We start from the raw sequence: 144,179 nt of genomic DNA, 5'->3' as shown, positions 1-144,179 counted from the left end.
AACAAACAACATAACATAGACAATCACCCACAAGGACAAAACAGGCTACCTAAATATGGTTCCCAATCAGAGACAATGACTAACACCTGCCTCTGATTGAGAACCATATCAGGCCAAACACAGAGACAGACATACAACATAGAATGCCCACTCAGATCACACCTGACCAAACAAAACATATAAACATACAAAGCAAACTATGGTCAGGCCGTGACAGTAACCCCCCCCCCCCCCCAGGTGCGGACTCCGGCCGCAAAACCTGAACCTATAGGGGAGGGTCTGGGTGGTCATCTGTCCGCAGTGGCTGCTCTGGCGCTGGACGTGGTCTTACTCCGCTTCTGTGGCCTCCTAGGAACGGCGACCCTCGCCGCCAACCTAGGACTGGCAACCCTACTAAAGGGCCCCACTGGACTGATGGGCAGCTCCGGACAGAGGGGCAGCCCCCGGGCTGATGGGCAGCTCCCGACTGATGGGCAGCTCCGGACTGAGGGGCAGCTCAGGACTGAGGGGCAGAGGGGCTATGACGGCTCCTGGCTGGCTGACGGCTCCTGGCTGGCTGACGGCTCTGGCGGCTCCTGGCTGGCTGACGGCTCCGGCGGCTCCTGGCTGGCGGCTCTGGCGGCTCCTGGCTGGCTGGAGGCTCTGGCGGCTCCTGGCTGGCTGGCGGCTCTGGCGGCTCCTGGCTGGCTGGCGGCTCTGGCGGCTCCTGGCTGGCTGACGGCTCCGGCGGCTCCTGGCTGGCGGCTCTGGCAGCTCCTGGCTGGCGGCTCTGGCAGCTCCTGGCTGGCTGGCAACTCTGGCGGCTCCTGGCTGGCTGGAGGCTCTGGCGGCTCCTGGCTGGCTGGCGGCTCTGGTGGCTCCTGTCTGGCTGACGGCTCTGGCGGCTCCTGGCTGGCGGCTCTGGCGGCTCCTGGCTGGCTGGCGGCTCCTGGCTGGCAGCTCTGGCAGCTCCTGGCTGGCTGGCGGCTCTGGCGGCTCCTGGCTGGCTGGCGGCTCTGGCTGACTGACGGCTCTGGCGGCTCCTGGCTGACTGACGGCTCAGGACAGACTTGCGGCTCTAGCAGCTCCGGACAGACGGGAGACTCTGGCAGCTCCGGACAGACGGGAGACTCTGGCAGCTCCGGACAGACGGGAGACTCTGGCAGCTCCGGACAGACGGGAGACTCTGGCAGCTCCGGACAGACGGGAGACTCTGGCAGCTCTGGACAGACGGGAGACTCTGGCAGCACTGGAGAGGAGGAAGGCTCTGGCAGCACTGGAGAGGAGGAAGCACCTGTAGGCAGAAGACGGAGAGACATCCTGGTGCGGGGGGCTGCCACCGGAGGGCTTGTGCGTGGAGGCGGCACTGGATAGACCGGACCGTGCAGGCGCACTGGAGCTCTTGAGCACCGAGCCTGCCCAAGCTTACCTGGTTGCATGCTCCCGGTAGCCAGGCCAGTGCGGCGAGGTGGAATAGCCCGCACTGGGCTGTGCTGGCAAACCGGGGACACCATGCGTAAGGCTGGTGCCATGTACGCCGGCCCAAGGAGACGCACTGGAGACCAGATGCGTAGAGCCGGCTTCATGGCACCTGGCTCGATGCCCATTCTAGCCCGGCCGATACGAGGAGCTGGAATGTACCGCACCGGGCTGATTGAGAACCATATCAGGCCAAACACAGAAACAGACAAACTAGACATACAACATAGAATGCCCACTCAGATCACACCCTGACCAAACAAAACATATAAACATACAAAGCAAACTATGGTCAGGGCGTGACAATAATATATATTTACAAAAAAAGGTGTGTTGTCATAGACTTAATTGTTGACAGCCAGTAACCATGTTCACATTGGAGAAGGCCATGCATTTAAGATGGTTATGTTGTGCAATGGAAGTTGTTTTCTGTTAGTGGTGAGCAAACTTGTCCAACAAAAAAAAATGATATATTTGTTGTCCTTAGGGGGAAGGCGTTACAGGTTTTGTTTTTTCAAAATAACATTTTCATCCATTTTGAGATTGGACTTTAGCACTTATAGCTCGTTAGCACATAGGGCGCATTGATTGGTGTCACCTTGTTAGTCAGAATGTGTCACACCTGTGCTGGCTTGTCCATCTCATTAGTGAGAAGGTGGTTTACCTGTGCTGGCCCTGGTGATATTTAAGAGTGCTCAGTGCTCCAATTGTCTTGAAAGATGTGGAGGGTCAACACCTATCATTGGTACAACCTAGTTTAATTTCTAGATCCTCTTAAGGATCCGACCCTTTTATAAATTTTCGCCTAAAATGACATACCCAAATCTAACTGCTTGTAGCTCAGGACCTGAAGCAAGGATATGCATATTCTTGATACCATTTGAAAGGAAACAATTTGAAGTTTGTGGAAATGTGAAATTAATGTAGGAGAATATAACACATTAGATGTTGTAAAAGATAAGACAAATAAAAAAACATGTTTAAATTTTTTAAAATTGTACCATCTTTGAAACGCAAGGGAAAGGCCATATCGCATTCTTCCAGCCCTGGTGCAATTACAATTTTCCCCACGAGATGGCAGCAGTGTATGTGCAAAGTTTTATGCTGATCAAATGAACCATTGCATATCTGTTCAAAATGTTGTATCAAGACTGCCCAAATGTGCCTAATTGGGTTATTAAAATATTTTCAAGTTTATAGTTGTGCATGGTTTTCTTTCACTGTAATAGCTACAATTGGACAGTGCAGTTAGATTAACAATAATTTAAGCTTTCTGCCCATATCAGAAACAATATGTCTATGTACCAGGATTTTTTTTGTTACTTACAATCTCATTCTAATCACATTAGCCTACGTTAGCTCAACCGTCCCGCGGGGGGCACCGGTCCTCTTAAGGCTCGGGGGGAGTGTTCGGAAGGATGAATGACGTGCCCAAAGTAAACTGCCTGTTACTCAGGCCCAGAAGCTAGGATATGCATATATTGGTAGCATTGGATAGAAAATACTCTGAAGTTTCTATAACTGTTAAAATAATGTTTGTGAGTATAACCGAACTGATATGGTGTCACGCCCTGACCTTAGAGAGCCATTTATTCTCTAATTTGGTGAGGTCGGGGTGTGACTAGGGTGGGTACTCTAGTTTTTTTATTTCTATGTTGGCCTGGTATGGTTCCCAATCAAAGGCAGCTGTCTATCATTGTCTCTGATTGGGGATCATATTTAGGCAGCCTTTTCCCACTGGGTTTTTGTGGGATCTTGTTTTTGGTTAGTTGTTAGAAGCTATGGCTTGTGAGCAAGCCATAGCTTCACGTTTCGTTTGTGCTTTATTGTTTTTTTGTGCCGGTTCAATAAATAAATATGTTGAACCCATACCACGCTGCACTTTGGTCCGACATCACAGGCCTTTTTCATGCTAACCTATGGGATAAACAAACCGATAGGACCCAGATTTCAGTTCCTATGGCTTCCACTAGATGTCAACAGTCTTTAGGAAGGGTTTCAGGCTTGTTGTTTTTCCAAGGTGTCCCTCATTAGAAAAGTTACACACGTGAATGAGGTGCCGCTCTTCGTTACTTATCTTCCCTATTGAACATACTATTCTCCGTCTAAAATGTTATTTTTATTTAGATATTAGAGTACCTGAGTATTAATTAGAAACATCCTTTGACTTGTTTGGACGAACTTTACCGGTAACTTTTTAGATTCGTTTGTATGCATGTTGAACGAGTGGATTACTGAAAGCAATGGCTCCAACTAAACAGACTTTTTTGGATATAAAGAGAGACTTTATCGAAGAAAACGATCATTCGTTTTCAGACCCTTGTGATTGCGAACAGAGGACGATCTTCAAAGGTAAGTGATTTATTTTATCGCTATTTGAGATTTTGTGACGCCTTTGCTGGTTTGAAAAAGTATTTTGATGTGGGGCCCTGTCCTCAGATAATCGCATGGTATGCTTTCGCCGTAAAGCCTTTTTGAAATCTGACAATGCGGTTAAATTAACAAGAAGTTAAGCTTTTAAACAATGTAAGACACTTGTATTTTCATGAATGTTTAATATTATGATTTTTGTATTTTGAATTCCCCGCTCTGCAATTTCACTGGATGTTGTCGTAGTGACACGCTAGTGGTACACTGATCCCAAAGAGGTTTTAACTCAGCTTTTTTCAGGTGCAAAACCCTTGTCTTGATTCAACAGACACCTCCTTGTAAAGTTTCTCCCATTTCTCTCTTGCTCACTCTCCCTGTCGCATACTCAAACTCAAACACTGTTTGTTGCAGGATTACATGACAGACCTAACTTTTGAACAATATAACATTTTATTGTCTCTTTATTGCCTCATTACACATACTTACATTTATTTTTTAAGACTGTAAAGCTGTCCTCAATTGGGGAACCGCTGTCCGGGACAATATCCTTAGGATTATGGAGTGGTGTGTTTATAAAAAGTTGTTTGAATATTACAAAATGTATTAGTATTAAACAAAACTTTACCATTGAGAGAGGAGTTATCCATTATCCAACTATCTTTCTTAAAATGTTTTAGATTGATGATCAATTAATTAATGTCCCACAACAATACAAGGGACAGGGGAGAAAACACACCTTTGCTACCACTTTTAGTAGATTCTGACTGTTAAAGATATTTGTTGTGGGCCCTCTGGAAAGTCCTGAAATATGCCCCTGAGCCTTGTTGGAGAAGGACGCAAGGTATGTATGCAATGTATATGAGCAAGTGTAGCCTATGAGCAAGTGTAGCCTCAACATCTATACCTGCCACAGAATTCTTCAACTAGTACCATAGAAATACTTTTAGCCAGCTGAGAGTCCACAAAGTTTCTTCAAGAATGTCCTTTTCTTGTTTGCTTATAAAATCTCAAATGTATAAAGCTGTAATGCACTGATTCTCTTCACTGCAGATCTGACCCATCACACGACTCTTCCAAGAGGACCGCTACACTCCATATGTCCTTCTGTGCACAGAAGTCCGTAAAGAGGATCTGCCCCATCACGCCACTCTTATTAATCAAATAAAGGAATGTACCTTTATATTCTCTCAGTATTTATATTCATTGTGAAACAATTACCTTATGCAGATGTATGAAAAATGGTGATGTAGATTTGTTTTTGCCATTGCTTGATCTATTTTAAATGTAAGAATATGTTGCAGATGAACTTTAATTGTGGACGATGGAAACAAATAGAAATGTAATGAACAATGTTTTCAATACCCAACTTTATCCTCTGCAATTCCGTTTACAGTACAGTCTTAGTAAAAAAAAGTGCTATTTAGAAAATAAAAGGGATATTTGGCTGGTCCCATAAGGAAACCCTTTGAAGAACCCTTTTGGTTTCCAAAAGAACACGTCAGTGAAAATACATTTTAAAAAGTCATTTTTCAACCAGTTTGCGACCAGAATAACACTGGGAAGCCCCATACAAGCCGATGGCGTCGTTGGAACATCTACAATTTTTAAGTCTTAATGAATCAATTGACTATACACCATCACAACACATCCATTATTTATTTTAGGCAGGTCTAAAGAAACATGATATGAAGAAAATGTATTTCAGAAGAACAGAATATGAGTTGGCCTACAGTATGTTATCTGGCTATGCACCATGCCATTATTTTATAGTAAGAAAAATATAATTTAACTTGAATACAATAGAAAGGATATTTTTCCCATTCCGGAGCAAGAGTGCGTGGGGTAGCAGGTAGCCTAGTGGTTAGAGTGTTGGACTAGTAACCGAAAGGTTGCAAGATCTAATCCCTGAGCTGACAAGGTAAAAATCTGTTGTTCTGCCCCTGACCAAGGCAGTTAACCCACTGTTCCTAAGCCATAATTTAAAATTAGAAGTTGTTCTTAAATTACTTGCCTAGTAAAATACATTTAAAAAATATGGAGTGGCTGCTGATGCCAAATGTAGCACTTTATTCAGCAGCCCTAGCGCTTGGAAGGCAAAGTTTTTTCCAATTTTGAATCATTTAATGTGTGACGGTAGAACTCTGCATACCCGGCAGGCCCAGAGAGCAAATCAATTGCACCTATAGGCCTAACGCTGGCCAATCAGATAGCTCAGATCACTATGTCTGCACAGGTTAGAAAGAAGCCTTGAGTGCACAGCAAAGTTGATACTGTGAGATTTCAAAACTTTTAAAACCATAAGTTATCAGTAATAAGTAAGTAAGTTCAAGTTGTTATTCAGCACGGTCAACACATTTATAAGCCATTAAATGCACATTCTCCCTACTTCCACTCATAAATAAAATAAATAAAAACAAACTGACCAAAACCAAACTGGACAGGCACAGACCTAAAAACAAAAGTATTGTAATTTGATAGTTTCCTAACAGCAAGTGTTTTACTGAGTCCTCTTTTACCGCTGTCTGCTATGTTGGTCTCAGTACGTTAGTCTCTGAAGTATATGGCCATTGTCCAATCTCATCACCACATTGTCCTCAATCTCTGACCCATGCATTTTTACTCCACTCAAGCTACAACCAGCACTACAGCTGCAATGAATGAGTATAGCAAAGTGTTCCGGTAAGCTTGCATTGTTATTATTAGCAGCTTGTGTCTTTTTAATGTCAAGGAATATTTCACTGTCTCTGGTCATAGGAGTAACAACATGAACTGGTGATTAAAACAGAAATAATGCAGTGTGACGTAAGTCTTCGCCATCAGCTGGAAGACTGTGCCCCCTTTTCTCAGCGGAGGGAGGAACAGTGAAGGTATGGTGAGTTGGGTGAGTCTCCCTCCCTCCCTCCCTCCCTCCCTCCCTCCCTCAGACTGACCATCAGATGCAGGCCATCAGTCCAGTAAAATGTTAAAAACCTCATTATTATGCTCATTCAGCTGTGCTTCAAAAGTAATACAACAATGATCTATTACCAGTGTGATCATATGCCAAAAGTTTTGAAATATAATTTCAAAATGGTCTGAGAAGAACAACATTGGCAGGGCAATTCAAGCACAGCCAATATGTAGTGATAATGTATTGGGCCTATAGCCTACTGCACAAACCTCATTGCTACATATCTGTTTTTAATAGGTTCAAATCAAATCAAATCAATCAACATCAAATCAAATTTTATTTGTCACATACACATGGTTAGCAGATGTTTATGCGAGTGTAGCGAAATGCTTGTGCTTCTAGTTCTGACAATGCAGTAATAACCAACAAGTAATCTAACTAACAATTCCAAAACTATTGTCTTATACACACAAGTGTAGGGGGATAAAGAATATGTACATAAAGATATATGAATGAGTGATGGTACAGAGCGGCATAGGCAAGATACAGTAGATGGTATCGAGTACAGTATATACATATGAGATGAGTATGTAAACAAAGTGGGATAGTTAAAGTGGCTAGTGATACATGTATTACATAAAGATGCAGTAGATGATATAGAGTACAGTATATACGTATACATATGAGATGTATAATGTAGGGTATGTAAACATTTTATTAGGTAGCATTGTTTAAAGTGGCTAGTGATATATTTTACATAATTTCCCATCAATTCCCATTATTAAAGTTGCTGGAGTTGAGTCAGTGTGTTGGCAGCAGCCACTCAATGTTAGTGGTGGCTGTTTAACAGTCTGATGGCCTTAAGATAGAAGCTGTTTTTCAGTCTCTCGGTCCCAGCTTTGATGCACCTGTACTGACCTTGCCTTCTGGATGATAGCGGGGTGAACAGGCAGTGGCTCGGGTGGTTGTTGTCCTTGATGATCTTTATGGCCTTCCTGTAACATCGGGTGGTGTAGGTGTCCTGGAGGGCAGGTAGTTTGCCCCCGGTGATGCGTTGTGCAGACCTCACTACCCTCTGGAGAGCCTTACGGTTGTGGGCGGAGCAGTTGCCGTACCAGGCGGTGATACAGCCCGACAGGATGCTCTCGATTGTGCATCTGTAGAAGTTTGAGCGCTTTTGGTGACAAGCCGAATTTCTTCAGCCTCCTGAGGCCATTGAGTTGCGATTCTACTTTGTCTCTATACTGACGCTTAGCTTGTTTGATTGCCTTGTGGAGGGAATAGCTACACTGTTTGTATTCGGTCATGTTTCCGGTCACCTTGCCCTGATTAAAAGCAGTGGTTCGGGCTTTCAGTTTCACGCGAATGCTGCCATCAATCCACAGTTTCTGGTTTGGGAATGTTTTAATCGTTGCTATGGGAACGACATCTTCAACGCACGTTCTAATGAACTCGCACACCGAATCAGCGTATACGTCAATGTTGTTGTCTGACGCAATACGAAACCTATCCCAGTCCACGTGATGGAAGCAGTCTTGGAGTGTGGAATCAGATTGGTCGGACCAGCATTGGACAGACCTCAGCGTGGGAACTTCTTGTTTTAGTTTCTGTCTGTAGGCAGGGATCAACAAAATGGAGTCGTGGTCAGCTTTTCTGAAAGGAGAATTCCCTTGGTAGATAATGCGGTCGACATTTGATTGTGAGGAATTCTAAATCAGATGAACAGAAGGACTTGAGTTCCTGTATATTGTTGTGGCCACACCACGTCTCGTTAGCCATAAGGCATACGCCCCCGCCCCTCTTCTTACCAGAAAGATGTTTGTTTCTGTCGGCGCGATGCGTGGAGAAACCAGCTGGCTGCACCGACTCCGATAGTGTCTCTCCTGTGAGCCATGTTTCCGTGAAGCAAAGAACGTTAACGTTGCATAGGATTATGTTTCTTAAGTCATGTTTTTTTTTTATCTGGAAGTTACATCTCAGCTTAATTTTGGATCTTGACTCAGAAAAGGTTGGTGACTACTAGGCTGTATTGAATGGATTAGATTTGAATGGATAGTGAATGTGTTTAATCAAACTAAAACGTGTCGTTCCTGTATCGTGTCGGAGATCAAGGAGCTAGCTAGATACATATCGAATTGTCTTGAAAGGCAAAGATGCATATCCCTACTATTCTAACTCTCAACAGTAACTTGAGACCCTGATTGAGCTCCAAAAATAAATTAGAGAACAAATATTTGTTGGGGTAATTGATCCGCTGGCCTACAGAAGGTCAGCGGGCCGCAGTTGCCCATCCCAGCCCTAGGCTATAGTAGATGCTAAACCATTCTTATTGTTGTTATTTATATATTTAGATTATTTCTTATTTAATTGTTTTAATATACTTCTATGTTTTTAACGCAGGTGTACAGCCTAACAATTTACTATTTTTACAGTCCGATTTTGATATGGCAGCTACTGGTAATTTGGAAGACCTAAGGCTATTTATATCTTATTGTTGCTCAGTATGTGCAATATTAGATGCTGAACAAGTCTTATTGTTGTAATTTATGTGTTTTATTTTTAATTGAATTGTTTTGTTATATTTTGCTTGTGTTTCATAGGCTACACTGTTTTCCCCTTTTACTGTCCTATTGTGGTGTAGCACGAGGCAATTTGCAAGTCATTTCGATTCCACAAAGCCTAAAGGTTTTTTCTCTCATTGTTGTTTTTGTTATTAAAAATATATTATCTTATTGCACTCGGTTGTTTGTTGATATTTGAAGAAACACAACGTTATGCTCGCTGTTAGTTTGTCGAAATCCGGAGGTAATGCCTTGAGTCCCACCCTATCATCTGCGATTTTGTTTGTTCTTCCAAAATAAACGTTTTATAAGAAGGTTGAGATTGTTTTATTAACTGCTTACTGTGTAGGTTTATTGTATCCTAAATAGTAGGATACAAGCACCAGGCATGGTTATGGTTGATGGGCTCAGTATTACACAAGGCAATTGGTTTTGCCGCAGAGGAGCACATGAGACGAGAAACATAAAAACCACAAACACAATGGGCTAGTATATCAGTCATGGGATGACAGCCATCAATTAGCACAAAAGGATAGTCAGTTGACCAACTGAATGCATTCAACCAAAATATGTCTTCCACATTTAACACAACCCCTCTGAATCAGAGTGGTGCGAGGGGGCTGCCTTAATTGATGCCATCTGTTCCCGGGAAGCAGTTAAACACTATTATAGCACAAAGATTGAGTCCATGCAACTTATTATGTTACTTATTAGGGATATTTTTTGTACTGAACTTATTTAGGCTTGCCATAACAAAGGGGTTGAATACTTGTTGACTCAAGACATTTCAGCTTTTCATTTGTAATTCATTTGTAAAACATTATGGGATACTGTGTGTAGGCCAGTGACGCAAAAAATCTAAATGTAATCTATTTTAAATTCAGTCAGTAACACAACAAAATGTGGAAAAAGTCTAGGGGTGTGAATATTTTCTGAAGGAATAAAGTGATAAAGTGAAAATCTGAAGCCCGCACCCGAACTGCAAACATAGAAAATGTGCCTTAGACTACAGTCAAAAACTTCAGTCAAGTTGTAGAAACATCAAGGATGATCAATGGAAACAGGATGCACCTGAGCTCAATTTCGAATCGCATTGTTATGTAAATAACGTATTCCTGTTTTCGCTTGTCATTATAGGGTAGATTGCTGACGATTTATATTTTTTAAATCAATTTTAGAATAAGGCTGTAACGTATCAAAATGTGGAAAAAGTCAATGGGTCTGAATACTTTCCAAAGGCACTGTACATGCAGCTTCTCTTCTGTCATTATATATTGCCCTAGAAACCCTTGCTCACCAGACTAATGTCATATATTATCGAATGAATGCTTCAATCTACTGACATCTGTAGAGTTTTCTCTGTCATCTCTTCTTCTTTCGTGGAGCAAAGACATTTAGGGACCAGGGAGAAAATGCAATAACAAAAAAATTTAAAAAATGGGAAAGATCAGTTTGACTGGTTTTAATGAAATAGAATGCTGTGTAAATGACCCAAGATGTTTTTGATAACATTTCAGTTCCGCTTGGATGCATATTTTATGTGGTTAAAATAATATCAGCTTTTGTGACGCTGAAAAAGTAAGCACCTCTACAGACGGGTCCGTATCTCTCAAGATGCTGAAATAAATAAATAATATTTCTCCACTCCTGTTCCCAGGTCAAAATGTACATTCAGGTGTGTCAATTTACTGAAAGAAATGCTTAATTCTGCAGGAGTTAATATTAAGACTATGTGAGAGGTTATAGACCTACAGTCAGTGTCCAGATTTCAGTTTCCATTTAATCCATCTGATCAGTAGGCTACAGTTCCCTTGATGTGGCATAGGCCTATTTGAAGTCCCCATCTTGTGACTGTCTAATTTATATAGCACCTCACAATCATCAATCATCACACAACATAGGCACTGCTATCATCCTCTTTTATAACTTCACTAAATCTCTTCCCTTCTCGTTATTTCCAACTCTCCATTTTAGCAGAGTTTTTGCCTCAGTGGATCATGGATGTTTATAAGTTATCGACCCTGGTTCATGTCTTGCGCAGTGCTCACTCTCACATGCTAGAGCCAGCTACACTAAAGTCATTGCTAGCTAGCTAGATAGTAATTTGGCTAAAGACAATGTATTACCGTGCTGATCATCGCTGTTCGGCATCAACATGGCTTCAAATATTGCTATCGGGGATGTCGAATACAGCGTCCCCCGACTAGACATCACTGGTCTGCATCTAAGCACAGTATGTTTTTCAGTCTGATCCACTTTTTTGGGGGTCTTTCATCTTTTAATATTATTGTTTGAGTTTCTTAAATTTGACTGACCGATGGATTCCAACCTTGGCTAACCATGCCTCTGGATGCTGGAGTCTGCCCAGATGTTCAATAGCGCTTGGACATCTCCAACCATAGCTGTGGGAAGTAATGGTGCTGAGGGTGCTGCAGCGCCCACTGAAATAATATTAATAAAAAATTATTAACAAAAGTAGTGCACTGGGCCTTTAATAGTCCTTTATTAGTGGACCGATATAGCCGTCTGCAGCGCCAGCACAGGCTAAAAGATTCCTCTACAAAATATAAAATTCACCATCAGTGTTCCGTTGACATTTCACAGAGATACAGTATGCTTGTTTTTGCGAGAAATCTTCGGGAAAAGAACAGGAATTTCGAATTAATATGAAAAGCGTATACTAAAATAGGAAAATACTACATGTCATGTCTCAAAATCAATATCAATCTTATCTTTATATTGTTTTATGTCCGGCAGATTATCTCCTTCTTCATATGATCAGTTTTAACAGTGACCAAGGATACAGTGGCTATTTGTGACTCACCATCTGGATTCGGTCTTATGTAGCAAAATGTGAAATGGTGTTTCTGACATTGGATAAAAGTTGAGACTCGGAGCTACAAAATGGTATATCATACACTGCATTTGAGGAACAATGGGAAAGTCATTCTGCTTTGAAAGTCGATCAACTTGTGAACTCACTTTTGAGAAAATCACCTTTGATATAAGGGCACAAGGCCAGACCCAGATGCAGACACGGGAGGCAAATGGCTTGAGTCTTTGATATTTATTATATTCCAAAAGGGTAGGCAAGAGAACGGTCGTGGACAGGCAAAAGGTCAAAACCTGTTCAGAGTCCACGAGGTACAGTGTGGCAGTCAGGCTCGAGGTTGGGGCAGGCAGAATGGTCAGGCAGGCGGGAACAGAGTCCAGAAACAGGCAAGGGTAAAACATGTGAGGATTATACCCTGACTACACTGCTCGCGTTGCAAAATAAATATAGGAATATATGTTATTAAATTATTGCACCCACACTGCTCGCGCGCGCCAACGAGCATAGAAGTCACTCCTATTTCTGACGCAGATCGCACTGCAAGTCCTGCCTCTTCCATCTCCTCATTGGTTATACCCACCTGGGTGATTGAAAGACGAACTGTTTTGACGGTTGTCGTGGTAGTACTATGAAAGTGTAGATGCCAATCACCATATAAGTTCAAAGATGAAAAAGCCTGGAAGGAGGAGAGATGACTTGAAACGATTCGGTTGACCGTTTTATGCGTGGATTAATTGTCAGAGTAGAGGACCTTGTGCATTTCAGGTAAAATAACAACTCAATGTTTATATCCCAGGACAAATTAGCTAACAACAGCATGCTAGCTAAATATCACAAATTAGCTAGCAAGTGCAAGCTAACTAGCTAAATTGCCATACATGTTTAATGCTTTTCGACCTGTCCCCAAATTAATGTCATTGGTTGATCCAATGAACCATTGCATATCTGTTGAAAATGTTGTATCAAGACAGCCCAAATGTGCCTAATTTGTTTATTAATACATTTTCAAGTAATAGCTACTGTAAATTGGACAGTGCAGTTAGATTAACAAGAGTTTAAAAGCTTTCTGCCCATATCAGATAAGTCTATGTCCTAGGATTTTTTTTTTTGTTACTTACAATCTCATGCTAATCATATTAGCCTACGTTAGATCAACTGTCCCATGGGGGGAGGGGGGGGGGGGGGGGGGGGGGGAGACCGATCCAGTAGAGGTTAACAAATATGCACAGGTGGCTATATGCAGCTCTCTATTTGATCTCAAAACAAGTGCATCTACTCGCGACCACTCATGCTGTAAACACAGTCCAGTTCAGAGTGAATGGCACAGATCCGTGTATGGCAATGGCTATTTGCATTTATGCCTACTGCAGCTTTGATTGGTTATGGCACACTGGTCTGTGTAGAGTATGGGCCTGAGTCGTGCCTGTCAATGCAATGGAATCCTACTCCAATCAGAGGAGGCTGATGGGAGGGGTTATAGGAGGACAGGCTCATTGCAATTGCTGCAATGGAACTGATTCAATGGTGTTTCCATATGTTGGATGTGTGTGATATCATTCCATTTATTACATTCCAGCCATTACAATGAGCCTGTCCTCCTAAAGCTCCTCCAACCAGACCACCGATTCCATTATTATTGATCACGCTAATGTTCTTCATGACACATGTGCCACTGCTGGCCAAAGGGAGGCAACAGAAGCCAACCCCCCACTGTGTCGCTGTTTTTATGAATGAACAAACCCATTTTCCAACCAAGGGGTGGTTTTGAAGTTCGTGGTCACAGAGAACAGAATAGGTGACAAGATACATTGTGATAGCTACACATCATCATTCTCTGTCCTTATCCTTCTGCTGCGACAACTGAAAGCAAACAAAGAAAGGCACTCAACTACAGAGGACAAACATAGGTACAAGACACTGGGGACATGCCGACAAAGCTCTGAGAGGCTACACCGAACACTAATACTCAGCCGAGCCAGTGCATAGCAAGGTACAGCCGGCAACCTGCCAATGACAGCCTTTCAAGACATCACCCACCCCCCTGCACTTCTCTCTTGCTCTTCACATTCAATGAGAGACAGCACAGTTGTGGGGGGGTCTACGGCCATGGAGGGAAATGTTTGTTCCCTTGGACTATTGGCGTGCAGCAGTGAAAACTAATTTGAATCTGCTGGGGATCGCGTGCTATTAAATGTATGTCTGTTGTTGTCACGGGGTAAGGTCCGATGGATACCTTCATTTGTGAAAAATGTATTGAACTTGATGCAGCTAAAGAAAGGATTATTAGTCTTCATGAATAAATAAAATATTTGACCAAGCCTAACCCTTGAACTGAATAAGGATTCTATGAGACTATCGGCATCTTTAAATGCTTCCTATCCAACATCCAAGAGGATCATAATGGGACCTTCCTGGACTATGATACATTTCCAACATTGCACCCCTCTACTAGCTTGACCCAGAAAATGGCTGATCATTGTTCGACTCCAGGTGAATGTAAATGGATGTGTGACATAACCAGAAAGAAGGAGAAGAATCATTCTCGGTGTGCCTGCCTTCTTCCTCCGTGTCCGGACTTTAGACTTTCAAATCACTTTGAGCTCCTGTACCAGCTGTCTTCTGCCAGGGGCTTGGCCATGGCTGTGGATGCCATGGCTGTGGATGCCCTTCCAGCTACCTCTCCCTGCCCTAGTCAATCAACTGCCTGGGCACAGCCTGTACCACCATGGCCCCTCTCTGCAGGGCCATGCTCTCTGAATCAGAGATCTGTCCCTTTGGCTGTTGTGGCCTGCACGCAGCCGATGTCTCAGCAGCCCTCTTCTCAGGTGAGTTCTGTGGCTCACAGAACCACCCCTTGGAAAAAATGGTGTTTGACCAGATACAATGCTATTTTACAGTAAACAAATTGGTGCCAGATTTTCAGCATGCTTATAGGGAAGGACAATAAAGCTTCTTAATTTTAAGGCTAGGCGTCCCACTAGCGGGACAACTTCCGGTGAAACTGGAGGGCGAGCAATTCAAATTAATAATCATACAAATTATAGATATTAAACATTTAGGAACATACCGTATATCGGTTAAAAGCCTAAATTCTTGTTCATCTAACTGCACTGTCCGATTTACAATAGGCTTTACAACGAAAGCATGCCATGCGATTGTTTGAAGATGGCGCCCCACATCAAAATGTTTTCTCTCCGGCTTCATAAATTCACAAATAGCGATTAAATATTCACTTACCTTTTCAAAATATTCCTCTGATTTGTCACCCAAAGGGTCCCAGCTATAACATGTAGTGTCATTTTGTTAGATAAAATCCTTCTTTATATCTCACAAAGTCCGTTTAGTTGGCGCCATCGATTTGAGTATTCCACTTGTTCAACATGCCAAGGTAGGAATCCGAAAAATCTTCCCCTAAACTTTGTTTCAACAGGTCAAAATTAATTTCTATTTCATCCTCAGATACCCTAAAATGTAATTCAACTATAATATTTCATCTGGAAAGAAGTATGTTCAATAGGAAAACAATATTAGCAGGTGCGTGTCCTCTTCCTCGCGCGAGCATACATGAATTTCCAAGTCTGTATCCCTGTGGTAAAACATATTATTCTTCCTCGTTTAGGAAGAAACAAGCCTGAAACCTTGACCATTGAGTGGAAGCCCAGTGGAAGCCATAGGAATTGCATCCTGAGAGCTAGATTTCAGAATGCCCCAATTATTTCCATTGTAGAGCATGGGCTCTCAAAAATAAAATAATTTCCGGGTGGTTTTTCTTTGGATTTTCTCCTACCATATCTATTGTGTTATAGTCTCCTACATTATTTTAACATTTCTACAAACTTCAAAGTGTCTTCTTTCCAATGGTACCAATTACAGTGGGGCAAAAAAAGTATTTAGTCAGCCACCAATTGTGCAAGTTCTCCCACTTAAAAAGATGAGAGAGGCCTGTAATTGTCATCATAGGTACACTTCAACTATGACAGACAAAATAAGGAAAACAATCCAGAAAATCACATTGTAGGATTTTTTATGAATTTATTTGCAAATTATGGTGGAAAATAAGTATTTGGTCACCTACAAACAAGCAAGATTTCTGTCTCAGACCTGTAACTTCTTCTTTAAGAGACTCCTCTGTTCTCCACTCTCGTTACCTGTATTAATGGCACCTGTTTGAACTTGTTATCAGTATAAAAGACACCTGTCCACAACCTCAAACAGTCACACTCCAAACTCCACTTTGGCCAAGACCAAAGAGCTGTCAAAGGACACCAGAAACAAAATTGTAGACCTGCACCAGGCTGGGAAGACTGAATCTGCAATAGGGAAGCAGCTTGGTTTGAAGAAATCAACTGTGGGAGCAATTATTAGGAAATGGAAGACATACAAGACCACTGATAATCGCCCTCGATCTGGGGCTCCTCGCAAGATCTCACCCCGCGGGGTCAAAATGATCACAAGAACGGTGTGCAAAAATCCCAGAACCACATGGGGGGACCTAGTGAATGACCTGCAGAGAGCTGGGACCAAAGTAACAAAGCCTACCATCAGTAACACACTACGCCGCCAGGGACTCAACTCCTGCAGTGCCAGACGTGTCCCCCTGCTTAAGCCAGTACATGTCCAGGCCCATCTGAAGTTTGCTAGAGAGCATTTGGATGATCCAGAAGAAGATTGGGAGAATGTCATATGGTCAGATGAAACCAAAATATAACTTTTTGGTAAAAACTCAACTCGTCGTGTTTGGAGGACAAAGAATGTTGAGTTGCATCCAAAAAACACCATACCTACTGTGAAGCATGGGGCTGGAAACATCATGCTTTGGGGCTGTTTTTCTGCAAAGGGACCAGGACGACTGATCCGTGTAAAGGAAATAATGAATGGGGCCGTGTATCGTGAGATTTTGAGTGAAAACCTTCTTCCATCAGCAAGGGCATTGAAGATGAAACGTGGCTGGGACTTTCAGCATGACAATGATCACAAACATACCGCCCGGGCAACGAAGGAGTGGCTTCATAAGAAGCATTTCCAGATCTCAACTCCATAGAAAATCTTTGGAGGGAGTTGAAAGTCCGTGTTGCCCAGCAACAGCCCCAAAACATCACTGCTCTAGAGGAGATCTGCATGGGGGAATGGGCCAAAATACCAGCAACAGTGTGTGAAAACCTTGTGAAAACTTACAGAAAACGTTTGACCTCTGTCATTGCCAACAAAGGGTATATAACAAAGTATTGAGATAAACTTTTGTTATTGACCAAATACTTACTTTCCACCATAATTTGCAAATAAATTCATAAAAAATCCTACAATTTGATTTTCTGGATTTCTTTTTCTCATTTTGTCTGTCATAGTGGAAGTGTACCTATGATGAAAATTACAGGTCTCTCTCATCTTTTTAAGTGGGAGAACTTGCACAATTGGTGGCTGACTAATTACTTTTTTGCCCCACTGTATATGCATATCCTGGCTTCAGGAGCTGAGCAACAGGCACTTTACTTTGGGCACAGGTGGAAATTGAGAAAAATAGACTCTATCCTGAAGTTTTTAAACAGGCACAGCACAAACAAATGACTGATGATTGGCTAAGATAAATTGATTATAAAAAGATTGGGTGGGCTGTTTTGTTAGACTTCAGTCTGGCTTTTGACATTATCGATCATAATCTGTTGCTGGAAAAACGTCTGTCATGGCTTTACACCCTCGGCTATATTGTGGATAAAGAGTTACCTGTCTAACAGAACACAGAGTGTATTCTTTAATGGAAGCCTCTCCAACAGAATCCAGATAGAATCGGGAATTCCCCAGGGCAATTGTCTAGGCCCCTTACTTTTTTCAATCTTAACGAAGGACATGCCACTGGATTTGAGTAAAGCCTGTGTGTCTTTATATGCAGATGACTCAACACTATACACGTCAGCTACCACAGCGACTGAAATGACAGCAACACTTAACAAAGAGCTGCAGTTAGTTTCAGAATAGGTGGTAAGGAAAAAGTTAGTCCTAAATATTTCAAAAACTAAAAGCATTGTACTTGGGACAAATAATTTACTAAACTCTAAACCTCGTAATGAATAATGTGGAAATTGAGCAAGTTGAGGAGACTAAACTACTTGGAGTAACCCAGGATTGTAAACGGCCATGGTCAAAACATATTGATACAATAGTAGCTAGGATGGGGAAAAGTCTGTCTATAATAAAGCGCTCCTTTGCATTCTTAACAACACTGTCAACAAGGCAGGTCCTACATGCCCTAGTTTTTTCGAACCTGGACTACTGTTCAGTCGTGTGGTCAGGTTCCACAAAAGAAGGACTTAGGACAATTTCATTTGGCTCAAAACAGGGCAGCATGGCTGGCCCTTTGATGTACACAGAGAGCTAACATTAATAATATGCATGTTCATCTCTCCTGGCTCAAAGTGGAGGAGAGATTGACTTCATCCCTACTTGTACACTGCTCAAAAAAATAAAGGGAACACTTAAACAACACAATGTAACTCCAAGTCAATCACACTTCTGTGAAATCAAACTGTCCACTTAGGAAGCAACACTGATTGACAATAAATTTCACATGCTGTTGTGCAAATGGAATAGACAACAGGTGCAAATTATAGGCAATTAGCAAGACACCCCCAATAAAGGAGTGGTTCTGCAGGTGGTGACTACAGACCACTTCTCAGTTCCTATGCTTCCTGGCTGATGTTTTGGTCACTTTTGAATGCTGGCGGTGCTTTCACTCTAGTGGTAGCATGAGACGGAGTCTACAACCCACACAAGTGGCTCAGGTAGTGCAGCTCATCCAGGATGGCACATCAATGCGAGCTATGGCAAGAAGGTTTGCTGTGTCTGTCAGCGTAGTGTCCAGAGCATGGAGGCGCTACCAGGAGACAGGCCAGTACATCAGGATACGTGGAGGAGACCGTAGGAGGGCAACAACCCAGTAGCCGGACCGCTACCTCCGCCTTTGTGGAAGGAGGAGCACTGCCAGAGCCCTGCAAAATGACCTCCAGCAGGCCACAAATGTGCATGTGTCTGCTCAAACGGACAGAAACAGACTCTATGAGGGTGGTATGAGGGCCCGACGTCCACAGGTGGGGGTTGTGCTTACAGCCCAACACCGTGCAGGACGTTTGGCATTTGCCAGAGAACACCAAGATTGGCAAATTCGCCACTGGCGCCATGTGCTCTTCACAGATGAAAGCAGGTTCACACTGAGCACATGTGACAGACGTGACAGTCTGGAGACGCCATGGAGAACGTTCTGCTGCCTGCAACATCCTCCAGCATGACCGGTTTGGCGGTGGGTCAGTCATGGTGTGGGGTGGCATTTCTTTGGGGGGGCCGCACAGCCCTCCATGTGCTCGCCAGAGGTAGCCTGACTGCCATTAGACCCCTTGTGAGACCATATGCTGGTGTGGTTGGCCCTGGGTTCCTACTAATGCAAGACAAATCTAGACCTCATGCAAGACAAATCTAGACCTCATGTGGCTGGAGTGTGTCAATAGTTCCTGCAAGAGGAAGGCATTGATGCTATGGACTGGCCCGCTGGTTCCCCAGACCTGAATCCAATCGAGCACATCAGGGACATCATGTCTCGCTCCATCCACCACAGACTGTCCAGGCCACCTCATCAGGAGCATGCCCAGGCATTGTATGGAGGTCATACAGGCACACTACTGAGCCTCATTTTTACTTGTTTTAAGGACATTACATCAAAGTTGGATTAGCCTGTAGTGTGGTTTTCCACTTTAATTTTGAGTGTGACTCCAAATCCAGACCTCCATGGGTTGATAAATTTGATTTCCATTGATAATTTTTGTGTGATTTTGTTGTCAGCACATTCAACTATGTAAAAAGAAAGTATTTAATACAAATATTTCATTCATTCAGATCTAGGATGTGTTATTTTAGTGTTCCCTTTATTTTTTTGAGCAGTGTATTTGTGAGAGGTATTGACACCCATGCAAACCCCACAAGACATGCCACCATAGGTCTCTTCACAGTCACCAAGTCCAGAACTGCCTTGGCAGCAGCTAATGGGGATCCATAATAAATACAAATACAAACACTGACTCCAATGCTGCAGCAAAATCTTTTACACTGTTTGTTTTGTATAGATAGTCTTACATAGATCATTTTCTTTCGGTATGTTACATTGAAAGGGGCTAATATTGCATTGATTCGATCACAATTCCCACAGTGGAGCGAAACATTGATAGTGTTAACTAAATGGGAAAGTTGAGTGAAGTTCAATCTCTTGCTTCTCTGCACTGGCTAACATTTCTTCTGTGCAGCAGTCCGAGGGGAGCTGTGCGAACACAAGCACAGCTTAGAGGGAACATTGTTGTGGAGTAACTACAATGTTTTTTGATCCATCTTCAGTTTTCCCCTATCACCATTGACCTCATTGTGATATCTCTGACAGTTTTCCTTCCTCTCCGGCAACTGAGTTAGGAAGGAAACCTGTATTTAATAACTTCACCATGCTCAAAGGGTTATTCACTGTCTGCTGCTTTTTTTTAAAGATCTACTAAATGGGCCCTCCTTTGTGAGGAATTTGAAATCCTCCATGGTCTTTCTGGTTGAATCTGTGTTTGAAATTCACTGCTCAACTGAGGGACCTGAAAGATAATTATATGTGTGGGGGACAGAGATGAGGTAGTCATTCATAAATCATGTTAAACACTATTATTGTACATACTTATTATTATGTACCTTCTTAAGCACATTTTAACTCCTGAATTTATTTAGGCTTGCCATAACAAAGGTGTTGAAACTTATTGACTGAAGACATTACAGATTTTCCTTTTATAATAATTTGTCAAATTTTCAAAAGTCATCATTTGAAAATATTGGGTATTGTGTGTAGGCCAGTGACAAAAAAACTAAATTGAATCCATTTTAAATTCAGGCTGTAACACAAGAAAATGTGGAAAAAGTCAACAGTGTGAACACTTTCTGAAGGCACTGTAAAAGGTAATCTAATTGTGGAATGATACTCCTCACCGGCATTAGTGTGAGTCAGATCTGTATCGAACAGTGTATGTGTGTGTGCGTGTGTGTGTGTGGAGAGTGGGTGGGGAAGAACTAGCTAACTGCCTCCCCAGCTAGCAAATTTTGTTCCTTGCATGTTGTGGGAACATACGTTTTATGCTTCACATTGGTTCTGGGAACGAAGCCATTTTTAAAACGTTCTGAGAACAGAAGTTGCAGAGAGCTTCTGAGAACGTTTTACTATTGTTCTCTGAAAGTTTTCCTGTGAGGTTTTATTACCATTCTCAGAAAGGAAATTATAGGTTATTTGAAGGTAATTAAATAACATTCTGAGAACATGTTTCAATAAGACTTTTAAATAACACTGCTTGTTAACTTTTTTTAAACTCCAAGCTAGAGGTCTTCACGGATCCACCAGTCACCGAATACCTGAGACCTGATCCGGGATCCACCAGTCACCGAATACCCGAGACCTGATCCGGGACCAGAGCGGGTCTGGATACAGAATTCTAAATAACGTCACGAATTCGAAATAATGTCTGGGTCGGTTCTGATATGATTGTCACGGGTCTCGGGTATGTGTAATTTTAACTGACTTGTCCAGAAGGAACCATACAGATCCGAACGCAGCTGCTCTATTAGAAAGAGAGAGCTAGAGAGAGAGATAAATTGAGTGGCGCATGTAGCTTGTTGCTGTTGTTGGACAATCCTAAGTCATCAAAGTGACAGTAGGCTGCAGTGATAGAGCCTCCGTGTGGGGCAAAAGTTATGGGATATCTAATCAATGGAAGAGGGAATTAAAATGATGGAATAAAACATTTAAGGAGAAGGATAGACTACAACGACCAAGAGCCTACAGATAGGCTGCTACTTTATATTCTAAATTGAGTTGTTGTTGTTTGTAACTGTGTAGGATGAGAAAGCGCATGCAGTCTCAAATAGCCTAGCTAGCTGCTAACTAGTAAGCTTAACTAGCTTCTCCCGGTGTGATGCAGGCAAGACAGGTACTATGTAATCATATTAGATGATAAATAATCTAGCTATGGTAGCTATTATATTATAGAGTTAGTTGGTTGCTGTCTCTCATCTCTCTCTTCCTCCTCCCTGATCCCTGTGTCACTCCCTCACACTCACAGTAGCCTACATACACTGCACGGCCCCTGCTATAGCGTCACCTCTATCTACATCCTCTCCCTCGCGCTTTATCAGCTCTGGTTAATAAAGTAACTTAAAAATATACTTTTCTACTGCTTCCCTCACTTGGATCAGGTCCGTTCAGAACGGGTCTCTATATTTAAATTTAAAAAATCTATATATCGATTCCAGATGGGAAGGCCCTAGGACTATTTCAGAACGGGTCCAACTTTTAGGCCCGAGAACGCCTCTACTTCAAGCACAGATAGGACACATGAAAATGTATTTGCTTAAGTATTAATCATGCAAACACATGAATGTTTTATTGTAGCATGACGTCAGTGAGATTTAAATCTTCTGATTTATAGCCATGGAATGAGTCCACTGCGCCACCAAGATGGAGCCAGCATGCTATGTTTTTTTTTACTCATTCAAAGTTGTTCATTTTAGTCTATTGAAAGAGACTCCATCTGGCAATGAAGCCCTTTACTTCCCCAGAGTGAAATTAACTCGTGGATATCATTTATATGTCTCTGCGTGCAGTTTGAAGGAAGTTGCTGGATGACTGGAAGTTTATGGGTATCTGCTCATTGCGCTAATGCTAGTTAGCATTGGCTCACAAAACTATGTCTAACTTACTGGACACACATACATAAAAAGGGTATCCACTGGATCATCTGACTATGGGGAATTAGATAAAGGGCCTCATTGCCAAAATCCCAAAGTATCTGTTTAAGATCGGGTGTGGCCAATAAGTGGGCATAGCCAAGACACTTAATAGGATAGAGTTTTGTTGATGCTGAGAACGGAATGAATATGCTTTTAACCTTTTCTAACGTGAGTTCCAAATATCTCTAACGGTTGCTCCAGCTTGAGCTGTTTTATGTACGCGATGTCAGAATGCACTCACTGTTCCAAAATGTGATTGTTATGCAACAGGACAGTTAACACTCGCTGCTTGCTAGTTATGTATGTTTCAACTTGTCAATTTCAAATTATTTTCTAACAAGTTGTATTTTCTAACAACAGTTTGAACTGAGGTGTTAATTCACCTCCTCGTTAATTCACATAGAAGTAGCCCATTTCAATTTGTTTGAGGCTTTACTGAGCCGGACAAACTTCTCTCTTCGAGGAGATCCCTTCCCCCCCTGCCCTTCCCACCAGTCTCAACATCAACAGTGAAGTGGCGATTCCGGGATGCTGGCCTTCTAGGCAGAGTTGCAAAGACAAAGCCATATCTCAGACTGGCCAATTAAAGGAAAAGATTAAGATGGACAAAAGAACACAGACACTGGACAGAGGAACTCTGTCTAGAAGGCCAGCATCCCGGAGTCGCCTCTTCACTGTTGACGTTGAGACTGGTGTTTTGCAGGTACTATTTAATGAAGCTGCTAGTTGAGGACTAGACACTCTAATGTACTTGTCCTCTTGCTCAGTTGTGCACCGGGCCTCCCACTCCTCTTTCTATTCTGGTTAGAGCAAGTTTGCACTGTTCTGTGAAGGGAGTAGTACACAGCATTGAACCAGATCTTCAGTTTCTTGGCAATTTCTTGCATGGAATAGCCTTCATTTCGCAGAACAAGAATAAACTGACGAGTTTCAGAAGAAAGTTATTTGTTTTGAGCCTGTAATTGAACCCACAAATGCTGAAGCTCCAGATATTGAACTTGTCTTAAGAAGGCCAGTTTTATTGCTTCTTTAATCTGAACAATAGTTTTCAGCTGTGCTAACATAATTGCAAAAGGGTTTTCTAATGATCAATTAGCCTTTTAAAATGATAAACTTGGATTAGCTAACACAACGTTCCATTGGAACACAGGAGTGATGGTTGCTGATAATGGGCCTCTGTACACCTATGTAGATATTCCATAAAAAAACTGGCGTTTTCAGGTACAATAGTCATTTATAAGATTAACAGTATTTGTATTTTTGATCACTTTGATGTTATTTTAATAGACAAAAAAATGTGCTTTACTTTAAAAAACAAGGACATTTCTAAGTGACCCCAAACTTTTGAACGGTAGTGTATGTATGTATGGAGCATAATGTATTTACAGTTTTATTCACATGTTTTCAAGTACTGGTTACAAACAATGCATTCCGATTATTGCATAGATTGTAATGGACACCTTTGATGAGTGTAAAATACTTTTTTGAAGGTTGTACTGATTATAATTAGCTAATGCTAAGCTATTTGCTAGCTATGTGTGGCACCATGTTTGCTGACATCATGCAATGCATTGTGAGTGTCACGTAAACGTCTGTCAGACCAAATATTTTATAATAAGGTGAAGGAATGGTTCACTCATCTTTCGGGTAAAAGGTGAATGATCGTAGACGACACACCCCCTTCAACATGCATACTGCAAACAGACCAACCTCATCTTGTCTCCTCTTATTATTTTTGGTTGACGTGAAAAACAAACAAACGGCGCGCACAAACTACCCATCATTGGATTACTTGCGATTTCTATAAAGTGTTTTACTCAATTATTTCGATCAATTTTGAGCTCACCGTGATGTGATGAATTACTAATGTAGCTTACATTTTACGGTTTGGATGATTGTGTATACTGTTCTTACTTCTGTGAATGTCTGAACATTGCATCCAAAAATAAACTTGTCACATTCAGGACATAACTTTGTAAGGACTGTGTTTCTGCTAAATGTTTCTGTGAAAAAACAGTGTGGCTACCTCAAATGCTGACTGTTGCATCAATCGAAACTGGACGTTCTAAATAAGCGTTCTAATCATACCGGTTTAAGCGTACGCTGCAGAGACCACTGTAGAATGATCACACCCATTTGTTGTTACATGTGAAAAGGTTAAATACCAATCTTAGAATGTTCCCTGAACGTTACTAAAGATTTCTTGTGGTTTTTATGGAAAGTTTTCTTAACGTTCTCGGAACAATTTGAGAACATGGCTTTAAATACAACCATGAGGAAACTTGCAGAAAATGTTATGCTGGAGTACGTACATACCCTTAGAAGAACGTTTCTTATCGTTCTCTGAACAATTTGAGAACATAACTTTAAATAGCACCATGAGGAAACCTGTAGGAAATGTTATGCTGGAGTATTGAAATTCCCATAGAAGGACATTGTTTCTTAACGTTTGTGAACATTTCCAATGTCAAACCAGTTGGAGAACATTCCTAGAACATTACCAAAATTTAAAATACATGTAACCAACTTTTAGGAAATATTCTGTTAAAGTATTGAAATACCAAGAATATAATTTTTTTTTTGTGAAGTTCCTTAAATGTGCTCAGAATGTTCCAAAGCCAAGCAACCATCATGCACCATTCCCAGAAAGTTGTGGGAAGGTTGAATGCAAGATAACAATAGGACAACAACGCTCTCACCAAGTTTGAAGAAACATGTGGTTCTCAGAACATTATGTGTCAGCTGGGTTACAACTGTGAAATGTGATGTCATGAGACTGAAGTGAGAGCAGGCTACAGTGTGCTTTCCTTATTGTTGTTCACCAGATTCACGAGACATCTGTTTATGGGCAGGCATGGGATGTCTTCCTGTTGATAGCGACAGTTCTGCTTTTACCGTACCCTATAATCATGGGGTTATTGTAACAACACAGAAGAGTGACCTATCATGACAACTTTATATATTTCTTATAATATGTTAAGCATATCTCTGCTTTTCTATATTATTCTCTTTTCATTGATACAATTTTTATCCACTCCTCCAGTTGAATATTTAAGCCTGTGTGTTGGCCCATGTGTGTAAAGTTGTGCTATAGTCATCAATGACCTGCCTCACTGTAACTGTAAGACTACATGTAGGTCTACATATATAGAGTATCATTAACTTAACTCTGCAAAATACCGGACACCCTTATAATGAGAGCGACCTTACTTTGTAGATGTATTGCTTGTTATACGTATAATGTATAGTGACATCCTGTTTAATAATTAGTCTAGCATTGTGTCTGGATGTTGAAATGTGAGGATGGGTGGTATTGCTCACAGGGGTGTTAGCTGGTTATATCACTCACAGGCTGGAGGTGTGAAAGGATGTGGTGAGAAAGATGAAAGATGAAAGCTACTAGGTTGGAAGCATGTGGATATGTGCACATGCCTGTATTGATGTGCACACGTGTATGTGTGTATCTCCCCATTTCAGCGTTATCCAACATGATGAGGTGTGTATAATCCTATTTCTTTGTCTTTTTCACCACCCAAGAGCTCAGCTGTAGTTTTTTATCTATCTACCTCTGTGGTAAGAATATAGACCTTTAGCTAGTCATGCCATCTTTAGGTGATCGCCACACACTACAATATACCTCCATTTTTTATTAATTTATGATATTTACAGTGCATTCGGAAAGTATTCAGACCCCTTAACTTTTTCCACCTTTTGTTACGTTACAGACTTATTTTAAAACGGATTAAGCATATTTTTTCATCAGTCTACACAAAATACCCCATAATGACAGGTTTTAAGAAATGTCTTATTTACGTTAGTATTCAGGCCCTTTGCTATGACACTCAAAATTGAGCTCAGATGCATCCTGTTTCCATTGATCATCCTTGAGATGTTTCTACAACTTGACTGGAGTCCACCTGTGGTAAATTCAATAGATTGGACATGATTTGGAAAGGCACACACCTGTCTATATACGGTCCCACAGTTGACAGTGCATGCAAGAGAAAAAAACAAGCCATGTGTTGAGGCACAGATCTGGGGAAGGGTAGAAAAAAAAAATCTGCCGCATTGAAGATCCCCAAAAACACAGCGGCCTCCATCATTCTTAAATGGAAGAATTTGGATGCACCAAGACTGTCCCTAGAGCTGGCCACCCAGTCAAACCGAGCAATTGGGGGAGAAGGGCCTTGGTCAGGGAGGTGACCAAGAACCTGATGGTCACTCTGACAGAGCTCCGGAGTTCCTCTGTGGAGATGGGAGAACCTTCCAGAAGGACAACAATCTATGCAGCACTCCAGCAATCAGGCCTATATTGCAGAGTGGCCAGATGGAAGCCACTCAGTAAAAGGCAGATGACAGCCGGCTTAGAGTTTGCCAAAAGGCACCTAAAGACTCAGACCATGAGAAACAAGATTCTTTGGTCTGATGAAACCAAAATTGAACTCTTTGGCCTGAATGCCAACTTAACATCTGCAGGAAACCTGGCACCATCCCTATTGTGAACCATGGTGATGGCAGAATCATGCTATGGGAATATTATTCAGTGACAGGGACCGGGAGACTAGTCAGGATCGAGGGAAAAGATAAACGGAGCAAAGTCCAGAGAGATCCTCGATGAAAACCTGCTACAGAGCTCTCAGGACCTCAGACTGGTGTGAAGGTTAATCTTCCAACAGGACAATGACCCTAAGCAAACAGCCAAGACAATGCAGGAGTGGCTTAGGACAAGTCTCTGAATGTCCTTGAGTGGTCCAGCCAGAGCCCGGATTTGAACCCAATCTAACATCTCTGGAGAGACCTGAAAATAGCCATGCAGCGACGCTCCCCATCTAACCTGACCGAGCTTGAGAGGATCTGCAGAGAAGAATGGGAGAAACTCCCCAAATACAGGTGTGCGAAGCTTGTAACGTCATACCCAAGAAGACTCGAGACTCGCTGCCAAAGGTGCTTCAACAAAGTACTGAGTAAAGGTTCTGAATACTTATGTAAATTTAATATTTCTGGTTTTTATTTGTAATAAATGTGGGATTTAAAAAAAATGTTGTTATTTTTTCATTATGTGGTATTGTGTTTAGATTGATGTAGAAAAAAATGAACAATTCAATCCATTTTAGAATAAGGTTGTAAGATAAACAACATTTGGAAAAAGTCAAGGGGTCTGAATACTTTCCGAAGGCACTGTAACTACAATTTGGGGTGGTCTTAACCTGCATTTACATGTATAATAAGACATATTTGTGCTGCCAAATGACACATTTTTTTTGTCACCAGCATTTTTCCCCCTGGTCGTTGTTGTAAATGAGAATGTGTCCACAATCAACTTACCTAATAAATGAAAAGTAAATACCAAACACAAACAGTGCACATATTACTAATAAGATGTGCAATCTGTTTATTAGTGTTGCCTGCATATGATGGCAAAAGAGTTAGATATGAAGCATGACGCACTTCCCTTTTTTTACAGGAACGTGCACTCACAACCAGTTTCCTGACCCGTTAAAGTACCAATGCATCCAGCCCCAACCGCCCCTCTCTGACTCGAGCCTGTGTATTGTCAGAGGTAAGTACTGCTCGGTCTCTTTGCTTTACATTTCATACAGAGATACTTCAATTTGGTTAAAATGTCAGCCTAAAATGTATGATTGCTCTTTGTTACAATTAGGGATAACATTGTCTCAGACAATAGGGATAATATTCAGATATATTCTATTATATATTTTAAGTATAGAATCAAGGCACTCATTCAGGTGGGCACCTGTGCTATTTACTTTTGGCAAAGCTTGTGCTTTGGTTATGTAGTTTGTATAAGGTTAGAGTACCGCTTCACTTGCACATGGAGGGGAATTCATTGTGCAAGAGCCAATGCACTGTTGGAATATCGTACACTTTGGAATTTCACATTTCGTACTGCACTGGAAATGTGTTCTATAGTATATAGAAAGAGCCAGCAGAGGAAACACATGAGAGGTTTTGGCTCGTCTAATGTGACACAAGAAGCCTCCGAAACAGTCACATTTGGTGTGTGGTTATTTACCCCCTCACAATGTGTGGGTGAAGGTATGGTAGTGTGGTAGAGGTTCACTCCAGAGTCAAAAAGCATATCAATTGTCACCACAACAATTGCCAAATATCACACTCAGTGCAAAAATGATAGATTTAATAGACAATCTTTTTTATTACAATATCTATAACACATGATCTAGTTCATATTTGCACAGGACTAGTATTACTAGATCCTTATAATTATTGCCCCATGTAATACTTTTTGTCATTCAGTATTTACCGTTATGATACAGAAGCCTGGAGGCTGTTCTAGGCTTGATGATATTTCAACTTGATGAGGGATAGCCTAATATTGGCTTTCAGTTCAGAAAGAAGTCTAAATAACAATGCACTTCAAAGAAGAAGCACAAACTGTATGCAGTCATTTAACCTCAAACTCTGACGCCCACTGGTGGCATTTTCTAAAGGTACATTTTGGTTTCAAAACTATAAGTCCTACACATGCTTAATACTGTTAGAATGGTAAGAACTGTGGGATTCTGATAAGGGAAACAATGTGACTACTACAGAGCCTGAGCTACAACCCTTGAAATGTACAGTTTTAGTTTTTTGTCGGGGGTATTTTTTGTTGGGGAATAACAGATTTCAAATTCTAGGTTTGAAATAAAATATGTCACCAATTACTGTTCCAAAAGCATAAAACAAAGATTCTGATCTTTGACCTAATGATGACGCTCTAAACATGCACATATTCTCATAGGAACGCAGCCATTTTAAATGCACAGGGCTTGTGCAATGTGTTTTCTTCTTACAGGAATGATATACATAGGAGGAAGCTGAAATCTCTATCTATCTATTGATGTACAGTAAATATAACCACTGTCTGATTCCCAGTTCGTCAACTAGATAGCAGTAGGTGATCACATGATGTCTCTTGGCCACTTGAAACCATTTGGATTTTTTCTTGAAACCATTTGGAGTCACTGTGCCAAATGGCTAAATGGATTTTCAAACCTGACATCTTAAAACGATCTTAGCAACCAGGGCTTTCAAGTTATGGAGTAGAACTAATTAAAATATGACACAGGCAGGTGAGGAAACTTCAAACGTATTTTCCCATTCACTTTTCCTATTGTAAACGATGAGCTAGATCAACGGCACATGTGGAGGACTCATACAAGGTAATGTGGACGGAGAAGGAAATGCATTGCTTTACAATGACCACCAGGGTGTACCATTTCCATGCATACTAAATGCTTGCACTTCTGGTGACTTGACCTACATTTCCTACTCTATGAATATGACCATGGCGCATTATTTATGGTCTTTATGGTCAAATTTTGAGTTGTGACAAGCTACATCACATTACACTTCAGCTTGATGTTTTTAGCTAGTTACTGTATTATTCCCCTTTCATCTGTGGTATCATACCTAGCCTGGCTCGCTAGCATTATAAATTAATGTTGGTAAACAAAAGGTATGTACCAAACTCGCTGGACCTGGTACCTTGTCCAAAACAAATACTCAGAATTTAACAGGTTTTAATTCATTGGCACTATAGTCTGCCAAATCTTGTTTTAAAACGGTTTTCAGATCCCAGACAGGACCATGCTACCTTTTTACATGAATCTAAATGTCTGCCTGATCATAGGTTGTCTGTGTGAAGTCATTGTTACCATGGCATGGAGTTCCAACAGCACCAAACTGGACAACACCACCTTGTCCCTGTTCCAGAACGTGACAGCCAGTACAGCAATCTCCATTGTCTACATTGTGGTCACCATCATCAACCTGGTAGGAAACAGCCTCTCCATGTGGCTCCTCCTCTTCCATACGTCTCCCAAAACTCCCTCCATCATCTTCATGATCAACCTGACCCTGACTGACCTGACCTTGGGCCTTGTCCTGCCCTTCCAGATCATGTATCAGATGCAAGGGTATAATTGGAGCCTGGGCCCAGGCATGTGCAGGTATTCTTGTTTTATTCTTTTGACTATCATTTATTTATCCTGATCAGTCCCATTGAGGTAGATGTGCCTTTTACAAGCCCTGGACAAGAGCCAACAACTTTCTTTCATCACGGATTAATAATGATTCATTATATTCTGATCTTCCACAGGCTCTTGACCCTGGTGTTCTTTGCCAACATGTACTGCTCAATTCTAACTATGACCGCCATCAGTGGAGACCGCTACCTGGGCATCTGCCGGCCCATGCTCTTCTGTGAGACCAGGGAAAGGAAGTCATTCGCTGTGATTGTCTGCTTCGCCATGTGGACAGTCGTCCTATTGGTCCTGTACCCACTCACTATAACCGACCTGACGTTCCACGTTCCAGAACTCAGGATTACCACCTGCTTCGACGTTCTGAAGAGGGACATGCTTCCATCCATGGTGGCCTGGGCTGCCTTCCTTCTTGCACTGTTTGTCATCCTCTTCCTCATCCCGTTCTGCATCACTGTTTTCTGCTACATCAGCATCATCCGCAAGCTGGCCCGAGACTCCAAGACCAAACAGAAGGATAAGGCTATTGGTCTCGCGGTCACCGTCCTAACGGTTTTTACGCTCTGCTTCACTCCCAACAACATCCTCCTCCTGGCTCACACCATCCGGAGGCTCTTCTATGGGGACTCCCTCTACATGGCCTACAAGCTGACTCTCTCCCTCAGTTGCTTCAACAGCTGCCTGGACCCCTTCATCTACTACTTTGCCTCTAGGGAGTTCCGGAAGAAGTTGAGGCAGATGCTAAGGCTGAGAACACCGAGCAGTCTGGACACGGGGAAGACAGACCTGCACAGAGAGAGCCTGTACTCCGCCCAGTATGTTTCTGAGGGACAGGGTAGAGAGAACGGCAGAGTGTCTGTTAAACAACACTGTTAAAAAACAGAGAGAGGGCCTCCAGAGTGGTGCAGCGGTCCAAGGCAATGCATTGCAGTGTTAGAGGCATCATTACAGACCCGGGTTCTGTCGCAGCTGGCCGTGACCGGGAGACACATGAGGCGGCGCACAATTGGCCAAGTGTCGTCCAGGTTAGGGGAGGGTTTGGCCGGCCGGGATGTCTTTGTCCCATTACACTCTAGCGACTCCTTGTGGTGGGCCAGGCGCATGCACGTTCCTCTGACAGATTGGTGCAGCTGGCTTCCGGGTTAAGCAAGCAGTGTGTCAAGAAACAGTGTGGCTTTGCAGGGTTGTGTTTCAGAGGACGAATGAGTCTTGACCTTCGCCTTTCCTGAGTCCGCATGGGAGTTGCAGCGATAGGACTAGACTGTAACTTCAAATTGGGGAGAAAAGGGGGTAAAAATTACAACAACAAAAACTGAGAAACATTCCTGTTCAGATAATTTCACAGGAATGTTTTTGTGTGCTGTATATAGACCCAGTAACAAACAAGGCTAGATGGTGCTTCAAAAAGTTAGTAAAATAGGGTAATTTATTTTGTGAAGGACTGTTGCAACTTGCATAAAGATATCAATGAGATGTGTGTGGCTAAGTGAAAGCTATGCTCCTTTTACCTCGAATGTGATCTCTGCCTCCTGCCAATTCGGGCGGATTCATTGTTTCATTGTGTGAATTATTAAACCTACCTACTGGGGTAATTTCAACAAAATGACATTGAACCAATGTGGAATAGACAATGAATTGATTTCTCTGCCCAGTGGGTACCTTTGTTAAATGTTCATCCATTCCCCACTAATTATATCACCAGTAATGAATTTAATGTTAATCTCCATCATCTAGAATGTTAGGGTGTTTAAATCACGAAATTCTATTCATTCATGAAATAAATATTAATTTACCAGTCTCATTCTCTGAGATTTTGATGTCATTTTCACAATGTGGAACATTGGAACACTCCATAAGTAAATATATTTTAAAATTATAATAATTGCACTTGTCTTTTCCTACTAGCACTGACTTAGCTGATTAACTTCTTATTGAGGAATTTCCTTTTTACTATGACTGTGATATATGGTCGTCCCATCTAGCTATCTTAAGATAAATGTAGTGTAAGTCGCTCTGGATAAAAGTGTCTGCTAAATGAGTCAAATGTAAAAATATAAACATCTGAGCGTGCATAGAAAGAGAACTTTATGGCCTGTGTGCTACGATTGGGTTCAGTACTATGAAAAGTGTTGAATTTAGGAACTGTGATAAAATGTTGAGATTGTCTTATTTAGATGCATTCACCAATGTAATGATGGATATGGGAATTGCCTTTGAAAGTGCATATGTATCGGTTTGAGGTCCTGTGATTCAGATTCCTTTTGGTTTCTTGGCATGGACACGGGTAGCCTTTGCCGGCTGAGAGTACTTAGCACTTCTTAACAGAGTTCCAGTAGTAATTTGCAAACCTAGCACGAACCGATTCTACAAGTAGAAATGGCCGAAAATGTCGGCAGTCAGACACCCACAGGTGGGTGGTCCCGAAAACACACCACGCGGTCAGCGAGCGAAGACACAGCAGATGAGGGGTCTTGAAAACCTGTGTCTGTTCAGATGCTACAGGTTGAGCCTGATTTAGAGGTTATCTATTTTGGCTGTTGCCAGTGTATATATTGAAAATCTAAACAACAATATCTAGAAAACAATTGATCCAGATGATTAGAAAAATTATAGGCCCATCTCAAACCTCCCTTTTCTTTCAAAGATTCTAGAGAAAACTGTTGCTCAGCAGCTTTCCTTCTTCCAACAGCACCACCATGAGGCCAAACACAAGAATACTCCACAGCCCTCATACTAAACTCCAAAGCTTGAAGCCAGTTCCACTGCATTTTTTCATTGTTCCCCTCTAAAAAGGGACTGATATATATCTGGGACACCAGGTGGGTAAAATTAATTATCAGGAAGAACAGAAAACCAGCAGGCTCCGGACCTCATAGTGTAAGAGTTGAATACCCCTGCTCTACAGGTTAGCTAGACTCACATCCCTGAGAATGTGTGCCAAATTCCATAACTCAGAGTCAAACAGATCAAGAGATATTAATAGGTGCCTGTTATAGACCCACCATGTGGTTGATCAGAATATTTTTTTGCATATATTGAGTCTTGACAGACAGAGTTCTGAATATTTGTATCAAGATTTGTTACAATATGAATAACCATGTCTGATTTATATGCATTGATTTGCTTGATATTTTCTATTACATGGCGCCTTCACTGTTGGATCACCATGAAAGACCTGTAAATAAAGTCTACACCTTGAGCACTTAAGCTGATTTCCTTCCATTACGACTGATACAGTTCCATCATTTGGAAATAGAAAAAAAATATATAAATTCAAAGTAACTGCCAAAGAAACATGGGAAAAAAATGATGAAGAGGGTTTCCATAGGACGTGCTAGACATCAAATGAAGCCCTATACTATGTTCAACTTAAAATGGATCTGTAGCAGTTTTAAAAATTGTATTATTCTATGGTTGCCTTTGACACCCATATGAAAATGTCAAATATGTTTTGTAATTGATAATTAAGCTTTAGACATCCAAATGTTTACCACCTGTCATTATACAATAAAAAGTTTCCACCTGACACTATATATCAATTAAATTACAAAGGAACACTGCAAAAGTTTGACTTTTAGTCTTTTTCTAGGATAGGTCAGGTCTATGTCCCTCCTCCTGCTTTCTGTTGATATAATTCCGCTGGATGGCGCTGTCACATCAGGGACCTGGCACTGCTTATTGACAGCTGCTATTTGGAATTCTCATGCTTCTGGTAAGAAAATTACATTTTATCTGGATATGTTTTCAGACTTTTATTACGGAACGTGTTATACTCATGTTTTCTTGCAATAGTCAGTATTTCAGTCAGCTGTTCAGCCCTATGTGAGATCGATGTTGTTGTTTGAGCTTGTTCTTATCAATACATCGAGATAGAAACGAGATGAGAAACGTTAGGTAGGCCTACTATACTATTCAAATATCATGCCACACCGTCAAAAGACATTTACTGTACAAGTAGCCAGCCCATGACATTCGTATCGGAATGAACTAGTGAAACATGGGGGATGGGAACCGAAAGGCTGGAGGAAGCAGTCACAGCAGAGAGGAAGAGGTGAAGAGAGAGGGATAAAATGGACAATCTGTCTTCTCCAGCAGGTGGCGTTTTGTATTTTTTTTCGCTTACCAAGCGAGGAATTTTTGTATCGAGGTCAATGAGTGTGTCGAATTTGGTTAACAAAATATGTAATGGCTTATTTGCTAGGTGTGGTTTATTTAATCTAATATAAGCGTTTTAACGACGAGGTTGTTACGAATGTACTGATATAAGTAGGACACGTTACATCCGGCAACTGAGAAAAAACACTTTATAGCCTGGTCGTCACTCTTACCCCAGCCTATCTTCTTACATTGTGATTTTTAAACCTAAACTTCACCACACTGCTAACCGTATGCCTAACTTTAACGTTAAATGAAGACCAAAAAGAATAGTCAATGATTGACTTTGTGTTTTTGGTAACTAATGGAAACCGGTGTGCCCTCTCATTGGCTAGAAGGATCCCACCTGATCTTCCCTTTTCCCGGCTGCCTTCCATTTTTGAAGATATTTATTTTCATTGTTAGAATGGCCAATGGAGTATCTGGTCAATTTAATGGAAAATCTGTGGTCCCCTTTACCACTGTGTTTACTAGTTACCACAGCCACAAAGTCATAAACACCGCCTATTTCTGCTTTAACCTAACCACACTGCTAATTTCATGCCTAATCCTACCCTTAAATTAAGACCAAGAAGCACATTTTTGTCTCATTCATTTTTACGATATCGCCCACGTTGACTTTGTGGCTGTAGTAAGAAGTGATAACACGGAATTCGGAGTGCTTCTCGAAGCGTTCATTCAAACGGCGTGCTTTATGGTCACTGGCAGATAACACGTATTGTACACGTAATTATTGGCTATCTGCCAGTGATCATAAAGCACGCCGTTTGAATGAACGCTTCGAGAAGCACTCAGAATTCCGTGTACAATACGTGCTATCACTTCTTACCACAGCCACAAAGTCAACGTGGGCGATATCGTAAAAATTTATGACAAAAATGTGCTTGGTCTTAATTTAAGGTTAGGATTAGGCATGTAGTTAGCAGTGTGATTAGGTTAAAGCAGAAATAGGCGGTGTTTATGACTTTGTGGCTGTGGTAAGTAGTGAACACCGTTGTAAAGGGGACCACAGACTTTCCATTAAATTGACCAGATACCCCATTGGCCATTCTAACAATGAAAATAAATATCTTCAAAAATGGAAGGCTTCCGGGAAGAGGGAAGATCAGGTGGGATCCTTCTAGCAGATAGCCAATGACTAGTTGAGGTGGGCATGTTGCTCATATTTTGATCAGGAAGGCTATATCCTGTGGCGGTAATACAATAGTAATTCTCAGATCAATTTGTATTCATGCTTCGCTATCATGTCGGGCCGAACAACGCCCTATGACCTTATTCATGATACAGCACTGCGTCTTGTGTCTTATTGCTTAAATACTTGCTTGGAAGTAGATGTATTTATATTAATGGTGCATGACTTAATAAACTATGGGCCTAGTATAATCAACATTTTGTAATGATGACCATTTCAGATTATATGATAGTTATTCTGTTCCACGCCCGGTTTCCCGATAGCGATGGAATTTATATTACATGCTGACCAGACCAGACACGTCGCTTGGGTCGCAACATAAATGTAGAAATCCATGTTATTCAATTATTGCACCCACACTGCTCACGCGCATCTTTGCTGCCAAGGGCTAAAATATAACTCCTTTCTATTTCTGACAGATCGTGCTGAAAGTCCTGCCTCTCCCATTTCCTCATTGGTTTATAGAAGCAGGTACACACATAGTATTGTGGTAATACTATGAAAGTATAGATGCTGATCACCATATAAGTTCAAAGATGAAAAAGCCTGGAAGGAGGAGAGATGACTTGAAACGATTCGGTTGGCCGTTTTATGTGTGGATTAATTGTCAGAGTAGAGGACCTTGTGCATTTCAGGTAAAATAACAACTCAATGTTTATATCCCAGGACCAATTAGCTAGCAACAGCAAGCTAGCTAAATAACACAAATTAGCTAGCAAGTGCAAGCTAACTAGCTGAATTGCCATAAATGTTTAATGCTTTTCGACCTGTCCCCAAATGAATGTCATTGGTTCAGAGTTTTTGATATTTTAACCTGCGTGCCGTGATAGCGTTTGGTGTAGGGAGACAAAACATTTATGCACGATGGCGCACGCAGCCGGTTTGGTGGACTTAGGAGTGTTTTAACATGCATCTTTCCTACAACGACCGAATATGTAACTTGTGTTTTCCAAAACGCCACTCGAGAACGTACGCTAAAAAGTGCATTGTTTAGCCATATGTCGATACTCTACTGTGTAGCACCCACTTGAGTGATGCTACACTGCCGCTGAAAACTCACGATACAGGCGATTGTATTAGAATTTACATTCATTCTCCATTCTTTACATTTACACCTTTGGCTTAAATTCATATCATTCGCAACTCCAACAGCTTATTTGTTTCTTCTTCTGACAACAGGCGTTGTCTTTTCACCCAGGTACACACACTCCTGGGAGATGACAGCATGGGTACTAATTATCCTATTTAAATATGTGACAGCCAGCAAGGTGCAGAATACACACCAAGGGATTGTTCAGTAGAGCACTATGATAAGGATGTTGCAGATACAGTTGAAACTAATTTTAAGTGCATGTCTAGTTCACAATCAGTCAAATAACAAACACCATCATTGTTCTTACTCCAGATATCTGCAGTCTTGTTTAGTGCACACATTCAAGACAGCCCCATGCCATTTTTCAGGAGTCAGATGTATCTGGTAGAAAAACACACATTTGTGACTTCACTCTCTATTTTATATTATCTCAAGTTTTTCTGTACTTTACCATGGCCATCTCAAATCAAATTGTATTTGTCACATACACATGGTTAGCAGATGTTAATGTGAGTGTAGAGAAATGCTTGTGCTTCTGGTTCCCGATAGTGCAGTAATATCTAACAGTTCCACAACAACTACCTAATTAATACACACACATCTAAAAGGGGTGAATGAGAATATGTACATCTAAATATATGGATGAGCGATTGTAGAGCAGCATAGGCAAGGTGCAATAGATGGTATAAAGTACATACAGTTGAAGTCGGAGGTTTACGTTACACCTTGTCAAATACATTTAAAATTAGTTTCACAATTGCTGACATTTTAATCAGAGAAAAAATTCCCTGTTTTAGGTCTGTTAGGATCACCACTTTATTTTAAGATTGTGAAATGTCAGAATAATAGTAGTGATTTATTTCACATTCCCAGGGGGTCAGAATTTTGCGTACACTCAATTCGTATTTGGTAGCATTGCCTTTAAATTGTTTAACTTGGGTCAAACGTTTCAGGTAGCCTTCCACAATCTTCCCACAATAAGTTGGGTGATTTTGGCCCATTCATCCTGACAGAGCTGTGTAACTGAGTCAGGTTTGTAGGCCTCCTTGCTCGCACACACTTTTTCAGTTCTGCACACAAATTGACTTTGTTGTCCTTAAGCCATTTTGCCACAACATTGGAAGTATGCTTGGGGTCATTGTCCGTTTGGAAGACCCATTTGCGACCAAGCTTTAACTTCCTGGCTGATGACTTAAGATGTTGCTTCAATATATCCACATGATGCCATCTATTTTGTGAAGTGTACCAGTCCCTCCTGCAGCAAAGCACCCCCACAACATGATGCTGCCACCTGCGTGCGTCACGGTTGGGATGGTGTCCTTCGGCTTGCAAGCCTCCCCCTTTTCCTCCAAACATAACGATGGTCCTTATGGCCAAACAGTTCTATTTTTGTTTCATCGGACCAGAGGACATTTCTCCAAAAAGTATGATCTTTGTCCCCATGTGCAGTTGCAAACCGCAGTCTGGCTTTTTTATGATGGTTTTGGAGCAGTGGCTTCTTCCTTGCTGAGCGACCTTTCAGGTTATGTCGATATAGGACTCGTTTTACTGTGGATATAGATACTTTTGTACCTGTTTCCTCCAGCATCTTCACAAGGTCCTTTGCTGTTGTTCTGAGATTGATTTGCACTTTTCTCACCAAAGTACGTTAATCTCTAGGAGACAGAACGCGTTTCCTTCCTGAGCGGTATGACAGCTGCGTGGTCCCATGGTGTTTATACTTGTATACTATTGTTTGTACAGATGAACGTGGTACCTTCAGGCGTTTTGGAAATTTCTCCCAAGGATGAACCAGACTTGTGGAGGTCTACACATTTTTTTTCTGAGGTCTTTGCTGATTTCTTTTGATTTTCCTATGATGTCAAGCAAAGAGGCACTGCGTTTGAAGGTAGGCCTTGAAATGCATCCACAGGTACACCTCCAATTGACTCAAATGATGTAAATTAGCCCATCAGATGCTTCTAAAGCCATCACATAATTTTCTGGAATTTTCCAAGCTGTTTAATAAAGGCATAGTCAACTTAGTGTATGTAAATGTCTGACCCACTGGAATTGTGATACAGTGAAATAATCTGTCTAAACAATTGTTGGAAAAATTACTTGTCATGCACAAAGTAGAGGTCCTAACCGACTTGTCAAAACTATAGTTTGTTAACAAGAATTTTGTGGCGTGTTAGAAAAACGAGTTTTAATGACTCCAACCTAAGTGTATGTAAACTTCCGACTTTCAACTGTACATATGAGATGAGTAATGTAAGTGGCATTGTTTAAAGTGACTGGTGATCCATTTGTTAAAGTGGCCAGTGATTGGGTCTCCATGTTGGCAGCAGCCTCTCTGAGTTAGTGATTGCTGTTTAGCAGTCTGATGGGCTTGAGATAGAAGCTGTACTTCAGTCTCTTGGTCCCAGTTTTGATGCACCTGTACTGACCTCACCTTCTGGATGGTAGCGGTGTGAACAGGCAGTGGCGCAGGTGGTTGTTGTCTTTCGTTATCGTTTTTGCCTTCCTGTGACATTGGGTGCTATAGGTGTCATGGAGGGCAGGTAGTTTGCCCCTGGTGATACGTTGTGCAGACTGCACCACTCTCTGGAGAGCCTTGCGGTTGAGGGCGGAGAAGTTCCGTACCAGGCTGTGATACAGCCCGACAGGATGCTCTCGCTTGTGGATATGTAAAAGTTAGTCAGGGTTTTGGGTGACAAGATAAAATGTCTTCTTCCTCCTGAGGTTGAATAGGCGCTACTGCGCCTTGTCCACCCACACAGATAGTGTGGTGAAACATTTCAGTTTGTCGTTGATGCGTATGCCGAGGAACTTTTTAAACATTCCACTTTCTCCGCTGCTGTCCCTTCGATGTGGATAGGGGGGCTAATCTAATCTAATCCTGCTACAACAGGGCTAATCTAATTTCCACCGTGAGTACACTTCCAATTGAAAGTCCACAGAAAACAAATTAATGCTACACATTTCGACCGTCTTTTTCAGGCAGTGCTTGTACATCTCAATGGCCCTATAGGCCTCTCTCTCTATTCAACTACAGCTATTATATCTGGTTAATGATATGCTATTATTTGCTTCCCTAAATAAGGCATTGCCCCTTTTATTAAGAGCAATTGCCTGACAGCATGGACATGCTCTTGCCGGTATTTTAAATTTTTATATACCGAATGCACTGCAAGTCTATGGTGTAGTTGTACAGATCTTGTGCATCTGAGGATTTATTGTGATGCAGTATCTGCATGTCTCCCTTTTCAACAGCAACTCTGAAACATCACTGGACACATCTATACTCATAGCTCTACACTGAAACACACACCAGCTCCTGTGGGATGATGTGAAGAGATGATAGCAGAACCTACAGTCACCTCCAGGTCCTCAGTACAGAAGTAAGCAACGTTCTTCTTAACACTATTTCATAGATGGTGTTTTAACTTTCCACTCTCTGAAACCTCTTAATCAAGCTGATTATGGAAAGATGGTAGCCAGGGTGCCTGACTGTTTCTGTTATAAACAATGCAAATGTATTGTCTTAGCAAATAAGACAACAAATTGTCTAAAGCAGAAACAGACTTGCACTCAGGCTAATGCTGTTGTCGTAGCAGTAATATATCTTATGTTGGGATTCAGTCAGTTATAGATGTCCCTAGTAGCTTTCCAGATGTGCACTCAGTTGCGCAGCAGTAGATGGAATAGTTGGGTAGTTGACGATGGGCGGCTCCAGAGAGGGACTTGGTGGTGCTGAAGCCCCCGTATGTATATACACCATAGATTACAACCAAGCAACCCCTAAACTACCCAAGTAAAACATTACTGGTGCCCCACTGGAGTTGACACCTGATATAGAAATTGTTAGATTGCGTGCACTGGAAGACTTCTGTGAACGATCATGCGATGATGGGACATGCCATGCTGGCCAGACAGCATCAGATAAATGGGAAAGAGGGATGCTGTTTCACTCGCTTGGCTGCTTTATCAAAGGTTTGGAATTCTGACCCAGTTTTTTATTTTTTTTATTTAACTAAGCAAGTCCGTTAAGAACAAATTCTTATTTACAATGACGGCCTACCCCGGCCAAACCCTAACCCGGACGACGCTGGGCCAATTGTGCGCCGCTCTATGGGACTCCCAATCACGGCCGGTTGTGATACAGCCTGGAACCGAACCAGGGTTTGTAGTGATGCACTGAGATGCTGTGCCACTCGGGAGCTTGAGTTGTCATGTCAACACAGCTGTCAGTGCTACGAAGCACAACCCGCTATCAGGGTTGAGAGAACAGAGACTAGCACAACAGGAGATGTATACAAATTATTGTACATGGTGAACCCAAACCTCTCCCTGACCAGTTTCAACATGAACTGTGCTAGCTAACATAGCTAGTTTGTTGCTAGCTTGGTTTGCTCATTGCTACAGTAGTTAGCTGCATTGGTGTTTGCATTGTCCGATTTGCTAGCTAGCTAAATTGTACAGGCTGCATTTCTTGTTACATGCTGTTACAATAACCAAACAGTTGGCTAAACAAATCATTTGTGAAACCACAATGTAATGCAGCAGATGGCATGGGGTGAGTTTAGAATCTTCGAACAAGCAGCTTTAATTTGATTGGCTGTTGCATGCCATTTTAATTGTGTTTGAGTTGCTTCATGTAACAGCAAAGTTGCTTGAGATGTCACCTGCAACAGAAATTGTGTGAAAGTTGCTTCATGTAACCCTAGCCTAAAGGCATCAGCCTGCTTCGGTTCGGCTGACTAGGCAAACCGAACGTGTGCTCGCATACTCCCTTAAAAGACCTTCGGTGAAAAAAGCGTTAATAGTACTATTTGTCCATCTTGAGATGCCGTAGTCAGAATTCATCTAAAATAACTGTCATTCCTGTTGATGTTTGCAGAGGAGATTGCGCAATTTTACAGCTTACTAATATGTTTGGTGCCGTATTTAACAAGTGGAAAAATTTAAGCTGAAAACTAGTCGTCTCTTGTTGAATGACAACAAAAACTTAATTGAAGAATCCCTACTTTGGTACCAATCACCAACGGAGGGACATAAGACTTCAGTTACCGACTTCGGCTTGCCTCGAGAAACAAATGTGCTCACGAACAGCCGGAAAAACCCTTATCAAAGACACATTTTTGTTGTTGAAATAACGTCACAAAATGTAATCATAATGATGCCCAAACTGTTTTCGGATGGGAAGCATGCGGACGTCTTAAGGCCTGCCCATAATGCCGGCCCTCTATGCAGAAAATCCACTATCTACAATTGATTAAATACAGGCCTAGGTTAATCATTTTCTGAATAATGCCTTGTGTGGTAGTTGTCCATCATTATCATCTGTGATTTCCCAGTGAGAACTTGGCTGTGGACGCAAACTCCTCTGGAGCTGTCAATCACACAGTGGGCGGAGCCCGGAATGAGAACAGACAGAGTTTGGTGGGTGCTGATAATTTACATATTCCAATCTCACTTCTGGTCATGTAGAACTTCAATGCTGGTCATTTACACATTGTAGAATTTCAATGCTGGTCATTTACACATTGTAGAATTTCAATGCTGGTCATTTACATATAATAGGATCCACAGGAGACTGGTGAGCGAAGGACAGGCTCATAATAATAGCTGGAATGGAGTGATGTGTTTGATTCCATTTATTCAGTTCTAGGGATTATTATGAGCTGTCCTCCCAATTAAGCTGCCACCGGCCGCCTATGATAAGATCTACAATGGCACAGATACATATTACACAGGCTACTTTATAGCCTACTACCAGGATGGGTTGTGCTTTGATTGGGGAACACTGGTGGATACTTTCTTGTTCAGTTAACATGATAATCAGATAAGGATATCAAAAATTGTTTAGTAAAGAATTTACTATGTAGACTTTGGGTACTCAGCCAAGAATGTTCCAGAAACAGTCTGTAAATATTCCTGTTTGGGTGTCTGTGTTTGGTTGTCGGTCTCCCTGTATTTAACCCTTCAGAGAGGGAAGAGGAGGGCACGGGGGGGCTCTGAGAATGCCAAGCGCAGACACACCAAGGTAACCAATGGCAGTCTGGGTCGGGCACAGAACAGACACCTCAAACATGGGGACATTGAGGCCGTCACATTGTTCGAGGTGGTCACCATGGGCAGGAGTGCCATGCAGGTACGAATAAACCCACTGGGCACACACTGGTTGAATCAACATTGTTTCCATGTCATTTTAATGAAATTACAGTGAACCAATGTGGAATAGATGTTGAATTTACGTCTGTGCCTAGTGGGAAGATCTATTTTTTTTGTCATAATAATCCCTCCAACAATGCTGTATGATCTTTAGGACTTGGTCTTGTATCTGACACCTTTGTTTCTACATGTAAAGTGGGAGAGTTTGTCTGTCTGTCTTCCCTGCAGGCTGTAGTTGATGATTGGATTGAGGCGTACATCACAGACAGAGACTCTGGCCTCCTGGACCTCATTAGCTTCTTCATCCAGTGTTCCGGTTGCAAAGGCAAGCACACACACACACACACACACAAAACACCCAACCCTCCCCAACACCCACCAAATGCATACATGATTAGAAGAAGTTAACTATAAGGGAATAAGTCATGTAATGTAGTATGAGGTATTTGAATACAAGTTGTTACATACTGTAGTGCTTGTCACCCTTTCCAGGTTTGGTGACAGCTGAGATGTTCCAAAGCAGGCAGGATGATGTCATGAGGAAGATGGTGGAGGAATTGGATGAGGTGTGGGTTTGGCAGTCATTGTGTCCTCTTCTGTCTACCATCTATATTTGAAGAGTTTTGTTGCAAAATGCAATACCAACCCATTTTTCAACAACAAAAATCTGAAATGCTTATGGGTACCTTTTTGCATGTAAAATATTACTGTTCTCAGAAAGTATATAATAATTGTTTAGCTGTTTATATATCCACTTATTTATGATATGGACATTCCATTCCTGCTATCTCATTAATGTATTGATTTATTTTTTTAAATATAAAAATAATGTGAAAGGGACTGATTGAAATTTACAGTACGGTTACCTGGAGGAAAATGTTCATGCTTTTTCAATTTCAGTCAAGGGAAGGGTTTAGATTTTTTTTAAATCTATAAAAAAAAATCTACTCCAGGGGAGTGCCATGTTTCTCGATGTTTTAGAATTGTGTGTGTGTGCCTGATGCCGCTCCTCACCTCTGATTTTCCACTGGGCGCTTAATATTACTCCTATAGGCTATTTAGTATGGTCTCAATCAAATTATCCATAGGCTATGAAGTGCATGCTCAGAGAAGCACAGAGCAAAGTTGTATTTCTAATAGAGCTTCTGGGATAGTGTATCTAAAACTAGCCTGCCTTACACACTGCAATGAATATTCCAACCCTGAGCCCCGGCCTGCTCTGCTCTTGCTGGTCAAAAGAGGCCTACCTCTTATTCCTATTTAAGAAACAAGAGGCCTACCTGTTTGACAAACAAAGTTAGGCTATAGGCTGCTATATCCATAGATGTCAGTCAATTCCTCCCCCCACCATGTGCTCTTTAAATAGCCTGTATGTCAAGGGCTGTTAAGTTAAAACCAAGACTCTATTTGAGTGGGTATGCCATAGGCCTACTTTTTATGAAAGGAAACAGCAAAAAGCACAGGCCTAACCCTTGTTAGCTTAAGATTTTGATGAAAATAAAACTGATCTGATTATATAAAGTGATCTATAACAGCGCTTTGGTCCGTGATGCTTTAATTATTGTTTCTTTGACACTCTGAGGCTGACTTTGATTGGGAAGTAATCTAATTCTGTCATTATCAATTGATAAAGCTATTAACTTTATGTAAAATAGAAGATGTTTTAACCCAGACAGCTTTTAGGGAAACACTTGTGACCTTCTCTCGTTGGGTTAAGCCACGGAAGAAGAGTAGCCAGCAGTTAAAGCATACATTTGGGGGTGGAAAGGTAGGCCTAACTTTTGAAAGTACCGTGCTCAGATTGCAAACGAGACACACTGATTTGGCATTTGAGAAATAGGATAGATGATAGATTCATGCAATGCTTTTACTTTAAAGGAGATCTTTCTGCCCCTACTCTTGCCCATGGTGGTCTATGAACCCACAACCTTCTGAACTGCGCACTATCAAAATTCCTAAGTTGCCTTGTAATGCTTACAGGACGAAGAACAGTTTCTAAAACGGCATAGCTACAGTGCCTTGCAAAAGTATTCATCCCCCCTTGGCGTTTTTCCTATTTTGTTGCATTACAACCTGTAATTTAAATGGATTTTTATTTGGATTTAATGTAATGGACATACACAAAATAGTCCAACTTGGTGACGTGAAATGAAAAAAATTACTTTAAAAAAAGAATATAAAAAAGGGGTGCATATGTATTCACCCCTAAATAAGATCTGGTGCAACCAATTACCTTCAGAAGTCACATAATTAGTTAAATAAAGTCCATCTGAGTCACATGATCTGTCACATGATCTCATTTTATATATATATATATATATCTGTTCTGAAAGGCCCCAGAGTCTGCAACACCATCAAGCAAGCGGCACCATGAAGACCAATGAGCTCTCCAAACAGGTCATGGACAAAGTTGTGGAGAAGTACAGATCAGGATTGGGTTAAAAAATATCAGACGGAGAACCATTAAATCCATTATAATTATTTTTAAAGAATATGGCACCACAACAAACCTGCCAAGAGTGGCTTCCCACCAAGACTCATGGACCAAGCAAGGAGGGCATTAATCAGAGGCAACAAAGAGACCAAAGATAACCCTGAAGGAGCTGCAAAGCTCCACAGCGGAGATTGGAGTATCTGTCAATAGGACCACTTTAAGCTGTACAGGAAAAAAGCCATTGCTTGAAGAAAAAAAAATAAGCAAACACGTTTGGTGTTCGCCAAAAGGCATGTGGGAGACTACCCAAACATATGGAAGAAGGTACTCAGATGAGACTGAAATTGAGCTTTTAGGCCATCAAGGAAAACCCAACAACTCTCATCACTTGAGACCACCATCCCCACAGTGAAGCATGGTGGTGCAGCATCATGCGTGGGGATGTTTGTCATTGGCAGGGACTGGGAAACTGGTAAGAATTGAAGGCATAATGGATGCCGCTAAATACAGGGAAATTCTTGAGGGGGAACCTGTTTCAGTCTTCCAGAGATTTGAGACTGGGACAGAGGTTCACCTTCCAGCAGGACAATGACTATAAGCATACTGCTAAAGCAACACTCAAACTTTTAAATGTCTTGGAATGGCCTAGTCAAAGCACAGACGTCAATCCAATTGAGAATATGTGGTATGACTTAAAGATTGCTGTACACCAGCAGAACCCATCCAACTTGAAGGTGCTGGAGCGGTTTTGCCTAGAAGAATGGGCAAAAATCCCAGTGGCTAGATGTGCCAAGCTTATAGAGACATACCCGAAGAGACTTGCAGCTGTAATTGCTGCAAAAGGTGGCTTTACAAAGTATTGACTTTTGGGGGGATGAATAGTTATGCACGCTCAAGTTTTCAGTAATTTGTTTTGTCTTATTTCTTGTTTGTTTCACAAAAATAATTTGCATCTTCAAAGTGGTAGTATGTTGTAAATTTAAATGATACTAACCCCCCAAAAATAAATTTTAATTCCAGGTTGTAAGGCAAAAAAATAGGAAAAATGCCAAGGGTGATGAATACTTTCGCAAGCTACTGTAAGGCTCTGGTCTGTCCAAGAAGTGAGGGCTATTTTCTCAGTAGACATGTTTTCTGCTATCCACTTTCTTTCAATTATTATTTTGGGGATAGGGGAGTGTCCTTTTTTTTTGTTTTTTTTTTCAAGTGCTCAGGGAGGGTTAAGGTGAAATATATTTTGCTGACGGGAGGGCAATCCATTTTCATTTCAGAGAGGTCTGATTTTTCTCCATGTAACCTGTATAAATAACGTTTAATCCCTAATTTGTAGTTATTTTTATTTAAAAAAAATATTTGTCTCATTTGTCTGTGTAAACCCTAGCAGTGCTTCAAGATTATGGCAGAGATATATACCGTTTTGCAACAACATGATTATTTTTCTGAAATGAACTCTTAAGTGTGTGTGTGTCAGGGTTCGGGGCTGCAGTATAAAAAATTCCTGGCCTTCCCCTGGATCCTCACAGTCACGTGGCCCATGGACATGGTCAGTTTCAGATACGTATTTACATTTAAGAAATGAAAGCACTTTACAAATCTAGTTCCCCATTTTCATGTTAAGTCCCGCACTTCAAGTTTAGTCAAGTTCAAGTTTTCATAGCTACCAATATTCCCTCACTTAGTTTCCCTCTCTCTGTGTCTCTTTCCATCTCTCTCTGTGTGTTTGTGCGTCTGTCTGTGTAGGACAGTGGGGAATATCCTCTCACCATGTCTGGTCCGTACTGGCGCCGGTTCCGTGGTGAGTTCTGTGAGTTTGTGTCGGTGTTGGTAACCCAGTGTCAATACAATGTGATCTTTGACAGCTACCTCATGGACACACTCATCTCTCTGCTCACCGAGCTGTCCGACTCCCGTGTACGAGCCTTCAGACACACCTGCACATTGGCAGGTAACAAAAACACACACACTGGCAGGTTGCGCGCGCACACACACACCCCCCTGCACTCTGGCAGATGTCACACACGCATGGCAAAGCACCTCTAAAGATGCCCAGGGGGGGGTGTGTGTGTGTGTGTGTGAAATATCAAATGGCTTTATTGTTGACGTCTGAAGTGTGAAACTACTAATGACTCAATAATTCATGCCTTCTGGGAATGTTATAACGTCCGAAAGTTATGGGTTGGAAAGATGGGTGTCAGAAGTATTACAATGTAAATGTACTCTTTAATCTGTCTGCATATTTCAAGATGGTCAAATGAGGGTGCAGTGAGATACCCAATGGGTTGGACAATACTTTTCTCATCAATCAGAAAGAAAAAATATATATCTTTAAACTGGAAATGTTCCAATCCTCTGTTGTTCACACAATGGAAAGATCAAATGCTTTACAATCTAAAAATTGAAAGTGGGCGACAGAGATTTTGAGGCCATGTGGCGAAAAGTGGTATGGGAGCTGGAGATGTGGGTCTTGGGAGGTGTGATGTAGTTGATGTTTGTATGATGTTGTCGTTTGTATGTGTATGTTTTGTATTTATAAAAGAAAGTATTTAATCATATTAAAAAAAGAGCGCAATAGAGCAAGGAGATGCAGCTGTAGCAACCTCCACCGGGATGTTGAATCTGTATGACCTCCTCCTGTTGTGACCCCCATAGCAATGAAGTTGCTAAGCTCTCTGATTGGAGTAGCCCTTAGTCTGAGTGTGAGTATAGAGAACAGCCAGAGACTGGGCGAGGTGGAGAGAACCAAGACATCAGGAAGACGCAACTCACCAAGACTGGAGAGAATACACAGGAAGACCACAGAGGTGAGTGTGTGTGTCAGTGCAGGTGTGTGTATGTGTGTGTGTTATGTCACACCACATTTTACATGTAACTGCTTCAGCTGCAGGATAGGAGGGTGGAGATAGAGAACATGATGGATGCCATATTCAAAGGAGTCTTCCTGAAGAGATACCGGTAAGCATGCTATTTACTCTACTCACCCCATTTGTGTTTTCAATCAGACCTGGATTGAAATATTTATTATATCTCTTTCAAATGCATTTTTGAAATAAGTATTTAGACAGTTGACGTAGACTATTGCATGTAGTGTATTACATCTACAGTAAGTTTGGACACACCTACTCATTCAAGGATTTTTCTTAATTTTTACTATTTTCTACATTGTAGAACAATAGTGAAGACATCAAAACTATAAAATAACACATGGAATCTTGTAGTAATCAAACAAGTGAGATTCTTTAAAGTAGCCACCCTTTGCCTTAATGACAGCATTGCACACTCTTGGCATTCTAGGTGTGTCAACTTTTGACTGATACTGTACTTGTAATAAAAGTAATTGTTTATATTTTGTCTTCTGTAGGGATGTGCTCCCAGAGATCCGGTCCATGTGTATGGAAGAGCTGGCTGTATGGATGAAACTTTACAGTCCAGTGTTTCTGACTGACAGCTACCTCAAATACATGGGCTGGATGATGCATGACAAGGTAAGCAACAACAACCACCACAACAAAAACATGTAGCCTGCACAAAGACACATTTAGTTAGGAGTCTTGATTAATTAACTTTTAGCTTAACCATCTTTACTTGCAGAAACAAAGGCTTGTTGAAGTTTTAAGTCAGTGTATCCTTTTGTGTAATTTGTTTTCCGTTAGAACACGTTATTTTGTTGTCACAATTGCAGAATCTAACCAGATGTTGCAAGGTGTTAGCTGATGTCACTCTCCCTGAGCTCTAAAGTTAACTGCTCAAGGTGTGACAGGATAGCTTCTTGGTTTGCAGTTCTCTTCAAGTGACGATGTGTTGTGCAGAGGATGCTGGGATCATGTCCTGGCTGAGGAGGACAGGGACAGAATTCCCTCTGTTACACATAAATACAATTTTAAACTGTACACACACTCTTCCCCCTACCCCTAGCTACCTGACGTGCGTCTGAAGTGTGTGTTGGGGCTACAGGGTCTGTATGGAGACCCGCTCCTCCTGCCCAAACTAGACCTCTTCAACAGCCGCTTCAAGGTACAGTGTGTGTATATGTGTATACAGTACATGTGCCTGCGCACGACCCAGTGTGTGTGTGTGAGTATACTGTATGTGCGTGCTTGCCTGTGTGTGTTTGTGTGGGTAGATGCATGCGTGTTAAATGGGCAATCCGCTGTTGCTACGTGTATTTAACACTACCGTTCAAAGTTTGGGGTCACTTTGACATTTCCTAGTTTTTTTAAAGAAAAGCAATGTTTTTGTCCATTTTAAAATAACATAAGTGATCAGAAATACATTGTTAATGTTGTAAATGACTATTATAGCTGGAAACGGCAGATTTTCTTTATGGAATATCGACATAGGCAGACAGAGGCCCGTTATCAGCAACCATCACTCCTGTGTTCCAATGGCACGTTGTGTTAGCTAATCCAATTTTATCATTTTTAAAAGGCTAATTGATCATTAGAAATATGTAACTACAAATACCTAGGTGTCTGGCTAGACTGCAAAATCTCCTTCCAGCCTCATATTAAACATCTCAAATCGAAAATCAAATCTAGAATCGGCTTTCTATTTCACAACAAAGCTTCCTTCACTCACGCCGCCAAACTTACCCTAGTAAAACTGACTATCCTACCGATCCTCGACTTCGGCGATGTCATCTACAAAATAGCTTCCAACACTCAGCAACTGGATGCAGTCTATCACAGTACCATCCGTTTTATTACCAAAGCCCCTTATACCACCCATCACTGCAACCTGTATGCTCTAGTCGGCTGGCCCTCGCTACATATTCGTCGCCAGACCCACTGGCTCCAAGTCATCTATAAGTCTATGCTAGGTAAAGCTCCACCTTATCTCAGCTCACTGGTCACGATAACAACACCCACCCATAGCACGCTCTCCAACAGGTATATCTCACTGGTCATCCCCGTAGCCAACACCACCTTTGGCCGCCTTTCCTTCCAGTTCTCTGCTGCCAGTGACTGGAACTCATTTCAAAAATCGCTGAAGCTGGAGACTTATATTTCCCTCACTAACTTTAAACATCAGCTAACCGATCACTGCAGCTGTACATAGCCCAGCTGTAAATAACCCACCCAATTTACCTACCTCATCCCAATATTGTTTTTATTTACTTTTCTTCTCTTTTGCACATCAGTATTTCTACTTGCACATCATCTGCTCATCTATCACTCCAGTGTTAATTTGCTAAATTGTAATTACTTCGCTGCTATGGCCTATTTATTGCCTTACCACCTCATGCCATTTGCAAACACTGTATATAGTCTTTTCTTTTTTCATTTTTTTTTCTATTGTGTTATTGACTGTACGCTTGTTTATTCCATGTGTAACTCTGTTTGTGTCGCATTGCTTTTCTTTATCTTGGCCAGGTCGCTGTTGTAAATGAGAATTTATTCTCAACTAGCTTACCTGGTTAAATAAAGGTGAAATAATACAAATATATGGCATATTTGGGGCCTCCCGGGTGGCGCAGTGGTCTAAGGCACTCCTGCACAGTGCTAGCTGTGCCACCAGAGACTCTGGGTTTGAGCCCAGGCTCTGTCGCAGCCGGCTGCGACCGGGAGGCCCATTGTCCTAGCGTCGTCCGGGTTAGCGAGGGTTCGGCCGATATCCTTGTCTCATCGTGCACTAGCGGCGACTCTGGCGGGCCGAGCGCAGTGCGCGCTGACCAGGTCGCTAGGTGTACGGTGTTGCCTCCGACACATTGGTGCGGCTGGCTTCCAAGTTGGATGCGCGCTGTGTTAAGAAGCAGTGCGGCTTGGTTGGGTTGTGTTTCGGAGGACACATGGCTCTCGACCTTCGCCTCTCCCGAGTCCGCTCAGGAGTTATAGCGACAAGACAGTAACTACTAACAATTGGATACCACGAAATTGGGGAGAAAAAAAATATATATGTCCTATTTATTGCCTACTCTTCTACATTTCCACACACTGTACATAGAGTTTTGTCTATTGTGTTATTGACTATACGTTTGTTTGTGTAACTCTGTTGTTTTTGTCGCACTGCTTTGCTTTATCTTGGCCAGGTCGCAGTTGTAAATGATAACTTGTTCTCAACTGGCCTACCTGGTTCAATAAAGGTGAAAAGAAATGTAAAAAATTAAATTAAGCTGGTTGACAATGTCAAGAGTGTGCAAAACTGTCATCAAGGCTAAGGGTGGTGTCTTTGAAGAATCTAAAATCTAAGATATATATTTTGATTTGTTTTAACTCTATTTTGTTTACTACATTATTTCATATGTGTTATATCAGTGTTGATGTTTTCACTATTCTACGATGTATAAAATAGTCAAAATAAAGGGAAACCCTGGAATGATTAGTTGTGTCCAAACTTTTGACTGGTACTGTGTGTGTGTGTGTGTGTGTGTGTGTGTGTGTGTGTGTGTGTGTGTCAGCTTTATTCTAAAACAGAGGCTCCGTTGTCATTTCAACTGCAGATTTCCCCTTTTAACTGTGCTATCTGATCTCTACAGGACAGGATGATCTCTATGACTCTGGACAAGGACCACGAGGTGGCAGTTCAGACCCTGAGACTACTCATACTCATCTCCCAGTGAGTCATTGTCTCTCTTTTACACACACAAACACACAAATTATCCAGAGACATATACAGTATTTATTGAGTTTGGTCATTGCTGTTTCTGTCTGAACATTCAGAGAGCGTCCAGAATCTCCTCTGTTGTTAGGTTATAATTGATGCTTTTGAGTTGCGCTGTTTATTTCTGAAGGCTTTTAAATCCTCAAATGTCGAGTGAAAGTGAATATGAAATGTGTTGACAGCACAACACAGAGACTTGGATACACATTATCACGAATGCCACTCGGTCAAAATGACTGTTCAATTCGCTGCTTGTTTGCAGCGGGTCATTTCACGGGGAATTGTCGGAGGTGCAAAAGTTTGAGGATAAAGGTGCTAATATGACATCCATTCTAAAATACTTAATCAACTTCCCCTCCTCTTTGGCCATTGCCCCTTCTTTCCTTTTCTTTCTCTCTCCAACCCCCCCCCCCCCTTCCCCTACTTCTCAGGTCAGCTGATGAGGTTATAAATCCTGAGGACTATAAGCAGCTGTTCCAGTTGGTGTACTCCTCACATCGTCCTCTGGCTACCACCGCAGGAGAGCTGCTCTACACACGGTCAGTGCAGTGGGTTGGCCATAGACCATATACATTAGCTGGGGTATCTATAATAGTGAGAGTAAGTGAATGGGGGCCAGAGTCACTGGTGACATTCTCATCTCTGCTGTTAGGTTGCTCAGCTCCCCTACTCCGGCACCTGACCTCAGAGAGGGGGCGAGTGAGCAGGACACACACACACAGCTGACGACAGCCAGAGTGAGGGCTCTGCTGCACTTCTACCAGGACAGTGAGGTAAGAGAAAGTGCCTGTGTGTTGGTATGTATTCTGTTTCTACATCAGCACAGGTGGACAGTGAATGTGTGTATTCTCTTTCTAGCTCCATCAGCATGTAGTATACCTGGTAGACAGTCTGTGGGACTGTGCTGGTGCCATGCTGAAGGACTGGTCATCTCTTACCTCGTTACTGCTACAGGACCCCTCCACTCAGGATGCAGGTCAGTGTGTGTCAGGGTTTCCGTCAGCCGGTAACAGCCGGCATTTGGCCGCAAAAATTATAATGAAAAGCCGATAAATAAAATTGTAGTTGGTCAAAATAAATCCCAGATTTGGCTTCCTATCATACTCCTTTTGTGCTGCCTGACATGCCCGCTCCTGCTGCTGAGGAAAGTGAGAGAGGAGCCCTGGCCTTGGCTACTGTTGATTGTGAAGATGGAGGCATCTTTCCTTGACGTAAACAAAAATTGGAGGAAAAAGAGTATGCCGAAAGATAGTACAGTATGGTTTAGAAACTCGGTGGTATGCCTATAGTGAAACGCCTACAAGGGGAATGTCTGAGAAGAATGTTGGCGTTGCCAAATGCAGACTACTGTGTGCAACTCGCTATCCAGGTAGGATGTACATTTTGGAACTTTTATTTATTTTTGTATTTATAATTTATTTTATTATTATTATTGTATAGCATTGTTATTGTAGGTTTGTTTATTCATCTAATTCAGTTGAAATATACAAAATGAGTTTTGTTTCATTCTGTTGAGACATTTTTGTTGTCGAAATTAAATTTGATTTGTCTTTTTTAAATGATGTGGTCCGTATATAGTTAAGTTACAAGTAGGCCTGTTGTAGAATAAATATTATTGATCTCAGCCTATTGATGTCATTTGTTGGGTACGGTAGGCACTAGCCTTTTGTTGGTAATTGCAATATAGCCTGTTCCAAACTTAACTAGTTCATAAGTGTTTTGTTTCATTCTGTTGAGCCATTTTCTTTGGCTAAAATAAGTTCCAACTAATGTTTGCCGCAATATAATAAATGCTCATATTTTCCCTATAAACAATAGCTTGGCTTGCCTTTTGATATTGTACGTTTTGGTGTGGCTATTCAGCTGTTGCTTCACTAACTTTTTCTCCATTTCGTCCGCACTATTCACCATCATTTCCGACCTCGTCCCTTCGTCCAAAATCTTTGCCAGGCTTCGCTTGCCCCGCCATCCTCTTGTTTTGAATCTGAAGCACTTCCGGGTCACAATTTTTTGGGGAATACTTCGTAATGAGAGTCCTGTCCTGTAATTAATCATTTAATTTTTTTTTAAATATACACACTTATTGACATCTTATACTAGTTATTAAACAATAATTTCTTAAAGTAATTATGTGATTTATTTTAATTAGATTTTCAAGCCTACATGTTTAACAATGTGTGTGTACTCCAATGACTATGTTGTGCTCCTATCATCTTTCAACACCCCTGTAGTTCTTTGCTTACACCCACACTCTGAGCCACATGACATCAGCATCTGATTTAGAACTGGGAAAACCAGGGATGGTGTCCAGAATGGCACCCTAATATGGAATATTAGCCAGGGAATAGTGCTGTTTTGAATAAATGGGGTCTATTGCTCTCTCCTTGGTTAATCTCTCAGCTCTCTCAGGTTTAGCCTTCAAAGGGAGTTTTAACTTGCAGTCACGTTTAACCTAACGCACAACTGAGCGCTAAACTAGCAACGGTTTCATATTTGTTCTAATCCCCAGCTAAATTAGCCTATGCTAAGTGACAGAGCAATAGCACCAGAGGATATATGCAGAGTGCAAAAGCTGTCTGTCCTGTAACATGCATTTGTGTGTTTGTTTCTATGTGTGCATCATATCATATGATGTGTGTGTCCTCAGATCTGAGTGCTGGAGAGCAGTCTCTGGTTGTAGAGTTATTGGTGGCATCAGTGCGTCAGGCAGTAGAGGGACCCCTGCTGGCGGGAAGGAGCACATGCAAGAAGGTCAGTGTGTTGGAGAGGCTGAAGTGCAATTACCATTATCACCCATTCTTCTTGACGTATGGACTTGTTTACTAACCCACAAGGATTTAAGAACATTGGATTGGTAATAGTGTATACCATATTTATTACACCTCCAACCTAACGCTTTGAGTAAAGTGCACTCTTTGGGGAGATGATTAGGGAGTCAGACCGCAGCGTAGAACTGCCCCGTTTGAAAATGCTTCTTTCACATGATTGGATAGGTAAATGCTGGATGAAACCCTTGCTTTTAGTTGTATCTGTGATTATGTTTTTGGCCTTAAAATATGAACTCAGCAAAAAAAAGAAATGTCTGATCACTGTCAACTGCATTTATTTTCAGCAAACTTAACATGTGTAAATATTTGTATGAACATAACAAGATTCAACAACTGAGACATAAACTGAACAAGTTCCACAGACCTGTGACTAACAGAAATGGAATAATGTGTCCTGAACAAAGGGGGGGGGGGTTCAAAATCAAAATAACAGTCAGTATCTGGTGTGGCCACCAGCTGCATTAAGTACTGCAGTGCATCTCCTCCTCATGGACTGTACCAGATTTGCCAGTTCTTGCTGTGAGATGTTACCCCACTCTTCCACCAAGGCACCTGCAAGTTCCCAGACATTTCTGGGGGGAATGGCCCTAGCCCTCACCCTCTGATCCAACAGGTCCTAGACGTGCTCAATGAGATTGACATCCGGGCTCTTCGCTGGCCATGGCAGAACACTGACATTCCTGTCTTGCAGGAAATCACGCACAGAACGAGCAGTATGGCTGGTGGCATTGTCATGCTGGAGGGCCATGTCAGGATGAGCCTGCAGGAAGGGTAGCACATGAGGGGGGAGGATGTCTTCCCTGTAACGCACAGCGTTGAGATTGCCTGCAATGACAACGAGGTCAGTCCGATGATGCTGAGACACACCGCCCCAGACCATGATGGACCCTCCACCTCCAAATCGATTCCGCTCCAGAGTACAGGCCTCGGTGTAATGCTCATTCCTCCAACGATAAACGCGAATCCGACCATCACCTCTGGTTAGACAAATCCGCGACTCTAATTAGTGTGTGTGTGTATATATATATATATATATATATATATATATATACGGTTGAAGTTTACATACACCTAAGCCAAATACATTTAAACTCAGTTTTTCACAATTCCTGACATTTAATCAGAGTAAAAAATTCCCTGTCTTAGGTCGGTTAGGGTCACCACTTTATTTTAAGAATGTGAAATGTCAGAATAATAGTAGAGAGAAGGATTTATTTCCCCCAAAAATTAATCACAGTCTCAGTGGGTCTGAAGTTTCCATACTAATTGAGTGTATTTTGTATTATTGCCTTTAAATTGTTTAACTTGGGTCAAACATTTCAGGTAGCCTTCCACAAACTTCCCACAATAAGTTGGGTGAATTCTGGCCCATTCCTCCTGACAGAGCTGGTGTAACTGAGTCAGGTTTGTAGGGGTTTGTAGGCCTCCTTGCTCACAAATGCCTTTTCAGTTCTGCCCAGGATTGAGGTTTGAGGTCAGTGTTTTGTGATGGCCACTCAAAAACCTTGACTTTGTTGTCCTTAAGCCATTTTGCCACAACTTTGGAAGTATGCTTGGGGTCATTGTCCATTTGGAAGACCCATTTGCGGCCAATCTTTAACTAACTGGTGTCTTGAGATGTTGCTTCAATATATCCACATAATTTTCCTTTCTCACGATGCCATCTATTTTGTGACGTGCACAAGTCCCTCCTGCAGCAAAGCACCCTCACAACATGATGCTGCCACCCCCGTGCTTCATGGTTGGGATAGTGGTGTTTGGCTTCCAAACATAATGATGGTCATTATGGACAAACGGTTCTATTTTTGTTTCATCAGACCAGAGGACATTTCTCCAAAAATGTGCAGTTGCAAACAGTAGTCTGGCTATTTTATGGCGGTTTTGGAGCAGTGGCTTTTTCCTTGCTGAGCGGCCTTTCAGGTTATGTCAATATAGGACTTGTTTTACTGTGGATATAGATACTTTTGTACCGGTTTCCTCCAGCATCTTCACAAGGTCCTTTGCTGCTGTTCTGGGGATTGATTTGCACTTTTTGTCATTAAAGTAAGTTCATCTCTAGGAGACAGAACGCGTCTCCTTCCTGAGCGGTATGACAGCAGTGTGGTCCCATAGTGTTTATACTTGCGTACTATTGTTTGTACAGATGAACGTGGTACCTTCAGGCGTTTGGAAATTGCTCCCAAGGATGAACCAGACTTGTGGAGGTCTACAATAGTTTTTCTGAGGTCTTGGCTGATTTTCCCATGATGTCAAGCAAAGAGGCACTGAGTTTGAAGGTAGGTCTTGAAATACATCCACAAGTACACCTCCAATTGACTCAAATGATGTCAATTAGCCCATCAGAAGCTTCTAAAGCCATGACATAATTTTCGGAAATTTTCCAAGCTGTTTAAAGGCATAGTCAACTTAGTGTATGTAAACTTCTGACCCACTGGAATTGTGATACAGTGAAATAATCTGTCTGCGAAAAATTACTTGTGTCATGCACAAAGTAGATGTCCTAACCGTCTTGCTAAAACTATAGTTTGTTAACAAGAAATTGTGGAGTGGTTGAAAAATGAGTTTTAATGACTGTAATGTAAACTTCTGACCTCATGTAGATTTCTATACATTTTTTCCTCAAATGTCAACAATGTTTTTATTTTATTTGACCTTTATTTAACTAGGCAAGTCAGTTTTTAAGAACAAATTCTTATTTTCAATGACGGCCTAGGAACAGTTGGTTGGCTGCCTGTTCAGGGGCAGAACGACAGATTTGTACCTTGTCAGCTCGGGGGTTTGAACTTGGAACCTTTCGGTTACTAGTCCAACGCTCTAACCACTAGGCTACCCTACCGATTCAAAACATTTGGCTCCAATGAACTGACCGGGCTGCGCCAACATGCTTATAGCCTTGCTAGGACTTTCTTATATATATATATAGGGCTGTTATTATTTCTATTAATATGATCCATCTGTTTTTTTTCTGAATATTTCCATATTATTTGGTTAGCTACAGTGGGGCAAAAAAGTATTTAGTCAGCCACCAAATCCAGAAAATCACATTGTAGGATTTTTAATGAATTTATTAGCAAATTATGGTGGAAAATAAGTATTTGGTCAATAACAAAAGTTTCTCAATACTTTGTTATATACCCTTTGTTGGCAATGACAGAGTTCAAATGTTTTCTGTAAGTCTTCACAAGGTTTTCACACACTGTTGCTGTCACGCCCTGGTCTTCGTATTTTGTGTTTATATATTTATTTGGTCAGGCCAGGGTGTGACATGGGGTTATTTTGTGTTGTGTTGTGGTATTGGGGGTTTTAGTAGGTATTGGGATTGTGGCTGAGTAGGGGTGTCTAGCATAGTCTATGGCAGCCTGAGGTTCTCAATCAGTGTCGGGTGATTCTCGTTGTCTCTGATTGGGAACCATATTTAGGTAGCCTGGGTTGCACTGTGTGTTTGTGGGTGTTTGTGGGTGATTGTTCCTGTCTCTGTGTTAGTTGTCACCAGACAGGCTGTATAGGTTTTCACATTTCCGTTTGTTGTTTTTGTATGTTTCGTATTTATCGTCATTAAAGATGTCTCGATTTAACCACGCTGCATTTTGGTCCGACTCTCCTTCGACGGAAGAAAGCCGTAACAGTTGCTGGTATTTTGGCCCATTCCTCCATGCAGATCTCCTCTAGAGCAGTGATGTTTTGGGGCTGTTGCTGGGCAACATGGACTTTCAACTCCCTCCAAAGATTTTCTATGGGGTTGAGATCTGGAGACTGGTTAGGCCACTCCAGGACCTTGAAATGCTTCTTATGAAGCCACTCCTTCGTTGCCCGGGCGGTGTGTTTGTCATGCTGAAAGACCCAGCCACGTTTCATCTTCAATGCCCTTGCTGATGGAAGGAGGTTTTCACTCAAAATCTCACGATACATGGCCCCATTCATTCTTTCCTTTACACGGATCAGTCGTCCTGGTCCCTTTGCAGAAAAACAGCCCTAAAGCATGATGTTTCCACCCCCATGCTTCACAGTAGGTATGGTGTTCTTTGGATGCAACTCAGCATTCTTTGTCTTCCAAACACGACGAGTTGAGTTTTTACCAAAAAGTTATATTTTGGTATCATCTGACCATATGACATTCTCCCAATCTTCTTCTGGATCATCCAAATGCTCTCTAGCAAACTAGACGGGCCTGGACATGTACTGGCTTAAGCAGGGGGACACGTCTGGCACTGCAGGATTTGAGTCCCTGGCGGCGTAGTGTGTTACTGATGGTAGGCTTTGTTACTTTGGTCCCAGCTCTCTGCAGGTCATTCACTAGGTCCCCCCGTGTGGTTCTGGGATTTTTGCTCACGGTTCTTGTGATCATTTTGACCGCATGGGGTGAGATCTTCTGTGGCGCCCCAGACCGAGGGAGATTATCAGTGGTCTTGTATGTCTTCCATTTCCTAATAATTGCTCCCACAGTTGATTTCTTCAAACCAAGCTGCTTACCTATTGCAGATTCAGTCTTCCCAGCCTGGTGCAGGTCTACAATTTTGTTTCTGGTGTCCTTTGACAGCTCTTTGGTCTTGGCCATAGTGGAGTTTGGAGTGTGACTGTTTGAGGTTGTGGACAGGTGTCTTTTATACTGATAACAAGTTCAAACAGGTGCCATTAATACAGGTAACGAGTGGAGGACAGAGGAGCCTCTTAAAGAAGAAGTTACAGGTCTGTGAGAGCCAGAAATCTTGCTTGTTTGTAGGTGACCAAATACTTATTTTCCACCATAATTTGCAAATAAATTCTTTAAAAATCCTACAATGTGATTTTCTGGATTTTCATAGTTGAAGTGTACCTATTGATGAAAATTACAGGCCTCATCTTTTTAAGTGGGAGAACTTGCACAATTGGTGGCTGACAATACTTTTTTACCCCACTGTATATATGGGGCATACAACAATCTCAGCTCTGTAGATTTTAGCTGCAAAGAGACAATCCCTTTAACGTGTACGCTGAGAGTCGGGAAGCAAGTACAGCGAGGGACTAATTTAATAGATAAACGAACATGGACGAAACAAGAAACACGAACAGCGTACATGCATGGAACAGAAACAATAACGCCTGGGGAAGGAACCAAAGGGAGTGACAGATATAGGGAAGGTAATCAAGAAGGTGATGAAGCCCAGGTGTGTCTGAGGTGCTGATGGTGACAGGTGTGCGTAATAATGAGCACCCAGGTGACCTAGAGCGCCAGAGAGGGGGTATACTGTACATGACAATGTCTAGATAATTTATTCTGTTATCGCCCCTATGTAGGTGTTTTCTGGCCACAGGTTCAGAAATGGTAAAAGAATCACAACATTCACTTAAAATTAACCTTGTAAATTGCAGTGTTGGGCGATTTGGAAAGCCATAAGTCAATAAATAATATAATACTCGTAGGAAAGCTCATGATCTGTGCATACTATACGATTAGAAAGGTTAAAAATGTATGTAAAACATCACAGCACAATTAAAATATATGGCACATTGAAACCAAATGAGGGTGGTCTATGGTGATACAGTAGGTGGGATGTGCTGAGAGTGGCTGAGGGTTGGGATTAAAGAGTTTATGTTCAGTAATGTATTATTGTTATGGGACTGCTTTATATAAAAGTACCATGTATGCAAAATGTGTATGTACCAGTCAAAAGTTGACACAACTACTCATTCAAGGGTTTTTCTTTATTCTTTTTATTTTTTTTAATTGTTGAATAATAGTAAGACATCAAAACTATGAAATAACACATGGATCATGTAGTAATCAAAATTGTTAAACACGTTAAAAAACATTTTATATTTGGTATTCTTCAAAGTAGCCACCTTTTGCCTTGACAGCTTTGTACACTCTTGGCATTCTCTCAACTAGCTTAATGAGGTAGTCACCTGGAATGCATTTCCCACATATGCTGAGCACTTATTGGCTACTGTTTCTTCAGTCTGTGGCGCAACTCACCCCAAACCAACTCCTTTGGGTTGAGGTCGGGTGATTGTGGAGGCCAGGTCATCTGATGCAGCACTCAATCACTCTCCTTCTTGGTCAAATAATAGCAATTACACAGCCTTGAGGTGTGTTTTGGGTCATTGTCCTATTGAAAAACAAATGATAGTCCCACCAAGCGCAAACCAGAGGAAATGGCGTATCGCTGCAGAATGCTGTGTTAGCCATGCTGGTTAAGTGTGCCTTGACTTCTAAATATATCACTGACAGTGTCACCAGCAAAGCACCATAACACCTCCTCCATGCTACACGGTGAGAACCACAGATGCAGAGATCATCCGTTCACCTACTCTGCGTCTCACGAAGACACACAAAGACATCTCAAATTTGGACTGATCAGACCAAAGGACAGATTTCCACCGGTCTAATAATGTCCATTGCTCGAGTTTCTTGGCCCAAACTAGTCTCTTCTTCTTATTGGTGTCCTTTTAGTAGTGGTTTCTTTGCAGCAATTTTACCATGAAGGCCTGATTCACGCCGTCTCTTCTGAACAGTTGATGTCTGTTACTTGAACTCTGTGAAGCATTTATTTGGGCTGCAATCTGAGGTGCAGTTAATTGCCGATTTCTGAGACTGGTAACTAATGAATTTATCCTCTGCAGCAGAGGTTTGAGTTTGAGTTAATTTTTTATTTTTTACAGGGACAGTGCACATTAATCAACGTTTCAGTAAAAGTGCCGGTTTTAGCCAGCTGGCTAATTTTCAACCGCAGTCCCTGGGCAGGTTATTAAAAACAATTACAATATAGACAATAGCAACATAGAACAGGCAAGACATAGCAACATAGGACAAGCAAGACATAGCATACAGACAGAGCAACATAGGACAAGCAATATGTAGCATACAGACAGAGCAACATAGAACAAAAAGCAGCAAGACAAAATTCATAAAAGCAACAAAGTGTTTCCACACCTCACAAGCTACAGACAACATGGAAAGCGGCAACACACAGCTAGGGACCTTGTTCACAAATCTGATTGACCTTTAGCCATGTCTTCAAGCATTTTGTGAAAGTGTGATATGTGGTGCAGTTATGTGTGTCTGATGGCAGTGTATTCCAGACATGGGAAGCTCTCACAGAGAATGCAGATTTACTAAAGGTGCTTTTCCTTAGGGGAACTATACAGTCACCTCTCATGGCAGACCTTGTGGATCTGCTGCCATATGTCTGGGTTTTCTGTTTAACAAAAAATATTGAGTGGAGGGGGAGCCAGGCCATTAAGGATCTTGAATACAAGACATGCGTCGGTGTATTGCACAAGATTTTCCCAACTCAAGAGCTCATGCTTTCTAAGGATGTGACAATGATGATGGCTATTGGGCTTCCTATCAAGCACTTTGAGAGCCTGTTTGTAGACAGACTGAATAGGTTTCTCTGGGTCTTCCTTTCCTGTGGCGTTCCACATGAGAGCCAGTTTCTTCATAGCGCTTGATGGTTTTTGCGACTGCACTTAAACTTTCAAAGTTCTTGAAATGTTCCACATTGACTGACCTTCATGTCTTTAAAGTAATGATGGATTGTCACTTTTCTTTACTTATTTGAGCTGCTCTTGCCATAATATGGACTTGGTCTTTTACCAAATAGGGCTGTCTTCTGTATACCATCCCTACCTTCTCACAACACAACTGATTGGCTCAAACACGTTAAGAAGGAAAGAAATTCCACAAATGAACTTTTCACAAGGTACACCTGTTAATTGAAATGCATTCCAGATGACTACCTCTTGGTTGAGAGAATGCCAAGAGTGTGTAAAGTTGTCATCAAGGAAAAGGGAGGCTACTTTGAAGCATCTGAAGTCTAAAATACATTTGGATTTGTTTAACACTTTTTTTTGTTCTTTTTTTTGTTGAATGAAGACAGTCTTGAAAATAGAACAGACTAGTTCAGTTGAGATTATAAACTGTTTAGAATAGATGCCTTTTAAAGAGTTGATCCATAATAACAGTACACATTTAATACGTAAATGTTTCTGAAAGACATCTAAACCGATTTTGCTTTGGGGTATTGTGCATTTTTTTCAATTCAATATTAGAAGACTGATATTAGATTTTGATATCTTTACTATTATTCTACAATGTAAAAAAAATAAAGAAAAACCCTGGAATGAGTAGGTGTATCCAAACTTTTGACTGGTATGTGGGACTGCAAAACAACAGTCTCAACATTGACAGTGAAGAGGTGACTCTGGGATGCTGCCCTTCTAGGCAGAGTTGCAAAGTAAAAGCTGTACCTCAGACTGGCCAATAAAAATAAAATATTAAGATGGGGAAAAATAACACAGACACTGGACTGAGGAACTCTGCCTAGAAGGCCAGCGTCCCGGAGTCGCCTCTTCACTGTTGACATTGAGACTGGTGTGTTGCCGGTACTATTTAATGAAACTGCCAGTTGAGGACTTGTGAGGTGTCTGTTTCCTCAAACTAGACACTCTAATGAACTTGTCCTCTTGCTCAGTTGTGCATCAGGGCCTCCCACTCCTCTTTCTATTCTGTCTATTCTATTCTGAGCCAGTTTGTGCTGTTCTGTGAAGGGAGTAGTACACAGCGTTGTACCAGATCTTCAGTTTCTTGGCAATTTCTTGCATGGAATAGCCTTCATTTCTCGGAACAAGAATAGACTGACAAGATACTCAACTCTTTTAAAGAAGGCCAGTTTTGTTTTCAGCTGTGCTAACATAATTGCAAAAGGGTTTTCTAATGATCAATTAGCCTTTTTAAAATGATAAACTTGGATGAGCTAACACAGCGTGCCATTGGAACACAGGAGTGATGGTTGCTGATAATGGGCCTCTGTAGGCCTGTGTAGATATTCCATAAAAAATCTGCTGTTTCCAGCTACAATAGTTATTTACAAATCAATTTGATGTTATTTTAATGGACGAAAATGTTGCTTTTCTAAAACAAGGACATTTCTAAGTGACCCCAAACTTTTGAACAGTGGTGTATGCAGTTTTTGTAATATTGTGTATGGGTGGTGGATGGGTTAATAATAGATATATATATATATTCAAATCTTGTAAATGTAACACTGTTTTTGACAGGTGGTAAGTGCCAGAGAAAAAAAGTCTCAGGTAGATGACTGTGGCAGACTCACTGAACACTTCCTCAAGGTACTGCCACAGTTGCTGATTAAGGTAAGAACATATACATGCGCGCACACACACACACACACACACACACACACACACACACACACACACATTAAAACACATTCTTTCATGGGAACATACTACACCAGTGCAGGAGGGCTGGTGATGACAGGAAGGATGGCGATGACATTGATGATAATGCTGCTACTGATGATGGTTAAGAGAATGACAATAATGATTGATATGACACTTTTTTTATCCTCCTGCTAGTTAAGATCTGTTAAGGCTACTGCCACTAGAGGGCATTTACAATCCAGCAGGTGACCGGTTATATTCCGTCTAACAATCTCACAACTAACATGGCTTTTGCTACAATGAACCAACTGGTGTGCAGACTAATCAAAACAATGATGATGATGATGATGATGGTTGTGATAATTGTGATATGATGATTGTGATAATTATATTCCTAGTATTCAGGGAGCCCAGAAACTGTGGCATCTCTTTTGAAGATACCTCAGTACTTACACCCAGATTCGCCAAATGCAGAATTCCCACAGGTCAGCTTACTTGAAAATGTGTTTATAGCCAGCCAGCACTTTTACATTGTTCTTGTAAAAGTTGTCAACAAATGCAAAATTCCAGTGATGGTGATATGTCTTACCTACTTTAGTTGAATGCACTTATTGTAAGTAGGTCTGGAAAAAGTGTTTGGTAAATGACTAACAAGAACATGTTAAACAAATACCATAGAGATGAATGAGTGACAAATACATGACAAGACTAGTAATCATTTATTGTATTAGTCTACGGGACATGTGAGCTATGTACTTCTCAGCAATTACTTTGCGATCCTGTTGTTTGCAGACGGCTCTTACCACCTTCTGCTGGTGAGACTATTAAATCAGATTTGAGAAGGAAAAGATCTCCAGCATTCTTGTATGATTCACAGTACTTTCAATGGTCCAAAACATATTTAGTCCATAGACCTTGATCAGGGGTTAAAGTTAAACCTCCATGAACGTCTATTGACCCAACCATTTGTTTGAGATCACCAATGCCAGTGTGTTTTTTTTATACACCCAAAATTAAAGAAAATGTCAGAACAACCCTGTTTTAAAGAGTATTTCTCCGTTTCCCTTCCTTCCAGGCGTTGTCGGGCCTGCTGGCTGAGATGGGAGCTGTTTTGGAGCTCCACACTGACCCTGCAGTGCTGGAGGCGGCTGCTCGCTCATACCTCAGCCTGTGTGGAGAGGAAACAGCCTGGCACCCCCTGGCACGACCTGGCAGAGACGCAGTGGTCCAATGCTGGGCAGACAGATTGGCAGCACTGCTGGGTGACGCACTGCAGGTAGGCACAGAGATGCCATGTGTAACACATACATAAATATATGTTGTTTCTTTAATACAGAGTGGCGATTGAGTTATGTATCTGTTGCCATGTTCCTATCCCCCCCTCTCTCTTTCTCTCTTTCTTCTCAGGATGGCAACTTCACTGCTGATGAGGAAAAGACAGGAGAGATTCTATCCACACTGAAGAAACTCACTGCTTTCCACAAGTAAGATGATGTGTGCGTTTGTTTGTGTGTGTGCATTTGTGCCTGTGTATGCACGCAGGTGATCATGACTGCGTTCGTGTCTGCGCATGTGACACCTGCTCTGCTCTCTTGTAGTGCCCAGGACCTGTCTCGTTGGGGACTGTATGAGCAGGTCTTTCCTCTTCTCTCAGTGGAGATCATTCACGGTGGATTACCTACACAGGTAGATAGTATACCCTGCTATGATCACCCTCTGTCAAATAACATCACACCAGTCCATTCCTACTAACCCCCAAGCTCTTCCTATATGGAACATCACATAACTTTTTGGCATTTTACAGTACAGTTGAAGTATAAAACACCAACCTAGTTGAGAACACCATGCCTCACCACCACTGACCTCCCTCTCTCTCTGCCCTCAGCTGACAGTGGAAGCTCTGCAGTGTGTATCTTACTCTGTCCTCTGGAACCTCAACACCAGTAGAGAAACCCTGACCTCACGGGTGACCACCTGATATTACCTCCTACAGTTAGCTAGTCCGGCTTTATTTACAGTTAGCTAGTTTCTTGTACGGTTGGACAGATGTATTGAATGCTATGACTGACCGTGTCTGTATGTGTGTGCAGGAAAAGGCTGTAGCCCAGAGGAGTCAGATGAGAGCATTGTGTGAGAAGTGTCTACGTTGTCTGTCCCACAACGATCAGAGTGTGAAGGAGCAGGTAGGACACACCGCAGCACTATTAGTCTGAACCTTTAAATACTTCAGCTGCACTGGTGCTTTGGATTCAATGGAATAGTCACAAAAGTGTAAATCCTGTCCATCTGGCACAGAAGGCAGGCTCAATGAAACGGGTCTTAACACAGGACTGCTAGCCTCCATGTTATTTTGTCTAAATGGACCCGTACTGTATGTTGTGCATCAGTATTGACTAGTGAACTATGAACTTTGTTTTTCCACTGTCCTAGTGACTCTGTTATCGTTTACATCTTAGTGATTTTGTCACACCGCCACCCCAATACCTCATTCTGATAATTAGTGAAACTAATAAACTATCAGCAATCTCTTCCCATGAGTAAAAATGTACTAGAGTCAAAATGTGATTTTATTAGACCTTTTAAAGAACAAACGGTATTTATATTATTATCTTGTCTGTTGTTTCTGCCTTTCGGTGGCTCCAGCATATGTGACAATGTGCTGCTTACACCATTGGACATACCATTGGTTCTACCTCACTGGTCATGTGATTGATTGTGTCCTCAACCGCTCAGGCCTTTCCATCTACAGTATCTCTGTGTATGATAACCTCACTGATACTGAGTGGTTCATCTGCGCTCTCTGTGAAGGGCACAACTAGTGTGAGCTAGTATTCATCATGACAACTACTAAAGAGTTAGCTAAAGCAGAAACACTTCTGACAACCATGCCATAAGTCAGTTTTAAAAATATATATTTAGTTCTCTGAATGTTGGCTACTTCTCTCTTTACTGTGAAACAAACTAATACGTTGTCTTGCTCCTGTCTCTCTTCTTTTTATTATTTTTCTCCATCCCTCTCCCACTTTCTCACCCCCCCCCCAGGCATTCCTGTCTCTGTGTGATGTCTTGACAGCCCACAACTACCAGTTGCAAGTGTGGGATCCCTCGTCTTACGGCCCCCTGCTCTACACTCCCGACCCAAAACTTCAGAGGGCGCTGCTTGCCTTCATTCTGGAGCACGTCTTCACTGGAGCAGAGTATGACAGCCACAGCAGGGGTGAGACCATTGACAACTCTACTTCTGATTACTGTAGATACTCTATTAGAGAGGGCGAGCGAGTTTAATGCACCCCCCTCTTACCATACCTGACTTGCTCACCCCTTCTCCCCCAGGTCCCCAAACTTGACTGGAAATCAGTAGGAGTTTGTCCAAAGTTTGCAGGAATGTATTAAGGCAGGTTAGAGTGCAATGATGATGAAAATTATATTCGTAAGACAAGATGAGGCTAGAGAAAATAGCATCTCTGTCTCTTTGTTTCGTCCTGTGTGTCTTACACACTTGTACCTTTCCCCAGCAGATGGCACTGTTTTTCTTTGTCAGACTGTAGGATGGTACAGATGTACAGTATGTCACAGGTTTACAGTTCACTCCCTGTTTCTGTTACAAGTTAATCATGATAATACATTCAGATATTAAATTCACAGCCGCAGTCGTAGCTAAATGGATCTACACAGAGGTGCTCCTAGGCTATAAATCACTTCATATTCTACTCCTCAAACCTGACCTAACAGTTGACTTCAAATCGCGTAGGAAAGCCAGTAATACACACCCAGTGCTACACAGACTCATTATACATTAGTCCAAGAGATTAGTCCAAGTATTTGTTAGGTGACGTGTCTATGGATGCTTTGTATAGCGTTTGGATATTTTTTACAGATTCCACAGTGGGAAAAGTTCTATTGAAAAAAAAAAAAAAAAAATCTATATTTAAACAAAAAGGAAATGGGATCGATAGAAAACGCATGCACTGCTTTATTCTCCGAGAATTTATTTTGTGTGGGCCATTTGCTGTGTATTGAGTATTGATGGTCAAGAGGAGGCATTCATAATCAATGGTACTTGATGACAGCTTTTCTCATGGGAAACATATTGCGTCCTCACACGGATAGTCCAGATAAGTCAATAAGTGCACAGGAAGGAATTTCTCATATGTTCAAACAAATGCAATATGGGACTATTGGTTTGGAACATGTAATAAAGATCTATTGTGTTATTTGATTTACTTCGTGGCCATTATAGTATAGACACTGTTTTCTATTAGGCGGTGGATTGGAGATCAGTCTCGGGGCAAAGGCATTAAGTTATGAAATAAGGGCAATGTTTTTCCGTGAGAAAATAGCATTAACTTTGGTTCACCTCTGCGAGCGTTTTATTGGCTCTGTGAAAGATTGAACCCACATGGTGTCATAACTATAGTTGCATGTTGTCACTTATTTCCACCTGTTAAACCCGTTGTCCTGAAACTAACTAAACCACTCTTTCCCTCTCATCTGTCTCTCATTCCCCGCTTTCTTTCTTCTCTTTTTTGCTTTTCCTCTCGTTCATCCTTTTCTTCCCCTTACTCATTCTGCATCTCTCTCAGGTAGTGATGTAGAGTCTGGTGAGGGGAGGTTGGAGGAGCTCCACAGACGTAGGAGCTTATTGGCAGGCTTCTGTAAACTCATAGTACACGGGGTGCTGGAGATGAGTATGGCTGCTGATCTCTTTAAGTATTACATGAAGGTAATGCTACTATCACAAAGTGATTTCTGCATACAATATACATATTTCAAGGGATATATACAGTGTATTCGGAAACTATTCAGATCCCTTGACTTATTCCATGTTGTTGTTACAACCTGAATTCAAAACGGATTAAATATCATATTTCTTTCTCACCCATCTACACACAATACCCCATAATGATGAAGTAGAAAATGTTTAGACATTTTTGCAAATTTATTGAAAATTAAATAGTAAAATAGCTCATTTACATAAGTATTCACACCCCTGAGTCAATGCAAAAATCCCCTGTGAGCTTTGTATACCTGGGTTGTACAATATTTCCCCATCATTTTCCAAATTCATAACTCTCTGTCAAATTGATTGTTGATCATTGCTAGACAACAATTCAAGTCTTACCGCAGATTTAAGTGAATCATAAACAATCACTCTTCTTTGTAATCAACTCCAGTGTAGATTTAGCCTTGTGCTTCAGGTTATTGTCCTGTTGAAAGGTGGCTGGGTGTATTGATTGCTCAAAGATATTCATTTTTGTTTTGTTTTTACTCATCTACCAATAGGTGTCCTTTGCAAGGCTTTTGAAAACCTCCCTGGTCTTTGTGGTTGAATCTGTGTTTGAAATTGAGAGATGTTACAGTTATCTGTATGTGTGGGGTACAGAGATGAGGTAATAGTTCAACACTAATTATTGCACAAAGAGTGAGCCCATGCAATTTATTATGTGACTTGTTAAGCACATGTTTCCTCCTGAACTTATTTAGGCTTGACATAATAAAAGGGGTTGAATACTTTTTGACTCAAGACATTTCAGGTTTTTATTATTTAATTCATTTCTAAAAATCAAACATGATTCCACTTTGACATTATGGGGTGTTGTGTGTAGGCCAGTGACAAAACACATCTCAATTGAATCCAGAAATTGTAAATGTGGAAAAAGTCAAGGATCGTGAATACTTTCTGAAGACACTGTATGTTTTCTACTTGGGTAGAACATTTTATACCGCACCGGAAACCTAGATTTAGGGTTATATTGGATAGGACTCCTCCTCATCCTCACCACTATAGGAGCAGTACATTAGAACAGTGTATCAGAATTCTCACACAGGTATGAATATCCAGTTGTATATATTTTGTGTGGCACATCAGCATTATAGGGAATATAAGGTCATCAACATTCTCTGAGCGGGACAAGCAGCAGAAAGCACACACGCAGTGATACAGCTATCTGTAGTGACGGGGGCGAGGGGGCAGAGGCCAGACGCCTTGTGAAAGGCTCTGATATGACTGTCTCCTCACCACTGATATTCTTTCTCTCTCTCTCTCTGCAGTATTATAATAACTTTGGTGACATCATTAAGGAGACTCTGAGCAGAACACGGCAGATGGATAAGATAGAGAGTGCTCGCACGCTGGTGCTCTGTCTGCAACAGGTGGGCCAGGGTTGTTCTGACTCTACCCCTTCACCTCCTTTTTATTATGTCATGTTTCACCCTTCCCTTTACCCTCCATGGTGCATTCCAACAACCCCCCCCCCCCCTCCTCAAAAACAAATGTATACATACAGTGCCAGTCAAAAGTTTGGACACATTTTCTACATTGTGGAATAATAGTGATGATATGAAAACTATGAAATAACACACATGGAATCATGTAGTAACCAAAAAAGTGTTATATTTGAGATTCTTAAAAGTAGCCACCCTCCACCAGTCCTATTTATAATCTACAAAGATTATACCGCATTTTCTTTCTTCCACAAAATATATATGCTAATTGATAAAAATCTATATCTGAGTTTAACCATAATCTTTGTTATTTTTGTGTCTTTTCTGGTGGATTAAACTGAAATTGCAACCAACTTTCTATGGCTTGTTTTAAAAATAGCTATATTTTTTACATTTACATTTTCAAATAACCGAAAGTGAGAGATTGTAATCTGAAGGGGAAAAGACCATTCGTAAACACAAGGTCAGCCATTCTTACTAATCTGCCAGAGAACCAGTTTGGATGTAAGTATATATTTTGTATGACTGAAGCCTTTAGTGAGAGGTCTAATGCTTTAATATTGAATCATTTCTGCAGTCTGAATTCACATTCATTATATAAATATGCTCGTTTAATGTTGTCTGGCTTACCGTTCCAAATAAAAAAAAAATTTTTTTTTGTACAAATAAATCAACTGGGATATGACTAAAGAGTTAACCAGGGTGATATTTTCCTTTCCCTGGTAGCAAGGGATTATTTATTTTGCTAACTTTGTATCAAAATGTATTGTAGTTCGGTCATTTCTGTCTTTTGTGATATGAATACAGAGTATGTCCACTTCACCATCAGACCATTTTATTGGTAAACTACACAGTAATGTGAACGTTGGATTTTTTAGTGATCCAATACGTAATATAGCCTTATCATAATTTGGTTGTAATTCAGAAATGTTAGAATATGATTATTTTTTATCTTCCTCAAATGAAATCCATTGGGAGAAGGATATTTTGCATGCATTTTAAATCTGTATCCAAAATAATTATTGAGAAATAAATTACATTGGGAAACATGACATTTTGGCACTATCCAGGCCTCCAGGTTATCGATATTATATTATCCAATAAAGGCCTGGTTAAGGCCTAATGGTAGATCCCACAGAGGAGGGAGGGGTGGCTTGTAGGCGATGCTCTTTTTTGGCCTCACTCAGCATATGGGTATGTGTTGTCCTTTAGTTGGCTGGCTAATGGATGGCAAATATCATTCAGGTCTAAATGAGGGAGAGATCTGAGTTTGATTAAATTGAGCTGATCGGATTTTAGTTGGATTTGATTAACTGAGCTTATCTGAACTGAACTAAATTGAGTAAAGTACACCGAGTTAGATTCAGCTGACATGAATTGAACGAAACTGTGACCAAGTTGATCAGTGATGTCTCTGTCACTTTTTCCTCAGTTGTTCCTGCGTCTGAAGCAGGAGCAGGACAGTGGAGTCACCTGTAGCTCAGGTGTCCAAACATTCAGCAGCATCAAGGAGCTGGCCAGACGCTTCTCTCTCACCTTCGGCTGGGACCAGACAAAGTCCAGAGAGTCCCTCACTCTGATCCATAGGTAGGTAAACACTACCCTCATAACCTTGCATACATGCACACTCATGTCCCATTTAATGTTATTCATCATGGTTTCCGAGGCCTCATTTCACCACACCAGTACTATGAGCATTTGTTTAAAATACTCCGATGAATTATACTAATAATACAATTTTTAGCACATTTCCTACGCTCAATGCGCTTGTGTCATTCATTCACTTTTCCTCTCTCTGTGTGTGTGAAGGGACGGTATAGAGTTTGTTTTTCAGGGCTTTGTCCAGAGAGCAGAGAAGCCCTCTCCTCCATACCTCTCCTACCTTACCATCCTCAGCGAGTTCTCCAGCAAGCTCCTCAGACCAGACAAAAAGATTGTGTAAGTGTGTGTTCTCTTCTCTGTATAACAAGGCCAAGTGCAGTCAAAAGTTTGGATACACCTACTCATTCCAGGGTTTTTCTATATTTTCACTATTTTCTACATTGTAGATTAATAGTAAAGACATCAAAACTATGAAATAACACATGGAATTATGAGGTAACCAAAAAAGTTTTAAACAAATCCAAATATGAGATTTTTCAAAGTAGCCACCCTTTGCCTTGATGACAGCTTTGCATTTTGCATTCTCTCAACCAGCTGGCTACTTTAAAGAATCTAAAATATATTTTGATGTAACTTTTTTTTGGGTTACTACATGATTCCATGTGTTATTTCATAGTTTTGATATCTTTGCTATTATTCTACAATGTAGAAAATAGTACAAATAAAACCCCTTGAATGAGCAGGTGTCCACATTTGACTGGTACTGTATATATTTCCACACGGGGGCTGGAATAATACTGTGAAACTGAAAATAATGCCTTTTTAGATCTGGTGATGTCACCAGGCAGTCCAGAACTCCATCCCACCAAAATAGGCTGACATTTCAGGCAGTTAGACCAATATGAAAGCATCCCAAACCTGCTCTGTCATTATAACAGCTAGTTTTTACTTTTCCTCTCCCCACTCAAACTACTCTGACAATCCTAGCAAAAGTTTTGCTTGAGAAATTGTTCTTTACTAAGAAGCTATGTGTTTCTTTTTGACCATTATTAACTCAAAACAATCACAGTAAGGTACTTAATATTAACTCATTTCTGGTAACTACTGAGATAAAAATGGCTGCATTGGACCTTTTAAAGACTGTTTGTATGTCAGTGGACTAGCTTAAACCTGTCCCTCTCTCCCTCCAGTTACACCTACCTACAGAGGTACATAAGTGAACAGATCATCAGTAACAGAGAGGAGTGTTGGCTGCCACTCATCTACTACCGAGCCTCCTTATTGGCTACTGGGGCTGAGGGGGAAGATGCTGTGTCCTTCATCAGCTCTGATACGCTAAAGCAACCGTCTCTAGCCAATCGCTCACGCTCTCCCTCTGTCAGACACAGCCCGACTGCTGATGGTAGGTACTTTGATGTCAAGACATGGACCTTCTGATCATGACTTCCATAAGTGATTGCACTGCTTTGTATAGGATTTATTCTTGCATATTCAGTTTTCAGAGTGCCATAAAAGGCCGGCAAGATCGTTATGCACAGAGAACATATTCGATTGAGCAATGTATATTGTCTTTGATAGGAGACATGAGGTCCCCGTCTGCTCTTACCTCTACTGAGACCAAAGTAAGGAGGCTCCATAAGGCCAGCAGCAGTACAAGGTAGAAACCCTAACACCAACCCTGACTTTTAACACCCATCCCAACCCTAACCCTGAATTAAGTGGATTGGAGATGGAACTGATCCCAACTCTGGCCAAGTTTTTACTCCTTTCAAATACTTATTTTTTTCCCCGTTTTTCAATGAATGATAGAAGGCAGTGTTTCCTTCTTCAATCATGTACAGATCAGTGACTGCTTCCCCAGGAAGGGATGCATTAAAAAGAAAAAGCAATTCAAGCAGGGCTCACTGTTTCTTACCATAGAGTATAATGGTTCTATTAATTATATTTGTCTTTGACCCGGTCAGCCCAGAGGACAGGAAGCCAGAGGTTGAGCTTGGTCCCATCGCCAGGGATCCCCCGCCGACCATAGTGATATCAGAGGAGCCGTTCCACGCTAACGAGGAATTGGATGTGGACACTGTGGAGGTTGACCTGTGAACTGGAAGATGGATTGAATAAAATAAGTCACATGCTTTGTAAACAAAAAGTGTATACTAACAGTGAAATGCTTACTTACGGGACCTTCCCAACAATGCAGAGAGAAAGAAAATAGTGAAGTAATAATAAATACACCAATGAGTAACAATAACTTGGGGTACCAGTACGATTTAAATATAACTAGGCAGCGTATGTGATGAGTCGATATAAGAATGGATGGGAGCAATATGACAAACATTATCACCTTTCCTATCAGAAAGGATGTGGTGGTAGTACCATATTGCTTATAACTCCCAATACCTATTGATATCTACACAGGTGGCTGGGGGTCGTGTCTGGACAAGGATGGAATAAACACCCTTTTACGCATCTTAGTTATCAAAAGGGACAACGGTCTTGCTTCCTCTCCTTCATGGCACTGATTTGAAAGAGGAAGAAAATAATCTGGTGTATGCTTTCCCCCATCCAGATGTAGGAAAGGAGATGAGACATGGAGTATTTTTCTGTAACCTTATTTAAACCAACTGTCATTATAGAACTGGCTCTTTGACAAGTTTTTTTTTATTTTACAGCTTCCAGCCCATGTAGACAATTTGACAGTCTTCCTTAGAGAAGATGCTGTACCAATGGTAGGTTAAGACTAATTACCCAGTATCTTAATTGATTCCAGGACAATGATGTGGTGCATTATGGATATAAGCTCTTTTTATTTGTATTAAAACCAATGTATCTGCTGGTGCTGTTATTTCACTTCGCTCTTGGGAAAAGTCCCTCTAGATACTAAAGAATGATAAATTGTACTCAAGCTTGAAAGAATGCTTTTAGGGAACACTAGTGGGCTCGTTTTTACACTAAAAGCGTCAACTTAAATCGTAGCAAATGCTATTTTGGTGCCAGCGTTTTAATTTTGATTATAAAATAAGCATATTGTGTGTATAAGAGGTTACGGTCATATAGACTGATTATCAATGAGTCAGATGTGCCCTAGCTAGTAGGTGATTGTGTTATGGCTTAGATCTCACCGACATGATCTAAATAGGATTGTTATTGAAACACTCCACTGTTCATCTGTTCTAATGGTAGATTTTTACACAACAGTGTGGTCTGTAAAGGTGTGTGGTCATAGTAGCTAATCAGACCTGTTTTAATTGACTTGTCATTGGAAATGGTACCATCAATAAATATCACTCGCACAAAATGCTCTTGCTTCTTTCCATGAAGAAATGCCACAATCTTTTTCATTCTTTATTTGAACAAAACATACATTTTACTTCCTGTATTAAAGTACTTTGTCAGATATTTAAAAACAATTTTTAAAACATCTGACCACCTATTTTGCAACACAGCAAGCACAAAATAAATATTTACAGTTTATTTCAAATTTATAACTCCATCTCACACACAAAAAGCATATGACACAGAATATGTTATACTGATGAACTCAATATTGTACAGTTAGACAGTCTGTGCCTTGCCAGGCATTTGGACTGAGCTCAAGCATTCTACTACCCTGCCCCTCCCAGCAGGTAGACCGTACCTTTTTACTTTGCAATCGGACCAGAAACGACTCAATATGGTTCATATCTCTGGAATGTTGAATTAGCCAATTCCTAAGAATGAGTAACAAAACAATGTTTGTCATTGATGTGGGATATTAACTTAATAATTCAAGTGTGCTGCAGTGGCTCTTGTCTAATGGTTACCAAACTTTCATGCTGTGATCGACACCTAAAAGTCTCTCGGATCTCCTAATGACCTAAATGTTTTACGCTGCAACCCACTCAAGGGGAATTGCCTCGCGAGCCACCACATAACAAAAAGTGTTGAGCCAGGACCCAGTAGGAACCAGCATTTAAACAAATTAAGGTATGTTTAACACCACTGCTAAGATGACGGCAGCACCTTTCTTATCACTGTTGCAACAATGTGTTTGTCACTTAACTGAGTAAAGAAAGAAAAAGCAAAACGTGAGGCGGTTTGAGGCCATGGACTGAAGTGTCCTCTACTTAAAGGTAAGAGCTGGTAACGGCACCTGCATCGTTTGGCAGATCAAGATGCTACTTCCCCCTCTGACTAGAGTCTGGTGAGCGTTTCCTGTTCCTGTGGCTGCCAGCTTCCACTAAGTAACCGTGTGATGTTTGTCCTGTAGTTTGGTGGTAGCGCTTGTTTTCATCCCTAGTTTGACAAGTGTCTGGTTCAGAGTTAGCCGTTTGACCGTCACTCACTACTGTGTGATTGTATCTGTACCATTGTTTAGTGTGAACGTTTGTGGTTCTGGTTTGGCGTTCAACTGCTCAATGTCCTGTATCCCGTAGCCGCTTCTTCTCTCTGTTTTGTTGGTCTCCCAGTGCTAGTTATTCAAAGTCGTCCTCATCCAAGTCCAGATTGCAGTGAGGGTTGGGGATCTCAAAGAAATGTCTCTCCTCTGTCCTCAGACACAATTCACTGGAGATGTGACTCAGAGCATTGTCATACCTACAGGGAATATGAGCGAGAGGGAAGTTCTTCCAACATTGTGAAATAAAAGCATTGCATATTATTTTTTTACTTTTATTTAACCAGGTAGGCCAGTTGAACAAGTTCTTATTTACAACTACGACCTGGCCAAGATAAAGCAAAGCGACACAGACACAGAGTTACACATGGGATAAACAAACATACAGTCAATATACAGTGTGTGCAAATGTAGTAAGATTAGGGAGGTAGGGCAATAAATAGGCCTTAGTGGCAAAATAATTACAATTTAGCATTAACACTGGAGTGATTGGGGTGCAAAAAAAATAACAATATGGGGATGAGGGGGGGGGGGGGGGGGGCTATTTACAGATGGGCTGTGTACAGGTGCAGTGATCGGTAAGCTGCTCTGACAGCTGATGCTTAAAGTTAGTGAGGGAGCTATAAGTATCCAGCTTCAGTGATTATTTTTTTTGCAATTCATTCATCATTGGCAGCAGAGAACTGGAAGGAAAGGCGGCCAAAGTAAGTGTTGGCTTTGGAGATGACAAGTGAAATTTTCCTGCGTGTGCTACGGGTGGTTGTTGCTATGGTGACCAGTGAGCTGAGATAAGGCGGGTTTTACCTATGACCTGGAGCCAGTGGGTTTGGGGACGAATATGAAGCTAGGGCCAACCAACGAGAGCATACAGGTCGCAATGGTGGGTAGTACATGGGACTTTGGTGACAAAATGGATGGCACTGATGGACTACATCCAATTTGCTGAGTAGAGTGTTGGAAGCTATTTTGTAAATTACATCGTCGAGGATAGGGTAGTCAATTTTACGAGGGTACGTTTAACAGCATAAGTGAAGGAGGCTTTGTTGTGAAATAGGAAGTCGATTCTAGATGCTTACTGTGAGTCTGGAAGGAGAGTCTACAGTCTAACCAGACAGTTAGAATATGTGGACAACTACAAATACCTAAGTCAACTGTCCAGAGTAGTGATGCAAGACGGGCAGGCGGGTGCAGGCAGCGATCGGTAGAAGAGAATGCATTTAGTTTTACTTGCAGTTGGAGGCCACGGAAGGAGTGTTGTTTGGCATTGAAGCTTCTCTGGAGGTTTGTTAACACAGTGTCCAAAGAAGGGCCAGAAGTATACAGAATGGTGTCATCTGCGTATAGGTGGATCAGATAATCACCAGCAGCAAGAGCGACATCATTGATATATTCAGAGAAAAGAGTCGGCCCGAGAATTACGGGCACCCCGGTAAACAAGGCGGAGCAATCATTTGAGAAACCAAGGCTGTTGAGTCTGCCGATAAGAATGCGGTGATGGCCAGGTCGATGAAGATGGCGGTTATGATATCGTTTAGGACCTTGAGCGTGGCTGAGGTGCACCCATGACCAGCTCGGAATCCAGATTGCATAGTGGAGAAGGTACGGTGGGATTTGAAATGGTCAGTGATCTGTTATCTTGGCTTTCAAAGACTTTAGAAAGGTAGGATATCTGGGTTTGAGTGAAGGAGAAGTGGGGGAAGCTTGGGCAAATTGCTGTGTGTGTGTGTGTGTGTGTGGTGGGGTGCAGAGCTGTTGGCCGGGGTAGGGGTAGCCACGTGGAAAGTATCTACATGAGACAGGACAAAAAGTGGTACAGTAGATATGCAGGGATCAACTCCATGGAGGAGCATCATTCAAGAGATGAACAGGTGAGGACAACAACAACAGGAGAGAAAATACTGATGGTGAAGAGTTCCACTGAGGGTGCTGTGGAAGGGATTGGTTTTCAAACACAGCTGCCTTATCAATTCCACATCAGCCTGTAGCCCCTACCTACCTCCCTGTGTCCTAGGTGTTGAAAGAACAGAGTGTAGAAAGAGTGTAGTTATGGCCAAAAATACACCCAAGCTTATCAGAGGACACGGTAGAGTGCTTACCATGTACCTACCCACTACTACCTATCCAATCCTTTTAGAAATGTACCTAGAGGCTAGGGGTGGAATTGGAACTGAGCGAGCATGGAGGAGTGAAGGAGTGAGAGAGCCTACACCCTGAGGATAGACAGACACCCTGGTCTCTTACCTGGCCAGGCAAAGCAGCCTCTCCCTCATCCTACCCAGCTTGTCTTTAGAAGTCTGTGGTGTTCCTAAAACCACCACACAATAGCCTGTTAACAGCCTGGTCCCTCACACTGGCCCCCTATAATCATTCTACGCAATCCTCCTGAAGTCAAGCCATAACAAAGAAACACTTGGCATACATGTCATCTACAGTGCTAATCTAACCCTGGCTTTCCTACTGCAGAATAGGTCAAAGGACAAATTATCCTTCAGGACAGCAGTCAGTCCTGTAACCAACTGAACTCAACTATTGACTTTCTCCTCTACAGAAACAGATGAGAGATTTGTCCAGTAAATTATAGAACACTGGTTGAGTGTAGTCAGTCCGTCCGTCCGTCTTACCCGTCGTTGTACTGATCAGTAGTAGTCTCCTCGGCAACCAGGATATCGTACTCCTCCGCCGCATATTTTTCCCAGTCCGAGATCTCTTGGCCCTCTGTCTCAGCCTCCTTACAAAAGACAACCAACAAAACTCCATTATCCATCATCCCCCACGGCCTCAGGCCCTGAGGTCATATGTCATCCCTGTGCAATAATAACATCCTGTCGTAGTCAATAGTTACCCTTACAACAGAGAAGGGGTCTTTCTGCTCGTGGTCCAGGTATTTCTCGATGTTGAAGAAGGTGTCATAGAAGATGTGAGACAACTTACACTGCTTCAGGTCCCGTAGGGTGATCTTTCCTGGGCAGAATAGAAATCTCATTTTTTTTATGCCCAATTCAGCTGCTTTTCAAGATTTAGTGGTGCTCTAAAACTAGGTCAAATACCTGAGCTGAGCTTGATTTAGTTTACCTGGTACATTGGAACCAATACTGTAGTCATTTTTTTCTCTAAATTAATCAAACACACCTCAAACATGTTCAGTTGTGGCATACAGTATGTGTTTTTCACCCAAGTCAGGGTGGGAAGGTGTTAGCAAATTTACCAAAGCTTCGGTCTAAAAATGCTACGCGCTGGAACTAACAGCTTCTTGTGACATCAAACTAGGCTAGCATTCATAGTCGTGTGCTGGAGTACCAACTCCGGACCACACACAGTGGATTCGGAAAGTATTCAGACCCCTTCCCTTTTCCCAGATTGTTACATTACAGCCGTATTGTAAAATCCTCAGTAATACTCAGTATTAGCATTTTTGCTAATTTATTACAAGTAAAAAACATACCTTATTTACTTAAATATTCAGACCCTTTGCTATGAGACTCAAAATTGAGCTCCGGTGCATCCTATTTCCATTGATCATCCATGAGATTTTTCTACAACTTGGAGTCCACCTGTGGTAAATTCAATTGATTGGACACGATTTGGAAAGGCACACACCTGTCTATATAAAAGGTCCCAGTTGAAAGTGCATGTCAGAGCAAAAACCAAGCTATGGAGGTTGAAGGAATTGTCCTAAGAGCTCCGAGACAGATCTGGGGAAGGGAACTAAAAAAAAGTCTGCAGCATTGAAGGGCCTCAAGAACGCAGTGGCCTTCATAATTCTTAAATGGAAGAAGTTTGGAACCACCAAGACTCTTCCTAGAGCTGGCCGCCCGGCCAAACCAAGCAATCGGGGGAGAAGGGCCTTAGTCAGGGAGATGACCAAGAACCTGATGGTCACTCTGACAGAGCTCCAGAGTTCCTCTGTGGAGATGGGAGAACCTTCCAGAAGGACAACCATCTCTGCAGCACTCCAACAATAACTTTATCGTAGATTATCCAGACGGAAGCCACTCCTCAGTAAAAAGGCACATGGCAGCCCAGCACCTAAATACTCTAAGACCATGAGAAACAAGATTCTTAGGTCTGATAAACAATATTGAACTCTTCGGCCTGAATGCCAAGTGTCGCATCTGGAGGAAACCTGGCACCATCCCTACGGTGAAGGATGGTGGTGGCAGCATGCTGCGGGGATGTTTTTCAACGGCAGGGACTGAGAGACTAGTGAGGATCGAGGGAAAGATTAACGTAGCAAAGTACAGAGAGATCCTTGATAAAAACCTGGACCTCAGACTGGAGTGAAGGTTCACCTTCCAACAGGACAACTACCCTAAGCACACAGCCAAGAGTGGCTTCGGGACAAGTCTCTGAAAGTCCTTGAGTGAACCAGCCAGAGCCCGGACTTGAACCCGATAGAACATCTTTGGAGAGACCTGAAAATAGCTGTGCAGCTTTTCTCCTCATCCAACCTGACCGAGCTTGAGAGGATCTGCAGAGAAGAATGGGAGAAACTCCCCAAATACAGGTGTGCGAAGCTTGTAACGTCATACCCAAGAAGAGTCGAGGCTGTAATCACTGCCAAAGGTGCTTCAACAAAGTACTGAGTAAAGGGTCTGAAGACTTATGTAAATGTGATATTTAATTAAACTTTTTTAAATATTTTCTAACATTTGTCATTATGGGGTATTGTGTGTAGACTGAGGGGGGGGGGGGGGGGTTGACAATTTAATACATTTTAGAATGAGACTAATGTTACAAAATGTAAGGTGTCTAAATACCCCTGGCAACGTGGCTGTGAATCGTGCCTCAGCCCATCTCATCTGTCTGTCCCTCTACATGCATCTCTTTCTCTAATTTCTGACTGTGCTGTCAAATAAATTGTAAATACGTAAAGAGGTTGGAACCCTTTGATTAGTCCGTCTTTCAATCAGCGCAGGAATGTATTACTATTTGTAGCAGTTTCTGTGATGTACTGGTGTGTGTGCATGCTAGCTCTTTACTTCATTACTAACACGTATCTATTGTCTGCATTGTCACGATGAAACAATTTTATAATTTGCGTTTAGGTGTCTGACCCTCGACCTCCGGCTTGACCAGGTCGAGCATCTGACAGAGACAGTCCTCGAAAGGCAGGGGCTCGATTGCCATGGTCTCCAACTTCACACACTGCTCCTCATAGAAATACTCCAGCTCGTACATAGACAACACACCGTCCCCATCCAGGTCCATACACCGGAACCAGTACTCTATACTGTGGAGGGAGAAAGAGACAGGATAGAGACACAGGATAGAGTGGTATCACCAACAAATCAGTACTCCATATGGAGGGGGGTGGGGGACTATTTTGTTTCCAATGTGAGACTGATGTTACTGTGTGTAGTACCTGGTGTCAGTCTTCTTGTCTTCTTCGGAGATGAGGAACCAGACAAAGTCAGCGTAGCTCAGCCTGCCGTCTTTACGCAGACGTCTATCCCTGTGACGAGAGAGATTGTAAGGCAACACTCAAACACGCCACTCCAACTTCACCTTCAATTCTATCAAGCTTCATTTGCAGGGAATATTTGTTTATTTCTAGCAAATAGCAATATCTGCACAGAGCTTTAAACAATAGTAGATTAAATGTTGCGTTTATCTAAGGAAAAACACACAGGGGACCCAAGCCAACCTCAACTCAGTGAAAGGAGTCGATGTGGAACGTCATAACAGCCATTCATTAGTTAATGTCTCTTACCTGGTAACTGTCCCAGAAAATATTCTTTCAATCATCTTGTGGGAGATAGCTGGACAAAACAGGAGAAAAAAGTTTTTATTTTTACAAACTACGCAAGATAACAATGTGACGCGAGTTACTGTGTACAAGGTCTTTCATTATAGATGTGATCCAGTCACAGATCATAAATCCAGCTCATTGGGAAGTAAAGTGAATGATGTAACTGTTAACCTCTCCTTTATCTTTTCCATACAATAAATACAGTGATTTCTGCTTGTAGGGGAGATCTACAGGACTAATAAATGGAGCCAGACATGGCGTCATCCAATTCAACCAAGACATTCATGTGGGGGGTGGGTGGGTGGACGAGTTAGGCCTATTGCCCCATTGATCTTCCTTTCCTGTTTCCTTCATGACCAGGAACATATGGAGTGGTGTGTGGGAGCAAAAGCACTTGGACTCCACTTGAACATTAAGGTTGCCTTGGTAATCCTCTCTCTCTGTGTGTGTGTGTGTGTGTGTGTACACACACACACACACACACACACACACCTTGGTCTTTTTGTCGGACCAAAGGGGTATGTCACGAAGCTAGCGCTTTCCAACTCAACGGTTATCCTTAATTCAGAGAGTTCACAAACTCAATTATATCCCGCTACGTGACATACACCTTAGCTCTCTTTTGTCTATGTAGAGGTTGTGTGTGTGTGTTTCTGTGTACCTTGGTCGTTGTGTCGGGCCAGGTCTCTCTGGTCTATGTATAGGTCATGGTCTGTGTCCAGCTCCCAGAACTTGCAGTAGATGACGTAGAAATGTTCATAGGAGAAGAACTCTGTTAGCTGGTTCACGTCCTCCTCCTGCTCTAGCAGGGCCACGTTCTGTTGGACCAATCAATTCATCAACCAACCAGCCAAATCAAATCACTGGTGACTTACTTAGCACTTTAAACAGATATAGAGATGAGGAAAAAAGCTCCCTTGATGGGAAAAAAAACATTGGAGGAAGTAGACTCGACAAGAAGGTGGGCCCCATCTTCATCCGACTCACAGCACTACTGTAGATGTGACAACTGATCAGTTCCACCTCAAAGCTCCCTTCCTACCTGGAGAAAGCTGCTTTTCCTGAGCTCTGAACAGCTGATCCTGCCTGACCATGACCTGTTCACATTGTAGAATATCCTCTGGGCAACCTGCAGACAACACACAGCTTTAATAGCCTCTGGAACACTCAAAAGATCACTTCAACTCATCCACAGAAAAAAATCTGTATATGACAACAAGGCTTCAGAGTCAGTCACGATAGGACACATTTGATATTACATTCAACATCACACGCTAACTTCTGTAGACATACCAAGTGGTATGGATTAAAAAATGCCAAAATATATTTTGGTGTGGTATGTATAATGACTTACTGTGGTGATGTAGCGTGAGTGGAAGTCGGACGCCTCCTTCAGGAAGGCCAGGCCTGCGTGAGAGTTCACCACATCCTGAACAACACAGACAGGAGGTTAATAACATTTACAACAAGGCTGGGGAGAGGTCCAGAGGACTAACTGGGCCTTGCCACAAGACAAGCACCAGAGAGACAATCAAACATACAACAGTATGTCAAATCACTCTCTGGGGACTCTGGGGAGTTAGTAGCAGAAAGACAGACCCCATTTTCTGCTCTGCCTGTTGGAGAGATGTTGAAAGGGCTCGACTAGCTCAAAACACCATATTCAAGATGTATTGGAACTTCAAAAAGGTGGCCTAATGTCAAGCAGCATCCATCCATATAGCCGCTCCATCTGTTGTGTAGATCCAGCTATGCATTAGGAGAAATCTGCAGACCGCAATGGCAGATGAATGGGAAGAATCTAAATTGGGAGGACAATTGAATTGCACTTTTGAAGTATGAAAGCATCTAACAGACTCTTATCCCTTTAAATGGCCGGCATGAGTAGGGGACATCGTGGAGAAATTGAGACTATGGAAACAATAGGAGACGAATGGGAGAAGAGGCCTGCTCTGTTATATAGCTGCTCATATTCTCCATGCTGGACCACCACACACAGATTCTTTCATGTGGTGACTGGTGAGCTGAATCTCCAATGAACTGTACTTTTATCCAAGCTATGAAAATCACTCATGCCCCCTGTCGTTTTTTTAACCCCTCTCTGTCAGATGGGTGAAAGGAACTAAACATTGATGTAAATGCGAAGACGGCAGTGAAATTAAAATAGCTTTATTTTGAGGCAGACTGCGGTGCGCCCACTCCTCCCTCTTAACCCTTCCTGTGAGAAATTAAATAATAGAAAAATCCATAAATCACCAGGGTGAGGAGCCCATTCACCCCAGCGTCGCAATACAAATTAAACGGTGAGTGCCAGAAGGCATCTCCTCCCGGTATGCTAACGGGTGTTTTGTCACGGCCCAGACGGTTCTGCCAGCATGAATATGAATCAGCCCAATTTGGGGCAGATACGGTACACCACCAGGTAGGTAGGCAGACAGCAGGGTTTACGTTAGCCGGTAATTGACCATTTTTGGCCGATCCTGTCATACACTCCGATTTCGCACTTTTGCACCATTCTCTCACTCTTGCGTGTATGCATCTGCTGCTGAGGAGAGCGAGAGAGGAGGCTATTGTTGATTGCTACGATGGAGGACTTTCTCATTTAATTAAAACAAAAGTTTGAGCGTATGCTTATAGTGTAAAGTTTACAAGGGGAATGTCCTCTGCATGGAAACGTTTTAATATTGTAGTGTACAAAGATGAGAACGTTGGCGAGAACAAATGCAGGCTACTGTACAACTCGCTATTCAGGTAGGATGCTTTTGGAACTTTACATTTTTTATTATTTTATTATTATTGTAGGCATATTAATTCATCTAAACAAGTTATTTAAATATTCAAAATATGTTAGGTTTCATTCTGTTGAGACATGTGTGTGCTAAATTAAGCAAGATCTGTCATTTTAATTGTGTGCGCCGTATTTAAGGTTATAAGTAGACCTGTTGTAAAATAAATATCATTAGCCTATTGCTTTCATTTGTTGGGTAAGGTAGGCACTAGCCTTTCTTGGTAATTGCTGCAATATAGCCTGTTCAAAACTTTTGTACATTTTTAAACCAGTTCGCAAATGTTTTGTTTCATTCTGTTGAGCCATTTTCTCTGGCCAAATTAAGTTTAAACTAATGTTGTGTTTGCCGCAATATAATATTCTGCTAGTATTTTCCCTAGAAACAATGGCTTGACTTGCTTTTGATATTACCTTAATAAAGTTTAGAAACTTTTGGAGCAGTGTGGTTAATAGCCTACTATACTGCAGGCCTATGATATGAAGGCAGTGCACACCGGCGCTCCAACTGACTCCGACAGTTGAATTTAAAGGTGAGGAAGAATATTTAAAGCCTACCAGTTACTCATATAATGTAACAATATAAATCATATTCTGATCTAAAATGCCCCCTTCTGTACGCCTATAGACGCAGTAGTATCTGACAAGGATAAAGAAATATATTTTGGTGTCTTAACATGCCTCCGGCATATCGCTCTGGGGAGAGAGAGAGCCTAAGCTTCTCTTACTGTGTGTGTGTGTGTGTACAGTGGGGAGAACAAGTATTTGATAACCTGCTAAATCGGCAGTGTTTCCTACTTACAAAGCATGTAGAGGTCTGTAATTTTTATCATAGGTAGACTTCCACTGTGAGAGACGGAATCTTAAACAAAAATCCAGAAAATCACAGTGTATGATTTTTAAGTAATTAATTTGCATTTTATTGCATGACATGAGTATTTGATACATCAGAAAAGCAGAACCTAATATTTGGTACTTCTCAATTACAGAGATCATACGTTTCCTGTAGTTCTTGACTAGGTTTGCACACACCGCAGCAGGGATTTTGGCCCACTCCTCCATACAGACCTTCAACAGATCCTTCAGGTCTCGGGGCTGTCGCTGGACAATACGGACTTTCAGCTCCCTCCAAAGATTTTCTATTGAGTTCAGGTCTGGAGACTGGCTAGGCCACTCCAGGACCTTGAGATGCTTCTTACGGAGCCACTCCTTAGTTGCCCTGGCTGTGTGTTTCGGGTCGTTGTCATGCTGGAAGATCCAGCCACGACCCATCTTCAATGCTCTTAATGAGGGAAGGAGGTTGTTGGCCAAGATCTCGCGATACATGGCCCCATCCATCCTCCCCTCAATACGGTGCAGTCGTCCTGTCCCCTTTGCAGAAAAGCATCCCCAAAGAATGATTTTTCCACCTCCATGCTTCACGGTTGGGATGGTGTTCTTGGGGTTGTACTCCTTCTTCCAAACACGGCGGGTGGAGTTTAGACCAAAAAGCTCTATTTTTGTCTCATCAGACCACATTACATTTTCCCATTCCTCCTCTGGATCATCCAGATGGTCATTGGCAAACTTCAGACGGGCCTGGACATGCGCTGGCTTGAGCAGGGGGATCTTGCGTGCACTGCAGGATTTTAATCCATGACGGGCGTAGTGTTTTTCTTTGAGACTGTGGTCCCAGCTCTCTTCAGGTCATTGACCAGGTCCTGCCGTGTAGTTCTGGGATGATCCCTCACCTTCCTCATGATCATTGATGCCCCACGAGGTGAGATCTTGCATGGAGCCCCAGACTGAGGGTGATTGACTGTCATCTTGAACTTCTTCCATTTTCTAATAATTGCGCCAACAGTTGTTGCCTTCTCACCAAGCTGCTTGCCTATTGTCCTGTAGCCCATCCCAGCCTTGTGCAGGTCTACAATTTTATCCCTGATGTCCTTACACAGCTCTCTGGTCTTGGCCATTGTGAAGGGTTTGGAGTCTGTTTGAGTGTGTGGACAGGTTGTCTTCTATACAGTTAATGAGTTCAAACAGGTGCAGTTAACAGGTAATGAGTGGAGAGGGCTTCTTAAAGAAAAACTAACAGGTCTGTGAGAGCCGGAATTCTTACTGGTTGGTAAGTGATCAAATACTTTTACATTTGAGATTCTTCAAAGTACCCACTCTTTGCCTTGCTGACAACTTTGCACCCTCTTGGCATTCTCTCAACCAGCTTCATGAGGTAGTCATCTGGATTGGATTTCAATTAACAGGTGTGCCTTAATGCGTTTGAGACAATCAGCTGTGTTGTGACACGATAGGGTTGGTATACAGAAAATAGCTCTATTTGGTAAAAGACCAAGTCCATATTATGGCAAGAACAGCTCAAATAAGCAAAGAGAAACGACAGTCCATCATTGCCTGAATCAAGCCTTCAATGTCGATTTGTTGCAAAGAAACCACAACTAAAGGACACCAATAAGAAGAGACTTGCTTGGGCCAAGAAACACGAGCAATGCACATTAGAACACTAGAAATCTGTCCTTAGTTCTGATGAGCTCAAATTTGAGATTTTTGGTTCCTGGTCACTTGTCAGGTGCCAGAAAACCCTTGCAGACAGGCAAACCCCAGAAACCCTGGCAGACAGACTACACAACTGGCCAGCACAGCAATGCTCAACTCTGGGATGTGATTGGCACAATTTGTTTGTTATAAAGGGGATAGAATAAATACAAGGTACAGTTACTTCTCTGATAAATCTACACTGAACAAACATAAAATGCAACAATTTAAAATATTTTACTAAGTTACAGTTCATATAAGGAGATCGGTCAATTGAAATGAATTCATTAAGCCCTAATCTATGGATTTCACATGACTGGGAATACAAATATGCATCTTTTGGTCACAGATAGTAAAAAAAAAGAGGTAGGGGCGTGGATCAGAAAACCAGTCAGTATCTAGTGTGAACACCATTTGCCTCATGCAGAGAGACATGTCCTTTGAATATAATTGATCAAGCTGTTGATTGTGGCCTGTGTAATGTTGACCCACTCCTATTCAATGGCTGTCCAAAGTTAATACAGAGCATCCCAAACCTGCTCAATGGGTGATTATGTCTGAGTATGCAAGCTATGGAAGAACTGGGACATTTTCAGCTTCCAGGAATTGTGTACAGATTCTTGCAACATGGAGCCGTGCATTATCATGCTTAAACATGAGGTGATGGTGGCGGATTAATGGCACGGCAATGGGCCTCAGGATCTCGTCAAGGTATTTCTGTGCATTCAAATTGTCATCAATAAAATGCAATTGTGTTGGTTGTCCGTAGCTTACGCCTGCCCATACCCCCACCGCCACCATGGGGCACGCTGTTCACAACATTGACATCAGCATACCGTTCGCCCACACACTGCCATCTGCCCGGTACAGTTGAAACTGGGATTCAGCCGTGAATGGCACACTGGTGGCCATCGAAGCTGAGCATTTGCCCACTGAAGTCGGTTCCAACGCGAAACTGCAGTCAAGTCAAGACAACGATGAAGACGATGAGCACGCAGACTAGTTTCCCTGCAGCAGTTTGACAGTTTGTGCAGAAATTCTTTAGTTGTGCAAACCCACAGTTTCACTAGCTGCCCGGTTGGCTGGTCTCAGACGATCCTGCATGTGAAGAAGCTGGATGTGGAGGTCCTGGCCTGGTTCTATATCATCTGTGGTGTTGAGGCCGGTTGGACGTACTACCAAATTCTCTAAAACGATATTGAAGTCAGCTTATGGTAGAGAAATTAACATTTCATTCTCTAGCAACAGCTCTGGTGGACATTCCAGCAGTCAGTATGCCAATTGCGGCAGGTAACCTAGTGGTTAGAGCGTTGGGCCAGTAACCGAAATGTTGCTAGATCGAATCCCTGAGCTGACAAGGTAAAAATCTGTCGTTCTGCCCCTGAACAAGGCAGTTTGTTCTGAACAAGAATTTGGTCTTAATTAACTGACTTGCCTAGTTAAATAAAAAGGTTTAAAAAAATAATAATAATTGCATGCTTCCTCAAAACCGGAGATATCTGTGGCATTGTGTTGTGCAACAACTGCACATTTTAGAGTGGCCTTTTATTGTTCCCAACACAAGGTACACCTGTGTAATGACCATGCCGTTTAATCAGCTTCTTAATATGCCACACCTGCCAGGTGGATGGATTATCGTGGTAAAGAAGAAATGCTCACTAACTGGGATGTAAACAAATTTGTGCATAAAATGTGAGTGAAATATGCTTTTTGTGTGTAGGGAACATTTCTGGGATCTCTTATTTCAGCTCATGGGACCTACACCTTAAATGTTGGTTTATATTTCTGTTCAGTATAAAACGCCACTGAATGGAATGAAGTGCTCATGTTAACTCTACCACTGGCCCAAAATACCCCTCTCCCCCTGTCCTGCCCCAAAGAACCCCCTCCTTGCTTCTCTTCCTAATAATACACCGCTGCCCAGCACTTCTCCCCAAACTAGAATCCCACTCTCTCTCCACAGGGGGGCTGTGTGTGTGGTGTTCCTGTACCTGCAGGAATGGAATAAAGTCCTCTTGTTCCAGGTAATTACAGCCAGGTTTGGCCAAGAGGTGTACAAACTTAGACACGTCGTCATGACAGGTTTGCAGCATTCTGGGAAGGAAAGAGGGAACATATGGTTTCAGGGTTTTTCAGGGTCTCGCTCTCTCCCTATTTTTTTCTCTCCATCAGAGAACACTTCAGAGCGAGTCTGAAATCATTCACCTCTGAAGTGGCAGTGCGGGTTAATACATTCTGAAATTAGGATTCTGAAATGACGCTGGGTCAGGCTCAGAGTGTTACAGCAGTGATGATGACATAATGGAACTTTCTTTTTTGAACCCCCTCAGAGCCATGAGGTAATGTCAGAGGCCATTCCACTCCAATTCTCTAGAGACTCACACATTATTAAAACAGTACGCTTACAACACACAACCAAGAGAACAGTCCAGTAGAGTACAGTACATCTTACTTTACCCAAGAGAAACACAGTGCCTTCGGAAAGTATTCAGACCCATTTACTTTTTCCACATTTGTGACACCACCTGGATTCGGTCTTATGCAGCAACATTTGAAATTCTGTTTTTACATTGGATTAAAAGTAGAGACTCAGAACTACAAAATGGTATATCATACACTCCATTTGAGGAATGAATGGGAAAGTAATTCTGCTTTGAAAGTTGATCAATTTGTAAAATCACTTTTGTATTTCAATGTTTTGGTTCTACTATGAAGAACCCTTCATTGTCTACACCCATTCAGCATTGTTCACACCCTCTTAAGCCGTAGCCCCACCCATCTCTTTAAGGGTTGAGCCGAGCGTTCTGTACTAACTTGCCAGCTACTTCCAGACATCTAAGGGAGAGAGAACAGCTCACTGAACATTACTCGCCATAGCAGAGCTGGTTAGGCTGTTATGTTATCCAGAGCGTTGGTGACTGCAACTGTGCTGTCAGATTGTCCTTTCGTAAATACACACTGGACGCTCTGGCCAATAAGTAGGGTTGATCTGAAAGCTGTGACCTCACAACTACAGTCAAGCACCCAAGCTAACTGGCTAACATTGGCTAGCTACTTCCAGACACATAATGAGAGAACACCCCACTCTGACCATGTTACTCACCCTAGCAGAGCTGGTTAGGCTGTTTTCATGTTATCCAGAGCATTGGTGACCGTAACTGTGCTGCTGGCAACAATTGAATTACGCTTTGTTGATGTTTACTGACGGGCATTTGCAACGGGTGGTGAGCGTTCAACAATTCAGTTATTCTGCACTCTGGCACACTAAGACGGGATTATTTTGTTAAGAAATGTAGCTAGATAGACAATGAATCCCAACGCATAACGTGTAACGTTAGTTAGGGAGCAAGCCAACAGTACACTAACTTGAAATGAAAATGCTTTGTCAAAATTAGAAATGCGTAATATCTGAAAATGAAGCTAGCTAGACTATCTTACCCTTGGTCTTAAATCAGTGGATAGCCAGAGCGAATTTACCAGCTAGTTGGTCTATCAACAGTGCAGTGACATAACAGTTTTTTTTAAAGACATGTATCTAGCTAGCTAGCTAAACAATGGACCATCAAATTCAATTTTATTGGTCACATACACATGGTTAGTAGATGTTAATGCAAGTGTAGCGAAATGTGTGACCGTGCAGTAATTTAACAATTTCACAACAACTACCTTATATACACACACAAGTGTAAAGGACGAATAAGAATATGTACATATAAATATATGGATGAGCGATGGCCGTGCGGCATAGGCAAGATGCAGTAAACATTATATAAAGTAGCATTGTTTAAAGTGACTGAACTGTAATACATTTATTACATCACATTTTTTATTATTAAAGTGGCTTGAGATAATCACAACACATGCAGTTACTACCCTGCATGAATCTGCAGGTAGCTAACCAACCAGTTCTATGGCTATAACTAGTCAAGCAAATGTGTCTGATATACAAATAATAAGATCATACACAAAGTTAGCTAGCGACCCAGACAGCTAACGTTAGCTAGCTAACAGCACACTTGAAATGAAACATCTGAAAATGTAGCTAGCTAGACTGTCTTACCCGTATACATCATGGTTGGATGCAAATCCTGTCTGATGCAATGTATGGTTGCTCTTAGTTTGAAGATGTAATCCAGACTGGTGTTTTCTCCATCTCATTAGCTATCATACTCGAATTCCACTGATTCCAAAACTCGGTCCCCCAGAAAGTGGAGAGCATACACAATGGTAGCTAGCGAGACAGCCAGCTAACGTAAGCTAGTTAACAGTACACTTTAACTTGACATTAGATTTATGCAGTTTTACTACTCGATATATAAAAAATAAAAGCGGCGTTCAACACAATTACCTAGACATACTGACCAGCTCGAATAGGCAGACGAGTGCTATATGGCAGACCAATCCAAACTCATCTCTTGGCATGTCCAGCTTACTCCTTATCTCAGCCAATCATGGCTAGCCGGAAGGTTGCTGACTTTTTCTGTGACTAAACCAACTAGGCTCGTAATTTAACAATTTTATTCGTATTTAGAGATGGCATACAAGTTTGATATTAAGGCACATGAAAGTTCACGTTTGAGAAGGCAATTCTGCCAAAAAAACGCATTTTGATAAATACACATTTTTCTACGTTCAAACAATTCACTTGCAACATAAGCCTAGTATCCTGAATCGGGTCACATTTTGTTACGTTACAGCCTTATCCCAAAATGGAAAAATAAATAAAAATCCTCAGCAATCTACACACAATACCCCATAAATGACAAAGTGAAAACAGTTTGTCAATTTTAGCAAATGTATTAAGAAAAAACAGATATGCCTTATTTACATAAGTATTCAGACCCTTTGCCATGAGACTCGAAATTGAGCTCAGGTGCATCTGGTTTCCATTGATCATCCTTGAGAAGTTTCTACAACATGATTGGAGTCCACCTGTGGTAAATTCAATTGATGGACATGATTTGGAAAGGCAAACGCCTGTCTATATAAAGGTCCCACAGTTGACAGTGCATGTCAGAGCAACAACCAAGCCATGAGGTCAAAGGAATTGTCCATAGGCACAGATCTGGGGAAGGGTACCAAAACACTTCTGCAGCATTGAAGGCCCCCAAGAACACAGTGGTCTCCATTATTCTTAAATCGGGGGGAAAGGGCCTTGGTCAGGGAGGTGTCCAAGAACCTGATGGGCACTATAACAAAACTCTAGAATTCCTCTGTGGAGATGGGAGGACAACCATCTCTGCAGCACTCAACCAATCAGGCCTTTATGTAGAGTTGCAAGACGGAAGCCACTCCTCAGTAAAAGGCACATGACAATCCGCTTGGAGTTTGCCAAAAGGCACCTAAATACTCTCCGACCAGGAGAAACAAGATTCTCTGGTCTGAATAAAAGCAAGATTGAACTCTTTGGCCTGAAAGCCAAGCGCTACGTGTGGAGGGATCCTGGCATCATCCCTACTGTGAAACATGGTGGTGGGCAGCATCATGCTGTGGGGATGTTTTTCAGCGGCAGGGACTGAGAGACTAGACACAGCAAAGATGAATGGAGCAAAGTACAGAGAGATCCTTGATAAAATCCTGCTCCAGAGTGCTCAGGACCTCAGACTGGGACGAAGGTTCACCTTCCAACAAGACGACGACCCTAAGCACACAGCCAAGCCAACGCAGGAGTGGCTTCAGACAAGTCTCTGAATGTCCTTGAGTGGCCCAGCCAGAGCCCAGACTTGAACCCGATCGAACATCTCTGGAGAGAACTGAAAATACCTGTGCAGCGACGCTCGCCATCCAACCCGACAGAGCTTGAGGGGATCTGCAGAGAAGAACGAGAGAAACTCCCCAAATACAGGTGTGCGAAGCTTGTAACGTCATATCCAGGAAGACTCGAGGCTGTAATCGCTGCCAAAGGTGCTTCAACAAAGTACTGAGTAAAGGGTTTGAATACTTATGTAAATGTGAAATCATTTTTTATTATTTTGATAAATTAAACATTTCTAAAAACAATTTTTTTCTTTGTCATTATGGGGTATTGTGTGTAGATTGATGAGGGAAAAACAAACAATTTAATACATTTTAGAACAAGGCTGTAACCTAACAAAATCTAGAAAAAGTCGAGTGGTCTGAATACATTCCCGAATGCACTGTACATGTAAACATTTCAAGTGTTTACATGTTATGAAAAAATAGGACAAAACATTATTGGAAGACCAGTTACTGAGTACTCTTTGCTTAAGCTTTGGCCATCACATGTGGCTATTGGTAGTTGTTTACGAGAGACTATGGGTTGTGAGAGTAGCTCTGTGAGGTCGGCTGGCTGGGTACAAGAACCATTGTCTTACTTTCTCCACATGGCCACAAACTTGTGAACGGACACGAAGCCCGTCCTATCGCCTCCAGCCGAATTGAACAATGGAGCTTTCCAGTAGAGCGGACACTCGCACGCCTGGAGGGGGATAAGAAGGGAGAAATAAGGGATTTAGACGAGTGTCCTCTTCTGTGCAGTTGAATGTCAGTTCACTTAACTATCCTTTACAGCTCACACGTAATAGAACTGTGTCAAACTAAATATTGTCCAGCTACACGCTTAAATGTTCAACATTGTCCTCCATCAGGGTGAACTAAATGTTATTTTGTTTTACAGTGCTTTTTTGATTTTCTCTCTCCACCTTACAGCTGTCAGTCACTCTGCTCTAATTCCAACTAAAAACGTTTAATCCAGCCGTCAAAACGTGACACAGCGATTTCCTGGGCTGACTGGCTTTGAACTGAAGAGGATTCGATTTGGATTGAAAATGTCAATAAATTGCCCATATCCCACAGATAATAGTGGTGTTTCCCCCCCCAAAGACCTCCCTTGAGGTAACCTGGCTGATGTTTCTTTCTCAACTCAGGTTCCCCCACAGGTCAGCGGTCACATACCTGGGAGGGGGGGGGGGGGGGTCAGAAATAATATTTTCATGGGTTAAGAGAGAGAGAGAAAAACCAAGTCTGAGCTGCAAACCTTAACTAAAGCCAGGGGCTAATTGCACTAATGAAAACAAATTTGCTGGGTGGCTACAGAGCCTCGGCACTACAAATCACCTTCTCACCTTGGCAACCTTCCCCATGTCCTCAATGGTGGCCCTTTCATTGGGGAATTGGGAAAATATTTTCTCGATCTTAGCAATGAGGCCGTCGATGTTGAGGTTGGCTTTGGGCCGCCCCCGCGGAAAGTAGAACTTTGGAATGCTTTCACTCAGCGCCGTGGGAACAGGCGCCTCGCTCTTCACCTGGGCCTGAGGAGAAACAGACAGGACAGAAATAGCCTGTGTTAGCATCAGCGGCTAACAGTATCTAACATTTAGGACCCAACGACACTAGTGCTGGCTAAAGTAAGCAAAGGCTACCTAGTCCCAATAAAGTAATCCACCACCGGCCCCGCCTGCATCTGCCCCATTAGGGAAACAACTTCCCCCTCCCTTCAACCAATTAACTAATGGCTTTCAATAAAGATGTGTCAAGTGATGTTGGAATGTTCAAAACACACCATTTACACTAAGAGACATTCTGGCAGGCGCCAACCAGCAGGATAGACTTCTACACACAAGTCTACATCGAAAAAGCAACATATGAATGGAATTATGTATCAAATTATCTGAATGAAAGCATTGAAATAATGTATGCTACGATCCAAGAATAATTGACAGCAGTGATCTATGTTCATTTCAAATGCAAAGCTGTAAAATACAGCCTACAGCATGACCTGATATCAACATACAGAATGGTAAGTGAAAATGCTCTAGAGATGGTTGATCCAATTAATTATCTCCTGACAAGAGAGGCACAGTGCCATCAGAAAGTACTCACACCCATAGACTTTTTCCAAATGTTATGTTACAGCCTGAATTTAGAATTTGTGTCACTGGCCTACACACAACACCCCATCATGTCAATTATGTTTTAATTCATGATTTAAAATGAAAAGCTGAAATTAGTATTGAACCCCTTTGTTATGGCAAGCCTAAATAAGTTCAGGAGTAAAAATGTGCTTAACAAGTCACATAATAAGTTGCATGGACTCCCTGTGTGTTTAACATGTTTTTTTTAAAATGATTACCTGATCTCTGTACCCCCACACATATAATCATCTCCAAGGTCCCGCAGTCAAACAGTGAATTTCAAACATATTCAACCAAAGACCAGGGAGGTTTTCTAGTGCCTCGCAAAGAAGGGCACCTATTTGTAGAAAGAAAATAAAAATGCAAAAATTGAATATCCATTTAACCATGGTGAAGATACTAATTACACTTTGGATCAGAGAGTTCCTATGATTCCTGGCTGATGTTTTGGTCAATTTTGAATGTTGGCGGTGCTTTCACTCTAGTGATAGCATGAGACTGAGTCTACAACCCACACAAGTGGCTCAGGTAGTGCAGCTCATCCAGGATGGGACATCAATGCGAGCTGTGGCAAGGTTTGCTGTGTCTGTCAGCGTAGTGTCCAGAGCGTGGAGGCGCTACCAGGAAACAGGCCAGTACATCAGGAGATGTGGAGGAGGCCGTAGGAGGGCAACAACCCAGCAGCAGGACCGCTACCTCCACCTTTGTGCTAGGAGGAGCACTGCCAGAGCCCTGCAAAATGACCTCCAGCAGGCCACAAATGTGCATGTGTCTGCTCAAACGGTCAGAAACAGACTCCATGAGGGTGGTATGAGGGTCCAACGTCCACAGGTGGGGGTTGTGCTTACAGCCCAACACCGTGCAGGATGTTTGGCATTTGCCAGAGAACACCAAGATTGGCAAATTCGCCACTGGCGCCCTGTGCTCTTCACAGCTGAAAGCAGGTTCACACTGAACACATGTGACAGACGTGACAGTGTCTGGAGACGCCGTGGAGAACGTTCTGCTGCCTGCAACATCCTCCAGCATGACCGGTTTGGCGGTGGGTCAGTCATGGTGTGGGGTGGCATTTATTTGGGGAGCCGCACAGCCCTACATGTGCTCGCCAGGAGGTAGCCTGACTGCCATTAGGTACCGAGATGAGATCCTCAGACCCCTTGAGACCATATGCTGGTGCGGCTGGCCCTGGGTTCCTCCTAATGCAAGACAATGCTAGACCTCATGTGGCTGGAGTGTGTCAGCAGTTCCTGCAAGAGGAAGGCATTGATGCTATGGACTGGCCCGCCCGTTCCCCAGACCTGAATCCAATTGAGCACATCATGTCTCGCTCCATCCACCAACGCCACGTTGCACCACAGACTGTCCAGGAGTTGGCGGATGCTTTAGTCCAGGTCTGGGAGGAGATCCCTCAGGAGACCATCCGCCACATCATCAGGAGCATGCCCTGATGTAGGGAGGTCATACAGGCACGTGGAGGCCACACACTACTGAGCCTCATTTTTACATGTTTTAAGGACATTACATCAAAGTTGGATCAGCCTGTAGTGTGGTTTTCCACTTTAATTTTGAGTGTGACTCCAAATCTAGACCTCCATGGGTTGATAAATTTGATTTCCATTGATAATTTGTGTGTGATTTTGTTGTCAGCACATTCAACTATGTAAAGAAATAAGTATTTCATAAGAATATTTCATTCATTCAGATCTAGGAAGTGTTATTTTAGTGTGTATAAATACACACACTGTTGACCAAATACTTATTATTTTCCACCATAATTTGCAAATAAATTCATTTAAAATCCTACAATGTGATTTTCTGGATTTTTTTTCTTCCATTTTGTCTGTCATAGTTGAATTTTACCAATGATGAAAATTACAGGCCTCGCTCATCTTTTTAAGTGGGAGAACTTGCACAATTGGTGGCCGACTAAATACTTTTTTGCCCCACTGTATGTATGTATGTATGTATTCCAAAACATGCATCTTGTTTGCAATATGGCACTAAAGTAAAACTGCAAAAAATTTGACAGAAATTAATATTGTGATCTGAACACATCACTGAGTCCCACCCTTCATATTTTCAAGCATGGTGATGGCTGCATCTGTCCAGTGATCCTGCCGACCAAGGCCGGGTCTGAGGAGCTATTTGGCGTAGCAGCTAGCATAGACGACCCGACTACAGAACAGGACCTATAAACTCAGCAAAAAAAAGAACTGTTCTCTCACTGCCAACCGCGTTTATTTTCAGCAAACTTAACATGTGTAAATATTTGTATGAACATAACAAGATTCAATAACTGAGACAAACTGAACAAGTTCCACAGACCTGTGACTAACAGAAATGGAATAATATGTCCCTGAACAAAGGGGGGGGGTCAAAATCAAAGTAACAGTCAGTATTGGGTGTGGCCACCAGCTGCATTAAGTACTGCAGTGCATCTCCTCCTCATGGACTGCACCAGATTTGCCAGTTCTTGCTGTGAATTGTTTCCCCACTCTTCAACCAAGGCACCTGCAAGTTCCCGGACATTTCTGGGGGGAATGACCCTAACCCTCCGATCCAACAGGTCCCAGAAGTGCTCAATGGGATTGAGATCCAGGCTCTTTGCTGGCCATGGCAGAACACTGACTTTCCTGTATGCAGGAAATCATGTGCAGAACGAGCAGTACGGCTGGTGACATTGTCATGCTGGAGGGTCATGTCAGGACGAGCCTGCAGGAAGGGTACCACATGAGTCTGATGATGCTGTGACACACCGCCCCAGACCACCCTCCACCTCGAACCCGCTCCAGAGTACAGGCCTTGGCATAACGCTCATTCCTTCGACGATAAACGCGAATCCGACCATCACCCCTGGTGAGACAAAACCGCGACTCGTCAGAGAAGAGCACTTTTTGCCAGTCCTGTCTGGTCCAGCGATGGTGGGTTTGTGCCCATAGGAAACTTTGTTGCCGGTGATGTCTGGTGAGGACCTGGTTACAACAGGCCTAAAATCCCTCAGTCTAGCCTCTCTCAGCCTATTGCGGACAGTCTGAGCACTGATGGAGGGATTGTGCGTTCCTGATGTAGCTCGGGCAGTTGATGTTGCCATCCTGTACCTGTCCAGTAGGTGCGATGTTCAGATGTACCGATCTTGTGCAGGTGTTGTTACACGTGGTCTGCCACTGCGAGGACAATATGCTATCCGTCCTGTCTCCCTGTAGCGCTGTCTTAGGCGTCTCACAGTATGGACATTGCAATTTATTGCCCTGGCCACATCTGCAGTCCTCATGCCTCCAGGGACCCTGGGCATCTTCCTTTTGGTGTTTTACAGAGTCAGTAGAAAGGCCTCTTTAGTGTCCTAAGTTTTCATAACTGTGACCTTAATTGCCTACCGTCTATAAGCCGTTAGTGTCTTAACGACCTTTCCACAGGTGCATGTTCATTAATTGTTTATGGTTCATTGAACAAGCATGGGAAACAGTGTTTAAACCCTTTACAATGAAGAACTGAAGTTATTCAGATTTTTACGATTTATCTTTGAAAGACATAGTCCTGAAAAAGGGACGTTTTTTGCTGAGTTCATAAGAAATTGAAGATGGACCACAGGAAGATTGAGGTAGAGCACGCCCACAGGACTGGAAAACCCACCACCGGCCCAGGTGACAGGCCCAGGGCCATAGTGGACAAGTTCCTGAGGTTCAAGGACATGGTAGCTGTTCTGGAAAGAGCCAAGAACTTGAGAGGAACGTATATTTTCCTCAATAAGTACATCCTGAAGCTGTGCGCCAGAAGAGGAAACAACTTATCCCAGCGATGAAAGCTGACGGAGCACGTGAGGACATTGCTTACCTCCGCTATGACAGGCTCATTGTCCACCCTTCCCACCTGGAAGGGATGAAAGAGCTAAGCATATGGGTTCGTAGCACACACACACACACACACACACACAAATTGACTAATGGAATGCTGAATGTATATTTTCTTTCCTCTTGCTTCGTTTGCTCTTTTTCATCTCTGATAAGCTACCCAGGAAAGGGCTGAAAATAGCACATATTAATACATGTAGCCTTAGAAATAAGATTAATGAAATCAATAACTTCCTATCATCAGACAATTAGCTATTTCTGAACTCACTGAGATAATTATTTTGATAATACAGCAGAAGCAATACAAGGATATAAGATCTATAGAAGAGACAAACAATTATGGTTGGAGGTGTTACCGTATTATTTCAGAGCCATATCCCTGAAATGCTTCGAGAATATCTTATGTCAAGTAACATTTAAGTGTTGTGGTTGCCGGTTCACTTGGCACATCTGAAGCCCTTTCCTTTGGGGTGCTGCTATAGGTCACCAAGTGCTAAAAGTCAGTATATAAATAATGTGTGTGAAATGCTTGATAGTATAAGTGACGTAAAAATAGAGGTCTACTTTCTTGGGGACCTGAATATTGCCTGGTTTTCATCAAGCTGTCCCCTCAAGGAAGCTTCTCACTGTAACCAGTGCCTGTAATCTGGTTCAGGTTATTAAATCAACCTACCAAGGTGTTTACAAACACTACAGGAACAAGATCATCCACATGTATTAATCACATTTGTACTAATACAGTAGAACTTTGTTCTAAAGCTGTATCCGTACCCATTGGATGCAGTTATCACAATATTGTGACTATAGCCAGGAAAGCCAAGGTTCCAAAAGCTGGGCCTAAAATACTGTGAGAGATCATACAAAAGATTTTGCTGTGACTCTTATGTGCGTGATGAAATCCAGACGCTGCACTTGATGAATTTATGAAATTGCTTCTTCCAATTATTGACGAACATGCACCTGTTAAGGAACTGACTGTTAGAACTTAAGGCTCCATGGATTTATGAGAAATGTTAAAACTGTATGGTTGAAAGGCGTAAAAGGAGTGGCTAATAAGTCTGGCTGCACATCTGACTGGCTGACTTACTGCAAATTGAGAAATTACGTGACAAAAAAAATAAAAAAATATTTTGAAGCCAATATCATTTATATAAAGAATGACAGGAGGGGGCAGAATTATGGGCAGAAAGACAAATTCAACTCCGTCTTTTATCAAATCAGATGGCTTATTCATCACAAAACCATTTGATTTTGCCAATTATTTTTATGATTACTTCATTGGCAATGTGGGCAAACGTAGGCAGGAAATGCCAGCAATGAACAGTGAGCCATCGTATTCATGCATAAAAATAAAATTATAATAAAGAAAAGGATTGCAAGTTAGACATTTTTTAAGTTAGTGTGGGGGAAGTAGAAAATGTTTTGTTATCGATCAATATTGACAAACCTCCTGACATTGACAACTACTGAGGATGGTATCCGACTCCTATTGCCACTCCTATCTGTCATATCTTTAATCTGAGCTTGGAGGGAAGCCATAGTAATTCCACTACCCAAGAGTGGTAAAGTGGCCTTCACTGGTTCTAAAAGCAGACCTATAAGCCTGCTGCCAGCTCTTGGCAAACTTTTAGAAAATAATTGTTTGACCAAATACAATGCAATTTCTCTGTAAACAAATGAACAGGACTTTCAGCATGCTTATAGAGAAGGGCACACAATATGTACTGCACTGACACAAATTACTGATGACTGGTTGAAAGAAATTGAATAATAATATTGTGGGAGCTGTACTGTTAGATTTCAGTGCAACCTTTGATATTATTGACCATAACCGGATGTTGTGTTATGGCTTTTCAAACTCTTCCATATTGTGGATTCAGAGATATCTAATAGAATTCCGTTTTTTTTTTTTAACTGGTAGCTTCTCTAGACACTCTACTCTTTTCTAGTTTTACCAATGACCTGCCACTGGCATTAAACAAATAAAATAACATTTTATGTGTCACATGCGCCGAATACAACAGGTGTAGAGCGTAAAGTGAAATAGTTACTTACAAGCCTTAAACCAACAATGCATTTAAGAAAAAAAATACTTAAAAATAAATAAAAGTAAGAAATAATTAAAGAGCAGCAGTAAAATAACAATAGTGAGGCTATATACAGGGGGTACCGGTACAGAGTCAATGTGTGAGGGCACAGTCAACTGTGGGACCTTATATAGACGTGTGTGCCTTTCATGTCCAATCAATTGAATTTACCACAGGTGGACTCCAATCAAGTTGTAGAAGAATTTCAAGAATGATGAAACAGGATGCACCTGAGCTCAATTTTGAGTCTCATAGCAAAGGGTCTGTTTAAGGTATCTGTTTAATACATTTGCTAAACTTTCTAAAAACGTGTGTTCGCTTTGTCATTATGGGGTCCGAATACTTTCCAAATGCACTGTATACTTAGTTTTACCTGCATTCAATACTAATTTCAGGTCAATAAAGATTTTCTCCAATACAATAAAGGCAGACTGTAGTTCAGATAGAGCCTGGTCAACCGTGGGAGCAATAGGATACACAACAGTATCATTGGCATGCAAGTGCATGTTACATTTTTTTTTTTTTTACAGACAAGTCGATATTGCTAATATAAACAGTCAAAAGGCAGAATCGACCCCTGTGGGACACCTTTCCAGGAAACCTGATTTAACACAATCAGTAGATATACATCGAGTTCTATCTGTCAAGTAATTTTTTAACCAGTTACATGCAGCCTAGAGCAATTGAGGAAAGCCTCAGAATTAACAGTGGGTGAGTGAGCAACAGTTTCGAAAGCCTTTGACAGGTCAATGAAGAGGGCAGCACCAAGTTTCCTTTATCCATACAGTTAACCACATAATGTATAACTATGGATGCAGCAGTGAGCGCTATGACCTGGTCTAAAACCCAACTGATGTACATTTAGAATTAATCAAGGATTATATTATTTTAGCTAGACAAGAAAGTTTAGAAATAGGGCGATAATGAGGTTAAGGTCACAAGGGTCATAATTTAGGTCACAAGGGTCACCACCTTTGTGAGGGGGGGGGGGGTACATGGGCGACGTTCCAAACCTTAGGGATAGTCCCAGATATAATAGTCAGGTTAAAAATATGGGTTAACGATTTGGCAAATCAGGGGGGCAGAGAGCTGCAGCAAAAATGGATCAAGCATATCAGCCCCCCCAGTGGATGTTTTTACAACAATATTAAGCAAGGCATCTAGCACATCATTGATAGTAAATTGTTTAAATGAAAACAAATATTCAAGAAGTTGGCGCGTTAACCGTTGAGTCAGCTAGAGGTTGGCAGACGGAAGAGCAGTCGATTGACTGACCAGGGTCAATTAAACCACCGTTTTGCTCAAATAAAAAGCTTGTCGTGATAAAATGATTAAAAGCATCACTTATCCCATTCTTCTAAAGTCATGATGCCAGAGTCTGACAGAACTTTCTTATGCAGGGAAGAAGAGGAATATACATTGGAGTTGCTTACCAAAATGACATCAAATGTTCCTGAGTGGCCTAGTTACAGTTGACTTGAATCTGCTTGAAAATATATGGCAAGACTTGAAATTGGCTGTCTAGCAATGATCAACAAACAACTTGAAGCATTTTTTTTAAAGAATAATGTGCAAATATTGTACAATCCAGGTGTGCAAAGACTCAAGTTGTAATCGCTGCCAAAGGTGATTCTAACATGTATTGACTCAGGGGGTTGAATACTTAAAATTAAGTAATCAAGAACGTTTTAGACCGGAGTTGATGTAGCCCAACCAAAGAGGTAGGTAGGTAGGTATGTATTGGTACACCTAAGCTTATGACCAGACAGGTAAGTAAGGTCTACTAATATCTACCAGTACTAAGTTTGTAGCCCAACTAAAGCAGTAGGTAGGTATTGGTTGCCTTAAATGTATATAGACTAGCCCAATTAATGAACAATACAAGAAGCAAAGCCCAAGACAGAAGTGAAGATGGCAAAATCCATATCAATGGGATTTGTAACATTTCAGTCATTCAACAAAAAACTATAGATGTTAAGGTTAAGAAGTTAATCAACAAGGAGTAAGTAGCCTGTTACTTTGGCAAAATAGAGATGATCTAATGCTAAAGGAAAAACAGAGAAGACAGCCTGGCCTATTCTAAACATCCCTGACAACAAAGTGGCAAACGTTGTCAGTTTGTAAACAACGAGTAGTTAATTAGGCCTAATAGTAGAGTAAAAAAAGAGATCAGAGAGCTCTAAATGTAGGTGTGGGTGTGTTTTGTTCTGCTTGTGTACAAGTGTAATCTGGCAACCAGAGATAACCAGCATGTCTCTGAAAGCAGTCAGGAGACAGCCACCCAGAGAGACAGGACAAGAGCCATCTTGGCTGGGCCTGAATGCCAGACCCCTGATTAGAGAAGAACAGCAGTTCATAGCAGGCATGTGTGTGTAATGTTTACTGTTGATTTCTAATTGCTTATTTCACATTAGTTGATTATCTATTTCACTTGCTTTTGAAATGTAAACACATTCCCCATGCCAATAAAGCCCTGTGAATTGAGTGAGAGTGTCATCAGCAAACTTTTAACGTTCAGCATTGTTCAAGGGATTGGTGCTTTGCTTATGCCATAGGGTACAACCAGACCCACCATTGTTCTACTCTCTGAATCTGTGGAGATCAATCCTCCTAAAACCTGAATGTTATTCCAAAGTGCCTGCTGCAACCCCAGTAACATAAAACCCAAAGCATGTCAGAGATTGGGCACAGCTGTGTGTGTGTCCCTACAATGTTTCCACCGAAGACAGAATGAGAGTTGTCTGCTCATAATGGCTGAGCTGTGTGTGTTATTTAAGCAACAAGGCACGAGGAGGTGTGGTATATGGCCAATATACCACAGCTAAAAACTGTTCCTATGCACGACGCAACGCAGAGTGCCTGGATACATCCCTTATCCGTGGTATATTGGCCATATACCACAAACCCCTGAGGTGCCTTATTGCTATTCTAAACTGGTTACCAACGCAATTAGATAAGTAAAAATACATGTCTCATACCCGTGGTATATGGTCTGATATACCACTGCTGTCAGCCAATCAGCATTCAGGGCTCGACCCACCCAGTTTATAATAAGCTATATGATAACTAGCCTGTATGATATTAACCCTAGTATACCTGTCATGTCAATTTGATCCCAAACACCCCATTACGATGTGCATAGACCCATCATGCATAGCACACATACTATTGGGATATCCTAATCAACAGGTAGAAATCCTCCCAACTTCTACAGTAGATGAGTCAGACAAGGGTCTGATAGATACTTTACAGGTACACTCAATATGGCTAAGAAGCTCATTCTTTTTCTATGGGCTGAAGTGAGTCTGAAGGGGAGAAAAAAACATGGCACCCTATTCCCTACACAGTGCACTACTTTTGGTCATAGGGCTCTGGTCAAAAATAGTGCACTTAGTTTGCTAGCTTGTTGATGAAGTTGACTGACAGCTGGCACTGTGCCTTGCTACTGTGTAACATTTGGCTAACGCAATAAAGTTGTAGAGAAAAGTCAGCTGTACTGTAAAACTCAGTGCACTATTCACATGAAAACTAATTTGTGCATTAGTTAGAACTTCACTACACTAACTAGTTAGCTAGAGGGAGTATTTAGCATGGAGTGTGTGAACTGGTGTTAGCATCCCTGCCTTTCCTTTCATATGGATTGACTGGAGACAGGTTCAGCCAGCAAATTTTCATGCACATTTCATAAACTTATTCTGCCACCACAAAACACCTAGATGTAGAATTAGATAGTGAAGACTTGCTCATGAAAAAAATGACAATATTAGCTACAGGTTTATACAGTCGTTTTTGGTCAATTAACTGACTCGAGGGTGAAAATGTGATTCAGTGGACGATGTCACCTTGGTAATATTTTCTAATGTTAACTTAGGACAGCATATTGTATCTGGACTTCTTTTTAGCTATCCCATGAGTGTTATCAGACAGATAAGTGCAGACGGCCATCGATCTGTCTGCTAAAATGACAAATGTAAAAATGTACATCATTCCCAGAGACCATTTACATGACTCAAGAATTTAACCTCTGGATCGGTCTGCTCGTCCTTTAAATGAGCTGTGTCCATGCCTGAGAACAAACAATGTTTGGCGCTCCTAAAACAAAAATTTGTGTGTTTTGTTGTATTCTGTTTTCCCCAATATCCAGTCAGTGGCCTTTAACTCACCCTACACATGGCTCTGTAACAACATGCCTTATTGTCAAAGTCAGTTATCCTAATTCATACAGATGACCAAGAGAGCAGTGATCTAGAAGTCTAAATGTCTATCTACAAGAGTCCTTGTACGGCGTGCGCAGTGTTGTCTGTTTGGAAATATTCTGTGGCATTCTGTCAGGTGGTATTCTGCTCAGAACAGACATAGATAAACGCTGTTGATCTTCCCTTGCTCCCCTCTGCGCGCGGGTGTCAGCTATGGCTATAAAAGGACAGATTACTCCTGCTGCCCCACTTAACTGTCCCCCCCCCTACCACTCTCTCTCCACTAGCAGCGCTCCCCTAAGCACAACCGCTAATCCTTGCAATATTCCACACATTCACAAGAACTACATGGTCGGTCAAACTAAACACAGTGCACAAGGGCACCTCAACTTGGGGCTCACCCCTAACCTGAATTTAAGTTTATCGTGTCCTGGGACAACATTTACAACCACAACAACAGTATCCTTAAAAACAGCCTAAAACCAAACTGTGGCAAAGCTTTGGATCGGTCTTCTTGGGCCAGGTCCCCCTTAGAAAACATTTTGTTTCTCTGTGTGGGATTTCTTGGTTTAAATGGATAGTTCGAGAGCAATTGCTAACTAGCGCAATGACGAAGAGATCAGCTAGCGTTAATTGCCAAAATGTCAAACTATCAGTTTAAGCAAGATAACACAGCCTGGCCTAGTTTAGCAAATTATGGCTCAACTGTGCCATAGTATAGACAGGTTGCCTAAGATCTAACTGGAAGCCATTTACACACAGGGTAGCCTAGTGGTTTGAGCGTTGGACTAGTAACCGGAAGGTTGCAAGTTCAAATCCTCGAGCTGACAAGGTACAAATCTTTCATTCTGCCCCTGAACAGGCAGTTAACCCGCTGTTCCTAGGCAATCATTGAAAATAAGAATTTGTTCTTAACTGACTTGCCTAGTTAAAAAAGGGTTTTTAAAAAAAGGGTTTTTAATATATATATAAAATTTAAAAAAAACAGACCTACTGGAATGACTACAATTAGGGATGTGACCAATTGACAATTTTACTTTATGTTAAAACTGTCATTTATTTTTGTATTTTTTTGTATGAGAAAAATATATAAAATTCCACAATTCAGAATATGGTCCTATTGCGTATGAACGCTAAGGAGCAATGAAATTCTAACTAAACACAGTCATAGGCTGAATCTCAAACCAAACAGTCCCTAAGCCCTTTATCGAGTGGCCACTTGCTGTTGTGTTCTGTTGTGTGCATACTCTGATCAGCAGTGAGAAAGTTGTAAAAACAAAACATCTTTACTAAAATGTGCAAGTATATCGGTCCCCAGTGATTCCATCAGCTGATTTAGTTTGTGATAGCCTGCCTGCTGCTAGCTAGCTTCACTGACAAACAGCATGGATAGAATTCTAGCTAGCTAAGGATGTTGGGCACTGCAGTGATAAACACTGTGTAGCTTGTCACTTATTTACAATAGTTTGACAGCTTGCTGGTGAAGTTGTAGGCATATGTTCCCAGCAGTCAGTCCATACTTCTGCATGTTTCCAACGCACCAATCGTTACTTTGTAAAGTTAGGTCATCTATTAACAAAAAAAAAAAAAACACAGCGCAGCAGAGCAGGCTGTTCGATGCAGTTGCTTGCCTTTCTCTGCCATTTTTCCAACTTAACGATGGCATGCGGAGAGCTTTATATCCATGGCAAATAATTAGAAAGATGCATATCTATCTAACATTGCAGCATTGTTGCATTATTTTTCCCCTTTATGATCGGGACCTGTTAGTGGTAGTTTTGATATCTGCACTGTGATTTTACATTTTGTGGAATATATATTTATTCTTAATGTTAATGTCGCAATTTCATTTAAATATTTAAATGTTCACATCTCCAACTACAAGCACAGCTACTGCTGGCTACATCAACTACATTACCCACAATGCATCTACAAATCAGAGTTTGTGAGACATGGGCGTAAAGCCATAAAAATGTGACATGGCCTCTGTTCCAATATCCATACTAGCGTACCACCCTATAATAAAGCTATGTATTGGAGCATGCTAAGTGGTATGCGTGACATTGGAATCCACCCATGACCTATTGAACAAAAGAAACATCAATTTCCAGCCCCTAACCCAGTCGTCCTTTGCCACAATCCAAAATGTATCTAACCCCAAGAGTAACAGACAACATGGATGGACAACATGCATGTCCTTGTTATAAGCCACAAATCATGTCACAGCCAGTAATGTTTGTCCTAGACTGCTATAGTATAGGACCTGTCCTTTTGGAAAGCTTTTACATTCTTCAGTTTGCCTACTGCTGATGGACATAGTAGATCGATGGACTCCAACAGACTGCCACCTCATAGGCTACAGTAGGACCGCAGGTCTGTCCTTGCTGGAAGGCTTAGCCGAAACAATCATTCATACAGACAAACAAACACTAGAGAGGATGAAAACACAGTCTTGTATTGGGAGTGGACCACCTGCCTGTCCTTGCTCAGCGTGGAAGGCTCGGAGCCTCTTCTTGAAGCGTGATGGCAGAACGAAGTCACATCCGCGGGCCAGCAGAGCCAGCTCCTTCCTCAGGTCAGGGTCCTGACGCAACGACAGCTCCTTCATCCTCATCCTCGCGCCAGACAGGACAGGATGCCTCCGCACAAACGCACACACAGATCCACACCCTCTGATCCAATGGGATTATCTTCCTATGGATTGTCCCAATAGTAGAAATCGCAAGAGTAGTAGTGGGAGTAGTAGTAGTGCTAGCAGTAGTTAGGCTAATTACTCAAACAAACACTCAGTGCGTGTCCACTGTCCTTGTCCTGGGAGAGCCTCTAAGTCAGCGTAGCAGTAGGCAGTGGAAGTAGTGGTAGCGCTCCTCTGTCCCTGTGACTGTCCTTTAACAGAGCGAGAACTTCTTAATGCTGGGCAGCAGCTGCTGCAGTGTCACGAGCCTCAAAACTCTGCCCGTCTGTCTGCTGTCCTACACACACACACACACCAAACACCACAGGGACTGACTGCTAGGGTCAGGGAGCCCCAGCCTACCAGCAGCCACTAGGGAGATAAGGACTCTGTGTGTGTGTGTGTGTGTGTGTGTGTGTGTGTGTGAGAGAGAGAGAGAGAGAGGTGTGGATATGCCCTTTCCAGTTTGCATTCCTCAGCTCTCATAGAAGGTTATGTAAAGAGACAGACCTGCTGTTGTTGAGGGCCCGCTAACTTGGGAATGCCAGCCAAATGCCAAGATGACCCCCTGCTTACCAGCTTCCTAACAGCACAGCAACAATATTACCTAACGGTTCCCGAGACACTAGTAGGTCTGTGCCACAGGAAAATACCTAGAGCTGTCTCTTTATGACCACAATCCAGTTGGTAGTTGGAAGTACCAAACATTTCTTCAGGGCAAGAGCTTCGAAATGCAAAATTCACCGTCAGTTCTTCCTCCTATTTTGTTGGGAGTCCACTCAGAATGAGATACTAGGTTCTGTGGCAGCAGCCAGATTCATTAGTGGGCCTCCGTCATATTAAAAAGGTATATTTAACCAAATTCAAAATATATGTAGGCAGGGCACACCTTTTGCTGAGGGATGAATGTGTAGACTTGAGCCGATGAGGATGATAGGAGAAGCCATCAAAACTTGTGACAACTCACAAAAAGGGGGAAAAGAAAAGCATCAGTTTTCCTCTGTGCATCACGTCGTATGGTCTTCCTTTGTTTTGCCTTCCCTTCCCTTCACAGGCTTGGGCTGCCATCCATTCCACGTCTTATTATAGTTGACGGGCCCTAGCCGGCGGTATGGAAGGGGAAGTGTTGAATTTCAAAGAATGATGGCCGAACCAGTCTCTGCCTATTAAAAGCACCAGCGAGCACTGTTTGGGCAACCCAAGACACCAGATCTGGAGAAACAAGTATGTATGTATCTTTAGTGCTTGCGCAAACATCCGCCTCCTGTCCTGGACTGACAGCAATTACATCAATTCCCCATAAACGTGCTGATCCAACGGCACTAGGCAGCCTAGGCGTGGAGGAGGGGTGCGTTCAAGAGAGATGTTTTTATAAAACGCCAGTTGTTCTCTCAAACAAATCTAATTAGGCTGAAAATGACTTGAGCTCTGTGTGTGTGTGTGTGTGTGTGTTAGTGAATACAGTGTGTGGTTGTGGTGTGTAAAAATGCAGGGTGTGAATAGAAAAGCACAGCCGGGCTAAAATGATAAGTATTTTTAGATGACGGGATCACAGAGTCCACATTCTTCCACTGGTTTCAGCACAAACCTAGATCCTGTTGTCCCCCAATAGCAGGATACGGCACCAGTTTGATAAGCCATTTGTGAAGCCTTTTCACGCCATCTGCCTTTTGTTGTCCCTCTACGCTCGTCAGCTCGACACAAACACGAAAGGAAAACACGAGGACTCAAACAAACTGAGCACATGAAACTGTCAGTACATATAATAGAGATATATATATATATATATATTCTGTCAGTGTTTGCATTAGCAAGAGCCATAATCTGAAGTTGTTTCTTAAACAGAGTTATTATTCTGTGATAACGATCTGTTCGTTCACACTTTAGGACACAGCCTCTCTTTGGAAAATGGAACACAGAGAGGGAGGGAGAGAGAGAGAGAAGTCTCACTGTAGTACCAGTGAGCTCTGGTGCTGAGTACTACTGGACTGACTGGGAGAATCAGATGGGCCTTCACTGGAGAGGACAGCTGTCAGTGCCAACAGTGCCACTCTCTCACACACACGCACACAGAGGCCAAAACTACTTAACAATGGCACCACTCACCAATTCAGCCTTGGGCTTTTGTCTGCTCTGCTGTTGAAAGGCTATAGCCTACCCTGGTTGCCAAAAGATGAAGACGCAAAAAACATTTCAATTAAATAAAAACTATTGCATAGAGAGACAAAAGTAGGCATGGTACACTATAGAGAGACAATGTCAAACACAAATAAACACATTCTTACAGTGAGTCCACCCATCAACGTGTCTAATCTGAAGGCTCTAAATATGAACAGGAAACAGTATACCATGCTCTCAGTGAGAGCTTGTTGCGTAATGTTAGAGATTATGGTGAGAGTGAGCGAGAGCATGCGAGACAGAGCGACAGCGAGCATGAGAGAGAGAGAACGAGCGAGAGTGAGCAAGTGACCCCTCTGACCCAACAGCGGGAGAAAGTCAATACCAAACAATAGCAGAGTAGCCTATAAATGGAATTGAGCAAGCTCCAGCTCTGTCCTCGCCAATCTTATGGCTGAGACAGGGATTTGGGAATCCATATGAACCCAAAACAAAAATAGGGCCCATTTCACCGACATACATGGTGGGCTTAGGGAAGGGCCTGCTAGAGGAACATGATGTGAGCAGGTTCAGCTGGCTTGCATAAAACAGTGATAAGGCAGTAGTTAGAATGACACTGTCATCATGGATCGTGGCGATTAACTGGAGCCAAGGGCATCATCGACTGGAACTAGCCTATTGAGCTAATGATACACAAATTAGTTTTTTTCCTGACCAAATGACCTGATCAAGAAAAAAACTCTGGGTTTGGCGTAGCCCATAGGCCTTTGAAAAGATGGCGATGAAGAACATGGCTGACGTTTTTTTTTTGCATAACTTATTTTGTAACTTGTGTACATAATGTTGCTTCTATGGTTTCGTATGACCGAAAAAATAATTGCTTTCAGAAAAGCAATTATTCACCGCAGACTGGAAGAAACTTTTTCCTTTCACAAGTCCGACGAGAAGGATATTCTGCTTTCACTGGAACAGGCCCAGATCCACGCCTTTTGCGTGAAGAAAAGACGCCAGAAAAGGGGACGCAGATCGGGGATCTTTCTGAGAATCCGTAGGCGAGCGAGTAAACTCCTAATTAGAGATCGGACGATTAATTAGGGCCGATTTCATGTTTTCATAACAATCGGTAATTATGGCCGATTATATTGCACTCCACGAGGAGACTGCGTGGCAGGTTGACCACCTGTTACGCGAGTGCAGCAAGGAGCCAAGGTAAGTTGCTAGCTAGCATTAAACTTATCTTATAAAAAAAAACAATTAATCTTAACATAATCACTAGTTCACTACACATAGTTGATGACATTACTAGTTTAACTAGCTTGTTCTGCGGTGCAAACAATCAATGCGGTGCCTGTTAACGTCTTGGTGACTGGGGGGCAGTATTGAGTAGCTTGGATGAATAAGGTGCTCAGAGTAAACTGCCTGCTACTCAGCCATAAAAGCTAGAATATGCATATAATAATTTGTACATTTGGATAGAAAACACTCTTGAAGTTTCTAAAACTGTTTGAATAATGGCTGAGTATAACAGAACTCAAATGGCAGGCAAAAACCTGAGAAAAATCCAACCAGGATGTGGGAAATCTGAGGTTTGTAAATTTTCAACTCATAGCCTATCAAAGATACAGTGGGATATGTTGCACTTCCTAAGGTTTCCACAAGATGTCAAACGTCTTTAGAACCTTGTTTGATGCTGCTACTGTGAAATGGGGCAGAATGAAAGGGGATTGAGCCAGGTGTCTGACAGATTGCCATGAGCTCATGACGCGTGGTCATGTGAAAGTTAGCTTGCGTTCCATTGCTTTTCTACAGACAAAGGAATCCTCCGGGTTAGAACATTATTGAAGATTTATGATAAAAACATCCTAAATATTGATTCTATACTTTGTTTGACATGTTCCTACGACCTGTAATATAACTTTTTGGACTTTTCGTCCGACCTTTCGGCTGGACTTGCACGCGCATTTGGATTTGTTTACCAAACGCCCTAACAAAAGGGAGCTATTTGGACATAAATTATGAACTTTATCGAACAAATCAAACATTGAGTGCATTCTGATGAAGACCATCAAAGGTAAGTGAATATTTACAATGTTATTTCTGACTTCTGTTGACTGCACAATATGGGGCATATCTTTTTGGCTTGTTTGGTCTTAGCACCGTACTCAGATTATTGCATGGTATGCTTTTTCCGAAATTTTGGGGGGAAATTTGACACAGGTAAACTTCTCCTTAATGCAACCGCTAAGTTCCATGTGTAATAGTTGTATCTTTTATCAATGTTTATTATGAGTATTTATTATAAATTAATGTTATGAATGTTTATTATAAATTGATGTGGCTCTCTGCAAAATCACTGCATGTTTTGGAACTACTGAACATAACACGCCGGTGTAAAATGTGATTTTTGGATATAAATATGCACTTTATTGAACAAAACATACATGTATTATGTAACATGAAGTCCTATGAGTGTCATCTGATGATCAAAGGTTAGTGATTAATTTGTTCAATATTTCTGCTTTTTGGGACTCCTCTCTTTGGCTGGGAAAATGGCTGTGTTTTTCTGTGACTTGGTGGTGACCTAATGTAGTGGAGCGGGTCGAGAGTTTCAAGTTCCTTGGTGTCCACATCACCAATGAACAATCATGGTCCAAACATACCAAGACAGTCGTGAAGAGGGCACGACAAAACCTTTTCCCCCTCAGGAGACTGAAAAGATTTGTCATTAGCCCCCAGATCCTCAAAAGGTTCTACAGCTGCACCATTTGAGAGCATCCTGACCGGTTGCATTACCGCCTGGTATGGCAACTGTTTGGCATCTGACAATAAGGCGCTACAGAGTGTAGTGCGAAAGGCCCAGTGTATCACTGGGGCCAAGCTTCCTGCAATCCAGGACACACAGTTGAAGTCGGAAGTTTACATAAACAAGTTTTAAATGACGCCAACCTCAGTGTTTCAACCACTCAACAAATTTCTTGTTAACAAACTATAGTTTTGGAAAGTCGGTTAGGACATCTACTTTGTGCATGACACAAGTCATTTTTCCAACAATTGTTTAGACAGATTATTTCACTGTATCACAATTCCAGTGGGTCAGAAGTTTACATACACTAAGTTGACTGTGCATATCAATAGCTTGGAAAATTCCTGAAAATAATGTCATGGCTTTAGACTTCTGTTAGGCTAATTGATATAATTTGAGTCAATTGGAGGTGTATCTGGGATTGTATTTCAAGGCCTATGTTTGGCAGCATGACTGAAGGAGGCTTTGTTGCAAAATAGGAAGCCGATTCTAGACCTCATTTTGGATTGGAGATGCTTAATGTGAGTCTGGAAGGAGAGTTTACAGTCTAACCAGACACCTAGGTATTTGTAGTTGTCCACATATTCTAAGTCAGAGCCTTCCAGAGTAGTGATGCTAGTCGGGCGGGCGGGCAGCAATCCGTTGAAGAGCATGTATTTAGTTTTACTTGAATTTAAGAGCAGTTGGAGACCACTGAAGGAGTATTGTATGGCATTGGAGCATGTTTGGAGGTTGGTTAACAGTGTCCGAAGAAGGGCCAGATGTATACAGAATGGTGTCGTCGACGTAGAGGTGGATCAGAGAATCACCAGCAGCAAGAGCAACATCATTGACATATACAGAGAAGAGTCGGCCAGAGAATTGAATTATGATCTACTTCACTTGCTTTGACAATGTTAACATATGTTATGTTAACGTTTCCCATGCCAATAAAGCCTCTAAATTGAAATAAAGTGTTTCAGAATAGAATAGATATAGGCCTAGTCATTGAGAACTGAATAAGCCCTTAGCTGCCGTAATGACACGGTTGTTACTAGGGATGCACGATATATCAGTGAACATATCGGAATCGGATGATATTAGCTAAAAATGCCAACATCGGCCTGATATCTAGTTTAACGCCGATGTGCAAAACCGGTCAAAGCTGACGTGCATACCTATATAACGTAGGTACATTACGTAATGGCGCCACGTAAAATGTTGCACTACACGTGCAACACAGCATTCCTGGCCTAGCCCACAATGTCTGCTGTAAGGGTCAAGCAGTCAACAAGTCCAGCATTCGTTTCAAAGAGTAAGAATATTTCAGAGAGACAACTCAAAAGGCAAAATCCATTAACGCCAAGATATTGGAATTCATGGTCCTTGACAATCAACCGTTTTCTGTCGTGTTGGCTTTCGCCGACTGGTCGAGCACCGGTACACACTAGAGGTCGACCGATTATGATTTTTCAACGCCGATACCGATTATTGGAGGACCCAAAAAGCCGATACCGATTTTTGTAGGACCGAAAAAGCCGATACCGATTAATCAGACAATTTTTTTATTTTTTTTTATTTGTAATAATGACAATTACAACAATACTGAATGAACACTTATTATAATACGTCAATAAAAATCAATTTAGCCTCAAATAAATAATGAAACATGTTCAATTTGGTTTAAATAATGCAAAAACAAAGTGTTGGAGAAGAAAGTAAAAGGTGCAATATGTGCCATGTAAGAAAGCTAACATTTAAGTTCCTTGCTCAGAACATGAGAACATATGAAAGCTGGTGGTTCCTTTTAACATGCGTCTTACATATTCCCAGGTAAGAAGTCTTAGGTTGTAGTTATTATAGGACTATTTCCCTCTATACCATTTGTATTTCATTAACCTGTGACTATTGGATGTTCTTATAGGCACTTTAGTATTGCCAGTGTAACAGTATAGCTTCCGTCCCGCTCCTCGCTCCTCCCTTGGTTCGAACCAGGAACACAACGACAACAGCCACCCTCGAAGCAGCGTTAACCATGCAGAGCAAGGGAAACAACCACTCCAAGGCTCAGAGCGAGTGACGTTTGAAACGCTATTAGTGCGCACTAACTAGCTAGCCATTTCACTTCGGTTACACCAGCCTCATCTCGGGAGTGCTTGACGCACAATGCTTGATGCACAACGAAGAGCTGCTGGCAAAACGCAAAGAAAGTGCTGTTTGAATGAATGTTTACGCGCCTGCTTCTGCCTACCACCGCTCAGTTAGATACTTGTATGCTCAGTCAGATTATATGCAACGCAGGACACGCTAGATAATATCTAGGAATATCATCAACCATGTGTAGTTAACTAGTGATTAAGATTGATTGATTGTTTTTATAAAGATAAGTTTAATGCTAGCTAGCAACTTACCTTGGCTTACTGCATTCGCGAAAAAGGCAGTCGAGAGAGGCAGGTCGTTATAGCGTTGGACTAGTTAACTGTAAGGTTGCAAGATTGTATCCCCCGAGCTGACAAGGTGAAAATCTGTCGTTCTGCCACTGAACGAGGCAGTTAACCCACCGTTCCTAGGCCGTCATTGAAAATAAGAATGTGTTCTTAACTGACTTGCCTAGTTAAATAAAGATTAAAGAAAAGGTGTAAAAAAAAATATATATATATATATTATAATAATAATAATAATAATAATAATAATAATAATAATAATAATAATAATACAAAAATCGGCCAAATCGCTGCCCGAAAATATCGATTTCCGATTGTTATGAAAACTTGAAATTGGCCCCAATTAAATCGTCCATTCCGATTAATTGGTCGACCTCTACTACCAAGTGCGCTATTTTTCAGATGTTGCCCTACCGGAGTTACACAGTAGATGAGTCACCGCTATTAGCTTCACAACTGACATTTGGACCAGCGATATCAGCCCCATGAGCATGCCGAGTCTGACAGCACAGTGGGTCGTTGAAGATTTCGTACTGAGAAGTCGTATTGCACGCTCATGAATGTGCTAGTTGTCATACTGCTGCTGCCATTGCAATGGCATTTGAGAACATGTTTTAAACATGAACACACTACCTAGCTCCATTCAAACAACTGACTGGAGAAATAAGCTCATCAACTGTGCCTGCAGCAGACGTGATACATTTAAACGCCTGCTCAACAAAACTGCCGAAAAGGTTGTGAACAAGCGATTCGGTGGCATTCTCGCTGAGCCTCTTTACTGTGTCGCCACCATGCTCGATGCTATCTACAAGGACCGCTACTTCGATGCAGACAAGAAACAGGATTTGATGGAAACGGACACAGTGACAGTGCGTACCGAGGAAGACAGGCCACCCACAATGAGCTGAAACTTCACTGCTTGACATGTGTGATGAAATCCTGGTTGAGAATGAAACGACTGAACAAATGAATGAAACAGCACAGCAACTAAGTGAAAGAAATAGGTTTTGATTATGTTTTACTGGTAATGGGGACATACGTAAATGGCAACAAAATAACTTTTTGGTTAGTGTGGTGTGTATGTGCATGTGTAACCTTTATTTAGCCAGGCAAGCCAGTTAAGATCAAATTCTTATTTACAATGACGGCCTACCCCGGCCAAACCCGGACGACGCTGGGCCAATTGTGCTCCGCCCTATGGGACTACCAATTACGTCCGGATATGATGCAGCCTGGATTCGAACCAGGGACTGTAGTGACACTTCTTGCACTGAGATGCAGTGCCTTAGACAGCTGCGTCCATTTCACGTCGGTTACACCAGTCTAATCTCGGGAGTTGATAGGCTTGAAGTCATAAACAGTGCAATGCTTGAAGCATTGCGAAGAGCTGCTGGCAAAACGCACGAAAGTGCTGTTTGAATGAATGCTTACGAGCCTGCTGGTGCCTACCATCGCTCAGTCACACTGCTCTCTCAAATCAGACTTAATTATAACATAACACACAGAAATACGAGCCTTAGGTCCCCCTTTGCCAGGAAAAAACGTCATGGTTAATGCACAGCAGCATATTATTTTTAAAGATATTATTTTTTTTTCCAAGATACAACTAAAGCTAATGTTTAGGAATCCTGAAAATAAAACGGAATGTCTTACACTTAACTGAGACATTATCCTAGCCTTGTCAGAATTGTTTCCAAAATGCTTGGTTGGGACCCATTGATGGGTAGTGGCTGATTCCTTTTGGGTTGCCACTTGAGGCTGGGTGCTGGCTAGAATTGTTCTAGCCTACGTGTGGCCGACTTCACGAGAAAGCGAGCAGGAGCAAGCTCCAAAGGCTTCAGAAGGGTCACAGTAAAACAGGTTCAATGACCACTCAAGTGATTGTAGAAACTGAATATGGATTGTTCGAATGTAGCCTCGACAGCCCATTAAAAGAAGGCGAACACTGATCACGTCAAATCATTGAGACCTCAGGTCATGCCTAGTAGATATCTTGCCTTCTCTGAATCTCACTCTCCTCAGCAGAAAATCAAAAGAATGATCGACCGCCATTTCCTCAGACAATTAACAACATCTGTGTAGAGTTACTCTTCACTGAAATTACACAGAGGACAAATCTGCTGCCACTCTTGCCTGCACACCCAGGCTCAGTTCTGAGTAGTTAATGCAAGCACAAGGGAAACCAAGGCTATCTATATCAGTGTCTTGTGTGAAAGTTGAACCAGCTGTTCTGAGCAGCATCAGTATGACGTTAATTGCATTTTTAACTAATCCTTTGAAGAATGCATTTGTATTCTGGAATTCCTGTGGCTTGCTTAAAATAGAGCATTACTTGATACCCGATAGCAATCACTGTAATACGAAGTGACATTGTGGGCACATGCCTCTGACGTCAGGCCACAAAATACAGACAGTACAAAACAGTTGCTACTTGGAGGGAATGGGGCCGGGGACCAGTGAAGAGCTTGGGGGGGGGGGAAAGAGAACAGACGTGGAAATCACCTTTTCACATCTGTCAAACCTCTTGACGTTTCACAGCAATACTTTTTCCATGGCAAAAATTAAAACAAAGCAGACCTAACTCTTTGGTTCTTTAAAAACCTCCTGTAATATAGTGTGCTATAGCTTGGAAAATAAATACATGTGACTCAATGACAACATAATGTGTGTTTCCAACATTAGGGCCGTTTTCCGAAAGAAGTTTATCCGCTTCGTGTTTTGTTTCCTTGCCACAATACTAATGAGTATCGCGATATTGGTATCATCCGAGCCATAGCAGACAGAGAGGGAGAGCCTATGACAAGCAATTCATTACCAACAGATGTCTCCCTTGAGAAAAGACCATTATCTGACTGAAATCCACAGATACGGAGGCTGAATGGTTCTGTTGCGTTTCTCAAATTTCTGCTAATCACTGTTGTTGCTAGAGACTAGGCCATTTAAACTGTCCCTTGTTGAATACTAAGAAAATATTGGTTTTGCTTTGACTGCACCCACTCTTTAGCTTTGAGAACCATGTCATGCTTGTGATTATTTGAATGAACGAGACATACAGACTTGTGCATTTGTTTTTGAGTCACTGTCCAGACTAGAGGTCGACCGATTATGATTTTTCAACGCCGACACAGATTATTGAAGGACCAAAAGAAAGGCGATACCGATTAAATCGGCCGATTTTTTAAAATGTGTTTGTAATAATGACAATTACAACAATACTGAATGAACACTTATTTTAACTTAATATAATACATCAATAAAATCTATTTTGCCTCAAGAAAATAATGAAACATGTTCAATTTGGTTTAAATAATGCAAAAACAAAGTGTTGGAGAAGAAAGTAAAGGTGCAATATGTGCCATGTAAGAAAGCTAACGTTTAAGTTCCTTGCTCAGACCATGATAACATATGAAAGCTGGTGGTTCCTTTTAACATGAGTCTTAGTTATTATAGAAATTATAGGACTATTTCTCTCTATAAGATTTGTATTTCATATACCTTTGACTATTGGATGTTCTTATAGGCACTATAGTATTGCCCGTGTAACAGTATAGCTTCCATCCCTCTCCTCGCCGCTACCTGAGCTCGAACCAGGAACACATCGACAACAGCCACCCTCGAAGCAGCGTTACCCATGCAGGACAAGGGGAACAACTACTCCAAGTCTCAGAGCGAGTGACGTTTGAAACGCTATTAGCGCGCACCCCGCTAACTAGCTAGCCATTTCACATCGGTTACACCAGCCTAATCTTGGGAGTTGATAGGCTTGAAGTCGTAAACCGCTTGAAGCATTGCGAAGAGCTGCTGGCAAAACGCACGAAAGTGCTGTTTGAATGAATGCTTACGAGCCTGCTGGTGCCTACCATCGCTCAGTCAGACTGCTCTATCAAATCATAGACTTAATTATACCATAACACACAGAAATATGAGCCTTAGGTCATTAATAAGGCCGAATCCGGAAACTATCATTTCGAAATCAAAACGTTTATTCTTTCAGTGAAATACGGAACCGTTCCGTATTTTATCTAACGGATGGCATCCCTAAGTCTAAATATTGCTGTTACATTGCACAACCACAACCGTTATGTCATAATTACGTAACATTCTGACAAATTAGTTCACAATGAGCCACGCGGCCCAAACTGTTGCATATACCCTGACTCTGCATGCAATGAACGCAAGAGAAGTGACACAATTTCACCTGGTTAATATTGCCTGCTAACCTTTCTTTTAGCTAAATATGCAGGTTTAACAATATATACACTTCTGTGTATTGATTTTAAGAAAGGCATTGGTGTTTATGGTTAGGTACACGTTGGAGCAACGACAGTCCTTTTTCGGGAATGCGCACCGCATCGATTATATGCAACACGCTAGATAAACTAGTAATATCATCAACCATGTGTAGTTATAACTAGTGATTATAATCGATTGATTGTTTTTTATAAAATAGGTTTAATGCTAGCTAGCAACTTACCTTGGCTTCTTACTGCATTCGCGTAACAGGCAAGCTTTTTTTTTATTGTAAAATAAAATACAAAATGTGCAAATTCGGCGTCCAAAAATACCGATTTCCCATTGTTATGAAAACTTGAAAACGGCCCTAATTAATCAGCCATTCCGATTAATCGTTCGACCACTAATCCAGACCCCAAGAAAGGATTTGGGACTGCTTCACAATCCATCATGGAATGTGGGACTTTGCTGATAAGATAGCTCTTAGTATCATAAAGCAGACAAACTAACTAGGCCTAGCACTTTTTAAAACAGCAAACTGGGATTACAAAAACAACAAAGCGGCCACCCCGCCACTTGTTTTGGTAAACAGCTGAAGGATGGGGCTTGAGAAATGTAACCGCAGCTTAGCTATGGATGCAAGAACTGACTATCAATGAGTTTGTTTCCATGCACAGTAATAATTCAATATTAAAACTGATTATGGCAGTTGGCAGACTATAGACTAAACACCTTACACTGCTCATCTTAAATCGATGTAAGGTCAAAATCTAAGTAAGCACACGCCGATTAAAAGACCTGGTTCTACATAATCTTTAGAAATATTAGGACATGTAAACACCTGACATCGGCGTAACAGCTGTGTATTTGATCAGCGCATGTGCTAGCACCAGCCGAGCAAGCCGCTCTCTTTAGTGTGAGTGAAGTGAGTTCAGAACAATGTATGCGTCTAGAAGTACTTCACACACACACACACGCACACACATTTTACGTCTGAACTCAGAATCAAATATGCTTCAGAAAAATAACATGGCCTCTGTGGTAGAACAGTCATTTTGATTGGCAATTTTTTGCATTTATCAGAGTGCCAACAGGTAGCCTGATTTCAGATGTGTCCATGTTAACAGGATTATTAGGGAAATCGTTCTTGCAAAGCACGTAAACATTTTAATCAAACTACAGTGCCTTGCGAAAGTATTCGGCCCCCTTGAACTTTGCGACCTTTTGCCACATTTCAGGCTTCAAACATAAAGATATAAAACTGTATTTTTTTGTGAAGAATCAACAACAAGTGGGACACAATCATGAAGTGGAACGACATTTATTGGATATTTCAAACTTTTTTAACAAATCAAAAACTGAAAAATTGGGCGTGCAAAATTATTCAGCCCACTTAAGTTAATACTTTGTAGCGCCACCTTTTGCTGCGATTACAGCTGTAAGTCGCTTGGGGTATGTCTCTATCAGTTTTGCACATCGAGAGACTGACATTTTTTCCCATTCCTCCTTGCAAAACAGCTCGAGCTCAGTGAGGTTGGATGGAGAGCATTTGTGAACAGCAGTTTTCAGTTCTTTCCACAGATTCTCGATTAGATTCAGGTCTGGACTTTGACTTGGCCATTCTAACACCTGGATATGTTTATTTTTGAACCATTCCATTGTAGATTTTGCTTTATGTTTTGGATCATTGTCTTGTTGGAAGACAAATCTCCGTCGCAGTCTCAGGTCTTTTGCAGACTCCATCAGGTTTTCTTCCAGAATGGTCCTGTATTTGGCTCCATCCATCTTCCCATCAATTTTAACCATCTTCCCTGTCCCTGCTGAAGAAAAGCAGGCCCAAACCATGATGCTGCCACCACCATGTTTGACAGTGGGGATGGTGTGTTCAGGGTGATGAGCTGTGTTGCTTTTACGCCAAGCATAACGTTTTGCATTGTTGCCAAAAAGTTCAATTTTGGTTTCATCTGACCAGAGCACCTTCTTCCACATGTTTGGTGTGTCTCCCAGGTGGCTTGTGGCAAACTTTAAACGACACTTTTTATGGATATCTTTAAGAAATGGCTTTCTTCTTGCCCATCTTCCATAAAGGCCAGATTTGTGCAATATACGACTGATTGTTGTCCTATGGACAGAGTCTTCCACCTCAGCTGTAGATCTCTGCAGTTCATCCAGAGTGATCATGGGCCTCTTGGCTGCATCTCTGATCAGTCTTCTCCTTGTATGAGCTGAAAGTTTAGAGGGACGGCCAGGTCTTGGTAGATTTGCAGTGGTCTGATACTCCTTCCATTTCAATATTATCACTTGCACAGTGCTCCTTGGGATGTTTAAAGCTTGGGAAATCTTTTTGTATCCAAATCCAGCTTTAAACTTCTTCACAACAGTATCTCGGACCTGCCTGGTGTGTTCCTTGTTCTTCATGATGCTCTCTGCGCTTTTAACGGACCTCTGAGACTATCACAGTGCAGGTGCATTTATACGGAGACTTGATTACACACAGGTGGATTGTATTTATCATCATTTGTCATTTAGGTCAACATTGGATCATTCAGAGATCCTCACTGAACTTCTGGAGAGAGTTTGCTGCACTGAAAGTAAAGGGGCTGAATAATTTTGCACGCCCAATTTTTCCGTTTTTGATTTGTTAAAAAAGTTTGAAATATCCAATAAATGTCGTTCCACTTCATGATTGTGTCCCACTTGTTGTAGATTCTTCACAGAAAATACAGTTTTATTTCTTTATGTTTGAAGCCTGAAATGTGGCAAAAGGTCGCAAAGTTCAAGGGGGCCGAATACTTTCGCAAGGCACTGTATTCTATTAAATCTGACTATCCACAATAAATTGCATTGTTGTGTGCATGTAACCATACTCTCAAACCCTGTACCTGGAGAGCTAACCTCTGATTTGCAATCCAACCCCAGCTGTAACTAACCTGATTCAACCAGCTAATTATTTAAGTCAGGTGCGCTAGATTACGGTTGGAGGGAAAGCCTACAGGACGGTAGCTCTCCAGGATCAGAGTTGGAGAGCCATGGTCTATGATATGAAAATGGTTGGCTAGTTTTAAATATTTAGAAACTACAGTGTTAGATTGGTGTCACACTTTTGTCCCAGACCTAGCTAACACACCAGACTGGAAGGTTCTCTACAGCTCTGTTAGTGACCATCTGGTTCTTGGTCCCTGACCAAAGCCCGTCTCCCCGACCAAGGCCCTTCTCCCCAGACTACGCAGTTTGGCTGGGCGGCCAGCTCTAGGAAGAGTCTAGGTGGTTCCAAACTTCTTCCATTTAAGAATGATTGAGGCCACTGTGTTCTTGGGGACCTTCAAATACTGCGGAATTTTTTAGTACCCTTCCCTAGATCTTTTCCTGCACACAATCCGGTCTCTGATCTCTACGGACAATTCCTTCAACCTCCTGGCTTTGTTTTTGCTCTGACATGCACTGTCAACTGTGGGACCTTATAAAGACAGGTGTGTGCCTTTCCAAATCACATCCAATCAATTGAATTTACCACAGGTGGACTCCAATCAAGTTGCAGAAACATCTCAAGGATGATCAATGGAAACAGGATGCACCTGAGCTTAATTTCAAGTCTCATACATGTAGCAAAGGGTCTGAATACTTATGTAAATACTTGTTTTTTTTAAATAGATTTGCAAAAATTTCTAAAAACCAAACCTTTTTTCGCTTTGTCATTATGGGATAGTGTGTAGATTGCTGAGGAAATTGTTTTATTGAATCCATTTTAGAATAAGGCTGTAACGTAACAAAATGTGGAAAGGGGGCACTGTAGACACACCCTATGTTTGAATTAAATAAACCATATGTAGGCTATTTGTCTGATGTTTTAAGCACTACAATTAAAAATGAAGACACAAATTACTAGAGAGAGCCAGTAGAGATCAATATAGCCTAACCAGAAGAACAAAAACCAGTTCCCGACCCTCCTCCAGATGCTGCTGGCCTCCCGTGATTATGCTGCTAAGCTCCTGAAGTTGCCTGTAATATGCTGCACCAGCGGTCAGCAAACTTTTCCATTTGGAGTGTCAAGTTATCGCCCCATTTCTGCTGATCTGCGTGCCAGTTATGAATTTCAGATGCACCTTTTCCTGGAAAAGTCTTCATATCGCAAAATGAATGTTACGTGGTTAATCTATCTAAATGAAACAGATACTTTTTTATTTGTAACTTCTATTGCCAATATGTAAAAATAGCCTACTAAAAATATTGCAGCCCGCAGGTAGAAAATATCATGAAAAAAGTAAATATCCTATAAATCACATTGGCTATGCACGGTCTGTCTGCAACGAACATGAAACATTGTATCAACTATTAACTTGGTCTGGCCCAAAGCTCCTGCTAGCAAACTTGCAATATTGTATAAAATATTCTAGGCCCTCAGAGTTTCCAGTGCCAGTGAGCTCTGGACAGACAGAGACAGCTGTAGGCTGTTTGCACAAGGGATAAGAAGTAATCAGGTAGGCCTATTTAATGACATTTCCACCAGATCAGACATGACATTTTTTTGTGTGTTTTTTTTTGTGTCAATCCTTGTTTATCAAAAAGGATTGAGCTGGAAAGATTTTTCAAAATGGGTTACGTTGAGTAGTTAATACAATGGATGTAAAATTGATGTTTATTTGATGCTTGAGGCAAATAAATTACTTCGAGAAGCTACACAGTGATGGTGAGTTAAGGCAATCAGAAATAGTATCAGATCCTCAGATGGGCACATTTGTAGGCCTACATTTGCACACAGGCCAGGTAGTCTAGGCCTACTTCTATGCATAATCAGGTGCATGTCCTTACTCAAGATTGACAGAAACGCTCCAAAAATATACATTTAAAAAAGACTCCTAGCAAAAGGTCTGAATACTTATGTAAATACGTTTTTTTTATTTTTAATACATTTTCAAAAATTTCTAAAAAAGTTTTCGCTTTGACGTTATAGGTTAGTGTGTAGATTGATGAGAATTTTTTGAAGCAATTTCAGAATAAGTCTAACAATAAGAAAAAGTGGAAAAAATATGTCTGAATACTTTCCCGAATGCACTGTATATAGGCTACACCCATCCAATGATGTCAGATCAAAGATACATTTCTAGGGCTAGAGGTTAGGATGATGAATTGGATGATGAATTGGGACTGAGATAAATGAGTCTAGTGAGCAGCAGCCTTACCTTTTTAGTGCTGACAGACCTCCGTAGCGCCCTCCCATTGGGTCCCACAACTCTGGCATTACCACTGCTCCCAGAGGGTAGTGTGTGTGTAGAGGGGGGGCTGGAAGGCGCACCGAGGGGTGCAGAAGACCTCTCCGTCAGACTTCTCTTGGACGCCACATTGTTGTTCTCATTGAAGGTCATTGACCTTTTGTCCTTAGTGTCCCCTAGCCCCAGGTCAATGCTCTGTCCACTCTTGATCAGGCCGAGGTAGTCTTTGAGTATCGTCTGGGTCGTTGGCTCACTCAACCAGTTGAGGAAGAGCTCATCCACTTTCATTTTAAGCACCGGTTGCAGGACTTGTGGCGATGGCATGTTGTTAACCTCCATCTACTACTTTGACACCACAGCACCTGTCAATGGGGAAATCAAATAGAGAATATGGGCTGGGCAGCTACGTAGCTGGCTAGCTAGATCCCTTCAGATATACCAGTTTTCATCACATTAGATACATTTAGGAATGGGTGGCCAGTAATAAACTGGCCCTGAACATCTCTAAAACTATGAGCATTGTATTTGGTACAAATCATTCCCTAAGCTCTAGAAATCAGCTGAATCTGGTAACGAATGGTGTGTGTGGCTGTTGAACAAGTTGAGGAGACAATTACTTGGTGTTACCTTACATTGTAAACTGTCATGGTCAAAACATATAGAGTCAATGGTTGTAAAGATGGGGAGAGGTCTATCCATAATAAAGAGATGCTCTGCTTTTTTGACACCATACTCCAAAAAGTCCTACAGGCTCTAGTTTTGTCTAATCTTGATTATTGTCCAGCCATGTGTCCAAGTGCTACAAAGAAAGACCTAGTTAAGCTGAGGCTGGCCCAGGACAGAGCGGCACATCTTGCTCTTCATTGTAATCAGAGGGCTAATATTAATACTATGCATGTCAGTTACTCTTGACTAAGAGTTGAGGAGAGACTGACTGCATCACATCCTTTTATAATGTGTTAAATTCTAAATGGTTTGCATTGTCAACTTACACACAGCTCTGACACACACTTACCGCACCAGACATGCCACAAGCCCTCCCCCCACAGTCCCCAAATTCAGAACAAATTCAAGAAAGTGTACAGTATTATATAAAGCCAGTATTGCATGGAACTCCCATCTCATATTGCTCAAATGAACAGCAGATCTGGTTTTAAAAAATGTATAATTTTTTTTTTTAACACTTAAAGCAACATCACAACGCCTCTCCCCTATTTGACCTAGATATTTTGGGTGTATGTATTGATATGTAGCCTGCATGCATTTTTAAATGCATGTAGTTCTGTCCTTGTTTATTATTGTTCTGTATTATGTCATGTTTTATGTGGACCCCAGGAAGAGTGGCTGCTGCTTTCGCAACAGCTAATGTGGATCCTAATAAAATACCAAATAGACAGTAGAAGCAGAATTGATCATTAGGCCTATACAGTGAGCACAGAAAAAAACGATTCAATTCAATTCAACCAATTCAATCACCAACTAGCTAGCCAATTCTAGCTACCTACTCCATATGGTTGGCATTGCTGGCAACTACATCTAGCTGGGTAATTCTTACTAGGTGGTGCCTTTTGGAACTCATAACTTTTGGGGGGAAAATTATATATTCTTTAAAAATGTAGTATTCCATCAGCAAAAGGACATGTTTGACTTTCAGAAAAGCATAGTGAATAACAAGAGAATTTAGTCAACATTTTCACATGTTTAGTTGACCCCTTCTATCTCTACAAGTTACCACAAATATGCAAATATGATGGTTTTATTGCAGATGGCGAGGCCAGTACAGGTGCATCAAAGATGGGACCGAGAGATAGAAGTTGTTTTTCAATCTCAAGGCCATCAGAATGTTAAATTCTGTTAAATAGCCATCACTAGCACATTATAGAGGCTGCTGACCTATATACATAGACTTGGAATCACTGCCCCCTTTAATAATGGAACACTAGTCACTTTAATAATGTTTACATATTTTGCATTACTCATCTCATATGTATATACTGTATTCTATACTATTCTACTGTATCTAAATCGATGCCGCTCCGACACTGCTCAGCCCAATATTTATATAATCTTAATTACATTCCTTTAGATTTGTCTATTGTTGTGAAATTGTTAGATATTACTGTGAGATATTACTGTGAGATATTACTGCACTGTTAGAGCTAGAACCACAAGAATTTCGCTATAGCCGCAATAACATCTGCTGAACACGTGTATGTGACAAATAACATTTTATTTGTTACAGATTCTAGTTTTGGAAACAGAAAACTGAATGAGCTCAAATGATGAGAAAATGAGCAGAATGTTGGCCAAAAATCCATCTCGCTCTTATCTCCTCCCACTACCGGCCACAAGGCTTCCTCTCATCCCGAGTGGCGCAGCGCTCTAAGACACTGCATCTCAGTGCAAGAGGCGTCACTGCAGTACCTAGTTCGAATCCAGGCTGCATCACATCCGGCCGTGATCGGGAGTCCCATAGGGTGGCGCACAATTGGCCCAGCGTCGTCCAGGTTTGGCCAGGATAGGCCGTCATTGTAAATAAGAATTTGTTCTTTAACTGACTTGCCTGGTTAAATAAAGTTTTAATATATTTTTAAAAAGATCATATTTGATAGTTAGTGGAAACACCAACCGGATGCTTCACATTTATACATCCAATTAAATATCTAGCTATTTTTTCTATCTGTGGCAAAATAGTACTTGAAGAGGGTTTTAACTTCTATATCAAACATATTTATAGAAAAATGTGCCTTACAGTGGAGACAAACAGACTAACATAATGAAACATTGAAAAATAGTTACAACCGAGTGTTTACATATTTATTTAGCTTTCCACTGCAATTACACAGAACTATGTTGTGTGTAATTGCAGGCTATTCTTTAGATGCTGCAATAAGTCTTTATTTTATGTGGTGTCGGAGCTCCAGTGCGCTCACAATAGTAGCGGCTTAAATCGTGGAGTTGTTTAAATAGTCTATGGATACTAACGTTAATGCGTTAGCTAGCCCATTCATAGACGCTACCTTAACATGCTGACCAGACCAGACACGTCAAATGCGCGAGCATCGCAAAATACATTTAGAAATCCATGTTATTCGATTATTGCACCCACACTGCTCGCGAGTGTCTGCGCTGCCAAGGGCTAAAATAGAACTCCTTTCTACTTCTGATGCAGATCGCACTGAAAGTCCTGCCTCTCCCATCTCCTCATTGGTTTATAGAGGCAGGTACCCAGGTGCCATCTCCTCATTGGTTATACCCACGTGGGTGATTGAAAGAAGAACTGTTTTGCCGGTTGTTGTGGTAATACTATGAAAGTTAAGATGCCGATCACCATATAAGTTCAAAGATGAAAAAGCCTGGAAGGAGGAGAGATGACTAGAAACGATTCAGTCGGCCGTTTTATGTGTGGATTAATTGTCGGAGTAGAGGACCTTGTGCATTTCAAGTAAAATAACTCAATGTTTATATCCCAGGACAAATTAATTAGCAACAACAATCTAGCTAAATAGGACAAATTAGCTAGCAAGTGCAAGCTAACTAGCTAAATTGCCATACATGTTTAATGCTTTTCAACCTGTCCCCAAATTAATGTAATTAGTTCAGAGTTTGTTTTGATATTTTAACATGCGTGTCGTGATCACGCTTGGTGTAGGGGGACCAAATACATTTATGCACAATAGCACACGATGGCACACGCGTGCAGCCGGTTTGGGTTCTGTGTTAGCGCCTTGGCGATAGTGTCTTCCGGCAAACGCATTAACGTTAGCCAGATGTTTCGTTAAAGCCCCGACGCTTGCACTAACATTAAGACGCATCGCTTGCAGTACAGTTTTGGAAACATAAGATATCAGCAAGATTATTACTTTTAAGTTTAAATGACTACACACCTTTATATGGTTAGGGTTTCCACGCTGCAAATTTCCATGTTACAGCACTTCTTTATGGAAAACAGACAGAAATCAGAATGACTGCCTGTGCTAATTAGCTATCTGTGTCTCCGAACACCTGTGTGTAAACGGAAGACAGATGCCACAAAGATGTTGTCACTGAAAACTACAGTCGGCTGCAACTGTTAAAACAGGGTACAGCAGTGGAGGCTGCTGAGAGGAGGACAGCTCATAATGTCTGTAACAGAGTAAATGGAATCGAGTAAAACACGAGTTTGACGTATTTAATACCATTACACCAATTCCGCTCCAGCCATTGCCACAAGCCGGTCCTCCCAAATGTAGGTGCCACCAACCTCCCGTGGTGTACAATAAGTACATTTAGCATTTGTACAATTATTTTAATGTGATTTGAAAGTAGATTACATTATGTTCCTAGAACCGTATTGTAAATGAGAATTGATTCACATTTAGATTGAGTATTTAGCTGCCAGAGCCAATTTGCCTCTTAACAGAATATGTAGCTAAGGTTCTTGGGTAACGTTAGGCTCCTTTAGTCCATTATTGGGCTAGTGCGGTAGCTAGAACGCTTGTTAGCTCTCATCATTCGTGTATCAGACAGAGAGCTACATTGGAAAGGAAAACCAAAAAGGTATCTAATGTTTGGAAACTGCAAGAAAGCAAGCTAACAAACGCCAGCCTTCAACAGTAGTAGTTAGATAAATTATCCAACGTTACCTTTTGCACGAACCCTGTCAAGATTAATGTTACTACGGTAACGTTAGCTAATTTGCTAACTGCAACAACTAGCTATGTCTCGCAAATCATTATCACAGCAATTAGCTAATTTATCCAGCAGTTAAATAGCTAGACAGTTGCATCAGCCATTTCCTAATACTGAAAAGCAACATAAATAACAAGCTACTTAATCAACGTTAAAATTAAAACAAACAACGTTATAGCTACAGCAGCAGCTAACTGTTAGTTACTGCTTCTGTCGTGACACAAACTGCTACGCTAATTGGAGCAATGCAAGCAAAATACCACTAGCTACGATGAAGGCATTGAAAAGAAATGTATGTAGCGCGCTACCATATACAAGTAGATTCACATTTGAAAGATTACCTGTATGTTATTATAGTCAGGATACAAATTGTAGAGAAGCGTTCATTTCACCGGGGTTTACTTTGAATTCCAGATCTCGTTCCCTACCTAGGTAACCAGGAAGATCAAACAACGCGGGAACTTTCTGACAACAAGAACGTGACTTAATTAACCCTATCAGTCCTGAGACCCCATCCGAAGTCGGCTTTTCATTCATCTGACTTTCATTTATCTGTCCAGACCGTATATTTAGCCCCACAATGAAGCGTTTTCTTTTCAGGACAACCAGGGGTACAAGTAGGGGTACAAGTAGAACACAAAACAATTCATGAGTTTCCTAAGTGTTATTGACACATGTCCAGTGCTTTACTTGGACTGAAGTAGATTCAGGTGCTCATTTTGGATTTATATTTAGGTGCAGGAGCAAATGTAAATAAATAAAAGTAAGGTTGGCCACAGCAAAAACCTGATAAAGATACATTTATATGAATGCTCAGTGGGAAATTATTATCCAACTTGTCAGTGACAACTGTGTGGAGTTTGTGACAGAAGAACTCCGAACCTTCTAACAACTCTTGTGTAGAACGAAACATGTTCAGTCCCTGAGTCTCAGCTTTTCATAGATAGCTTTTAATAGTTTCTAGCTCAAACCATTCGGACTCTTAAGACATTTTTGTAAAAAGACCGGGCCCTTTTGGGATCTGCCCTTGTCTCCCAAAATCCACTCTAGCTCAGTCCCCAGTTAATTAACAAATCAGTCATATGCACGGAATACAACAGGTGTAGACCTTACAGTGAAATGCATACTTCCGAGCCCCTAACCAACAATGCAATTAAAAAATATATGGATAAGAATAAGAAATAAAAGTAATTAATGAGCAGCAGTAAAAGTAATTAAAAAGCAGTTGTAAAATAGTGAGACTATATACAGGGGGATACCGGTACAGAGTCAATGTTCGGGGGCACTGGTTAGTTGAGGTAATATGTACATGTAGGGACAATTATTAAAGTGACAATACACAGATGATAACAACAGAGAGTATCAGCAGTATACAAGGGGGGAGGGGGGCAATGCAAATTGTCTGGGTAGGAATTTGATTAGATGTTCAGCAGTCTTATGGCTTGGGGGTGGAAGCTTTTTAGAAGCCTCTTGGACATAGACTTGGCGCTCCGGTAACACTTGTCTTGTGTTAGCAGAGAGAACAGTCTATGACTAGGAGTCTTTGACAATTTTTAGGGCTTTCCTCTGACACCGCCTGGTATAGAGGTCCTGGATGGCAGGAAGCTTGGCCCCAGTGATGTACTGGGCCGTACGCACTAACCTTTGCAGTGCCTTGCGGTCGGAGGCCAAGCAGTTGCCATACCAGTCATGATGCTCTCGATGGTGCAGTTGAAGAACATTTTTAGAATCTGAGGACCCATGTCAAGTCTCCTGAGGGGGAATAGGTTTTGTCATGCCCTCTTGGTGTGCTTGGACCATGTGAGTTTGTTGCTCGGTCCTCATTTTCCTGTAGTCCACAATCATCTCCTTTGTCTTGATCACGTTGAGGGAGTTGTTGTCCTGGCACCACACGACCAGGTCTCGTTGTTGTCGGTGATCAGGTCTACCATTGTTGTGTTATCGGCAAAGTTAATGATGGTGTTGGAGTCGTGCCTGGCCGTACAGTCATGAGTGAACAGGGAGTACAGGAAGGGACTGAACACGGACCCCTGAGGGGCCCCTGTGTTGAGAATCAGCGTGGCGGATGTGTTGTTACAACAATGGAGTACAACAATGGAACTAAGTTCATAAGGCAAATATTATTCATTCAAAAGTCCAAAATGTATGTTTCAATCACAGATTGCCACGTAATCAATCGCAAATCACTGAAATCATTTGATAACCACATGACCACAAATGAAGTGAGCGCCTTGTTTCCTCACATCCACTCACTCAAGAAGAAAGGGAAGATGGTTTGGAAGTATGCTGTATTCAGACCATTCTGACACGTTTATCAGAGACCATTTTGTCATGAGTGAGAATGTGGTCAGTCTTTAAAACAATAGCCTAATCCTATGGCATAACACTGTACAAAGACAACGACAGGTAGGCACCCACAAATGGTGTGACATCAGTGCTGTTATTATAATTTTGCCAGTGTAGCGCAGATGCATAAGTGTTAGTTTTAAGTATCTTTTTGATTATACCGCAGCCAAATGAGGGACAAACTGGTAGTGTGTTGAAGATGTTCTTGCAACATGCATTTAATATAAGCAGCATTTGACATCAACAATTTTACTTGGAGCCACAATTTTCATTATCACTAACACTGAAGACGAGCGTCATCCATCATCCTAAAAAATCTAAATGTGGAACATTTTCATGAAATTGAGATTCCCTCCATGATGAATAACTAATACTATTCACTGAGATGTGCGGTGTGTCAACGGCAGGGAAATTGAGCCTATAAGGTCACACAAGCCAAGTAAGAAGCTGTTGCAATCAAATTCTTAAATGGTATTTATTCATCCACCATCCATTAAGAGCCATTGAGATAGAACTAAAAAGCCAGCAGGAAACTGGTGGTTATAATGGAGGATATAGAGAGAAAAAATTCCATCAACAAAAAAATACTGCTTGTCAGCGTTTAGCTGTGTCCTATTATATAGCTGGAGTTGACTGTGGAAATGGTAAACCTAAATAAGGACCCACACACACACACTTCTCCCTGAAGATGAGATGGACAAGATGCCACCCAGGTTTTACTTATCATTATATGATGCTATGCACATTACTAACACAATCACAGAAAGCCCATATATTCAATACCCTAAGACTGCTTCTATTTCTTTCCATTTGTAAATGTCAACCACATTCCACTGCAGTTAAGATTTTGTTTGTTTTATACCATTCATAATCCAGATTTGAGTTATACTCTAATTTCCCCACACTGAAGTACTGTACTTATTTCCAGGAAACATTGTGTGTTTCGTGTGTGTTTGTGTATTGTGTATTGTATTTGTATATTGTGTTTGTGTATTGTGTTTGTGTATTGTGTGTTTCATTTTTCCTATAATAACGCGATCCTGCTTCTCTTTCCATGAATGTCAAATCTCCATCAGTGTCTCTCTCTTCTCCTTCTCCCCCCTTTCCTTCTCATCCTACTGAAGACTGTAGGGTGAGATGGGGCAGTGTTAAGGGAACTGGGCGGTCTTATTGATTACTGGAGAGGATAGTCTTCTGAGGCAACATGGCTCCCCCACTGCTTCCCCTGCATAGGCAGTAACTCTGGGTGAGGTCAGTTCCAATAAAGGTACCATCGTACACTCATACAGAAAACATGTCTTTACGTTCCATAAAGAAGGTCCAACAGTCCAAGGCAGTCTTTGCACTACTCACCTGGAAATATAACCACATTTAGAAAGGTCTGTAATTTTACTATATATGAATAGCATAGTAATGAAGGAGGTAGAAAGCTATACATGTATTGCAAACGTGTTTTGTGAACACACAGACACACGCACACGCGTTAAGCTTGTTTGCCAAGAGCAAATGTATCTCACTGTTGTGAACATTATCGACTGGGTTCTCCTGATTGCTTCCCTTGATAACAGCAGTAACTAAAATCTGCTGCATTCAGAGTTTTCAGAAGCGAGGAAAATTATCAGAAAACTCTTTGTTCTTCTGGACAGAGAGAGAGCCTCATTTATCAGAAATGAGAGGAGAAAAGTGAAGACCTCAAAACCCTAAACTTTTCAACTTCTCAAAGCGTAATTACAGTGTACAAATAGGATTTTACCCAAAGCTGCAAACATGTTGTTTTTTCACGCCTGGAATGACATTTCAAAGGTTTGACCCAGTCAGAAACCACAGGGGATAGCTGGTTAACGTGGAAGAGTGCTAGTGAGGGGTTCATGTGTACAGCTTGCCCCTACTGCTGTCAATTTATGGACTCTCTGAAGTAGGCTAAAAGCAATCTGCACTAATAAGGCAAGTGTGTAAAGTTGAAATGGTTTGGTTGTTGTTACATAGGAAATTATGTTGTGCAGGCGGCTAACGTGAACTAACTGCTGGTGAAACAGTATAGGCATAGTGCGTACAGTAGTTTGTGTTTGGCCAGTCTTGGTACTTTCTTGCAAAGTTTACTGTCTATTTCCCAATCAGACATACAATATAAACACATGCGTAATGGGTGTTAGTGTGGTCCTCCATTGAAATGGTGTTATAGATTTTTATCATCAAGTTGTGTTGCAATTTCACTTCCTGACATGTGACAAAGCCAACAGTGCAACTAGAGTTGACAAATGGGTGCAGAATATTCTCACTTTCTTTCATCTGTGATTTCAATTTAACAATAATAGAAAACTCTTACAGTTCAGTCAAAAATGCAAATAGGAAAATGTCTCAAATATCAAATAAAAAATAGAATAAAAAAGCCAACAGTTTGACTATGTATATATTGCATGCACATAAACAACATTAATTTAACATTCTCTGTAGCAGATAAAGATTCCTCTAAGTAGGTTTACCACTTACTGCAATTTACAGTATTTTGCAACAATATTTTCCATTGGCATGAAAGACAAATTTGGCTTTAACAATTTTTTTATACTTTCATTCAAAAGCCATATCATATCTGAAATATTATTTAAACATCGGTCATTTTTCCAACATTTACACCACATAAAGTAATGGTGTATATGTGTACAGTAGTTTGGCCTTCTTATAAGGTAATTTGTCATCATTAAATTTTTATTTAGCAATGAGGCCACTCTGTCCTTTGTCTGAAATCCTGCAACGTAGTTATACAGTATAATGTATGTGAGCAATGTTGTATTGTTTTAAATCTACAATGTTGGGATATAGCAATCTCTCATTGTGAATTTACAGTACATTGCTTTGATCTTCTTCTTCAAATAAAATCTGTGATATCCTCAGAACTGAGTTGGGGTGCGAACTGTGATACACTCCAAACCTCCTGTTCTACCTCCCAAAATGTAATCTGATGCTGATAAATCTTCTCATACTCCTTTTATAGTCATACTGTAAACACGAGAGCAGTGTTTTTATTCCTTAAGAAAATCAGAGGGAGAGAATCAAACTGGCTTCAGTCAACATTTAGATTCCTAATACGCGGCTCGAGATGGAGCCGCAGAGGAGGAGACTTCTTTCATTAGAACACATCAGTAGCTCTCTGAAGTTAGCTCCTTCCATCTGAGATGACTTTAAAAGAGAGACAATGCCTCTGCCTATTGAGGTCTGTGGAGAGCTTTCTCTCTCATCACATATTAATGAAAGGTACTGTTACTGTACATGGTGAGCTGAAGAGACAAAACTAAATATGATGGAGGATTGAAGCAGTTTCTTTATTATCTCCTCTCCCCTTTATGATCCATATGGACTGTATACGAAACATATTGGTACAAGACCTCCTCAACATCACAACATAATGTAACAGTGGACATTTTCTTTGTTGGAGATATACAAGGGAATGGAGTGGGTGACTGAATCCCACTGCTGGCCTGCCTCTGAAACTAAGCGGGGTTGGTCCTGGGTGGGAGACTGGAAGTGTTGTTGGCAGACCAGTAGGAGGCAGTCTTTCCTCTGATCTAAAAATAAATACATATCCCAATCTCCCAACGTCTTTCGTCTTTCGGATGGGATGTTAAATGGATGTCCCGTGTCTCTGTGGTCACTAAAGATCCCATGGCACTTATTGTAAGAGTAGGAGTGTTAACCCTGGTGGCCTGGCTTAATTCCCAATCTGGCCCTCACACCATCATGGCCACCTAATCTTTCAATTGGCTCATTCATCCCCTCTCTTGCCCCCTGTAACTATTCCCCAGATTGTTGCTGTAAATGAGAATGTGTTCTCAGTCAACTTACCTGGTAAAATAAGGGTAAGAAAAGCAAGGCAATGGCCAGTAGAGGGCACACTTCACCTTGTTTACAGCTCAACTCACATACATTCTGTCATTCTCGCTCACACACTTCCCTTGGGAAGGAGGTATTTTGACCTCAATGGGACTTCCTGATTAAGGTAAAATAAAAAAATTGAAAAAAACACACACTAAATGTACACTATTTTTCTTGTTGACAAATATCCTCACTGTAACCAAGGGCCACAACAATGTTGACAAAGACCTAACATGCTGTATGTTAAAAATATGACACTGAAATGGCCCTTGTCCGGTCAGTGGTCTTTTACTGAAAGTGAGGGAGTTAATAGAGGTGTTAATAGAGGTGTGGGTTTGAGTCTCTGTGGAATGAACCTCACCTCTAAACAAGCACTGGTAGGGAATAGGAGCAGGTCAATCAGTAAACCCATTGGAGCAGATTCTGAATTCCTCAATATATCCCGATATTAGTGAAGGTACGCTATATTAGGTGTATAGCTATGTGTATGTCGCACTATGCTTTTATATTGCCATGTAATATCACACTATGAGCAGGACCTGTGTGAATATGATTTTTTAGGCTTTATATCAAGCCAGGACAGATTGGAACAGGCACATATTTTGGAAGATTCGCAACAATTAAGGGTTGTTTAGTGTTGTTTTGTATTGTTTTATTGCCTACTATTTGATGTAGTCTAATCATATTTATATCATATTTTAGGTCAGTTGCAGCATTTCATCAACTCTAAGTGGAATGAAAAGGTATTTTGAAGCCTTTGATTTTGTTGTGCCGTATTAGCAGCTCTGGAAGGCCCAATCCTAGACATTGCTTTTGCTTTCAAGATAAAAAGGAATGGACATTACATCACTTTCTAAATAATTTCATGAATTAGGGAAATTGCTCTTAAATCGGTCACCATGAAAAAAGAGAAAGCCATTTACAAAAATGTGCTTCATCTCTTAATTTGCCTGGAGATTACAATCTTGCCCATAATGACTTAAACATGGGAACGAGGGTTTGTGTTCGATTTTGGGCTAATTTCGCTGGTCAATCGCTAATGTTTGGCCAGACAAAGCTTCCTTTAGCCCCTCATATGGAATAGTGGAAAACAAGCATGAAAGCAGGGAAATCATGGAAATCAGCAGGCCTTCATTATGCCAAGGTCATTATAGTTCTCTTTAATCCTCTGTGCTTATAGAAGTTAAAGGAAGCCTATGCTACGCTATCACCCAAGGCCTCACCTTTGAACACACACACACACCCACCCACCCACCCACACACACACACACACACACACGCACGCACACACACACACAAGCACACACACACATACGCACACACACCAGCGCCTTTTTCATTCGGGCTGCTTGAATTTCATCATTCATTTTACATCACATTATCTGTGGCCTGTTCCGCAGCCACACTGCTCTGCTTGCTGTTGAGGAAGGCTGATGGTTCCTCAGGAACGGACTGAATCATGCAGAGTAAAACAAACGGATGATTAGAGGCTTTTGGTCACACACAAGTTAAAGATCTGCTTATTAACTAATAATACATTAGATAATACATTAGTAAACGTTTTGTGAATCTGTAATATTATTTATCAATGTGTACCTTGAAAACATCAGTCCATGTGTATTCATTTAATTACTTTAATAGTTCTAAGTGGACCTTCAAATAAAGTGTTACAGAGGCATTAGGAGAGATAGGGATGGGTTTTGGCCTGCAGCTGTGTGTGTGTGTGTGTGTGTGTGTGTGTGTGTGTGTGTGTGTGTGTGTGTGTGTGTGTGTGTGTGTGTGTGTGTGTGTGTGTGTGTGTGTGTGTGTGTGTGTGTGTGTGTGTGTGTGTGTACTGTGATCCAGGTAGTCTCGTTGTAGCATTTGCATAGATTCTGACACACACACACGTCACAAAGTGTCTGATATTCTTTTACATTTCACAGAAGTGGTGTGTGTATGAGTCTGTAAAACCTAACTTGCAGCATTGATCGGAGTAGGGGTCACATGGACGTTTCTGCTATAGTGAGCTTATAACTATACCTTTCATAGTGCCTGCTGGAACACTCCTCTTAGACACACAGGAAACTATACCTCAACACACAAGAGGCCTGGCTGAGTGATCGGTGAGCGCAATTGTTTTGTGAATCCAAGCGGTTTTGGACTGTGTTTATGAAAGCTTTATAAAGACTGGAGAATCTGAACAACAGATTCATACTTTGTTTGTGTGTGAAACCGCCTCACAGCTTGACATAGGAAATAAAAACTTGTAAAAACTAAGTTTACCATTTATTCAGAGCTATTTCAAGACAGACCACTAAAATCATGCATTAAAATACAATGATTACATGACTACTTTCAAAGGAATTCTATCCCCCAACTTGTAGCTACCCCCCACCCCCACCCCACACACACACACCAGCGTCTCTTTCATTTGGTCTCCTTGAATTTCATCATTCATTTTACATCACATTATATCTGTGGCCTGTTCTGCAGCCGCACTGCTCTGCTTGCTGTTGAGGAAGGCTGATGTGTCTTCAGGAACGGACTGAATCATGCAGAGTAAATCAAACGGATGATTAGAGGGTATTGGTCACACAAGATACAGATCTGCTTATTAAGTGCTTATAAATTGATATTACATAGATAATACATTAGTAAACCTTTTGTGAATTTGTATTATAATTGATCAATGTGCATCACTGTATAATACATACATGTAGTAGGAAAACATCAGTTCATGTGTCTTTATTTACTTAATTTAATAGTGGAAATACGAATAAATTGTTACAGATGCATTAGGAGAGATAGAGACGGGTTTTGAACTGCAGGTGTGTGTGTGTGTGTGTGTGTACTGTATACTGCGTTCCAGGTAGTCTCGTTGTAGCATTTGCATAGATTCTGACACACACACACGTCACAAAGTGTCTGATATTCTTTTACATTTCACAGAAGTGGTGTGTGTATGAGTCTGTAAAACCTAACTTGCAGCATTGATCGGAGTAGGGGTCACATGGACGTTTCTGCTATAGTGAGCTTATAACTATACCTTTCATAGTGCCTGTTGGAACACTCCTCTTAGACACACAGGAAACTATACCTCAACACACAAAAGGCCTGGCTGAGTGATCGGTGAGCCCAATTGTTTTGTGAACCCAATCGGTTTTGGACTGTGTTTATGAAAGCTTTATAAAGACTGGAGAATCTGAACAACAGATTCATACTTTGTTTGTGTGTGAAACCGCCTCACAGCTTGACATAGGAAATAAAAACTGGTAGTCAAGTTTACCATTCATTCAGAGCTATTTCAAGACAGACCACTACAATAGTGCATTAAGTTACAATAATTATGCCGTTACTTTCAATGGAACTCTATCCCCCAACTTACAGCTAAAAAACTATCCCCACATTTCAAGTTAATGTTTCAAATGAGCATCACAAGACAAGGCCTTATGTTATTGCTCTATCGTAAGTGGCTAACTGAGATCTTCTAGGGGGGAAATGGTCTCTTAGGCTCTGTCAGAGAATGTCTCTTCAGAGTCTCTCGGAAGCCTGGTCTGATTTAAAACCCTTTGCCTCTGATCTGATAGATACTACCACCAAAAACTGGACAGCATATTTTTTCAATCGCTTTAGTATATTTTCCCAACTCTTGGTACACAACTCCAAACAAATGATCAAAAAGGCAGTTGTTTCAAAACTCTAAGCACATTTTCAATTGACTAAGTACAACACATCAATTCATACAGTCACTTTTTCACCATCTAGAAATACAAGTAGAAACATATAAATTATGATATATTCTGTAATGTACTTTTACGGTGATGACTATCATGATTTTACTTCATAGTAAAGAAAATAAAAACGGATATTTACAAGATCACAGATGTACTGTATGTAACAAATGCCACCCTATACAGCGGACATGTATCCAAAATTAAGTTGCTTGTTTTTATTTAAGGTAATAAATGTTGTTTACGTAGCAGACGCTTTTATCCAATGAGACACACATTTTCGTATGTGATCCCAGTGGGAATCGAATCCACAAGTCTGGTGTTAGTAGTGCCATGCTCTTACAAACTAAACCACGTACAGGACCACTACAATGCAATACTGTAAAATATGATTACAATACAGGTGGAAGATGTATGATTGCCTTCCCAATGAGAGTACTACCCTTCTTCAGGCCATGGATGAGGAATGCAATAACATCAATCCAGACCTATGTCAGCCGTGGATTCGCCATACCAAAAGGTTTTTCCCCAGGTGCGTGAACAATGATGACATTTTCTGAGATGTTGAGGACAACCTATGGCCAAATGCTCAAGACAGGCTTGATAGTGCCTGCTAAACATTGTTTCTTTAATTTCTTTAATGTGTTTCATTTGATTACAGTACACTTATGTTGTAAATGTATCTGAACAATAGCTTAATATTTTGCATCAATGATTGTGAAAGATGTCTTCAATGATCACAACTCTGATCACACATGGGATAGCAACTGAGGAAAAATTTGATGTTCAGTCAATTTTAATGGGTATTTCAAGTCTATTAGCAAATGTGTGTAATGTAATGTACTGTAATTTACAGTACTATAGCATGTTACATTCAAAGGGCAATTTTGAAACATGAATCTAGATTTTTTTGCTATTGGATTAACTGGTTGTTAAAATAACTAAATTGAGAAGATATCCTTATGTAGTGTTTTGGTGATTAAATCAATGTTTTCATGGTATTTCACAGTAAATGTATTCTTTGGATCAATGGTTGCGTGATGAAAGATGCCTTCAAACAAAATTAATGCACATTCAAAAGTTTTGAATTTGAGAGTTGCTGGGTTACAAGCGTTACTAATTTGTAGTTTTGTGCTATGAGTTATTAAAATTCACCACATATAGTACTTGTGAGATTAGCACTAAATATATTGAAAAAACCTGTAACAAACTCTCTCTATGGTACATGCTCTAGTAGTCTACACTCTGCGGAGTGTGTGTGTCTGTGTGTGTGTCTGTGTGTGTGTGTGTGTGTGCCTATGTGAGTACCAGACAAATGGCTCCAGTCCAGTTGGGTTCAGGGTATGTAAAAAAAAAAAAGTGTTCAAATATATTGTTGGAGGTATGCGCTCCCCAGCGCTATTCAAACAAACTAAAAGATCCTTAAAAACTCTTCCAGCTTGGCTTGCTGCGCTGTGGCGGCCAACACACACTGGCCTGGCACACACTTCAGATGCTAAAATCACATAATCTCTGGGAGGACCTTTGTGTCTGGCCCAAATCCTTGGTCTGGTTTACCTTGCATGATGCGACTTTACTGTCCCTCTTACAAAGTCTGCTCTCATTGTTTCTCATCCAAAACACAGAGACTCCCCTCTTTCTTTCCTCTTAGTTAATGAAGTCCTTCCCCCAGTCAGTCTGTCAGTCTGTCTGTCCACAGTATGAAGTGTTTCCATGTTTGAGCCCAGCACACAAACATGGCCCTGTGGGTCGATGAGAACTGACACACACGCCAAAAGCACATACTCGCTCATATCACTCACTCACTCACTCACTCACTCACTCACTCACTCACTCACTCACTCACTCACTCACTCACTCACTCACCTACACCCACTCACATACACTCACTCACCTACACTCTTAGAAACATAGCTGCTATCTAGAACCGAAAAGGGTTCTTCGGCTGTCCCCATAGGAGAACCCTTTGAATAATTATTTTTGGTTCCAAGTAGAACCTGTTTGGGTTCCATGTAGAACCTTTTCCACAGAGGGTTCGACATGGAACCCAAAAGAGTTCTAACTGGAAGCAAAAAGGGGTCTACCTGGAACAAAAAATGGTTCTCCTATGGGGACAGCCGAAGAACCCTTTTGGAACCATTTTTCTAAGAGTGTATCCTCCAAAGAAAAAGTCCTCCACCACTGCCTCTCGTTGAAAGTTTTCGATTTAAGCTTTTCAGAGAGGAGTAATTGGACTGAAACATCCTCTTTTCTCAATGCCATGTCGTTCTATGAAGAGGCAGCTGTTTTATATGCGCTGAAAAGGACACACACTTCTCACATTCCGGCAGGCAGAGGAGCTTGGCATTGGCCTCCTGGAAAAGCATGAACAGTAGTCACCTGATCAGACAAGATCAATGAAAAGCAATTACATTAACCGGGTCTAGGACTGGGACTTAGATGGAAAGATGTAGAGCTGTGTGTGTATTATGTGCACACTGTCTATTTGAGTGTATTCAAATGTGCAGTCATGTACATAATGTGGTTGGTGTTTTTTTTCTAATATCAATTGTCATAATTATGGTTTAGCATTAACCAAGTGAAGTTTGCACAGCAGGGAAAAGAGGTTTGGACACCAACAGGTTGGGCCTCCCTTTATGTCTCCGTTTGAAGGCTCCGCAAATACATATTCATGTTGGCAATATGCAACAACACACATTGTTTATTGTTGGTTTTATTTGGATTGCATATATTATTGTGGACCCGTTTTTCAATAACTGTACTGTGGAGGAAGTCTCTGTGAATAAGTATAATTTTAAGAGCAAGACACCAATGTGAAGATGTTAAATGGACCAGACGTGGACACTCCCTCTACCACTTTATATCTTATTATCAAGAGCCATACAGAGAGAGATCACTCTTTCACAGCATGCTAGTCATTAGACTTAAACATGATACCACTACCCTATACACAGTGTTACCACTACACTATACCCAGTGTTACCACTACCCTATACACAATGTTACCACTACCCTATACAATGTTACCACTACTCTATACTCAGTGTTACCATTACCCTATACACTGTGTTACAATTACCCTATACACACTGTTACCACTACCCTATACACTGTGTTACCACTACCCTATAGACAGTGTTACCACTACCCTATACACTGTGTTACCACTACCCTCTCCACTGTGTTACCACTACCCTATACACTGTGTTAACACTACCCTATACACAGTGTTACCACTACCCTATACACTGTGTTACAACTACCCTATACCCAGTGTTACCACTACCCTATACACTGTATTACCACTACCCTATACCCAGTGTTAACAATACCAAATACACTGTGTTACCACTACCCTATACACTGTGTTACCACTAACCTATTCACAGTGTTACCACTACCCTATACACTGTGTTACCACTACCCTATACACTGTGTTACCACTACCCTATACACAGTGTTACCACTACCCTATTCACAGTGTTACCACTACCCTATACCCTGTGTTACCACTACCCTATTCACAGTGTTACCACTACCCTATACACTGTGTTACCACTACCCTCTGCGCTGTGTTACCACTACCCTATACACTGTTACCACTACCCTGTACACTGTAACCACTAACCTTTACACTGTTATCACTACCCTATAAACAGTGTTACCACTACCCTATACACTGTTACCACTACCCTATACACAGTGTTACCACTACCCTATACCCAGTTTTACCAGTACCCTATACACAGTGTTACAACTACCCTATAGACAGTGTTACCACTACCCTATACACTGTGTTACCACTACCCTATACACAGTGTTACCACTACCCTCTGCACTGTGTTACCACTACCCTATACCCAGTGTTACCACTACCCTATAAACTGTGTTACCACTACCCTATACACTGTGTTACCACTACCCTATACACTGTGTTACCACTACCCTATACCCAGTGTTACCACTACCCTATAAACTGTGTTACCACTACCCTATACACAGTGTTACCACTACCCTCTGCACTGTGTTACCACTAGCCTATACCCATTGTTACCACTACCCTATAAACTGTGTTACCACTACCCTCTGCACTGTGTTACCACTACCCTATCCACAGTGTTACCACTACCCTATACAATGTTACCACTACCCTATACACAGTGTTAGCACTACCCTATACACAGTGTTGCCACTACCCTATAAACTGTTACCACCACCCTATACCCAGTGTTACCACTACCCCATGCATAGTGTTACCACTACCCTATACACAGTGTTACCACTACCCCCTGCACAGTGTTACCACTACCCTATACACAGTGTTA

At 41.6% G+C, this 144,179-nt stretch overlaps 3 protein-coding genes across 15 annotated transcripts; 2 read left to right on the top strand and 1 right to left on the bottom strand.

Annotated features, from left to right (window-relative positions):
* Positions 1-28,373: 28,373 nt before the first annotated feature.
* LOC109870661 (P2Y purinoceptor 8) lies at positions 28,374-34,113 on the top strand. Of its 6 annotated transcripts, XM_031806329.1 has the most exons (4): positions 28,647-30,084; positions 30,555-30,697; positions 30,821-30,873; positions 31,023-34,113. In XM_031806329.1, the coding sequence occupies exons 2-4, from the start codon at positions 30,581-30,583 to the stop codon at positions 31,780-31,782; spliced, it is 930 nt and encodes a 309-aa protein (XP_031662189.1). In that variant the 5' UTR covers positions 28,647-30,084; positions 30,555-30,580; the 3' UTR covers positions 31,783-34,113. The 6 variants fall into 6 exon arrangements, with proteins under 6 accessions (XP_020316840.1, XP_031662189.1, XP_031662186.1 ...); XM_020461251.2 differs by lacking the exon at positions 28,647-30,084 and adding an exon at positions 28,374-28,460 and having other exon boundaries at positions 30,555-30,873; XM_031806326.1 differs by having other exon boundaries at positions 28,651-29,994; positions 30,555-30,873.
* A 373-nt stretch (positions 34,114-34,486) lies between these two features.
* si:ch211-269e2.1 (cohesin subunit SA-2) lies at positions 34,487-75,645 on the top strand. Of its 4 annotated transcripts, none has more exons than XM_020461855.2 (32): positions 34,487-34,618; positions 40,602-40,729; positions 42,686-42,770; positions 43,318-43,482; positions 43,731-43,827; positions 43,995-44,068; positions 47,408-47,479; positions 47,677-47,881; positions 48,586-48,737; positions 48,815-48,888; positions 49,295-49,418; positions 49,849-49,947; positions 52,409-52,488; positions 52,965-53,072; positions 53,186-53,306; positions 53,392-53,509; positions 55,181-55,284; positions 64,401-64,493; positions 64,922-65,008; positions 65,599-65,799; positions 65,931-66,007; positions 66,122-66,209; positions 66,409-66,489; positions 66,614-66,706; positions 67,566-67,740; positions 69,107-69,246; positions 70,575-70,676; positions 72,181-72,335; positions 72,558-72,686; positions 73,541-73,752; positions 73,929-74,007; positions 74,315-75,645. In XM_020461855.2, exons 2-32 carry the CDS (start codon positions 40,686-40,688, stop codon positions 74,445-74,447), a joined length of 3,567 nt encoding a protein of 1,188 aa, XP_020317444.2. In that variant the 5' UTR covers positions 34,487-34,618; positions 40,602-40,685; the 3' UTR covers positions 74,448-75,645. The 4 variants fall into 4 exon arrangements, with proteins under 4 accessions (XP_020317444.2, XP_020317448.2, XP_031662184.1 ...); XM_031806324.1 differs by having other exon boundaries at positions 34,567-34,618; positions 42,686-43,482; positions 47,677-47,731; positions 47,796-47,881; positions 74,315-74,876; XM_020461856.2 differs by lacking the exon at positions 34,487-34,618 and adding an exon at positions 40,141-40,258 and having other exon boundaries at positions 74,315-74,876.
* Positions 75,646-75,648: 3 nt separating this feature from the next.
* Positions 75,649-130,440, bottom strand: ppp2r3b (protein phosphatase 2, regulatory subunit B'', beta). Of its 5 annotated transcripts, none has more exons than XM_020461862.2 (15): positions 130,267-130,440; positions 125,225-125,616; positions 94,874-95,059; positions 94,124-94,227; positions 89,780-89,882; positions 83,826-83,900; positions 83,514-83,600; positions 83,133-83,289; positions 82,433-82,481; positions 82,085-82,174; positions 81,777-81,952; positions 79,565-79,683; positions 79,344-79,450; positions 78,964-79,027; positions 75,649-76,922 (listed from the first exon to the last, which is right to left on the bottom strand). In XM_020461862.2, the coding sequence occupies exons 2-14, from the start codon at positions 125,591-125,593 to the stop codon at positions 79,009-79,011; spliced, it is 1,641 nt and encodes a 546-aa protein (XP_020317451.1). In that variant the 5' UTR covers positions 125,594-125,616; positions 130,267-130,440; the 3' UTR covers positions 75,649-76,922; positions 78,964-79,008. The 5 variants fall into 5 exon arrangements, with proteins under 5 accessions (XP_020317451.1, XP_031662185.1, XP_020317449.1 ...); XM_031806325.1 differs by having other exon boundaries at positions 79,571-79,683; XM_020461860.2 differs by lacking the exon at positions 78,964-79,027.
* Positions 130,441-144,179: the final 13,739 nt, after the last annotated feature.

This window comes from Oncorhynchus kisutch, linkage group LG26 (genome assembly GCF_002021735.2).
Source record: "Oncorhynchus kisutch isolate 150728-3 linkage group LG26, Okis_V2, whole genome shotgun sequence".
NCBI lineage: Eukaryota > Metazoa > Chordata > Actinopteri > Salmoniformes > Salmonidae > Oncorhynchus > Oncorhynchus kisutch.
This window is presented reverse-complemented; position numbering and strand designations above follow the sequence as displayed.

Bases quoted from the DNA above. Each gene is read 5' to 3' on its own strand.
- LOC109870661 (XM_031806327.1), top strand. From the start codon at position 30,512: ATGCTACCTTTTTACATGAATCTAAATGTCTGCCTGATCATAGGTTGT. The intron at 30,874-31,022 runs GTATTCTTGTTT...GATCTTCCACAG, and splicing joins CTGGGCCCAGGCATGTGCAG to GCTCTTGACCCTGGTGTTCT.
- si:ch211-269e2.1 (XM_020461855.2), top strand. From the start codon at position 40,686: ATGATAGCAGAACCTACAGTCACCTCCAGGTCCTCAGTACAGAA. The intron at 43,828-43,994 runs GCAAGCACACAC...CACCCTTTCCAG, and splicing joins CCAGTGTTCCGGTTGCAAAG to GTTTGGTGACAGCTGAGATG. The intron at 66,008-66,121 runs GTAAGATGATGT...GCTCTCTTGTAG, and splicing joins AAACTCACTGCTTTCCACAA to TGCCCAGGACCTGTCTCGTT.
- ppp2r3b (XM_020461860.2), bottom strand. From the start codon at position 125,593: ATGGAGGTTAACAACATGCCATCGCCACAAGTCCTGCAACCGGTGCTT. The intron at 83,290-83,513 runs GTAGGAAGGGAG...TTGGTCCAACAG, and splicing joins GGAAAAGCAGCTTTCTCCAG to AACGTGGCCCTGCTAGAGCA. The intron at 79,684-81,776 runs GTCAGACACCTA...TATTCTGCCCAG, and splicing joins GGTCAAGCCGGAGGTCGAGG to GAAAGATCACCCTACGGGAC.